Source organism: Myotis nattereri (assembly GCF_964212035.1).
Source record: "Myotis nattereri genome assembly, chromosome: 16".
NCBI classification, from domain to species: domain Eukaryota; kingdom Metazoa; phylum Chordata; class Mammalia; order Chiroptera; family Vespertilionidae; genus Myotis; species Myotis nattereri.
Window position 1 is genome coordinate 26,453,648 of NC_138091.1, and position 108,040 is coordinate 26,561,687.

General features: G+C 49.0%; 4 protein-coding genes across 4 annotated transcripts; 2 read left to right on the top strand and 2 right to left on the bottom strand.

The window, feature by feature from the left end:
* Positions 1-1,686: 1,686 nt before the first annotated feature.
* On the bottom strand, positions 1,687-6,579 carry TEFM (transcription elongation factor, mitochondrial). The gene is made up of 4 exons (XM_081109607.1): positions 6,504-6,579; positions 5,308-5,771; positions 3,320-3,469; positions 1,687-2,507 (listed from the first exon to the last, which is right to left on the bottom strand). Exons 1-4 carry the CDS (start codon positions 6,532-6,534, stop codon positions 2,070-2,072), a joined length of 1,083 nt encoding a protein of 360 aa, XP_080965733.1. The 5' UTR covers positions 6,535-6,579; the 3' UTR covers positions 1,687-2,069.
* Positions 6,580-19,004: 12,425 nt separating this feature from the next.
* Positions 19,005-43,250, top strand: ADAP2 (ArfGAP with dual PH domains 2). Its single transcript, XM_081109608.1, has 11 exons — positions 19,005-19,186; positions 19,901-20,031; positions 21,690-21,781; positions 26,167-26,246; positions 27,091-27,203; positions 31,530-31,676; positions 34,760-34,843; positions 38,038-38,100; positions 39,833-39,910; positions 40,907-41,135; positions 42,598-43,250. Exons 1-11 carry the CDS (start codon positions 19,093-19,095, stop codon positions 42,630-42,632), a joined length of 1,146 nt encoding a protein of 381 aa, XP_080965734.1. The 5' UTR covers positions 19,005-19,092; the 3' UTR covers positions 42,633-43,250.
* A 6,435-nt stretch (positions 43,251-49,685) lies between these two features.
* On the top strand, positions 49,686-62,337 carry RNF135 (ring finger protein 135; the record flags this gene model as incomplete). Its single annotated transcript, XM_081108821.1, has 5 exons — positions 49,686-50,021; positions 53,853-53,996; positions 57,020-57,182; positions 60,252-60,329; positions 61,279-62,337. 5 exons carry the CDS (start codon positions 49,686-49,688, stop codon positions 61,806-61,808), a joined length of 1,251 nt encoding a protein of 416 aa, XP_080964947.1. The 3' UTR covers positions 61,809-62,337.
* Positions 62,338-88,762: 26,425 nt separating this feature from the next.
* LOC308532516 (C-C motif chemokine 8-like) lies at positions 88,763-90,243 on the bottom strand (the record flags this gene model as incomplete). Its single annotated transcript, XM_081110044.1, has 3 exons — positions 88,763-88,868; positions 89,263-89,380; positions 90,168-90,243. The coding sequence occupies 3 exons, from the start codon at positions 90,241-90,243 to the stop codon at positions 88,763-88,765; spliced, it is 300 nt and encodes a 99-aa protein (XP_080966170.1).
* Positions 90,244-108,040: the final 17,797 nt, after the last annotated feature.

The following is a 108,040-nucleotide window of genomic DNA, read 5'->3' on the forward strand; positions in this document are numbered from 1 at the left end:
TTTTTTAAAAAGTATATGGATTTTTTTCTACTAAATACAAGAGTTCACTACCTATAGAGCTCTTACTTACCTGTTAATTTTTGGTGTTTTATTATTAGAAAATTCTTTTTTTTTTTAAAATATATTTTATTGATTTTTTACAGAGAGGAAGGGAGAGAGATAGAGAGCTAGAAACATCGATGAGAGAGAAACATCGATCAGCCGCCTCCTGCACATCCCCCACTGGGGATGTGCCCACAACCCAGGTACATGCCCTTGACCGGAATCGAACCCGGGACCCTTCAGTCCGCAGGCCGACGCTCTATCCACTGAGCCAAACCGGTTTTGGCAGAAAATTCTGATAATTATAATTGAGGAACCAAAGTAAAATAAATCCATAGAATTTTTTTAAATGTTTTTTTTTTTAATTGGTTTTTAGAAAGAGAGGGAGAGGAATAGAGATAGAAGCATCGAAGAGAGAAATCTCATCAATGGGCTGCCTCCTGCACACACCCTGCTGGGGAATGAGCTGGCAACCTGGGCATGTGCCCTGACAGCAATGAAACTGGTGACCTCTTGGTTGATGGGTTGATATTCAACCACGGAGTCACACTGGCCGGGCTAGAATTTTTAATATCTTTTTTCTTTTTAGGTTTAACATGATTTGGGGAAATATTTTTCAATTCTTAAAGGTGATAAATTCCTGTTAGATTTAAACTCATTTTTGTGATAAAAATAAGCAAATTTTGAGTACTTTTCAATACTTCATATCCTAGCTTATAAATGTCTAAAACAGTCACATTTTCACTTACAGCTATTTCTAGAAATATGTGGGAAGTAGAATACCACATGTCTGGCATAAACAACTGAATGGACGGTGAGGCCATTTAGTCAAACTATAAAATGGTAGCAAAGGAGATGATCTGGAGGAAAGAGAATAGTTTCAGACATGAATAGTTTGAGATATCTATAATATTTCCCAAGATGGATATGTTTATGTATACAACCATATACTATGTGTAGAGGTTTACACAGGCATAGCAACAAATCTAGAGTGTATACCAAACTCCTAAGGAGTTACGAGGTGCTGAGAGGACTTCCATTTATTTTACACTAGAGGCCCGTTGCACAAATTCATTCATTGGTGGGGTCCCTTGGCCTGGCCTGCACCAGTGCACGAATCTGTGCACCAGGCCTCTAGTATGTATATAAAATCTTTGGTTAATCTCTTCCCGCCCTCCCCCCTTCCCTCTGAGATTCATCTGTCTGTTCCATGTTTCCATATCTGTGCATTGAGTGTCTGCCCCCTGGTGGTCAATGTGCGTCATAGCTACCAGTTGAACAGTTGCTTAGGCTTTTATATATATACATATTTATGATTATTTGAATTTCCCCCCAAAAGTATATTTCACTTTTAGATTAAAGAAACGGCTTAATGCTTTGACATCAGAGAGTTGGGTTCAGTACAAGTGAGATATAATGACGGTCTGAAATAAGGCAGATACAATGGAAAATGGAGAGATGTGTAAAAGTGCTACTTTTAAGAAGAGATGGTCTGTCAACTAAAAGATTTCAAAGGAAGATAGTGGTCCTACTAGACAAAGTTGTTTATTCTGGGCTTGAGATTGAGCTGATGAAAATCACCTTTTGGAGGCTGTGCATCAAACCACATTCTATTAACAGAATAAGAAGAGGATTCCACAAGTTGTGTTATCAATTATATTTAGCTTTATTCCCACAACGAGCACCACCCGGAAAAATTCATTCCCCTTTTCAGCAAATTCTTTAATATAGATGATATTTGCTTTTAAAGGAAGATAACTTTGTTTCTTATTTAGACTGTTTAGGAAATATCTTACTGTTTAACACTTAAACCTAAAAGGTAGAAAATCTCACAAAGATATTTATGGACTTGGCCTTGGCTTATTGTATAAACCATCCAAGAGCCAAAAATCTGACTTTAAACATTAAATACACTCAAACCATGTTTTCTTTTCCATTAACATGGATGTCAAAACTTTTGTGTGTTTTTTTACAACTTTAAAGCTAATAAATATAACAGAGCAGATTGTATGTTAGTGATCAGAATTTTAAGGTTCATTGTCAAACACTGCCAATTCATAGAAGGCAACAGCTTGTAATAATGAATCATATAACTCTTCTATTCTGTACTGGTCAGTAGCTGAAAACATGTGTCTGTAGTGGACTATCTTATCTGACGGGAAGAATACCCGCGGCTCTTCCTTCAGCACAGCGTCTAAGAGGAACTGCTTCACTAGTTCTTTTCCACTAGTGCGGCTGTCACCCAGCATCAGCTGAAAGTGCTTCCCCACTGCATTTCGATTCATGCTCAGCACCTGATGCTGGCCACACTGGGCAAAAGTTGTGTTTAATAAGGCATACAGCATGGCTTCCATGATATGCAAGTGTAGCAGTATAGGAAACAGAGTTGAGCTCTGAAGGGAAAGTCCTGTTTTTTCCAGAACATAGAAGTCAGCTTTGGGCATCTTTGAAATGACCGGAGAAATCTTTAAAGAACAAAATAAAATAAGTGAGTAGAAGTAAATCAGTACATTTTATTGTCTGGGTCCCCTCTGTCCCACTTCTATTTTAAAAATAAAATTACATAACTTACATTATTTTGCTATTGACAATTTTGAAGTAATTGAAAAAACATGGGAGAATCAGAACAGCAAAATTCTGGTAATGGTTCTATCAGGCACCTGATAAGCTAAGACAAACCATTTAGTCCTAAGTACTACTTTCCTCTTCTGTAAAATGGGCTTGTAATTTCTAAAATCTATATTGACTTTAAGATTAGACAAGTTAAAACTGTTTTATTAACCTTTTAACAAGTTCTACAGTAAAGCATAGGGTTAGAAAAATTAGCCTAAAATCAATCCCCTTATAACTGACTGACTGCATCAAGTGTTTGATCGAAACAGTTTTCAATGGCGTATTACAGTTTTCAATTAGGATGATAATTACTGCCCATCTCACAAACTTTCAAAGACTCAAATGAGACAAAGTTAGTATTTAAAAATAAGCTTTCCGAATATAGTGATGAAATTCTATAACATTTAGAATCAACTTTAGCATTGTTTTTTTTTTTTCAGTATCTGCCTTTGATACATAGACATTTCTTGAAATAAATGAAGAAATTAAATTAAAAAAATATTAAATTTAAAAAAAAATCGATGATGGAAAACATAATTGGAATGGGTAAAAGTACCAAAAGAAAATCTCTCCTTACTATTTTATTAGATTCTTTTCAGGACCAGTAGATTAAACTATACAAGGATCTTTAGCAGGTAGGAATTTGGAGGTGTTACTGCCTTACCTCTTCTAAATAGACAGATGATGTGTATGTTCCTTTCACCAACTGGCAACATTCTTTATGCTGCCAGTCCAGCACTGCCAATTTGCGATCAAGGTGAGCCCAGGCAATTCTCCGAGTACCAAAAACAATGGATACGATACTGTTAACTGCCTAAAACAAAAAGGCTGGTTTCACTGCAAGTGTAAACATTTTAACAGATACAAAATGTAAGTGACAGACTCAGAAAGCCAAATTAGTTAATGTAATAGAAATACATTTATGGTTTATAAACTGAGAATTGTGAAAGACATGCAGGAGTAATTAAAAGGTAACTAGTAGCAGTCAGTTCTCAGCACATAGCTCAAAGTAGGCATTCAAATGTTGCTGGGGACTGCTAGAGGCGGGGGAACCAGGAACACAGCCGTACATGGTAAGAAATGCCATAACAATATTTACACTGTAGAGAAAAGAAATGGTCAGGAAAGACTGGAGGACTAAGAGAATGAGTAAAATGGTAAGCAGGAAGTTATCTCACCCAGATGTCCACTTAAAAAGTTTGACACCTCAGGCTCAGCAAGTGGATTAAAGAGTACAAGTGGGAAAAGGGCAGAGGGGAACACAGATTTCTGCAAAAAGTAACTTGCTTTATCCTGAGCCACAGAGAAGCCAGCAAAGCATATACCATTCAGGAGTAACAGCTTTACATTTCAGAAGGATCAGGGACAGCTGTGTGGAAGATGGACCAGAAGAGATAGACTAGAGGTAGGGATTTGTGTTAGGTACCTGTTATATGACAAAGTATTAAGAATCTAAGACAGTGACAATGAGAAGGACAAGAAAGAGATCAGAGATAATGGGAGTAAGATTGTTATGTGGGATGAGCAAGGGGCCTAGGATAACTGCGATTGTATTGCAGTAACTATATGGCATCATTAATCAAGATGATCTTAGGAGGTGGGTCAACTTGGGAAGGTTGGGGGAGATGAGTTTTTTAATGTATTGAGTTCAGGTTGCCTTTGAAGAGGACATGTGTAACAGATAACCGGATGTATGGATTTAGCTCTGTGCCAAGTCTGGGCTTCACCTCACTCCCACATGGCTCCTTTAGTTATACAGACAATATACATTAACATGATCTACAGATACAGAGATAAGCAGGAACATTTGTAATTCTATAGTCATCTCCCTTTTACTGCTAAAGAATGGGTAAATAAGCATGAAAGGCAAAATAATTTGGTGAGGATTACAAAATAAAGGCAAAATATGTTGGAAGCCCAAAAAGCTACAAAATACAGGCCTTCTGTCTGGCTGGTGTGGCTCAGTTGGTTGAGCATTGTCCCATACACCAAAAGGTCGCTGGTTCGATTCCGATCAGGGCACATGCCTGGGTTGTGGGCTGATCCCCAGTAGGGGGCGTGCATGAGGAAGCCAACTGATGTTTCTCTCTCTCTCTCTCACTCTCTAAAATCAACAAAAAACATTTTTATTTTTATTTCTTTTAAAGGGGGAAGAAAATAACTTTAAATGCTGCTGGAAAGACGTTCGAGAGTCACTCTTTGGCATAGCTCATCTTTGCATCCTAATTTCTGATTACTCCTAACATAACTGTCAGATACAGCCAGATATCTCAACATCCCTTTTAAATAAACTTTGCACAGACCTACTTCTACATCGCTGTTTTGCCTCCTAGAATGCCCTCCTCTTCCCACTAGCCTAATTCTCTCCCTCAAAGATACAAGTTGAGTTCTCCCAGTAAACTTTCCCCAACAGTTACAGCCCACAGTTCTCTCCTCTGAAGGAATGGCTGATGTACTATTTGTATATCTCATTCTTTGGTATCGATCACATACTATTTTGTATAGTGGGTTATCTATTAATATATGTATCGCTGAACCCAACTGAATTATAAGCTGCCTGAGAGCCCTTAGTGCCCAGAATAGTTCTTTGCACAGTAGGTTCTAAAATATTTAGACAGTATAATCGACATGAATAAAAAAGGGTATATATACCTTAAGTCTCTCTCTTTCTATTTCTGGTTTGAGGAGCTTTTTTAAGAGCCGGTTTTCCTGTGACTTTTTCTTTTTCACTTCAGTCTCTGGACAAAGGATGGAGTTACAAATCTGTACGGTAGTTTTATACTGGAACAAGGGCACATTCATTACACTCTCCAAATTCTGGAATGGCCCAAACTTTTTTCTGTGCTCTACAAGATTGAGGGACTTTCTTCCACGAAGTAATTTGAAAGCTTCGAGTTCATTATTAGATGCTGTATTCAACACATGCAATATGGAAGCCTGTTGTTCCGAAGAGAAGAGCTTGTCAAGTGCCTTCCCAGACTCCTTTGTCGTTTTGTCACAAAAAGCAACGTCGGGAATACTTTTCTTGGATGCGGTGGATTTTTTCCGACAGCAGGAATTATGCAGGGCTTGGAACGAGGCCCATCCTAATGGTACTGGAAAAAATCTCCACCTCCCTACAAGGAAAATTTAGCAAAATGTGAGTTGGGATGTTCTAGACCTAGACTTTCCCATAATTTAAGAACCAGTGGACCATCTTAAGTTCTCCTGGAGAATCATTATTAAAATAAGTTGTTTAAAAACCGTATCTACATATAATTAAACAACAGGGCTTTTTGTTGTTTTTACTCACGAGATAGCTTCTGATTTTTATGGCTATGTCCTAAGCTTTACAACCTAGAAATCTTATTTTATGTCCATCAAGAAGCATGGGTTTTTAAACAATAATTTCGACGGCTTCACATTTTTGACATTTGTAACTTTAGAGGAATCTCTTTGTAATTAACCTCTCTTGTTATGGACATTTATTTTCCCTCCATTTTGTAAAATTAAAATGTTTTAGCGGAGTGGTAGATAGAAGAGCGGTTTTTATTTTCTTCTGCACACTTCTCAAGATTCCTACCATGCTTAAGGGTCTGCAGGCGGAGGGAAACCCGCGTAGGGAAGACTTCTGTAAACCAATGGGAAGCCACTGACACCGCAGCCACAGGAGAGCCAAGCAGCCAGGGGCGAGCAAGCGGCGGGGACTCCGCCCCCCGCCCGCCACCCAGTCGGGGAAGGAGCCGCTCGTGGACCCGTGACCCAGAGGAGCTCGATCGCGCCGTCGGCTCAGCGGGGCTTCCAAGAGGAGACCTGGGTCTGGGACTCGGGGCGGACGGGAAGCGAACCCAGTGCTGCAGGGACCCTACCTCCCGCCATGAGGACACTAGGGACGTTCATTTTCCGAGTCAAACGAGTACGTCCCCACCGTTCAGTCCTCCTCCACTGACTTCCGGTTCCTGTGTGCATCCCCCAAAAGAGCCCGGCCTTTCCGCAGAACGATTCTGGCCGCAGCGGCGTTCCGGGCCCGCCCAGGTGTGAGCCCGGAGCGGTGGGGGGGCCGCGGCTGGGCTGCGCCGCGGGGTGAGCGCCCGGGGGAGCTCCACGCCGCGATCCCGAGCCCTGGGTGGTCCGCAGACTTACTCCACTGCCTCCGGGAACGTGGAGGGAAGGAAGGAAGCGGGTGAGGCGCCGAATGTGCTTGAATGCGGGGGACGGGGGCGGGGGGGGGGGGGCGCCACCAGGTACCCGGAGCCTCCGAGGTGTTCGTGCCGTCGGACTGGAGGTGTCTGTCGATGGCGAACCTTTTGAGCTCGGCGTGTCAGCATTTTGAAAAACCCTAACTTAACTCTGGTGCCGTGTCACATATAGACATTTTTTGATATTTGCAACCATAGTAAAACAAAGACTTATATTTTTGATATTTATTTTATATATTTAAATGCCATTTAACAGAAAAATCAACCAAAAAAATGAGTTTGCGTGTCACCCCTGACACGCGTGTCGTAGGTTCGCCATCACTGGAACAGCTCTAGCCTCCAGAGAACCGGCCGTGGGTGGACGGTGAGGCTGGATGAGGTGAGGGGGCGGAGCAGGGGAGGCGCTGGGGAGCCAGTGTGTCTTCCCTGGGGACTGGCAACCCTAGGAACTGAACTTGGGAGATAGGAGGAGAATGGCAAGGATTCTTTCTAGGAAATGGGGAGACTACAGTGGTTCTCAGCCTTCCTATTGCCGCGACCCTTTAATACAGCTCCTCATGTTGTGGTGACCCCCAATTTCACTGTTACAAATTGAACATAACTAAAGCATAGTGATTAGTCACAAAAACAATACGTAATTATATATGTGTTTTCCGATGGTCTTAGGTGACCCACAGGTTGAGAACCGCTAGTTTAGCTAGTTTTGTGAAAAACAGGGACCTCAGGAGGAAGGTGGCTTTTGGAGGCAAAGCTGGTGCATTTGTGTTTTTACCAGAGGGCAATGCAGGGTGGATAGTGTCCAGGGGGCCGTGGGGATGGGAGGGATTGTAAGTGTTCGTAAGGAGTACTCATGGGAATTCTACAAAGCCAGCTGGTTTCTGGGGAACCTAGGAATCTAACAAGAAATAAACTTTGTGTGCTAAAGCCTCCAAATCAATAGGAAATAGTTTTCTTTTAACTCCAGGGCTTATACCGCGGAATGAGGTATTAGGCGTTGAATTGTATCCCTCAAAAAAGAGATGAGGAAGTCTGACTCCTCAGAATATGACCTCATGTCCAAATAGGGTCATTGCAGATGTAATTAGTTAAACTTAAAAAAGAGGTCACACTGGGGTGTGGGTGGGGGCTGGCTAATTCAATATGACTGGTGTCCTTATAAGAAGATCAGCCCTAACCCGTTGGGCTCAGTGGATATAGTGTTGACCTGTGGACCGAAGGGTCCCGGGTTCGAATTCAGTCAAGGGTTCGGGCACGTATCTGGGTTGCAGGCTCCTCCTGGGCCCAGGCCCTGGTCTGGGCTGGTGCAGGAGGCAACCCATCGGTGTGTTTCTCTCACATCGATATTTCTCTCTGTCTTTCCCTCTCTCTTCCCCTCTCTCTAAAAATCAATGGAAAAATATCCTCGGGTGAGAATTAAAAAAAGAAAAAAGAAGAAGATGATGAGTGCCATGTGAAGATGGAGCCAAAAATTGAAGTGATGCACATACAAACCACGGAAGGCCAAGGATAGCCAGCACAAGCTGGGAGAGAGGCGTGGAACGGATTCACTCTCAGAAGGAACCGACCCTGCCAACACCTGTACTTCAGACTTCCAGCCTCCAGAGCTGTGAGAGAATAAATTTCTGTTGTTTTAAGCCACCAGGTTTGTGGTAATTTGTTACAGCAGCCACGGGAGACAAATGCCTGAGGCCAGAAGGAGCCTGGTGATGGATGCTTTCAGAGGTGATGTGGTCCCCTCTCAAGGTGCAACAAGTCACTTGCTACCTGCACAAGCTGAGATTCTCATCCTCTCCGAGCCTCAGCTTCCTCATTTGTGAAATGGACGTAATGGTATCTGCCTCTCATTTCTACTAAGAGGATGTCTAGTTAGAAACTGGATGTAGAGAACATGACTTATAATAAGGGTTCAATAAATGTTAGTTCCTCATTAAAGCATTATCTCTTCTGGGGAGCCAATTATTATTTTTAAATATATATTTTTATTGATTTCAGAGAGGAAGGGGAAGGGAGAGAGATAGAAACATCAAAGATGAGAGAAGCATTGATCAGCGGCCTCCTGCACGCCCCCGGCTGGGGTTTAAGCCTGCAACCCGAGCATGTGCCCTTGACTGGAATTGAACCCAGAGGAGCCCAGTGATTTGCTTCAGTCTGTAGGCCAGCGCTCTGTCCACTGCGCTAAACCAGCTAGGGCTGGGGAGCCAATTATTAATGAGCTTGTGGGGAAACCCTCGCTCCCTGGAGCATTCATTCAGAATTACTTTGACCAGAGGCTGGAAGTGGTAGGGAAAGAGGCAACCACTGTGCCTGACTTACTGTAAACCAGAATCTGTGTTCAAAATGAAAGTCGTCATCTTCCCCAGAAACCAGCTCTTTCTCACTTCCCTGGTTTTGTTGCCCACATGCATACGCCCCTGCTCCTCCCACTCCTTTTGTCATTATGTCTAGCTTGTCATCTACTTACTGTGTTTTTTAAAGGTTTTTGACCATAATGTACATGGGAAACAACTGCTTTATTAAACTTGGGTTTACACATATAATGCACTTTGATATTTTCTATTTCGTGATTTTTTTTAAAAAAAACTACACATCCATTTTTGCAAGACATCAGGTGGGAGATGTCTAGTGGATAGAGGTGTCAGTCTGAAACTAAAGGAGAAGACAGTGCTGGGTATAGATTTGGAGTTCATCAGCACATAGAGATGGCACCTCATTCCATAAAAATGTGCGCCCGACCCGTTGGCTCAGATGGTTGAGCGTCAACTTATGAACCCGGAGGTCATGGTTTGATTCTCGGTCAGGACTCATGCCCGGGTTCAGGCTCGATCCCCAGTAGGGGCGCCGCATAAGAGGCTGCCGATCGATGATTCTCATCATTGATGTTTCTATCTCTCCCTCTCCCTTCGTCTCTAAAATCAATGAAAATGTATTTGAAAAAGAAATGTGTGGGATGAGCCAGGGAGAGGGGTAGTGTGGGAAAAGCACAGTGCGTGAGGGAGAGAGCTCAGAGCAGCAGTATTGGGGGTGAGTGGAGGATTCGAATTCCACACCATCTCGCCTCTGTCACTTGGCACCTGCTGGTCCTTTACCCTCAAATGCTCTCTCCTCAAAATGGTCTGAATTCTGCTCACGTTTTAATTGCTAACAAGGGTACCTCCTGCCCGGAGAAGCCTCCCCGTCTTCAAAGCCAGAAGCATCCTTTCCCCTCATTATATTCCTCATAATACATATTGTCGTGAACTATAGGGCTTTTTGTCTTGTTTTGCTTTTGACTACATGCCTTTGTCCCTGTGTTTAACTATACATTTCCCCCAAAGTGATTTGGAAGCTACCAACTAGAATATATTTTTAAAAATCCATTCCTGGTGTCTCGACAGCCCCGCTGGAGACAGAGGAGCCCAGTGGTTTGGGTCGCTCTGTGTTCTAAGCCTGTGTTCCAGCTTCGGAGTGCTAACTGTGTGAACTGGGGCAAGGGATGTCACCTCTCCGAGCCTCTCCAGACCCCTCAGAGTGCACAGTGCATGAGGGAGACAGGGCGAATTACATCCCCTACAACACCCAGCACGTCGGGAGATTCACTAAGTGTTTGTTGGAAAAAATAAATTAATGATTACATCTATTACATCCGAAAGGTTAATTTTTGTTTGGGATAAACATTGAAAATTCGTGCTCCACAACTTCATGACCTTGACCTAGTCAAACATTCCTAAAACTTGACATAAAAGCATTAACTATAGCCTGGCTGTTTGCTCAGTGGTTAGAGCGTTGGCTGGGACTAAAGGGTTGTGGATTCCATTCCAGTCAAGGGCATGTGCCTTGAGTTTGAGAAGCAACCAGTCAATGTGTCTATCTCACACTGATGCCTCTCTCTCTCTCTCTCTCTCTCTCTCTCTCTCTCTCTCTCTCTCTCCCCTCCTCCTCTCTTCTCCCTGAAAATCAATGGAAGAAAATATCCTCAGGTGAGGATTAAAAAATACAAAAAACTCTAGTTCAATAGGGTAGCACCCCAATGTTCAAATCAAACTTCCAACAGATGTCACCCTAATCCCTTCCGTTGTGGTTGTGACTAAACCTCTGTGACTGACGTTACTGAGTGCTTCACCTAATGATTTAAAATGTAAATACTTCGTCATCTTGTGTTTCTATCCAAGACATTTCACAACTGGACTTTTCAACTATGTAGATCTCTGTTGGGTTGTGTTTTATTCAGAACGCAAGCTCCCATACGTTGGGCTGCCTGTGTAATGAGGCTCTCAAATCCTCATTTCAACCAAAATTGTTTTTTTAAAAAATATATTTTATTGATTTTTTACAGAGAGGAAGGGAGAGAGATAGAGAGTTAGAAACATCGATGAGAGAGAAACATCGATCAGCTGCCTCCTGCACATCTCCTACTGGGGATGTGCCCGCAACCCAGGTACATGCCCTTGACCGGAATCGAACCTGGGACCTTTCAGTCCGCAGACCGACGCTCTAGCCACTGAGCCAAACCGGTTTCGGCCTAAAATTGTTTTTAATGTGGCAAAACTCACATAACAGAATACACCATTTTAGCCCTTTTAAAGTATATTTATTCATTGGCATTTAGTACATTCACAGTGTTGTGCAGCGATCAGCACTATCTTGTTTTTAGAACATTTCAGCACCCTAAAAGGAAACCTGTACCATTTAGCAGTCACTCTCCAGCCTCCCTCCCCCAGCCCTGGGCAACCGCTAATCTGCTGCCTGTATCTATGGATTTGCCTGTCCTGGGCACGGCACATACATGGGATACGCGACAGTTTTCAGGCCCATTGCTTGCACCAACAGTACAAAGATGAATGTGACAATCTGCTCTTAACGAGATCACTGCCAACTGGAATGAAACAGATTAAAAAGATTTTTTTTTTTATTGATTTCAGAGAGGAAGGGAGAGGGGGAGAGAGAGAGAAACATCAATAATAAGAGAGAATCATTGATTGGCTGCCTCCTGCACGCCCCACACTGGTGATCAAGCCCGTAACCTGGGCATGTGCCCTGACTGGAAATTGAACCGTGACCTCCTGGTTCATAGGTTGATGCCCAACCATTGAGCCACACCAGCCAGGCCAAAACAGATTTTAAAAAATCATATTACAATGTGATGATTATCATAATAGAAATATGAACATTGTGAGAGCATAGGTGAGGGGCAATAAGGACAAGCTGTAAGAAATAAGATTTGAATCTGGGCATGCAGGCGGGAGTTTGACAGACCAATGGGGGCTGGCCAGAAGGGTGGTGTAGAGGAGGAGGGAGCTGAAGTAGGAGAGCAAGGTACAACGATAAGGAGTTGGACAGCTCTGTGCTCAAAGGAGGGGGACAAAGCATACCCAAAGCATGTTACCACCCCAGGGCCTTTGCACTTGCTGTTCCCTTTTCTTGGGAAACTTTTCTTTCAGACTGGTGCCTGTTTGGCTGGAACTCTTCCTTCAAATCTTTGCTTCAGTGGGTGGGGGAGGGGAAATTTTCTTTTTTCCTCTTCCTTGGTCTTCTGGCTGGTCAAATAATTAAAACAACATAAGACAGATTAATGGAAGAAAATCACCAAATTTAATTACATATGAACGTGCAGGGGTTCCATAAAACCATGGGGTCCAGGGACAAAGTGGGCAGTTAAGGTTTCTATGCCATCTTGAGCTAAGGAGAAAAGGGGGGTTGTGGTATGAGATTTCAAAGGGGAGGAAGGCAATTCACATGGAGATGGAAAGCAAATGCTTGGTAAGCAAATGTCTTTCATTTAAACTGCAGGACACAGAGAGGACTTTGATCTAATGGGACTTGCCAGGTCAGGCCTAGTTCTCCTTAAACCGGAGTTCTTCGTGCTGGGGGCTCCCTTCCTGGGCAGGCCCTCTCAATTCCTTTAGGCAGTGGAGTCTTCCGTGCCTTAAAAATAACTTAATTTTTACATTGAGATAATGATTAACATTATCTTAACATAATATCCCAAAGAGGCATATTTTGGGGTGGCAAACTCCACTCCCCTTCAGGTGCAGAGAGGGCTTCTTTGACCTCCCTATTAAAATAGCACCTTCCATCCCTCTCTAGCCCCTTATTCCGTTTTCCTCTGTAGCATTTACTACTCTGATACCATGTGTATGGAGGCATATTTGTTTCTCTGTTCGTTTTCTGTCTCCTCCACCTGAGGGTGAGCTGCACCAGGGCTGTCATGGAACGCAAATGTGACCAAATGGTCCAACAAGGAAAAGTACATTCTCATGCAATGTTACATAGCCATTAAAATTGTCATGAAGCATCCACTATTATCCTATCTAATAAAAGAGAAACATGGTAATTGGCATACGACCGCTACCCTTCCCATTGGCTAATCAGGGCAATATGCAAATTAACTGTCAGCCAAGATGGCGGCCGGCAGCCAGGCAGCTTGAAACTAACATGAGGCTTGCTTGCTTCAGTGACGGAGGACTCCAACATTCCCTGCCTGCCGCTGCAGGCCTCTGAGCTGCAAGCAACTATGTAACAAACATAGAAGCTAAACAAAACCCCAGAAACCTGCCGGGCTTCAGCCAGCAGGATCACAACATTGTAAGCAAAGGCCAGAAACCTACTTTCAGCAGCGGAGGCCTAAGAGCTGGAGCCAAGCCTCAAAGCTAAAGCTGGCCCAGAATAAAAAAAGAAAAAAGAAAAAAAGGAGCGGTTGGGAGCTTCAGTCACCCCCAGCCTGAAAACAGCCCTCAGCTCCTCACCCAGACTGGCCAGGCACCCAAGTGGGGGCCCCCACCCTGAAGGGTGTGTGACCAGCTGCAAACAGCCATCATCCCCTCACCCAGGCTGGCCAGGCACCCCAGTGGGGACCCCCACCCTGATCCAGGACACCCTTCAGGGCAAACCAGCCGGCACCCACCCATGCACCAGGCCTCTACCCTATATAGTAAAAGGGTAATATGCCTCCCGGCACCGGGATCAGCGTGACAGGGGGCAGCACCCAAACCCCCTGATCGCCCTGTGGCTCTGTGTGTGACAGGGTGCGGCGCCCCAAACTCCCCCCCCCCCCACGGGCCCTGCTCTGTGTGTGACGGGGTAGAGCCATAACCTCCCCATCAGCCCTGCCCTGAGTGTGAGATTGGCGGCACCCCAACCCCCTGATCGGCCCTGCTCTGTGGGTGATAGAGGGCGGTGCCCCAACCCCCTGATGGGCCCTGATCTGTGCGTGACAGGGGGCGGCGTCCCAACTCCCCAATCAGCCCTGCTCTGAGCCCGACCAGGGGCTGCACCTAGGGATTGGGCCTGCCCTCTGCCACCTGAGAGCAGGCCTAAGCTAGCAAGTCGTTATCTCCCGAGGGGGTCCCAGACTGCGAGAGGGCACAGGCTGGGCTGAGGGACCCCCCTCCCCCCCCCGAGTGCACAAATTTTTGTGCACCGAGCCTCTAGTAATAATATAATTAAAACAACATAAAACAGATTAATATGTAAAGAAAGTAAAAAAAAACAATAACAAGATATAAAAATTATATGAAAAATATGGTCCCAAACAGATAAAAAGATGTATAAAAGACCAGAAGGGCCCTGGCCGGTGTGGCTCTCTGCTGGTTGAGCATTGTCCCGTGCACCGAGAGGTCACCTGTTAGATTCCCAGTCAGGGCTCATGCCCGGGTTTTGGACTCAATCCCCAGTAGGGAGCGTGCAGGAGGCAGCGGATAAATGTTTCTCTTCCACCGATATTTCTCTCTCTCTCTCTCTCTCTCTCTCTCTCTCTCTCTCCTCTCTCTCTCTCCTCTCTCTCTCTCTCTCTCTCTAAAAACAAAAACAAAAACCTCCATATATATATATATATATATATATATATATACTAATATATACTAATATATACTAATATATACTAATATATAATTAAATTTAAAAAAAAGACCAGAAGGAAGTTCATGAGCATGTTCGTGAAAATTGATGGTGAGATTATTAAAAGCATAATATTAGGTTGAACTGCATGTCGTTGCCATTACTGTTTTTGTAAGTCAACTTCAGACTGTTCAATCTTATACACTGATGAAAAGAGCCCAAGGCAAATGTGGATTTGAATCCCTGCTGGAACATCATCTCAGTTGGGTAACCTTGGACAAATTTACTAAAATTCTCTCTCAGGGTCTCAGTCGCCTCATCTGTAAAATGGGCATAAAATAGTCTGTACTTCAGGGTTGTATTTAAGATTAAATGGAATAATGTATGTAAGGGGCCTGACATACAGCAATCCCTGAATAAAGGTGGCCATCACTGTGGGCAGTGTTTAATTATGTGTGTTTATTTTAAAATTCGGAAACTATCAGACAAAATTATTTAAATTTTCAAAGGGGTTGTGGTCTAGTCCCTGGGGATCTTGGGCTCGGTCCAGGGCTGGGAATGTGACTGAAGGCTTTCCTCCAGCCCTGCCTCAGCTGGGCTCCTTGCACAGACAGACGGCGATCCTGAGAGCAGGGCTGGATGTTTGTCCTCTGAGTGATCCTGGGAACTTCACTGAGAGAGGACACGCTGTCCCAGGGCCCTCTGCCCCCTCACCCCAGCAGCTGCCGAATGCACTGAGCCCAGGAGCGAGGCTGCCTCTGTCCACCTCTCCCCTCAAGCCCTGGCCCCCATCCCAGTCACAACAGCCTTTGGCCCAGTGCTCAGCGCTCGTCCCTCAGCAGCAGCTTCTGGTTCCGGAACACAGGACTGAGCTCAGCTTTTTTTTTAATTGAGTGATTTTTAGAGAGAGAGCAACATCAGCTTGTTGCTCCACTTATTGATACAGTGAAGGTTGTTTCTTGTATGTGCCCTGACTGGGGATTTAACCCACAACCTTGGCATGTTGGGATGATGCTCCATAGTCTATCCCACGGAACTACCCGGCAAGGGCTGAGCTCAGCTGTGATCATGTCCTCATAAGTAGGTTACAGAGTTTCTCTTTGTGGTGATACAAAAAAGTTTCGGGCCTGGCTGGCGTGGCTCAGTGGTTGAGTGTTGACCTATGAACTAGGAGGTCACAGTTCGATTGCTGGTCAGGGCACATGCCCGGGTTGTGGGCTCGATACTCAGTGTGGGGCATGCAGGAGGCTGCCAATCAATGATTCTCTCTCATCGATGATGTTTCTCTCTCTCCCTCTCCCTTCCTCTCTGAAATCAATTATATATATATAATTTGGAAATAGTGGTGATGGTTGCACAAAATTGTGAATGTAATTAATGCCACTGGATTGTACACTTAAAAGTGGCCAATTTTATGTTAGAGAAATTTTACCAAAATACTTTTTAAAATGAAAAAAAAAAAAAAAGCCAGTTCTGGCTGGGTGCCTGATATACCAAGGTTGGAGTTTCGATACCCGGTCAGAGCATATACAAGAGGCAGCCAATGAATGCATAAATAAGTGGAACAACAAATTGATGTTTCTCTTTCTCTCTCTCTCTCTCCCTCAAAATCAATTTAAAAAATAAAAGAAATAATACCAAAAAACAATCCAGGAATGGGAGGACTGAAGGGAGAGCAGGCTTGTCCTGTGGGGTTGGGGACATAACCTGGGGCCGACGGAGGCCACATTAGGAGTTCGGGATGTAGGTCCCTGGTCCAGCCCTTATTTGCTCTCTGATGCCGGTAATTTAACTCCTCTGAGGACACCATGCTGTTCTCACACAGCTGGCTCTCCTGGAACTTGTTATTAAATGGTGTGAAACTCTGCCCTGGCTGGTTTGGCTCAGTGGATAGAGCATCAGCCGGTGGCCCGAAGGGTCCCAGGTTCAAAATTTGGTCAAGGGCATGTGCCTGGGTTGCGGGCTTGATCCCCAGTGGTGGGGGCCGTGCAGGAGGCAGCTGACCAATGATTCCCTCTCATCATTGATGTTTCTATCTCTCTCTCCCTCTCCATTCCTCTCTGAAATCAATAAAAATGTAAAAAAATAAAAATAAATGGTGTGAAACTCTGTAAAACACAAAATAAGAAAGAAGGAAAGAAAGAAACCGAACAGTAGTACCTTTTCCTGCTTTATGCTGAGGATGCCTGAAACGCCACCGTAAGGCTTGGAATTAAGGACTGGAGAAGGGGAAACGAAAGGCACCTCTCCATCCCTGGCTCCTTGGCCTGAGGGAGAAGCTCCATTTTCCCAGGGGTTGACATCCGGGAGGGGGCTGTGAGACTCAAGGTCCAAGAAGAGAGCAGCTCAGTGGGACACGGTGCACGGACCCTGGCGGGCTGGGGTGCCCAGGAACCCCCTCCAGCCTCAGTTTGCCCCGGTGTTTAGCAGCTGAGAAGGGGTGTCCTCGGCCTGTCCCCTCATTGCCCCCTACGTCCCTCCTCCCCCACCCTTCATACCTTACAATGCCTTTCCCATCTTTCTCCTGGGAGATTTATTTCTGTCCCTTTTTTCATCTGAGCAGCGGAAATGAATCATCCTTGGGCCTGTCTGGTAAACAGTCCCGTGCCCTCTGACCCGCGGGGCTCTCACTGCTTCCTCTGGAGCTGCTCCTGGGCTAGACACTCACCCCCAGACCCCCTGTCAAGACTCTCCTTTCCCAGGGCCTGGAGCTTGACTTCCCCCACCCTCTGGAAGATGAGAAATGACACAGAGCATTCCAGATGCCGATCCCACGAGCGGACCCGAGGGGCAGGGCAGCAGGGAGCCACCATGTTCTGAGGGCTTTGTGTGCCCTGTCCTGGCACATCTGGATGACCCTGTGAAGCAGATCTTGCAATCCTCATTTGACAGGTTTGGAGTCGGAGGCTCAGAAAAGCGAAGGCACTTGCCCAGGGCCACACAGTGAGTGATGGAGCCAAGACTCAAAAGCCTGGATTCCTCTCATTGCACCAACTGGCATGTGCACGCAGGTGTGTCAGCTACCACATCAGTTGCTAAGCCACATGTGGACGGCAGGTGGGTGTCCACCTACAGGGGAGATGGCAAAGGTGTGCAGTGTGTGTCTTTCCAGACAGAAGCCCGTGGGTCCCTGAGGATGATGTCAAAGAGTGACAGGATGTGGGAGGGGACCAGGGATTAATAAAAAGCCCACATTCAAGGCCACCTAGGCCCTGCCCACACTTCACAAATACAGTTGTTCAGGGGGCCCTGGCCGAGTAGCTCAGTTAGTTGGAGCCTCGTCCAGATGCGCCAGGGTGGTGGGTTTGATCCTGAGTCAGGGTACGTGTGGGAGACAGCCCATTGGGGTTCCTCTTCTCTCTCTCCCTCTCCTTCTCCCTCTCCCTCTCCCTCTCCTCTCTCCCCTCTCCTTATCTCTCTCTCAATCATTAAAAACACACACCATACTTCAGGCACGTCCATGCTGGTGAAACCACACTTCCTGGTGATCATGCAACTATTTATTGGACTTCTAAAAATAGTATGTAGGTACTATTTCCAGGAGCCGTGTGAGATGCAGAAATAAAACTACTGACAGCAGACTATCAGGCGTGAGTGGTTGTCAGAGGGAGGAGGGTTTACATAAATATACGAGTCACTGATGCAAGGCAGACAGAAGGTGCTCGGGCCCAAAGGGATGGAAAAGCTCTAGAAAGGTGTTTGTGTTCTAGGAGGCCCCCTTCAGAGGGATTCCTCGAGGAGGTGGCCTTTGCAGGCCTCTAAAGCTCTAAGTCAGTGGTTCTCAACCTTCCTAATGCCGCGACCCTTTAATACAGTTCCTCATGTTGTGGTGACCCCCAATTTCATTGTTACAAATTGAACATAATTAAAGCATAGTGATTAATCACAAAAACAATATGTAATTATATATGTGTTTTCCGATAATCTTAGGCGATCCCTGTGAAAGGGTCGTTCGACCCCCAAAGGGGTCGCGACCCACAGGTTGAGAACCGCTGCAAGTAGATGTAAAGTCCGCATCTGCAGACGCTTTAACGGAAGTTAGATCCTGCTTGACTTTCCAAGGAGCCCCCAGACGGCTCATGCCTTTATTTCCCTTCTCCGGAGGTGGGCACGGAGGCGCAGAGGAGTGGACTAGGTGGGCCTAGCTAGCAGGTGGCGGCCAGGATATGATCTGGAGCCAGTGGGACTCCAAGCCCCGCGCGGGGCTCCCTCCTCGCCTGGTCCCGCCGCGGCGGCAGCGGAGCCCGCGGAGCCCGGAGACACCGCGCCGAGGGAGGAGCGGGACGTCGGGGCGGGACGGGGCGGGGCTGGCGGCGGCGCGCGGAGCTGGAGGCGCGGGGGCCGCGTCCCTCTCCACCTGCCGGCGAGCGCACGGGCCATGGGCGGCCGCGGGTCCGGGGGCCGCCCGGCCGAGCCCCGCTGAGCCCGCCCGCCCGCCGGGCCCGCCATGGGCGACCGCGAGCGCAACAAGAAGCGGCTGCTGGAGCTGCTGCGGGCGGCGGGCACCGGCAACGCGCACTGCGCCGACTGCGGGGCCGCGGGTAAGGGCGCGGCGGGCAGCACCGGACGGGACCCCAGCCGTCAGACCCCCACCCGTCCTGGGTCGGGTCCGCGGGCCCCGCTGGACCCCATGTCACCCTCGGAGCCAGGCTCCCGCAGACGCCGAGCGCGAATCTCCCAAGCGGACCCTGCGCCCTCACCCGCCCCGTCCGGACCCCAACCCCCGATCCCGGACCCGGGGGCCCTGACCCGCCTTCCCGGCCAGACCCCCACCTCTCCGGACCTCGGCCCCTGACGCCACCTTCCACGCACTGGTCCGTGACATCCACACCCCGAGGGGTCCCTGCCAGCGCCCCCTGATCCTGCAGGGCCCGCTCCCCCAGGCGCCCCCGGTCTCCCCACCTTCCTGCCCCGCAGCCTGTGAAACTGCGGAGGTGGACCCGGTGGGAAGTGTCGGGTTCCCGCAGGAGTGTCCTGACAGCCCGGGAGCCAGGCTTCCCCTTGCAGCTCCCCTGCCGGGCGGGCCGGCCCCTCGGACCGCGCTCCCCTCTCGGTTCCGGCCGTCCCCCGCCGCAGCCTCCTGCCCAATTCCCAGAACTCCTTCCAGATGGTTCTGTTCCAAGGTCTTTACCGCGCGGCGACCCGCGTGCATTCTGGCATTCTCGGTTCCCCCAAGGCGCATCGCCCCGGGAGGCCAGCCTTGGTGTCCTCGCCCAGCTCCCCACCTAGTCCGGCTGCCGCCCTCTCGCCCGCAGACCCCGACTGGGCCTCGTACAAGCTGGGCGTCTTCATCTGCCTGCACTGCTCCGGCGTCCACCGGAACTTCCCAGACATCAGCAAAGTGAAGTCCGTGAGGCTGGACTTCTGGGACGACAGTGTTGTGGAGGTAGCAAGGGGCGCAGGGGGCGGCGGCGGCGGGCAGGGCGCCCCCATTTTACAGGGAAGGACTCAGGCCCAGAGAGAGGCATCACTAGGGAAAGAAAACACAGCCTATCAGACCTGTGGCCGAGTCAGAGGCCCCGAGTTCAAATCCTGACTTCCTCACTTGTTTATTTAGGAGGGGGAGGCCCTGAGCTTGGTTTTTTAACCCTAGTTGTGGACCCTCAGTTTCCACATCTGTGTTATGGGGACACCCCCTCTCCACCCCCCTTCACAGGCTGCTGTAAGGATTAAACGGGGCTCAATGCAGGTACAAAGTACCAATCAGTTAGGAGCTACTGTTCTCATTAGCTGAAGCCCCGGACTGGAACGGAAGCACCCCAGGTCCAGCATCCTGAGTCTATTCTCTCCCTCCAGCCCCCCTAGCCAGGAAGGGGTCTACTTGGCTCCGCTGACCTATGGTGATGGAGGACACCTTCAGCCTGGAGGAAAATGCCAATTTGGCCAGGACACCGTCTGAGAGCAGGCGGTCCTAAACTGTGCTGGTTGGCGGAGGATTTCAGGACTGTTGGGGAAGCAGGCCCACGGTCTCTGAGCGCCCACTGTGTGCCAGGCACTGTGCTGGGCCGCTGGGCTAGATGCTTTACTTATTCATTCAACACTTGGTTACTGGATGCCCACCATGTGCTGGAGCAGCTAAAGCGAGCAAGGTAAAATCTGTCCACATGGAGCTGACATGCTAGCGGAGAAGGTCAGGAAACCCGCAACCCAGCACCGAAACCCAAAGGTTATGTGTTTGTGCCTCATACTGGTACCTCCCCTGGTATATTTTCTCCAGGGTTGCAGGTGAGCTCTCTGAAGCTCAGGGGTTAAGTATGGCCCGAGGGCCCCCCCGTGACTGAGTGGCACAGGTGGGATGTGAACCCAAGATCCAAAGCCCATGGAAATCCTGTGATACAGCTCAGTAGCCCCTGGGGGGTGGTGGGGGAGGGGGGAAAGGATAGGGCTCGCTCTATGAAAAGCCCGATGTTTCTTCCCACACTGCCCTCACCCCAGAGAAGCCACTGCTGTCGCTGCGTGCCGACTCTTGTTCCATGTGTCTCTGGGTCTCTCAGGTGTCATAGGCCCCAGTGATAATCCTGATCTAGAACTCTAGGGGATCAGCATTGACTTCCGCCTTCAGCTACCTGTACTGCCTGCAGACTGGCGGGCACTGTTGCTGGGGGTCCTGGCCAGCTGTGGGGGTGGTGGTGGGGTAGGAGGAAGAACATGAGCTTTGGAGTTAGACAAGCCTGGGTTCAAATCCCAGCTCTCCATGTACTAGCTGTATTACCTTGGGTAAATCGCCTAACCTCTCTGAGCCTCTAAAATGGAGATGGTAATATTAAAATGGCTAAGGGGATCAATGAACCAGTGTGTGGGAACTGTGGTGCATTCTGCCTCTATGAGGCATAGTTGTTCCAGCACCACATTGCCCTGGCCTTTCTAGCAAACGCTGGTGTTTTATTTTTTGGTTAATTCTGGTGGGCAGTGTGAAATTCCCCTACAACTGTCTCCTGACTCAGCGGAGGAGCCAGTGAGAACAGTGGCCTTCTGGGTAGACCATGGTTTCATTTCATATTTTGCAAGTTCTAATATTACCATCAAATTGCTGTTGTTTTGCAGTTTATGACCCACAATGGGAACCTCCGTGTGAAGGCCAAGTATGAAGCCAGAGTCCCCGCTTTCTATTACATCCCTCAGGCCAGCGACTGCCTGTGAGTGAATGCATGATTCCTGGCCCCAACCCCACCTCCGGGTCTTTGCCTGCGGTGGTCTTGTCCATGGGCCCGGTAAGCAGGTGAACCCAGGAAAGGGTTTGGTACTGTTATGGAGAACACATGAGACCTAGTTTAAGCCTTCTCTACCTTTATTGCTTGGGTGGTCAATTCCTCCCTCTGGGACTCAGCTTCCATCGCTCTGAAAGGGGGTATTTTCTCTATTATCTGCCCCATTTGCCTCTGATGTTCTCACAGGTGGTGGCTAACTTGATAGAGAAGAGAAACACTGGTATTTTATTTTATTGTTCTGTTAATCCTCACCCGAGGATATTTTTTCCCATTGATTTTTAGAGAGAGTGGCAGGGAGGGGGAGAGACAGAAACATTGATGAGAGAGAGACACATCGATTGGTTGCCTCCCCCTTGTGCCCTGACCAGGGCAGGGGATGAAGCCTGCAACTGAGCCACGTGCCCTTGACCGGAATCGAACCCAGAACCCCTGAGCCAAACCGATAGGTCGAAACACTGGTATTTTAATAGAACAAATGTATTTCAGCTACTTCCTATGGAGTGCTATGCTTAGGACTGTCCCAAAGCAGCTGCTGGGCCCCAGATCCCTAAATATGAACCATAAAAACAATAGTAGCTACTAGTATTTATTGAGCTTTATCTATATACCAGGCCCTGTGCTAAATAATTATGTGCATTAATTTGTTGAATTCTCTCAACAACCCCATGCGATAAACACTGCCATCGCCCCCATGATGTAGATGAAAAACTTGAGGCTTGTAGAGGCAAAGCTGGGACGAGCCCATCTGATACCAGGTCTGGGTGACTGAACCATGACATTGAGAAAATCCAATATCATGAGGGTAGGGGAGGTCGGGGGAGGATCTGTGAAGGAGGAGGGTTCAGTTGACCTGGAGGCGAGGGTCCGTGTGACACCGGCCACCTAGTGATCTCAGACCTCTGCAGATTGACTGTCTGAGCCTGACTCTCTCCCAGGGACCCAGCCCCGCCTTCAGGGCTGCTAGATAGCGCCTGCGTCAATGGGTGTGTCTGTCCCTCCGAGCAGACCCAACCTCATGGGGACATGGCTTGCAGGAAGCGGCTGCATTTCAGCTACATTGTCCTCTAGCCTCACAGCAGGATGCTTTAGGATAGGGCACAAACGACACAACCATCCCTGGGGGGCCTGCGGTTTCCCTGCGGCCGGGGAGGCACAGCTGTGGACTCGGGAGACCTCCATTCTGTTTCCAAGTCTACCACGACCTGGCTGTGAGAGGGTGGACAAGTTACCAAACCTCTCCAACTCGCGGCATCCTCGCCTCTGAAATCTGGGTAATGATGCCTACAGCAGAGCATCGTGGTGGATTAAATGAGATAATTTATGTAAAAACCTCATAGGCCACCTGAAATGCTAGTTTGTTTGTTTTTTAAATATAGTTTTATTGACTTAAAAGAGGAAGGACGAGAGAGAGATAGGACATTGATGATGAGAGAGAATCATTGATTGGCTGCCTCCTGCACACCCCACACCGGGGATTGAACCGGCAACCCTGGCATATGCCCTGACCGGGAATCCAACCATGACCTCCTGGTTCAGAGGTCGACACTCAACCATTGAGCCACCCCATGCCGGCTGGGCTGAAATGCTAGTTTTAATCCATTTCTCAGTGTCAGCTTCAGAATGCTGCCTAGTGCCTGGCCCCGCAGAGGGACGTGTCAGGCCTGAGGGCCTGATCCTCTTGCCTCATCTCTGCCACTCAGCCCTTGGCTGCCAGGGGAAGGGAACGAGCACTTGGTGAGCACCTACCATGTGCTAGGCCTTCTGCCCGCACTACACAGACACTGCTTGTCATGACTCCAGCAACAGGCCTGTGCTTTAACTCCCTTAGCTGAATACTAATGGCCTCTTCCGTCCTATCCTAAAAGTCCTCCGAACTCCCCACTTGCAGCACCAGGATTGGGGCCTCAGTCCCCATTGCCTCTCCCAGCTCTGATCCTGTGGCTCAGGGTTCCTCAATGTCCTGGTGAGGACTGTGCATTAGGTAGGACTCTTTGTTGTTGTCGTCGTCGTCATATGATCTTTAGTTGAAATATTTCCCTGTGTAGTTCTTAACTGGCTAGGCATTCCACTGCACCTCTGTTGATGTCATCTATGATGTCATGAGGGTGGTGGCCAATAGCATGGCAGCCCACAGACAGGGCAGTCCCCAGGATCTCTTTAGTGGTTCAAGAGAGCTCTCTAGCTAAAGGTCGGTGCCGCATCTTCGGGCAATGTTGACGGTCTCATCAAAAGTGGTATTTCCACTGTGCTTCCTGTCTTCTTGCTTCCTTCTGTCTCATGGTGGTTCTTTGAGGGCTTCGATGGTCAGGGCAGAGGCCCTGAGTCTGGGCCTGTCTGTTCTGAACAGTTTCACTGTGATCCGCAGACCTTTCCGATCACTGCCCGAGGCTGCTTTGGCAATGTCACCATCAGTCTTTTCTGGAGATGGACGCAGCGGGCTGATCTTGGGGGCCAGGGCGGAGGTGGCACTGACTTTCCCACTGCTGCACCTCAGATAGATGACTTTGACCTCCTTGGGGTCAAACTTGGGCAGCCTGACGGAGGCGGCTGGTGTCTGTCAGGTGACCCCAGTTCCGGAACAACTGAAGAAAGTTGCACCCAAGCCTCCTCCAAGGCAAACGCCGAAAAGCTAGATAGGACTCTTGATGGTAAGTGACAGAAACCCAGTTTAAACCAGCTTGGAAAGAAGATGCTGTGGGTTCTGGGGTCAGGCTGCAGGGAGGACAGAGGTGGAGCCCGCCCAGGAAGGACAAGCCAGGACGAACACCAGCAGCCTCTCAGAGCCTCTCTGGCTGTCAGTGCTGCTTCTCTCTCTCAGCCGGGCTTCTTCATGCAGCTGGAGCCAGACCACGGCTAGGTCCCAGCTCCAGCTCCCAGTGTGATCCCAGAGAGCGCTCCTAACTCACCTCCCTTCTCAGTCTTGCTCCTTTTGGTCCACACGGCCCTGGGCAGAGCTCTGATTGACCAGTTGGGCCAGATGCCCAGCTCTAGCCCATTCCCTGTGGTTGTGGGGATAAGGTCACATAAACCTCGGGCCCGGATGGTGTGGCTCAGTGGTTAAATGTCAACCTATGAACCAGGAGGTCATGGTTTGATTCTCAGTCAGAGCATATGCCTGGGTTGTGGGTTCAATCTCCAGTGTGGGGCGTGCAGGAGGCAGCTGATCAATGATTCTCTCTCATCATTGATGTTTCTATCTGAGAACCAACTGATGGAATGAAGTCTCCTTTTGGCTGCATGGTTTTTCTGCACGGGTCATGGAAGACAGTACCTGATGGGACTAACATTAAACCACCCACTCTGTGCCGAGCATGGCTCTACTCCCTTTATATACATTTAAAGCTACCCTAAGGGGTCGGTAGGTATAATATTATTGGCACATTCCCCAAGTTCAGAGGCAGTCCTCGGGCTACGTCGGACTCGATGTATGTCGTTTTGTGGTTACGTCGCCATCTCCCATTTATTTATAAAGAAAAAAAGTTCCATCATTTCGATGTATGTACATATGTGCTTTATGTTTTTTATTATTTATTTACCACAAGTAAAGGTCAGGAATTGTTATCTTCCTTTTAATTTTTTTTTTTTTTTTTTTACTGTTTCACTTCATTACTGCTGTGTATGTGCTCCCTGTGAGTGACGTAGGTGCTTATGTAGGTGGGTTCCCACTTACGGCGAAAATTGCGTTACGTTGCTGTAGGAACGGATGTCCGATGTAACCCGAGGACCTACTGTATCTTGTTCTTGATCACACAGTGGATAAATGGTCGAGTGGGACCAGATCCCAGATGGTTAGACTCCAAGACCACTGCTCCGTCCGGTGTGCCATGCCCCGAGTTCATGGGCAGGCCCAGGAAGAGGCTGCTGGCCTCCTGGCCTAAGCTGGGAGCATGCAGCGGAGGCGGCAGTGTAGACGATCCAGCGGAGCTGGTGTTGGTCTCGCTGACCTGGAGGGCCAGGCTGGCATCAGAATAGCCCAGAGGTTTCCGTACAGCCCACTGGGGGATATAGTTCCCCCAGGAGACACTGGCAATGTCTGAAGACATTTTTGGGTATCACCGGGGAGGAAGAGCTACTGGCATCCAGGAGGTAGACGCCAGAGATGCTGGCAAACATCCTGCAGTGCGCAGGACAGTCCCCACCACAGAGCTGTCCAGCTCCAAAGGGTAACAGCAGCACGGCTGAGCAGCCCTGGTAGCCCGAGCAGGCAGCGAGGCCGCTGGGTGACGCTCCCGCCTGCAGCTGCGGGGCCTCGGACAGTTGCTGTGGGCAGAGCACGTATCAGACACAGCTGACCGGAGGTTCTCTCTTTTTAGGGTCTTAAAGGAACAGTGGATTCGAGCTAAGTACGAGAGACAGGAGTTTATGGCCGATGGGAAAACCATCTCACTCTCAGGTACAGTTAATTTTCATCACCTTTCAACGTCTCTGTTGCAGCGAGTTCTAGAAAACAAAGTGCCTGATTCTTAGAAGCGAGGTCCAGCCGAGAGCTATCTGCTGCCCTCACTCTGGCCACAGAGGCCCAGGCATGGGTTCCTCTGCCTCTGAAATGGCAACACAGCAGTTGGTGGGGTTTGCGGTCTGAATGGACAGGAAGCGTGTCTGCACGTCCTTGCGGGGCCTCAGGGGTGTAGAGTCCTTCCTGTGAGTTGCAGGGAGGCTCACCCACCAGGAACACACCCCTGCGCCTGGCTCCTGGAGCCCCCGGTGTGGCACAGGCTCGGTAAGGTGCATGGGCCGGAATTCGCCCTCCTTCATAACCTTGTGCAAGTCACAACCTCATCGGTGGCCCTGGACCTGTGGCTGGCACCGACCCGGAGGGCAAAGTGCACAAAACCACTCTTTGAGGATCAGAGGCAGCCAGTGCTCAAGGCTCCCAGCTCCCAGGAGCACCTGGCATTCTTCAGCCGCAGGCGCCTAGAGGGCGCGCGTTACTCCTGCGCTCTGGAGAGCGCCCCCGGGCTGGTGTCCACGGGAAATCATCGGGACAGTGTCTCAGTACTTAGCCTACGTAAGGGTGTACTGTGCCTTCTTAAGAAATAGCCAAGGAAGAACATTGGAAATTTGGCCCCAGATAGGACCCCGGTGTCCTGCATCTGAAATAGCCACGTGCGTTAGATGTGAGACAGTTTAGCAGCCGGCGGGAGGTTCATTGTATCCCGAGACCCTGCGAGGATTGTGAGCTGCTTGTTTGTCTTATGGCGGTGGGTGCTCACTCTTTGTCGTCCTCGGTGGCTCAGGTAACCGGGAAGGGTTCCTGTGGAAGCGTGGCAGGGACAACGCGCAGTTCCTAAGGAGGAGATTTGTCCTGCTGGCAAGAGAAGGCCTTCTGAAGTACTACACTAAGGAAGAGGTAAGAGGCCAGACCCGGGGGGGGGTCCCCTCCCGACCACTGGGCTCTCACCCACCGAGGTCTGGTCTTTAATCAATAATGACTTGTCCCGTGGGTGATCTCAGGCCCCACATCCCATTTTCCCTTGGTGATACAATCAGTCCAGCCCACTAAAACACACCTTCTGCTCACTTAGAACAGTGGTTCTCAACCTTCTGGCCCTTTAAATACAGTTCCTCATTCTGTGACCCAGCCATAAAATTATTTTCGTTGCTACTTCATAACTGTAATGTTGCTCCTGTTATGAATCGTAATGTAAATATCTGATATGCAGGATGGTCTTAGGTGACCCCTGTGAAAGGGTCGTTGGACCGCCAAAGGGGTCGCGACCCACAGGTGGAGAACCGCTGACTTAGAATAAGCTTCGACTGGTCCATGATTAAGCCTTTGATGATCACTGGATTTGATTTCATTTCTTCATACACGCAAGGGATATTTATTGAGCACCTGCTATATGCTAGACATTATTGTAGGCACTGGGGACACAGCAGTGAACTAAACAAAGCTCCTCTTCTCGGAGCTTTCATGCTGGTGGAAGGAGACAGGTGGCGATCAAACAGCATCAACATATGATATAGCAGGTGGCAGGAAGTGCTAAGAAGGGGAATAGATGAGAATGTGAGGGAGTGACCAACAGAAGGCTCTGAGCGTTGGCCTTCACCTTGCTCGGTTTCCTACACGTAGGAATTATTGTGTATTTCCCCGGTTGCTTTCCTAGATGGACCTGTGTGATGCGTGGCCGCAGGCTAGGGCCAAGTGAAAAATGGTGAGGGATGAAGAGTATTTATCCTCCAAGTGCGAGTAGGGATTTCTTTTTCTCTTTTTAGATATCTTTTTATTGATTTCAGAGAAGAAGGGGAGAGATAGAAACATCAATAATGAGAGAGAATCATTGATTGGGTGCCTCCTGCACGCCCCCTACTGGGGACTGAGCTTGCAACTGGACATGTGCCCTTGATTGGAATTGAACCTGGGACCCTTCAGTCTGCAGGCCTATGCTCTGTCCACTGAGCCAAACCAGCTAGGGCAAGAGTATGGATTTCTTATTAGTCTTCAGTTTAAAGACCTGAAAAATGTTGCAGGCACAAGAGGCAGGAAGAGAAAGTGGAGCAGAGTTAGGAGGGGCCACTGAACCCCAGCAGCCGCTGGGGGCTGGTCTCCTAGAGCCTCATTTTTGGTTGGGAAAAGTGGGTCCTTCTCTCAGTCCTAAGCCTGTTTAGTCTAAAACAGTATAAAAATAACACAAGTTGCCTTTGGTCTTTTAAATTTCTTTCCCCCCAAAAGGAAAAATTTTAACTTATAAAGATAACTCATTTTTATGTAAAAATTTGGGGTAATACAAGAAAGTAAATAAAGTATAAAGAAAGTGAAACTCAAAAGATATCTCAGCATAACAAAATGTTGATACTCAGAACATATTTTTAAAAAAACACAACAACCTACAAATCAAGAAGAAAAAGACAGTCCATTAGAAAAATGGCAAAGCAAATGGACTGGCCTTTTATAGAAAAGGAAACCAAAAGGCCTGATAAGGGTAAGAAGAGACGCTTGCTGTCTCTGGCAGGGAAGTGTAGTCCAAAACCACAATGAGATGCTACACACCCACCATAATGGCGAAAATTAAACAGGCTGACAACACCAAGTATTGGCGAGGATGTGGAGAAACTGAAACTCTCATCCATAAATAATACAACCTCTTTGGAAATCAATTTGGAAATTTTATTTTTTTAAAAAAATATATTTTTTATTGATTTCAGAGAGGAAGGAAGAGGGAGAGAGATGGAAACATCAATGATGAGAGAGAATCATTGACCGGCTGCCTCCTGCATGCCCCCCACTGGAGATTGAGTCCACAACCTGGGCATGTGCCCTAGGCCAGAATTGAACCTGGGACCCTCCAGTTCGCAGGTCGACGCTCTAGCCACTGAGCCAAACTGGCTAGGGCACTGGCAATTTTACATAAAGTGAAATGTATACCTGACCACATAACCCAGCCATTCCACTTCTAGGTGGAACAAAAACATAAGTCCAAAAAAAAAATGTTCATAGAAGCTTTATTTATAATAGCCCAAACCTGGAAAGCACCCAAATGTCCATCCACAGCTGAATGAATAAACAAATCGTAATACATCCATAGAAGGGAATATTACTCAGCAATAAAGGGGGGCAAACTACTAAAAAATGCAATAAGATGGATTAATCTAAAAATATTATTCTGAGCAAAAGAAGCCTCATACAAGAGTATGTACTACATAATTCCATGTATAGGAAATTTTACAACAAGCAATAGAAAGTAGGTAAGTGATTGCCTGGTGTTGAGGTGGGGGGGATGGGGATGGACTGTAAAGGGGCAGAGGAAACTTTTGGGGTGACAGTGATGTTGAATCTCTTGATTGTGGTAGTGGTTACAAGGGAATATATGCTTGTCAAAATCAAACTATACTCTTAAAATGAGTACCATTTTTTGTTTATCAATTATACCTCAATATAGCTGATTAAATGAAAACAGTGAGGCCCAATTTCAAGTCCATCATATTGGCAAAAATGTTAAAAATTGGCAATGTCAAGTGTTAGTGAGAATAGCGGGGAAGGGGAACCCTTCTTTGTTTTAGTAGGTTCCTACTATGCATCCTGTTTTGGGACTTGGTATTTCTCATGGATTTCATATTAGTAATATTGATCTAAATTAGTTATTTCATTTTATTTTTAAATATATTTTTATTGATTTCAGAGAGGAAGGGAGAGGGAGAGAGAGATAGAAACATCTATGATGAGAGAGAATCATGGATTGGCTGCCTCCTGCAAGCCCCCTACTGGGGATTGAGCCAGCAACCCGGGTATGTGCCCTTGAATGGAAATGAACCTGGGACCCTTCAGCCTGTAGGCCGATGCTCTACTATCCACTGAGCCAAACTGGTGAGGGCTAAATTAGTCTTTTAAAATGTTTGCGGTATTTCATTGTGTGGATGTACCATGATTTAATTATTTAATGGACATGTAAAACACTCCTTCTTTTTCTGCTAGTATACCAGTAAGTGACATGGCAATAAACATCTTTGGCATGCATGTTTGCACAGAAATGCAGTTACTTCCTTGGGGTGGATTCTTAGATGCAAAATTGTGAGTCAAAGCAGAACACTCAACATGGTAATAGATATGACCAACTTTCCCTCTAGAGAAGACTATTAATAGGCTTTCTTCAGTTCTATGTCTGCCCTGTTCAATACCCTAGCCATCAGCCCTAGCTGGTTTGGCTCAGTGGATAGATCGTTGGCCTGTGGACTGAAGGGTCCTGGGTTCGATTCCTGGTCAAGGGCACATACCTTGGTTGCAGGCTCCATCCTGGGGCCATGTACAGGAGGCAACCAAACGATGTATCTCCCTCACATCGATGTTTCTCTCTCTCTCTATCGCTCCCCCTCCCTTCCACTCTCTCTAAATATCAATGGGGAAATGTTCTTGGGTGAGAATTAACAACAACAACAAAATACCCTAGCCACTGGCCTCGGGTGGCTACTTGAGCATTTGAAATGGGGCTGAGTAAAGAACTGAAGTTTTATTTTATTTTTTGTCCTTTTAAAAAATAATTTCATTGATTTCCGAGAGGAAGGGTAGAGGGTGAGAGATAGAAACATCAATGATGAGAATCATTGATCAGGTGCCTCCTGCACGCCCCCTACTGGGGATCAAGCCCACAACCGGGGCACGTGCCCTTGACTGGAATTGAACCCGGGACCCTTCAGTCCACAGACCAATGCTTTACCCACTGAGCAACCAGCCAAGGCTATTTTTATTTAAATGCAATAGGCACATGGGCCAATGGCTCCCACAGCTCCCCGGTGTTTGTTATAATTTTTCTCTCTTACCGGTTTTGAAGGAAAGCACTCTTTTCTCTTCCCTGCTCAGCATGAATCAGTGATTGCACTGTTTCAGAGACCAGCCAGGACCCCACATCTGCTTTTATCTGCTTTATTTTATTGGGTGGCTTCCACAGATGACTTGCTTCAGAGAAACTGCCATGGCTAAAATTTTGAAAAGTCCTGCATTAAGGCCTTTCCAAGCCCTATTCCAACTCGAGAGGCCAGGCCGAGTAAGCAGGAATGGTGGGATGGCTGAATACAGGACAGCAGGAGCATCCGTGTGTCCTAATGACAGAGCAAGAACAGGGAAAACCCATGGAAAGTTACAGGTTGGTTACCTGTCTGCTTGAGGCCTTGGTGAAGGAGATAAGACGACTCCCTGCGGACTGTCTGTCGGCATCTTGAGTATCCATTCCCTCTCTTTCAGGGTAAAAGCCCCAAAGCTGTCATCCACATCAAGGACCTGAATGCCACCTTCCAGACGGAGAAGATAGGCAACCCCCACGGGCTGCAGATCACCTACCGGAGAGAGGGCCACATCAGGAACCTGTTTGTGTATCACGAAAGCGGCAAGGTGAGCTGCCTGGCCTCGCCGTGCCGGCCTGCAGCTCGGCACCCCAGGGCTCTGCAGGCCCAGCGACTAACCCTCCTGAGATCTGCAGCTACTGTTTGCCTAAACCTAGCGTCACTTTCTGGTCAGAGATAGCGGTGTGAGGAAGGCAGAGTGAGAGCAGAGAGAGGAACCTGACAGGTAAAGTGGGTGTGTGTGGACGGTTCACGTCCACCAAGGGGAGTCCATCAGCAGAAGGACTGTGCCCGGGGATGGCAAGTCCAGGTGGCACCAGAGACCCTGACTATGGGAGGAGGAATGGAGAGAAGATCAGGCAGCAGTGCACTCTGGGGCCTTGCTTCTCGACATGTAGGCCCACCCTGGACCTACTGAATTAGAAACTGCATTTTATTTAAAAATTTTTAATATTTTTATTGATTTCAGAGAGGAAGGGAGAGGGAGAGAGAAACATCTATGATGAGAGAGAATCATTGATCAGCTGCCTCCTGCATGCCCCACATTGGGAATCAAGCCCACAACCCAAGCAATGTGCCCTGACCAGGAATCAAACCACGACCTCCTGGTTCATAGGTCGACGCTCAACCACTGAGACACGTTGGCCTGGCAGAAATTGCATTTTAATAGGATCCGCAGGTGATCCTTATGCACATTAAAGTTTGAGAAGCACAACTTAAAGGTCCAGGAAATCAGACCCTGGCTCTCATTCAGTCCATGGTGGGCTCTCTGCTGTTGCTCAGACTGGCTGGACACTGGTGGCCACCCCTCCCTCCCTCCTGTGCCAATCACTGCTACGAGGACTTTCGCTGAGGTGCCCAAGGTCTCTGACATTTATGGCACCTGACTCCTTCCCACTTGCCCTATTGTAGAGCACCTGACAACCTAGGTCTGGCCATTCTGCTCTTTCCCTTGATACCCCAGTTTCTCCACGAGATGGGCATAAGCGAGGGGCCGCAAAGTCACGCCAGCAGGAGCCAGACAGGTGATCTGAAAGTGAAGTGGACAGTTGTGAGGCTGTGGCAAACAGGAAACCTGTACAGAGGATTGAAACAAACAAAAATTCAGGAGCCAAACAAACCGAATGCAGGTTGGATTTGGCCCCAAGGTCACCAGCTTGTGATTGGAGAGACCTTCCAAAGTGAAGGTCTAGGCCAGGTCTTTCCTGGGACAGGCCCATTCCCTTACTGCCCGAGACACACAAAGGCTTGTAACTCCCAGGACAAGAGAGCTCAGGACTCGGAACAAACCTAGGAGAGACAAAGGGTAATTATGTTTCATTCTTTCAAAATCATATTCAAATGAATTACTCAATCACCCAGTTACATCAAAGTGCGGCACTGCAGCTACCTGAACAAGTCTTTCTGCCCCCCAATTCCAGATTCCTGGGAGAAAGCATTTCATAAGCCCCGTCCAGCATTGGTCCAGCCCTGGTCCAGCTGCTGTGGCCAAGAAGGGGCAGGATCATCGCAGCAACTGTGGCTGGGCGGTGGGTGGGTGAAAATGGGTGGGGCAGTTCTCATGGAGGCAGCGCTTGGGCTGAGCAAAAATCTATGTCAACATCTAAACTAACCTTCAGGATGAGTAGAATGTTCTAGGCCAGCGGTTCTCAACCTGTGGGTTGCGACCCCTTTGGGGGTCGAACGACCCTTTCACAGGGGTCGCCTAAGACCATCGGAAAACACATATATAATTACATATTGTTTTTGGGATTAATCACTATGCTTTAATTATGTTCAATTTGTAACAATGAAAATACATCCTGCATATCAGATATTTACATTACGATTCATAACAGTAGCAAAATTACAGTTATGAAGAAGCAACGAAAATAATTTTATGGTTGGGGGTCACCACACTATGAAGAACTGTATTAAAGGGTCGCGGCATTAGGAAGGGTGAGAACCACTGTTCTGGGCCATACGTATGCGTGGGTGAGGGGAGCGAGGTGGGTGAGGCATAGAGTTCCAGGAGGAGCGAACAGAATGTGTTGAGATTGCAAATGGCTTTGTATGGAAGGAACTCAGAGGGCAAAGTCCGTCAGACCAAAGAGCGTAGCTTTTCTTCTTGAGGGTTGTGGAGAGGACTCGATCTTGGACTCAAGAGACTTGCAAAGCGAGCATCACTCTGGCTGCGGGCGGGGAGGACCAATCGGGGAGCAGCAGAGCAGCCGCAGAGCCAGCTGGTGAGCTGTCCACCTGGGGAGAGGTGATGGTGCCCGCATGGCTGAGGAGTGCGTTCTCCTGGAGTGACAGCAGAAGGTCCAAGCCGGCTTCGGCCTACGCTGCCCTCCAAGCAATGAGCACCCCCAGTGGAGGAGCACCCCCCGGTGCCCATGCCCCCACCTGAAAACCGGTCTTTGACATCTGAGTGAGAACTTTTTTTTTTAATATATTTTTTATTAATTTCAGAGAGGAAGGAAGAGGGAGAGAGAGATAGAAACATCAAAGATAAGAATCATTGATTAGCCGTCTCCTGTACGCTCCCCACTGGGGATCGAGCCCATAACCTGGGCATGTGCCCTTGACTGGAATCGAACCTGGGACCCTTTTAGTCCACAGGTCAACGCTCTATCCACTGAGCAAAACCAGCTAGGGCAGTGAGGACTCTTGCTCCTCAAAGTGTGTCCTACTGACCAGCATCACATTGCTGATTGCTAGGAATGCAGACTCTCAGGCTCTACCCCAACCCACTGAGCCCACAGCTGCCCTGTAACAAGATCCTCAGGTGACTCGTACACCCGTGAGAAAATGTCAAGGACTGTCCTTGGCCATTGCGTAACTCCCATGCAGCTCACTGGGGCCTTTCCCACGGCTCCAGACCTCCCTGCCAGTGGCTCCCACTTGCTCAGGTGAGGCCTGGGCGCTCTCTCCCCCACCTGCCCCCCGCCCCTGGGCTCTGGTGGTGTTCCCCCAGCTGCCTGTGATCAGCCCACAGGCCCCGCAGTGGAACTGGGGCAATGAGTGTGTGCGGAATGCCCGTGCACAGACCTGAAAACCTTGCTAGCTTCCTGCCACCACTCTCAGCCCAGCCCCCCCACCCCACCCCCATCTCACCAGCTGTCCGTTTGTCCTTTGCCTTTTTCTCTGCAGGAGATAGTGGACTGGTTCAATGCCCTCCGCGCAGCCCGTCTGCAGTACCTAAAGGCGGCCTTTCCTGAGCTCCCAGAGTCTGAGGTGAGCTAACAGTGGACCCCAACTTCCGAGTCTCCTCTCTCCACCTCCTCTCCTTGTCTGCTGACCTCGAAGACACTCAGAGGCCAGACTAGGTTGGTTTGTAGGCAAGACCTTGAGACTTGGGGTTGGGTACCTCCGAGGACAACCCAAAGGCTTCCTCCTGGGGAAGCTGGGGGTAAGGTCCTCACCCGTAGCAAGGCGGCCTCCGAAAGGCAGGTCAGGCTCTCCCCTTCAGGTGTCAAAGGGCTCAGGATTCGGGCATTTCTTCCTGACCCATTCCCCTCTACAAGGTGCACACAATCCCTACCACACTGCTTGCAAGGTGCTTTAGAGCCCCTTTTATCTCGTAATTCCTTTTACCTCATAGTCCTGTAGCAGGCAGTGAGGTGGGGGTGGTTATTCCCATTTTGCTGATGAGAAACTGAGTTCCAGGAAGGTCAAGTGGATAATCAGGTGTGCTCTTCCCACGCTCACATCCCCCTTGCCCTTCATATTCTGGAAGGCAATTCCCCATGACAATTCTGGCAGGAAAATCTGCCTTCCATGGCCAAGGAGAGGGTGAGCCCTTGGACTTCATGCTGATTGTCTCCAGCCGTCTGGGGCATCCTGTGCCTCGCTCAGGCTTGGCCAGGGAAGCGGTCTGTGAGGGGCAGAGGCTGCTGCCTGGAGCCAGGAGGCCTGGGCTCTCATGGATGCTCTGTGGCTGACCTGCTGTGTGACCCACGCAGGTCACACCATCTCTGCACACCTGTTTCCAGATCTGTAAGATGGCACTTCATCTAGATCCATGGTCGGCAAACTGCAGCTCTCGAGCCACATGCGGCTCTTTGACCCCTTGAGTGTGGCTCTTCCTAAGCCTTAGGAGTACCCTAATAAAGTTAATAACAATGTACCTACCTATATAGTTTAAGTTTAAGCAATTTGGCTCTCAAAAGAAATTTCAGTCGTTGTACTCTTGATATTTGGCTCTGTTGACTAATGAGTTTGCCGACCATTGAATTCTAGGTCATCTTCAGGGCCCCTCCTAGCTTCGAGGTGCTATGATCAGGTGTTTGGTTTAGGCCAGCCGTGGGCAAACTATGGCCCGCGGGCTGGATCCGGCCCGTTTGAAATGAATAAAACTAAAAAAAAAAAAGACCGTACCCTTTTATGTAATGATGTTTACTTTGAATTTATATTAGTTTACACATACACTCCATCCATGCTTTTGTTCCGGCCCTCCCGTCCAGTTTAAGAACCCATTGTGGCCCTCGAGTCAAAAAGTTTGCCCACCCCTGGTTTAGGCCCTACTCTAAGAGGATTTTGTAAGTGATGGGGCTGTCTTATTCCAAACTGGTAGGTCCTCCTTGAAAGCCTAAACACTCCTTCATTCCAAAGTTTTCAGGGAGCCAAGTGCCTGGGATGGAGGTCCACTTCAGGCCCAGTGATGCACCGAGATGGTGACCCTATGAAAGCGGCCCCAGCCGCCTGGGTCAGGGTGCTCCGGGTCTGCAGACTCAGCACCCAGAACTGGAGAGTGCACGTTCCTGGGGGCAGGGTGCTGGGGTGCTGGCTGCTGACGGGAGAGCAGGGAAGGCAAAGTGCAGATGCTCGCCGGCCGCCTGGATCTGAGCTGGCGCTCCAACTTTGCTGACCTCTGCAGAGGAAATTGGTCGTTGGCCAACATCCTCAATGTCCTTGCGCCTCCCTCATCTGCCATCATTACCCTTATGTGCCCATCATTACCCCTATGTGCCCATTTCCCCCCTGCCTTTCCTCCTCTATGCCTGTGTGAGGTCCTGGGCAGTCGCTTAGGCATCCAGATGCCAGAAGCCCGGGTGTCCTCGTGGGGTTTTGGTCCTGTGCTGAGGATGCGTGGACTGAGGCCAGGGAAGCTGTGTTACTAGGGCAAGTCCCCTTACCTCTCTGAGCCTCAGCCTGCTCACCTGTCACCATGGGGACAACACCTACCTCCCAGGGCTATTGTGAGAATCAGGTGAGCCAAGGCATCGGAGGTACAGTGAACATACTCCGTCCACATGTCTTTCCTCCTGCGAGGTGTTTCCCTCGGCCTAGACTAGCCCTGCCTCTGCTCAGGTTCAGACTGTTGAGCCGAAGGGACTCTGTTTTTTTTTTTTTTTTTTTTTTTTTTTTTTTGCAAATGAAGGGATTAAAGTCTATAGAATATGTTTTAGGGGAAGGGAAGTTGTATAGTTTATATTTTTGGGTTTGGCTCACAATTTTCCCCATTTCAGACTTCCTATTCCTATTCCCCAGACCTCACTTCCTCTTTGCCTCTGCCCTGGAGCTCTGGAAGCCCCCCCCACCCCCCCGCCCTTGCCCCAGAGGGCTGGGCTGTGGTTGGAAGCCCTAGGCTTGCCAGGTTGACCCCCTGGAGCACAGGAGGTCAACATCAACCCCTGGAGGCGTCTCTGGGGCAGCAGGGCAAGCTGCAAGGGACCCTAAAGATCACGTCCTCATCCTCCTGTTTCCTGATTGCAGGGAGGGAAACAGGCTGAGAGGAGGCAGGGTTTGCCAGGGGACAGGGCTAGTTGAGGTCAGAACTGGAACTAGAACCCAGGTCTCCTGACTCCGGGTCCAGAGCTTTCTCTACGTTCCCACTCTGCTGTCCCCTCCTTGGGGCCCTGTGTCAGAATCCCCACCCATGACCAGGTCTTGGCCAGGGGCCCGGTGAGAGGCGTGTTTATACTCTAGCATCACAGGAGGACCACGTGTGTCTGTCTAGTGTCCATCAGCCCTAGGTGTGAATCCCAGATCTCCATCCTCCCGGCAGGGTGACTTTGGGAGTAAGTACCCTTGACCACTGTACCATTGTAGTGATAATTCCTACCACCTCACGGGGTGGCTGGGAATTGCTCCCAGAGCCTGATACACACTAGACCTATAGGGGACCCTAACAGGAGGGTCTCCTCAGAGCCTGTCTGTGTCCACCTCCTGGGGAGTTCGGAGCATTCCTTACGTTCTTCAACCAAGACTCAGCGGTGTTCGGAAGCCCCGCACACATCTGGCTCTGTTGAAATATTAATATTGCATCCACACCACGTTCCAAATATAACCCCGTGAACCACGCGCACACACATCCTTCCCCATTCCAGACTTCCCCTTTGTGGCACAGCCAAGTTCAGTGGGGAGCCTGACCCCCTACTGGCCGGGCTGTGAGTCAGGGGGGTCAGTGCGTGTCTCTTTTTCCCCAGCTCGTGCCCCTCATCACCAGGAACTACCTCAAACAAGGCTTCATGGAAAAGACTGGTCCAAAGGTACATTCTCCAGGTCCCTGGGGGCTTTCCTGGCCCTGGCCCAGCGGGCAGGCGGGCAGAACGTGGGAAGTGGGACAAGGAGGGAAGTAGACCAATGTGTGTGAGTTCCCGGGGCCAAGGACCAAGGGGCCAGCTGGCCAGTGTTGCTGCAGGTGCCTCTCCGTATCACTGGGCATCCTCCCTCCTTATCAGCACCACCCTCCACTGCTCTCCTCATAACTCCCCTAAACGACCCTGCTCCTGGGAAAGCATCGCTGCAAGGGACTCCTGGGGGATCAGCTTCTGCCTTTTCCACAACCGGGCGCTCTGTGCCGGGGCCCTGCTGGGGCGTCCACGTGAGTCAGGGGCTGAGATTAGCCTGAGAAATCACAGCTGTGCACCATGCGTGGCACGTGGGCACTCCCCTCCCAGCACAAGCACCGCCTCTGCTCCCATTTGCAAACCAGCCCTAACCGCTCAGCGGCTGCTTCTTCCCACTTGCCCGCGAAGGAAAGGGAGCCTCTGCCTCCCGAGGAGGGTCGGGCAGTGGAGGCTCCTGCTGCCCGAGGGCACCCCAGACCCGGACAGCGGACAGCGTATTGGTGGGGTGAGGCTCAAAGTCAGCAGTCTGACTGGAGCGGTGCAGTGGGTGGCGTGAGGAGAGAAAGGGGGGATGGAGGAGGAGAGGAGAAAAGGAAGGGAAAGCAGGCGCTCCCTAAAGACACTCCCAAAGCGGCAGCATCCCAGGCTTTCTTTCTTTTTAAAGGTGTGATATGTTGCCAGGATGGTTGTTAAAACTACCGGGAAAGCCCTGGCTGGTTTGGCTCAGTGGATAGAGTGTCCGCCTGTCGACTGACGGGTCCTGGTTCGATTCCGGTCAAGAGCACATGCCCGGGTTGTGGGCTCGATCCCCAGTGGGGGGGGGGGGTGTACAGGAGGCAGCCGATCAATGATTCTCTCTCATCATTGGTATTTCTATCTCTCTCTCCCTCTCCCTTCCTCTCTGAAATCAATAAAAATATATTAAAAACAAACAAACAAACAAAAAAACTACCAGGAAAGGTGTTAAGCAGTCAGTGTGAAAGGAAGCCTCAGTCAGCTTGAGAGCTAGTCAAAGGGTTGCACAGTTTGTTTCCTTCTTTTTTAAAGATAACTTTTTAAATTGGCTATATTGATTTCAGAGAGGAAGGGAGAGGGAGAGAGAGGTAGAAACATCAAGGATGAGAGAGAATCATTGATTGGCTGCCTCCTGCACGCCACACTGGGAGTCGAGCCCTGACCAAGCCCCCGACCGGGAATCGAACCGCGACCTCCTGGTTCCTAGGTGGACACTCAACCCTGAGCCAGACCGGTTGGGCACGTGCCCTTCTTTCAGCAGCCAGTGCACAGCCCGTGGTTCTCGCCCCCGTCCCCTGACCTTGGTCAGGCTCTGGCCAGGGCCAGGGCTCTCCGCATTGCTGAGCAGTAGTCATTTCTGATGTCCCCAGCTTCCTCTTTCTGAGGCTCCTTGTCCACAGCCCGAGAAAGAGGAAAACGCCTCTTCCAACCCCCAGCCGCACCTGCAGGCAGCGGGGTGACGCTGGCAGGGCTGAGGAGGTGGGCACAGCCTTCCGAGCTCCAGGGCCTCAGGGAGGGGCACCGGGTGACTATGGAGTGGGGACCGGCCTGCTCCCGTGGCCTAGTCCAGCCTGGCCCTCTGCCCTCTGCACATCCCCAGCTCGGCCCCCCTGGCACAAGGTTCCCTCTTTTGCAGCAGAGAGAGCCTTTCAAGAAAAGGTGGTTTGCCCTGGACCCCCAGGAACGGAGGCTGCTCTATTATAAGAACCCACTGGTAAGAGCCCCTGCCGGCCCCGCCCCAGGTCACCCGAGAGGGAAGCGGGGTCAGTGCTGGTGGGGAGGCTGCAGGCTGGGGCAGCCTGGCCAGGTCACAGCTCCACGTTGGCTTGTGTCTTAGTCATCTCTGCATGAAGCTGCTCCCCCCTCCCCCGCAGGAAGTCCCTTATGTGGATCCAAAATGCTGCCAATGTAGGCAAATGGGGTGTTTTCCGTCCTCTCGTCTCCAGGGCCCATGTGCGACCAGAAGGCTGGGGAGTGCAGTGATTAAGAGGGAGGGCTCTAGAACTCAGCTGTCTGGGCTCCGGTTTTGGCCCTGCTACGTTTAGTGGTGTCCCTGGACAGAGTACTTAGCTCTCTGTGCCTCAGTTTCCTCCTCCGGAAAATAGGCTTAATAGCAGTGCCTTCCTGAGAGGTTGCCATGAGGATTGCAAGAGGCACCATCTGTACAGGACTGGCATTCCTGGTGCTTAGTTGGCTCTCCATAAATACTGAGTGTCATCTTCTAAAAAAATTAATCTTCTTAAAGACTTAAAAATTGATTTTAGAGAAAGAGGAAGGGGTAGGGGGGGGGAGAGAGAGAGAGAGAGAGAGAGAGAGAGAGAGAGAGAGAGAGAGGAGAGAGAAAGATAAAGAAGAAGGAGAAGAAGAAGAAGGAGGAGGAGGAGGAGAAGAAGAAGAAAAGAGAAACATCCATTTGTCCCACTTATTTATGCACCTAGTATGTGCCCTGACCGGGGAACAAACCCGGAACCTTGGGTATCAGGACAATGCTCTCACCAGCTGAGCGATACTAAATATCATCTGAACAGATGATGCGTGTGATTTCTCTTACAGTTTCAGCCGTTCAGATTCTAGGTCCCACCTTGCCAGAGTTCCCAGTAGAGGCCTGCCCACCACCTCTGTCTAAAATAGAGTTTGGGGGCCGTCACGGCTGCAGGGGCCCCTGTGCCCCAGGTGTGACCTCTGATGACCCTGTGGCCTCTATTTCCAGGACGCCTTTGACCTGGGCCAGGTGTTTCTCGGGAGCCGGGAGCAGGGGTACGAGGCGTCCGAAGGCCTGCCCAAGGACGTCCAAGGGAATCGCTGGAAAGCGGGCCTCACCATTGTCACCCCGGAGCGCAGGTTCCTCTTCACCTGCCCCAGCGAGAAGGAGCAGGGCGAGTGGCTGGAGAGTTTCCGGGATGTGCTCTCCCGTCCCTTGACATCCTTCAACCTCCTCAGTAAGATGCGGGGCCTGGGGATTGTGCTTTTGGCCAAAGGCAGAGGGCAGAGAGCGGCTTCCTTCACGTGGGTTGGCTCTGAGCCCTGAGACCGGGGTCATGGCTCCTGACTGCGCCTTTTCTATTCTCTTTCTGCCAAAGAAAAGAACAGACAGGGGACATGATTCCCAGCAGCCCTCTCTGTCCACGCTAAGGTCCTCCTCCAGGCGCCCTTCTCCAGTAGCATCTGGAGTTTGTCCTGGCAGAACCCGGTTAGATCCCCTTCTCGCCTGTGCTGAGTCCAGGGGCCCAGCATCCTCTCTCTCTCTTCCTCCAGCTCCCTTCCCTAAGTCCCTTTCCTCGTGAGAAAAGCCCGGCCTGTTATTATCAGCAAAGGTCACACTCTGGGGCAGCTCCCAGGGTTCTCTTTTTATTTTTTTGTTTTTATTTATTGAGGAGAGAGAGAGAGAGAGAGAGAGAGAGAGAGAGAGAGAGAGAGAGACATCCATTTGTTGTTCCACGTATTCATGCATTCATAGGTTGATTCTTATTTGTGCCCTGACTGGGGATCGAACCCGCAACCTTGGCATATTGGGCCGACGCGCTAACCAACTGAGCCACCCGGCCAGGGCCCAGCTCCCAGGATTTGGGATTCCTCCCCACTCGCAGAGGGAAGGCTGTTTTTAGTGTCTTTTCCTCTGGGTCCTCCCTCCTGTCTGCCCTTCTCCTGCTCCCCCTGCACCCCAGAGGTGTCACATGCAGGCTTCTCTGTCGGCCAACAGCCCTGTGAATAAAGGGGAGATGTTCTGAGCTAGAGCAGGAACCTTCTGGCCCAGGGCCTGGCTTCTGGGGCCCAAGGAGAAGTTCTGTGTTTGGAAAAGTACGGACTGAGAAAGTGACCCCATATGGCCCCTTGGGAGAAACCCTGGCGCCCTTTGAGTCTGACCAGTGTAAACACAAACTCGCTTCACTTTCCAAACTCTCTGAGCCGAAGTGCCTCTGAAACAGACGCAGAAATGGCTGGGGAAGCACCTCGGCGGGCGCTTTCTTGTCGCTGTGGCCTGTGCGTCTGAGTCTCCCCGTTTCTGTGTTTCTCACTCTCTGCTTTTCTCCTTCTTCTCGGGGTGCCTGTCCCCTCTGCCTCTCACCTTTCTTTCTTTCTTTTTTTTTTTTTTAATACATTTTTTATTGATTCCAGAGAGGAAGAGAGGGAGAGAGAGAGAGAAACATCACTGATAAGAATCACTGATTGACTGCCTCCTGCACGCCCCACACTGGGGATTGAGCCTGAAACCCGGGAATGTGCCCTTGACTGGAATCGAACCCGGGACCCTTCAGTCCACAGGCCAGTGCTCTGTCCACTGAGCCAAACTGGCTAGGGTTCCAGCCCTATTTTTAAATTCTGGTCCCCCCTGCCCTGCGCGGTTCCTTCCAGCCTGCATGGGCACGGCCACCCCCTCATCCCTCTTCTTTCCCCTTGCAGCTGCATCAACAGAGAGTGGCCACAGCAGCAGGTGACCCGCTGGCCAAGGAACTGGCTGGCCACGGGCCATGGGAGCTCTTGGTGAGAAGGAGGCGTTCTCAGCTTGACCTGGGTTACCCAGCAGGAGTGCCCCGTAGTTGGCAGCCATCACTGGCAGTGAACCCTGCCAAGACTAAAGCTTTGGCCTTTACCCACTGGCTCCCTGGGCCTCACCATGGCCCAGTCTTAAGGCCCAGGACATCTCCAGTGAAGGCACTGCAATGGGAAGGCGCCCACAGCATCACTCAAGTGGCACGCTGGCCCCAAAACAGTTTAATCCGACTCGACCATGAGGCAATTGTCTATTCTGTAAAACAGCTGGCCTGGACTCCTCAGTGTCAACATCGTGACAGAGGGAGTGGTGTGCAAACTGTTGTAGTTACAGGCGACTAGAGAGCAACGCCAGGCAATGTGTGATTCTTGATTGGATCCTGGATTAAAAAAAAACAGCCAAAGGACATAAATTTGAATATGGATGTGTATTAGCCAACAGTATGATAAGACTGTGATAATTATGTTGTATTTGTGTAGGAGAATGCTCTTGTTCTTAGGGGCTATGCATTGAAGTGGCCAGGAGTAAAATATAACAATTTTCAGTCTACAACTGACTCAGCAAAAAATAACTATGTATACATGTATATGTAGAGTATTTACATATATACATATATGTGCTATATATATATATGGAAGAAGACAGGGAGCACACACACACACACACATATATATATATATATATATATATATATATATATATATGTAATATCTGGGGAGAGAGACAGAGAGAGCTGCTATGTAAAATGTTAGCAACTGATGAATCTAGATCAGCAGTTTTCAACCTTTTTCATCTTTTGGCACACATACACTAATTACTAAAATTCTGTGACACACCAAAACATAGATTATTCTTTTTGTCCCAGCTGGCATGGCTCAGTTGGTTAGACGTCATCATGGACACGAGAAGTTGCCAGTTCAATTCCCAGTCAGGGCACGTGCCTGGGCTGTGGGCTTGATCCCCAGTAGGGGGTGTGCTGAAGGTAGTGTATCGATGTTTCACTCTCACATCGATGTTTCTCTCCCTCTCCCTTCCTCTCTCTCTCTCTCTCTCAAAAAATATCAATTAAAAACCCTTACATATTATACTTTTTACTGATCTGACCAAAACAAGGTATAATTTTGATTCATTCACATTGGAAGACTATTACTGTGTTGGCTGTTGCCATTTTTTTTTATTTGACTATCTAAGGGAAAAGAGGTCAGTGCCCCTGACCAAATAGTCAGGTATTGCATGTTTTAATTTTTTTTTTGCAGCACCTGTGTTGAAAGTTGCTGATGTAGATGAAGTAGAGATAGGTTTGTATTGCCCCGTTCATGCAAACTTTCTATAGATTTGAGTGTTAGCCCAGCCAGTGTGCCTCAGTGGTTGAGCATTGAGCCATGAATCAAGAAGTCACCAGATTCCCAAATTTCTCTCTCATCAATGTTTTTAAAAAAATATATATTTTATTGATTTTTTTACAGAGAGGAAGGGAGAGGGATAGAGAGTTAGAAACATCAATGAGAGAGAAACATCAATCAGCCACCTTCTGCACACTCCCCACTGGGGATGTGCCCGCAACCAAGGCACATGCCCTTGACTGGAATTGAACCTGGGACCCTTGAATCCGCAGGCCGACGCTCTATCCACTGATCCAAACAGGCCAGGGCTCTCATCAATGTTTTTATCTGTCTATCCCCCTCCCTTCTTCTCTCTCTAAAATCAATAAAACCATGTTCAAATTAAAAGCTTAGGGGAACATTTTTTAAAAATATGTTTTTATTGACTTGAGAGAGAGAGAAAGGGAGCGAGAGAAACATCAATTGGCTGCTTCCTACACATCCCCTACTGGGGATTCAGCAGGAAACCTAGGCATGTACCCTGACTGGGAATCTAACCAACCCGGCAACCTTTTGGTATATGGAACGACACACAATGAAGTGGATGTTTTAAAACATAAAAAACAAAACAAAAACCCACATCCACTGTTCACTGCTAAAAATAGTGTTTTCTCTTCAGGAATCAACAATGTACCATCTTTGTGCACATTTTAGAAGACATAAAAGCTTAGATGATACAAAAAAATGATGTCCGCATTGCTCATTACAGTTCTGGAAGGAAAGAAGGCAGCCAGGGAGGCAACTCCACCAGGAGCCCAGGGCAGAGAGCTATCAACCCACGTGTCAGGTCTCACTTCCCCACCTCCGTGCCAGTTTTCCCCATTCAAATGAGGAAATGGTACTAACTCTTGAAATGCAATGGAAGCAACAAGTATTTCTGAGCCACCTCTGAGGTGCCGGGCTCTGTGCCAAGCCCTGGGCATAGACAGGAGCCAGAGGACGTGGGCCCTGCTGTCACCAATCACAGGCTGCTGGAGGCCACCTTTCCAGAGGGCGGCCGAGACAGAGGAAGGACAGGCCACTCTGGGAGCACTTGGCAATAGGGTTGGTTTCCCCTAACTGAGGGGGTGTGGGGAGCCTCCTCCTGCTCCCAAAAGTGATGGTGAGGTTGAAACCTTAAAGCTCTTGAGAGGTGAGTCAAAAGGACGAGGGTGAGGAAAACCCTCTAGGCCAGTGGTTCTCAACCTTCCTAACGCCGCGACCCTTTAATACAGCTCCTCGTGTTGTGGTGACCCCCAGCCATAACATTATTTTCGTTGCTACTTCATAACTGTAATGTTGCTACTGCGATGAATCGTAATGTAAATATCTGATATGCAGGATGTGTTTTCATTGTTACAAATGGAACATAATTAAAGCATAGTGATTAATCCCCAAAACAATATGTAATTATATATGTGTTTTCTGATGGTCTTAGGCGACCCCTGTGAAAGGGTCGTTCGACCCCCAAAGGGGTCGCGACCCACAGGTTGAGAACCGCTGCTCTAGGCTGAGGCAAGACAATGTTGCAAGACCCGAAGAGGGGAAAGAGAACTGGAAGAAAGCTGGAATGGCTGACGTGAGGCCGAAGTCGACCACCAAGGTCTCTGCTTTACGATTTGTCCCTTCAAGGGATGTGCAGAAAGACACTGGGTGTTCCCTCTTCATTTCGGTGGAGACCTAGAGGGTTGGGAGGCTCTTAAAGAGATTCTCTGCTTTTTGTGGTATTTTCCTTTGGGGACCCGCGGCCCCCCCCCCTCCCGGCCCCATCAGAGGACAAGCAGCAGCATCCAGGTGTCATTTCTGAGTCTTCCTGACCGCCCAATAGAGAGGGGCTGCTTCCTCCTCTGGCTCCTAAAACACCTTGAAAACGCCTGTTTCAATACCTGCTGGGTTGTATATTAAAGGTCAGGTTACTTGTCTGCCTTTCCCTCCTCCTGTAAGCTCTGTTGGTTGTATTCTGCTAAGTTCTGAGGATGGAAAAATAAAGGCACAGTTCTGCCCTCAAGGAACCTACGGTCTAGAGGGGGAAGAAAGAGGAATAGACAGTAACAAGCTACTTGAGAGACATGTGGGTTCTTAGAAGCCCCTCAGAAGGGCAGAGAACAGACACAAGGGATGGAGATAAAGTCCCAATGAAATGGAGTGCCTGGTTTTAGTTGGTTTCGAAGGCCTGGCTGGATCTCGGTCATTGGATTCCCCAACGACTCCTCTGTACTCTGACATTAAATCCTCTTCTCCCTTTTGACTTGTTAGAACAAGGAAGTTTCTTTTACTTGAGTCAGTCCTGCTGAATGAAGAGAGATATTTATGCTGAGTCCTAAAGAATGAATAGAAGATACTTGGGTTAGGGTGGGGGAGGAGGAAAAAGAAGTGTGTACAAAGGCCCACAGATAAGAGAGAACGTGGCCTGTTCTGGAAACTTCAACTATGGCTGGAGCACAGGTCGTTGGGAAGGGAAGGAGTGAGAACAGGTTAGACTGGAGCAGGCTCTGCTTCCCAGGGGTGGAGTAGCTAATTCAGAACAACCATTCCACAGGTGACAATGAGAAACTCTGCACAGACTAGGACAAAACAACGATCCGAAGGCCCTGGAAAATAACCCGAAGCAGGACGAAACTGAGAGAAGTGGCCACTAGAAAGCAAGGGTGCGTTTTTCATTGTTTCGATGTTCACTTAAGGGCAGGCCCCTGTGAGTGCCTCAGAGGGTCACTAAAACGCTGATGGAAACCTGCCGTCTCACGGATTGAAAAATAGAGGACAGAGCTTATGGTTGCTCAGAGGTCAACTGTTCATCTGTCAGGGCAGGCTAGGTTCTGCTGCAGCAACAAGCACCCACTAAATCTCAGTTAACATATCCCGAGTTTATCTCTCTCCTTTACTCCACGTCCTAGTGTGGGTTGGCAGGGTGTCTGCTCATCTTAGCCACGCAGGGACTCAGGCCACCACACGCCGGCTTCATTTCCATAGTCAGGGCAGCTGGCAGAAAGAGATTACAATGATACTCACTAGCTTTTTGAGCTGATGGGAAGTTAAGTAGTATTTCTGTGTGTTTCAAGCGGGCCAGGGAAGTGCCAATCCTACCAGGTGCCTAGAAAGGGAAAGAGTTGGAAACTTCGATGAGCAGCACTAAAAGATATGTTTTATTGACTACTACCTGCAATTTCCAGTATTGGAAATGTAAGGACAGAAAAATGGGCCTTTCTTTTTTTTCTTTTTTTTGCTGTAGCCTTCTACAACTTACGAGAAGCACCTAGTTCTTAAATCCCAAGATTGTTAGCTCCTCTGATTCAAACAGCCCCTCTGTTCAGACTGCAAAACAAGATAAGTTATGCTCAAGGCTACATTTTTGCATACTCCTCCTCCCTGCTATTTTTACAACTCAGGGAAAATTTGCATCAAGAAGTCTCTAGTTAGTAGAAAGTTCCCCCCCTATGCCACCTGCTTCAAACAAGCCTCTTTTGAACTCTTCATAACTTTTACATGTTTTACAGGCTCAGAAAAATACTGATAAGACACCTCTTTAGAACAGCTGCCTAGACTATCTCCTAAAAAAAAGCAAACAAACTTTTCAAAGTTTGTTTAATTTATCTGCTTAATTTCAGCCCCCAAATCCTCTTTCCTTTCTTATCACCTAGCAACTGTAGCCAAGGCTTTAAAAGGGGGAGCCACTTTCTGTTTCTTGCCTTGTATTGAATAGCAATGCACTGGCCCTTTCCCTTCAGGGAAAGTAAAATAAACTTCCTTTCTGCATCTCTCTCGATGCTCAGTATGAATTCTTTCACCCCCCCCCAGAAAAAACCCCCCCAAAACAAACAACTAACAGGAAATAGCCACAAATTTGTATTATCTGGTACCGACTTTGAGATCATGTAAGACGGAGGTAAAATATAAGACAGTGTTAGTTCATTTCAACAGATCAGAGGGAGGTGGGTTCTGGTCTCTGCCACTCAGTTATTGCTACGCAAGCCTGGAGGTTCCTTTGCCTCTGGGTCTTTGGAGAGGACTTGATGCTCTTCCAGCTCCGTTTTCTGGTTGCAATGCGCTTAGGACTGGAATAAGAGAGGAGGAAGAAAGCCAGCCCCACTGGAACCAGGTGTGCAAGCTGCAAGAAAACAGACTTTCTAGTACTTTCACCAGGATGCCTGTTGGGTAATGTGCTTCCAGCCAGCAGAGGGCAGTAAGGAGACAGCGGCACAATCCTGCCTTGTACTAGGGATTTTTAAAGTCTAAGCTCACTCAGCTTTGCACGTTTGACTCACCGGGTGCGTGTGTGTGTGTGTGTGTGTGTGTGTGTGTGTGTGTGAACAATACCAGTGCCGGGGCTCTATCCCAGACAATGAAATCAGACTCTCTGGGAGGGGAGCCCGAACACTGGTATTTTTCTTAAATTAATCTTTACTGTTGTAAGTGTTACATATGTCCCTTTTCCCCCCATGAGCCCCCTCCAGCTCGCCCCCCAGTGCCCGCCCCCACCCCAGGCCTTCACCACCCGATTATTCATATATGTCCATGGGTTATTCATATATGCATAAAAGTCCTTTGGTTGATCTCTTCCCACCCACCCACCCACCCAGCCCCACCTTCCCTCTGAGATTCTACAATCTGTTTCATGCTTCCACGTCTCTAGATCTATTTTGTCCATCAGTTTATTTTGTTCGTTAGATTCCACATATGAGTGAGATCATATGATACTTATCTTTCTCTGACTGGCTTGCTTATATCGCTTAGCATAATACTCTCCAGGTCTACACTGATATTTTTAAAAATATATTTTATTGATTTTTTACAGAGAGGAAGGGAGAGGGATAGTCAGAAACATCAATCAGCTGCCTCCTGCACACCTCCTACTGGGGATGTGCCCACAACCCAGGTACATGCGCTTGACCAGAATCGAACCTGGGACCTTTCAGTCCGCAGGCCCATGCTCTATCCACTGAGCCAAACCGGTTAGGGCTACACTGGTATTTTTAAAGTATGTAACTTACTACCCAGTGGTCCTCAACCTTCTAGCCCTTTAAATACAGTTCCTCATGTTGTGACCCAACCATAAAATTATTTTCGTTGCTACTTCATAACTGTAATGTTGCTACTGTTATGAATCGTAATGTAAATATCTGATATGCAGGATGGTCTTAGGCGACCCCTGTGAAAGGGTCCTTCGACCGCCAAAGGGGTCGCGACCCACAGGTTGAGAACCGATGTTACGGTAGGTACTGTTTTAGGTCCTAACCTTGTGCACTGCGCCTTCTTTAATTCCTCACTGCTTGTTAAGGGGCTGGGTGACACCTAGTGGACACCTTCGCTTAAGAGTCTGGAATCGAATCCTCTCTCTTTTCTTCTCCCCAGAGCTGTCGGGGTTGCATTGTAACGGGAGGACATCAAGCTGGAGGGAATCTTTGGGGCACCAGCTGGCTCCTAACGGTTTGGGGCGAGCCGGTTTCCCAGCGCAGGAGCCGGGGTGAGAGTCCGCTTTCTGCAGGAGCGGAGACTGGACAGCAGCGCGGCGGGGCCGCCACCCGGAGGGGAGGAGGCCGGAGGGGCGGGGAGAGGAGGGGCGAGGGAGGAGCCGGAGGAGACGTCGCAGCGGGCGGCGTCCCCGGGGTGGCCCTGCTTCCGGCCGGTGGCCCGGGACCATGGCGAGCCCGGACGACGGCCTGACGGTGCCCGTGTGGCTGGCGGAGGACGACCTGGGCTGCATCATCTGCCAGGGGCTGCTGGCCTGGCCCGTCACGCTGCCCTGCGGCCACAGCTTCTGCCGGGACTGCCTGCAGGGCCTGTGGGGCGCGGGGCGCCGCTGGTCCTGCCCCACCTGCCGCGAGGGCGCGGCGCAGCCGCTGCGGCTGCGGAAGAACACGCTGCTGCAGGACCTGGCGGACAAGTACAGCCGCGCGCTGGGCGAGCTGGGGGGCGCCCCGGACGGGACCCCGCGCCCCGGCCCCGGGCCCCCGCGCCGCGCCGCGCAGCCCCGGGTAGGGTGGCGGGACCCTGGCTTCCAACCAGCCCGCTCTCCATGGCGCTACCTCCCGCATCCTTTCTGCTTCCAGTTTACTTTTCTCCATTTAAAAGTAGAACCTGCTCTTTTGGAAAGTTTTAGAAAAATACGAAGCAGAAAAAATAATTCAAATCTGAAATCCTTTCAACCTCGCTGCTATACTTCTTGGCATAGAGTTCCGCTTCTTCCCAGTCTTTCCACATCTGTCTCTCTAATAATGTTTTTGTATATACGAAATTTGCCAGGTTAACCATTTTTAAGGGTATAACTAGGGGCTTTAGTTGTTTTTACAATGTTGTGCAACCATCACCGCTATTTCCAGAACCTTTTCATCACCACAATCAGAAGCTCTGTGCGCACCAAGCATTAACTTCTCATTCGCTCCCGGCGCCAGCCTCTGGTCCCCTCTAACCTGCTTACTGTCTCCGTGATTTTGCCTACTCTAGATATTTCATATAAATGGAACCCTAAGTATCTGTCCTTCGTGTCTAGCTTCCTTCACTTACCATAATGTTTTCAGGGTTCGTTCATGTTGTACCATGTGCCCAGACTTCATTCCTTTCATCATTCCCTTGTATATATATGCCACATTTTTAAAAATCCGTTCATACATCCATGCGCATCTGGATTGTTTCCACCGTTTGGCTACTGTAAGTGTTGTTGTAGTGAACGTTGGTGTGCCAGTATCTATTTTCAAAGTCGGAGGGGTCCGGTTCCCCCAGCTTTTGCTTCTGGCACTTAGGTGTTTCCAGCATAATCTTTTGCCCCAGACATTGGCATGTTGTAGTTCAGCTTGCAGCATCCGTGAGCCATGCCCATGCTTTTTCGGTCTGAGCTCCGAGTCAGGTGAGACAAAGATGAGTACCCTATGCCACTCCTTGGGGCAGCGGGCAGCCCGGTTAGAACAGACACGCATGACAGTTTGTGAATAAGGCGTGTGCTGCTCTTCCAGAACAGGACCAGAGCCCCGAGCGAGGAGTCTTGATTATATTCCTGAGCCAGCGGGGAGTGGGGCAAGGACAAGCAAAAACACCACAGTGCTTTCCTACTGCCAGGTTGCTCTTTTTCTTTCTTTTCTTTTTTATAAAAAAATATTTTTAAAATGGATTTTAGAGAGGAAGAGAGAGATAGAAACATCACTGATGGGAGAGAATCATTGATTGCCTCCTGCATATCCCCCACTGGGGATAGAGCCAGCAACCCAGGAATTGAACCAGGACTTCCTGGTCCATAGGTTAAATGCTCAACCACTGAGCTATGCCCAGTTGCTCTTCTTAGAAACAGTGTTTTCCAGAGTTCTGACAGTTTCTGCTTGTTTTTCGATGTTGCTGTGTGGGGGCTGGGGTGAGAGCTTGGAGCTGCCCACGCCACCCTTTTGTTCTCCTGAGTCCTTTTAAACAGAGCTGAGGTCTTGTTGTATAACCGGGGTATGTCTTTTTTTTTTTTTTAAATGAATTAATAGACATTATTTTTTAGAGCAGTTCTAGGTTTACAGAAAATTGAGCAGATAGTACAGGAAGTTCCTATGTACCCCTCACAGTTTCTGCAGTTATTAACAATTTGCATTAATGTGGTACGTTTGTCACAATTGATGAAGCAATATTAACACATCGTTATTTACTAAAGTCCACAGTTTACATTAGGGTTCACTCTTTGTGTTGTGCAGTTCAATGGCTTTTGTTAAATGTCTCAGGTCATGGATCTATAGTTATGGTTACCATGCAGTGTTACTGCCGGGAACATCCCCTATGCTCCTCCTATGTGTATCCCCGAGCCAATCTCTGGCAGCTACTGATCTTCTTACCATCTCTTTGCCTTTTCCAGAATGTCATATAGTTGGAATCATACAGTATCTAGCCTTGTCAGACTGGCTTCTTTCACAAAGCAAAATGAAGGTTTGTGGCTGGATAGCTCATTTTTTTGTTATTGCTTAATAATATTTCATTGCATAGATGTACCACAGTTTATCCATTCACCTTTTGATGGACATATAGGTTACTTCCATTTTTTCCCAATTATGAATAAAGCCTGTTCTCTATTTTTAGATTATAAATACAGCATTATCCCACAGCTTCTTAAAACTCTTTGTTAATATAGTGATTGAATATCCTTTCCATTGGCTTTTAAATTAAAAAGATTGTCTTTGGATGGTAGGCTATTAGATGATTTAAAACATTTCTTCTTTTTCATTCTCTGCATTTTTAAAATTTGCCACAATAAGTGTGTATTTCTCTTACAGATAGAAAAAGCAATGCATGTATTTTTTAAAGTCTTTAATTTGCTCAGGTGCCTGGATAAGGTCTCCTCTACAGAGTTCCTGCTGCTTGAATATTTAGGAGTGGGGCCTGGACCTTTAAGAGCAAACAGTGTTACCAGGGGTCAGTCACCTCCCTCTCTAAAGTAGCCTGCTGACAACTGCCAAAACGCATGCTATTTTGAGGGACATCAGGGCTATTTAAGAGATGAAAAAGGCCCTGGGTCAATCCCAGTGTTTGAGGCTCCAGCAAAATGTAAAATATGACAAATGTCAAAACAAAGTTATAAAAAACTCTGGTTGATTCACAGTTGAGTGATGAATGCCTTCCATTTCTGTGACTCTATGTAGAACCACCCCTTTTGGAGGGGATGCGGAGTTCTCCATTGTGGTCTGTGCCCAGGCTGCCTCTGTTGACTGTCATCAGATCATGAGGTTGTTGCCAAAATATGTTGGCTGCAAAGCTTACTCCCACTCCCAGCTGGGCAGCTGAGCAGATTAAGCTCTTTAAGTGGAGTTGTTTAGCACTCTCTTCTGAATGTTTTCAAAAAATACGTATTTTTATTGTTTTCAGAGAAGAAGAGAGAGGGAGAGAGAAATAGAAACATCAGTGATGAGAGAGAATCATTGATCGGCTACCTCCATCACGCCCCACACTGGGGACTGAGCTGGCAACCTGGGTATGTGTCCTGGGAATGACTGGGAATCAAACCGTGACCTCCTGGTTCATAGGTCAACACTCAACCACTGAGCCTTGCTGGCTGGGCTGGATGTTTTATGTAATGTTAAAGATGCCAGTAAACAAACAAAAAAGCTTTCATCTGTACATCACTAAAGTCTCCAAGATCCTTTCACAGTGAACAGCTAGGTAGATCTTTTTCCCTATGGGAGAGAAGGAGGGATGTCACTTTCATTTCTGAAAAGCCTGGTCAGGACATAGGATGAATCAGAGGCAAGAGTGGAGCTTGAGCCCTAACTGGTGTGGCTCAGTGGATAGAGTGTCGGCCTGTGGACTGAAGGGTCCCAGGTTTGATTCCGGTCAAGGGCATGTACCTTGGTTGCGGGCACATCCCCAGTAGGGAGTTTGCAGGAGGCAGCTGATCGATGTTTCTCTCTCATCAATGTTTCTAACTCTCTATCCCTCTCCCTTCCTCTCTGTAAAAAATCAATAAAAAAAAAAAAAAAAAAAAGAGTGGAGCTTGAGCCTGAGCCACATGCCTTCCACTGCACCACTCACTCTATCGCTGCCACCGTCCCTGCCAGGTTCACACCCATGTCTTCTCTGACTTCCCCTGTTCATAATGGCCCCTAGGCTTCCCTTCACACTTTACTCCCATTCCCCCTCCCCCTCCATCCGCAGATGGACTCTGCTTTCCTCTTATGGCCACAAGACGATCAATAAGGGAAAAGGGCTTGCAAAAGGTCTGGGGAGCCTCCCTTCTTGTCCTCTGAATGTTTCTGTCGCGTCCTTGCCTGTTCCTATATCCAGGCTGCGCACTCTATGTAGAGCTGATTCCTGGGTCCAGCTTTGGGTTCTGCTTTGCTCTTTTAAAGGCGGCGGCACCGAAGAGCATCCCAGAAGCTGGCCGGGAGCTGGCAGAGCTGGTGGAACGGCTTGTAGACATCGTCAGGAGCCTTCAGAAGCAGAGGCACCTCCCAGAATCTGGGCCGGAGAACAAACTGAACGTCCTGGGCATGGTAGGCTCAAGCGGGGAGAGGAAAGGGTGTGGCAAGAGACAGGGGCGGGGACAGCTCCCAACTGGGGCAGCATGAACGCGTTTGCAGTTGATGGATGCAGTAAGGCTCTGCCTTTTACCCTTCGCTGGACTACCAAACAGGGAGGCCTGGAGGTTTGATAGGGAAGCTTCAAGAGGCCTAGGTCCCATCCTGTTCACTCCACCTAACCAGCTCTAAGATCACCAGTGGCCTCTACGTAAATCCTGCAGACGTTCTAGTCCTCATCTTTTTTTTTTTTTTTTAATATATTTTATTGATTTTTTACAGAGAAGAAGGGAGAGGGATAGAGAGTTAGAAACATCGATGAGAGAGATCGATCAGCTGCCTCCTGCACGCCCCCTACTGGGGACGTGCCCGCAACCAAGGTACATGCCCTTGACCGGAATCGAACCCGGGACCCCTCAGTCCGCAGGCCGACGCTCTATCCACTGAGCCAAACCGGTTCGGCTTTTTTTTTTTTTTAATAACTATATTTTTATTGATTTCAGAGGGAAAGGGAGGAGAGAGAGATAGAAACAGCCATGATGAGAGAGAACGTTGATCAGCTGCCTCCTGCACGCCCCACACTGAGGATTGCGCCTGCAACACGGGCATGCGCCCTGACCGGGAATCGAACTGTCATCTCCAGGCACATAGGTCGATGCTCAAGCACTGAGCCACGCCTTCAGTGGCCTTTGGCATGGGTGACCACACCTTCGTCCTTGAAGCTTGCCTTTCCCTTAGCTTCTGCCCACGAGCCCTCCCGTTTCTCTCTGGCTGGCTGCTCCTTTCCAGTCTGTTTTGCAGGCTCACTCGCCTCTGCTTAGCAGTGAAATGTTGGGATTCCTCAAGGCTCACCCGTGGGTCCCTTTCTCTTCCCCACACCCACGGCTTTAATTGGCACAAACAGCTCCACCCCGGCCACTTCTCTGAGCTCTAGGCTGGTGTCTTCCTTCTCACAGTCGCCTCTTAGTGTCACAAAGGCACCTGACACCTAACATGCCCCAAACTGTTCCTCAGGGGAAATTCCCCAATCTGACTGCTGGTTATTCTTCCAAGGGCACAAGCCAGAAACCTGAGAATCACGCACCTCCTCCCTCACCTGCCAAAACATCTCTTGAATCTGTTTACTATTTTCTTTTTTAATTTTTTCAAATATATTTTATGTATTTCAGAGAGGAAAGGAGAGGGAGAGAGAGAGACAGAAACATCAATGATGAGAGGGAATCATTGATTGGCTGCCTCCTGCACACCCTACACTGTGGGGATGGAGCCCACAACCTGGGCATATGCCCTGACCGGGAATCGAACCATGACCTCCTGGTTCACAGGTCAACGCTCAACTACTGAATCACCCTGGCCAAGCTCTATTTACTGCTCCTGAGCTCCCTTGAGACTTCTCTAATCCAAGCTTATGATCACGTCTTGCCTGGATTTCTCCAGTAGCCTCCCAATTGCTCCATTCCACCCCCTCTAGTCTGCTGTCCTCGGGGTCATCAGAGTGACCCTCTCAAGTGCAGATCTGATCATGTAACTCAAACGCTTAAAACACTCCAACGGCATCTGCTGTGCAGGATTCATCCTCACAGAACCAACAAGAGCCCGCAGGATTCTGTCCCTGCCTGCCTCTCCCATCTCATTTCACTCAGCTCTTCCTGGCTCTTCAGGTCCTGGCCGCGCTGGCCCACGTCTGCCCTCCAGGGTGTTGCCACACTTTCCCCCACCACAGGGTGCACTCCATGGAATGTTCTTCTTTCGCCCTGTCACCCAGAGAATGCCTGCTCATCCTTCAGACCCCAAGGAGATCATCACTGTCCTGGAAAATCCTTCACTGCTTTCCTTGAACCGGGCACATCCCCTATTAGACATCGTCTCTCTCTCATGACTCCATGTAGCTTCCATGGGCAGCCGTTAGCACAGCCACAATTTACTCACGTGTGCCCCCCCGCCTCTTCTCTGGCCCTGGACTCTAAGCGTCATGAGGGTGAAGACCTTGAGGGCTTTTGTTCTTTTGTTCACCCTTGTATCCCCAGGCCTGGCACAGTGCTAGGCACTTCCCACTGAATGGGTGAATACGTGGGACTTTAGGGGTGTAACATTAGTATTATGAGCAAGTCATTTCATCTCTCTGAATCTCAGGTTTCTACCTCTAAAGTAGGAATAATGAGTCCTGCAGCAGTGAAATGTTGGGGTTGAAAGGGATGGTGTATAAAAGAAGTGCTTTAGCAATGAGAAAATGTAGGGCAATACAATGAACTATGGCAAATTTTAGCTCAACTTCACGAACGTTAGCTTCTTCTTTGGCAAAATGGGGATAATAAACCCACCTTGGAAGGTTGTTATGCAAATTCGAGGTGAGCAGTGGAAGGGACTCAGTAAGTGGTGCCTGCTACTGTTACGATTGGTGAAAAAAGTGGGCGGTGGCTTATGCAAAGTTGGGAAGGAAGGTTGGGTGCTGGCGCTGTAGGTGGAAAGTAGCAGACGGGAGGCTGTGTTGGGGACTCATAGGACCTGAAGTGCAAGAAAATCCGTGAGCACGTGTTGGAGGCCCCAGAGAGCGGGGCCTGGGTGAGAAGGTATATGCTATCATGACAAGAGTCTGGGGAAGATGAGTCTAGCCTTTGTGGCTTAGCTCAGTGGCTATCTGTATTATTTACTTTGTAAATTATATGGGCCTAACAACTTTTGACTTGTTTTATTTTTTGACTTGTTTTAGTATTACTTAAGAAATTGATATTTATTGCACAAAAGGACGAGAAAATACATAGCCGTTTAAAGAATATAAGTGAAAATCATCCATCACCCCCCCCCCACTCTTTAATATTTCTGCTGTACTATGTATTACTCCAGATTATTTTCAAAGTGTGTATTTTGAGGGCCTAATTATGTTTTAAAAACTCGTTAGGAGGTAAGTGGAAAATTATAGATGGGTTGCAACACTGGAGTATACTATTTGATGCATTCCTGGGAGACTTTCTTTTCTTTTTTAAATGCTTCATCAATAGGCTTTTTCTGGTGGGGTGGACCATTCCTTGATTTCTCCAAAGCTAGCGACTTCCAACACAGCTGAGGACAAAATGAGAGACATTCTGCATGACCTAGAAGACATCCGGCGGAAATTGCAAGAAAACCTCACGGGGAAAGAGCCGCCTGAAGAACAAAGGCAGGGTGAGTTGAGTTTATTGGGAGAGGAGGGTTAAGTAGGGAAGTTGGGGGGAAGGCAAAGTGTTCCATGGTTGTCTGGGGATGTGACCCAGGGCCCCACTGCATGTCACTGTGGTGTATGTGAGGAGAGAAGGGGCTGAGGTATTTCGTGGCTGGCCATGTTTTTGGAAGTGACTGGAGTTGTAATAGAACCCAGGCCCTTGATGAGATAGAAACTCATTTTCTAAGACCTGTACATCAGTCTGGACCAGACTTTGCTGGCTTACCGTTCATCGGTGTTATCTATCGGAGGGTGATTCAGAAATAGGCCGCTTTTCATTTTTAACTAGTAAATGCCTTTATTTGATAAAACCTTCAACTTTCTGTCCCGGCCAGTGTGGCTCCGTTGGTTGAGCATCATCCCATGCACCGAAAGGTCGCAGGTTCGATTCCCGATCAGGGCACATGCTGAGGTGGCAGGTTCATTTCCATAAACCCACCATCTTAGCCATTTTTAAGCATACAGTCTGGTCGTGTTAAGTACATTGACTTTCTTGTACAACCAAGCTCCAGATCTTTTTAATGAGGCAAAACTGAAACTCTATACTATTGTTTAAACTATTGTTTAAACTCTATACTACCGGCTCCCCACCCCACATTCACTTCCAGTTTCTATGAGTGTGATTGCTTTAGGGACCAGATGTAAGTGGAACACACAGCTATTGCCTTTTTGTGACTGGCTTGTTTCACTTAGTATAATGTTTTCAAGGGTCATCTCCGTTGTGGCATGTGTCAGAATTCTCTTCCTTCTTAAGGCTGAGCAGTATTCCATTGTATGCATATGGTGCATTTTGCTTATCCATTTAACCAGCAGTGGACACTGGGTTGCTCCCACCTCTTGGCTATTGTGAATAACACAGCTGTGAACATGGGTGTGCAAATATCGCTTCAAGATCCTGCTTTCAGTTCTTTTGACTATATCCCCAGAAGTGGAATGGCTGGATCATATGGTAATTTCTGTTCTAATTTTTTGAGGAATGAAGCATACCTCTTATAGTATTCTTTAAAAATTCAATTTATAACATTTAAGTATGCCTTAGCAAGTACAATATAGTTATTTCTTAGTGATTATGTTGTTTTTGGCTATTTGGACCAGTCCAGAACATTTTTAAAGCAAAGGATCTGATATACCCCCATATCCTGAAACATCATTCCCTGAAATTGTCACAGGATTTTTAAAAAATATTTTTTTAAAAATTTATTTCAAAGTGAGGAAGGAAAGGAGAGGGAGAGAGGGAGAGAGGGAGGGAGGGAGGGAGGGAGGGGGGAGGAAGGGAGGGAGGGAGGGAGGGAGGGAGGGAGAGAGAGAGAGAGAGAGAGAGAGAGAGAGAGAGAGAGAAAGAGAGAGAAAGGAACATCAATGATGAGAGAGAATTGGATCGGCTGCCTCCTGCATGCCCCTTACTGGGGACTGAGCTTACAACCCAGGCATGTGCCCTTGATCAGGAATTGAACCTGGGATCCTTCAGTCTGCAAGCTGATGCTCTAGCCATTGAGCCAAACCAGCTGCGATGTCACAGGATTGTTTTATTTATTTATTTTTTAAAAATATTTTTATTGATGTCAGAGAGGAAGGGAGAGGGAGAGAGAGACAGAAACATCAGTGATGAGAGAGAATCATGGATCGGCTGCCTCCTACACGCCCCGCCCTGGGGATCAAGCCTGCAACCCAGGCATGTGCCCTGACCGGGAATCGAACCGTGACCTCCTGGTTCATAGGTCGATGCTCAACCACTGAGCCACGCCAGTCGGGCTCACAGGATTGTTTTAAAGACAATAGATAGTGTTCTTCAAGTCAGTGCTCTAACAGTTGCCACGCAATTTGACTGGCTCATCACAGTGCCTTCCTTTGCCCCTATGTAAGTACTCCACGCGCTGCCATGGAAATCATGTTTTATGCCGAACAATTTTACTTACACAGAATAGTGCTATATTATTATTTTATATTCCCCAGGGATCCTGGCTACTTTTTTTTAAAAAAAAGCCTGGCCTTAGCCAGCTTGGCTCAGTGGATAGAGCGTCAGCCTGCAGACTGAAGGGTTCCAGGTTCGATTTTGATCAAGGGACCATATCTTGGTGGCAGGCTTGATCCCCGGCCCTGGTAAGGGTGTGTGCTGGAGACAACCAATCAATGTTTCTCTCTCTGTGTCTCTCCCCCTCCCTTCCTCTCTCTAAATATCAATGGAAAAATATCCTCTGTGGGATTAACAGCAACAAGAAGATACACATGGGGGAAGATTTTACCTTCATAGTCCGCACTGTGACATCTCCTTTACTTTCTCTTCTCCTACCTACTGTGTGGGCATTGGAAGCACACAGTAGCTTTAAGTTAACAGTTAAACTTTAGTACATTGAGAAGGAAGTAGGAGGCGTCAGTGAGTTGAGATGAATCTCACACCAACTCACGTTTCCCAGTTTTTATAACAGTTTAAAGCATTGAGCCCAGCCAGTGTGGCTCAGTGGTTGAGCATCAACCTATGAACCAGGAGGTCATGGTTTGATTCCCAGTCAGGGCACATGTCCAGGTTGCAAGCTTGATCCCCAGTGTGGGTCATGCAGGCGGCAGCCGATCCGTGATACTCTCTCATCATTGATATTTCTCTCTCCCTCTCCCTCTCCGTTCCTCTCTGAAATCAATAAAAATATTAAAAAATAAAATAAAAACAAACCACTGATACGGGGTTCATGGATATCCTGGATGTCAGGGCACTGTTGTCTCCTGGAACTGTCTTAGTTAATTTATTTGCTAAATACGCTTCCTAGATACCTGATACTAGGCTTGGTTCTTAGAATATAGAGACGAACAAGGAGCCAGCAACGAGTTTAGAGTTCAGGGAGGAAAGGGTGGGAAAAGGCTCAGTGAGAACATGGGGCTGGACAACCCTGAGCTGGCTGCACTGCCTGGTCACTCCCTGATGCTAAAGGTGCTTCTGCTGCTGCGAAGACAAGCCATGGCTCTGATCATGATGCTTAGATACCGTCTACTTGCTTTTATAAAACTTTTTCCCCCCTCCCAATATTTTTATTTCTTAGTTAAACTCCCGGAAGGTCTGTCTTCTTCCTCACGCCCACGGACTGACGAGAGCCTCCTTGCATCCAGGTTTATTCAATGTAAGTATGTGGTCTGCTTAAAGCTTGCGTTCGGCCGGCTGCAGACGGGAGCTGGGAGAGTGTGCTGTGTCCATCTCCCTGCCGCTAGGCCCACCACCTCACACGAGCCCTTCCCGTGGGGAGCTGATTACAAAGACAAAGGGAATGAAAAGCTCCCAAATTCCAGGCTAACCCAGACCCATGATCACTGGGAGCTCAGGCCACCTGTGGGCATCCATGCTGGGACCACCACAGGCAGCCAACTGCCCACTCCCCCATACGCTGTCCCAGTCTGGAGTGGTCACTGAGGGCACGGATCCTGGACCCAGACAGTGTGGGTTTGACTCCTAGCTCCTGCTCACTAGCTCTGTGATCTCGGACAAGTTAGGTAACCTCCCAGCATCCCGGACGCCTCATCTGTAAGATGGAGAACATAATAGTCCTACTTCCTTCCAGGGATTGCCATAAGGGTTAGATGAGTGAATGTGTTTAAATGTGTGCCTAGAGTAGAAATGCTATGTATGTGTTCACATCTATTTACTCAGCAGGGAACAGTATAAAATATACAAAATGAATAAGACATGATCCTTAATCAGGAAGCTTATGCATTATAACTAGCGAGAGATGGACAGCCGTGGTCATGTCACTGTGCTCCAAGTAGAAGATGGTACATTAGAGAACAGCTAAAACACGGGGGGTATCGAGCAAAGCAAGAGGTGCCTTTTTGCTGGGTGGGACGCAGGGAGGGCTCCCTGGAAGAAGGTTGATGGTAAATGGAGGCTAAGGAGGGAAAGGGGTATTGTCAGCAAACATCAGAGAGCAGCAAGTGTTTGCCATACCTGTATTAATGCCTGTCCGAGTACAACTTTATCACACCCAAAGATACAGAGCTGCTTTTGCTCTCTGAGGACCTCTGAGCACGGACAGTCAGAGCTGGCTGGTTATGTTCTTGTTTTTCTCTTTTCTTCAGGGGCTGTCAGTCCAACCTTTGACCTGGGGAGCCTGCCCTGTAGCCTGGAGCTGTCCGAGGACCGCAGGAAGGTGACTGTGTCTCACATCCCACAGCTTTATGCCTGGAGTCACGACAGGTTTACAATCTGCCAGGTCTTATGCTCCCAAGCCTTCTCTTCTGGGCAGCAGTACTGGGAAGTGGACACTCAGCAGTGCAGTCACTGGGCGATTGGCGTGGCTTCCTGGGGGATGAGCCGCGACCAGATGCTGGGAAGGACCAGGGACTCCTGGTGCGTGGAGTGGAAGGGAACCAGCCAGCTCTCGATGTGGCACATGGTCAAGGAAACTGTCCTCGGCTCAGAAAAACCTAGGGTGGTGGGCATCTGGCTGGACCTCGAGCGGGGGAAGCTTGCCTTCTATTCAGTGGCTAATCAGGAGAAACTTCTGGGCGAGTGCCCCATCTCCGCCTCCTCGCCCCTGCACCCTGCCTTCTGGCTCTATGGTTTACATCCCGGAAACTCTCTGACCATAAGGCCGGTAAAGGTATAAAGGTTAAAACACCTTGGTTCCCTGTCTTCTTTCTCTGCCTTCAAGAATCCCACTCCTGAAGTTAAGGGGTGTGCAGTGAAGCGTTAACTCTGCACTGTCCAAAGAAAGAAAGGCCCTGGAACGTAATCTCTAATCCTTTGGAATATCCTGCCTGATAAGAGTGTCTTCGTTCACCTGGGGGCCTTGGGCCGGGAGGTGTCATCAGCTTGACCTTGGGAGAGGCTGGAGACCAAGGTCAGCCACCTGGTTGGTGAGGCCTGTCTACCTGAGCGACCTCCACGGAAAGACCTGGATGCCAAGGCTTGCGTGACTTTCCCTGGTTGACAATACTCCTTGCACACTCACACATCGTTGCCGGGAGAATTAAGAATTATCCATATGACTCCACTGGGAGAGGATAATGGGTGTCTCCTGGCTGCTGCCCTATGTGCCTTCTTTTTACTGCTGATTTTAATATGTATCTTTTCACTCTATAAACTGTATAACAGTTCTGCTGAGTTCTGACAATCCTAGTGAATCACTGAACCTGAGAGTGGTGGGTGTTTTTTTTTTTTTGCCTTTGAAATTGTCTTTATTTCTCATCATCCCTTCACAACCAGCCACCCCAGGATTAACTCCCACACATGCGCCTCGAACCCAAATCTTGCCCCCTCCCCAAGCAAATCAGATTCATGTTTCTGATTGTAGGACACTTTGCCTTTGAGGTCCCATGAACTCCCCAACTTTTGCCCCTGCAATCCTGTACCCGGGCTGGGTCCCTCCCTTTCCCCATGCACACTGAGCATGAACCTGAAACGTGGGTGCCCCCTGCATACTGCACCCCGGTCCGAGGTTTCAGCTTCCAAAGGCCCAGAAAGAAGCCTTTGCTGGGTGCACCCAGTGAGCAGGGTCACATCACGGGCTCCATGTCATGAAAATGCCACAACATAAAGCTCACTATCGCCAAAGTGCTTGGTGGCAAGACAGATGGTCTTGGGCTGTGCTAACGCCCTCAGTATCCCCATGAGCTCAGCCCGGATCTGGGCAAGTCTCTCCTGGTTGACGGTCCCCTGGGTCCTGTAACACTCCAGAGGGACGGGGTACAGCTCGAACTCTAAACTGCGCAGCCCGGCTGTGTGGCGCAGCGGCTTCTCCACGGTGGCCACGGAAAAGTTGTTCTGAGAGATGGTGAACTCCCTGAGCTGGTGACAGCGGCTCAGGACAGGCAGGATGGCCTCGACTTGGGAGTCCACCATCCCACAGTTATCCAGGCACAGGTCCTGGAGGGTGGGTGCCACTGCCTCCAGCAGAGCTCGGAGGGGCTCAAGACTAAAATCTGCGAGGCTGAGGCGAAACAGATGCAGGGACTTCAGGTGCCTGAGGTTCGGGCACTGGAACAGGGGTGTCAGGTCTGAATGCAGTCAGCCTCTGGCAATTTTCCATGGGGAGTTTGTCCAAGGGGGTCTGCAGGCACCTGAGCATCTGGTCCAGACGGCCTTGGAGGAAGGAGGGAAAATCCATGTTGAGGTCCCGGAGGTGCTGCAGCCTGAGCATCTGAGAGAGGAATTGGGAAAAGGATCGCGGCTCCTCCTGCTGTTTCCTGTCCCAATCCTCTTCCTCCTCCCGGTCCTCCTCCTCAGCCAACACATCGATGTAGGAGAGAGAGAGTCTCTGCAGGTTACTCATCTGACCCAGGTAGAGACCAAACGTCCCCAGGGTGGGCAGGTCCCAGGTGCAGTTCACTTCCACCTCCTGGATGCAGTCCAGCTGCACCCTATCCAGGACCCTCCTGACCCTCTGGAAGGGCACCTCAGAAATCCTCACCGCCTTGCAGCGCAGGTGTAGCAACCCTTCCCTCTCCTTGGCCCATTGGATGATGTACACGAGAAACTCATCCCCGTCCCTTCCATTGAAGTTAAGGTCTAGGAACACCTGCAAGGGAGCCAAGGGGTGCTCCATGTTGGGGCTGGAGCTGTGCACAGTCACTGGTCCCCTAGGTGAGCACTTTGGGGTGCTGTCTCCACACCACATTCTCAGAAGTTGGCACCCATGTTCCTTAAATCCAGCACCCGCAGTTTCCACCTCCGGGGCCTAACCTCCTGGGCAAGCAAAACGTCAAGCCCATCCAACACGGCTTTTAAGACTATGACCTCAGGCAGCTTCATCAGGTCCCCCAGAGGGAGCACAGTGAAGGGCCAGGTGTGCACCATCGCCTTCAGGGGCTCCCGGATTCTCCTACGGCAGGCCTGAATGAACAGCGGCGGGAGGAGCCAGCCGGCAGGTAGTCCAGAGCTTTGACGGCTGAGCCCTGGTCCCTCAGCAGGCTCTCTCCTGCCAGCTGCAGGAGTGTGGGCGGGGTCTGGATGCTCATCTTCAAGGTGCTCTGAACGGAATCCTGCAGAAATGTCTGCTGTGACCGGTAGGCTGGGGCTCGGATCTCAGACCTGCTGGAGAACCACCGCACTGACTGCAGAGCTGGAAGACTCTGAATCTCTCCTCTGGTGCCGGACGTTTTTATACACCTTCTCAAATGCTAACATCCAATCAGAACCCTCAGTCTCTATCCCTTTATTCTAAAGGGATTATTGCTTTTCTGCTGTGACCAGGTTTGATGGGGCTCAGATCTGAGACCTGGTAGAGAACCATGGCATTGACTGCAGAGCTGGAGGACTCTCCTGAGAGTGGTTTTAAGGGACCCCCCTTCCCCCAAACACAAAGGGCATGTTATGAATCCCTGTGAAATATTACCACAAATGGAGTGGTTTCCAACCACACACATTTGTTGTCTCAGTCTGTGAGTGAGGAGTCAGGGCACAACATCGCTGAGGCCTCCGCTTCAGCATCTCACAAGCTGCAGTCGGGGTGTCAGCTGGGGCCTTGGTGTCATCTGAGGCTCGACTGGGGAAGGACCTGCTTCCGAGCTCACAGGGTTGTTGGCCACATTCAGATTCTCCTGGGTGGTCAGGCTTCGGGCTTCGGTTTCTGCTGAGTATTGGTTTGATATGATTTTAAATCCATTTGTTTATGACTTAAGTGAAGCTGTTTTAATCCTGTTTATGCAAAGACAAGAAAATGTTTTAGAAGGGAAGTTGTTTTGCCCAACAGGTGTGGTCAGTGTTTGAGGGTTGACCTATGATCCAGGATAGATCAAGGTTCATTTCTTGGTCAGGGCACATGCCTGGGTTGTGGGCTCCATCCCCAGTAGCGGGTGGGGGATGCAGGAAGCAACTAATCAATCATTCTCTCTCATCATTGATGTTTCTATCTCCCTCTCCTTCTCCCTTCCTCTCTGAAATCAATAAAAATAATTAATTTTTTTTTTAAAAAAGACAGGAAGTTGTTTTGATATAGAACAATGACGTAAGTTGTGTCAGGATGTTGTTATCTCATCTGTTGTTGATAAGCACTCAGTACCCCGGGGGGCTCACTGATAAGGGGAGAAGCAACTATGGCAAGAGGACGCACTTAGACTAAAAATACTGGTACTCGGCTCATCGGCGCTGTCATGGCCGGCTTGCTGAAGAAGACCACCGGCCTTCCGGGGCGGGCTGCATGTGAGAGTCCACATGAGAGGCTAAGCATATTGTACACAAAGATTCTTGATGTTCTTGAGCAAATCTAAAAGTGCCGCATATAGGAAGTACACAGAAGAGATTACAAACGAGAAGCTGGATATGGTTAAAGCAAAGCCAGGTGTTAGAAAATTAGAAGACCGACTTCAAGGTGGCCAAATAGAAGAGGCGATTCTTCAGGCTGAAATGCGCTGAGTCTGGTGAGAACAATGATACGGTGGAAACCATGGGAGCCTTTTGTGCAAGCATGTCAGACTGCTCGCGGCCTGTGGGCCACATGCGGCCTACAAGGAATATTTTTGCAGCCCAGCCAATGTAAGGGTATGTAAGAAACGTCTTAATAAAAATTTCGTTACTTAATTTTGACAATATCCTGTTATACATAATTATTAATAACAAACTACAATGTTCGATAGTAAGTGACTACTACAGTATAATCATGTTGCATTCATTTCCCTACGTGCCTTACGCGCAGGCGCACCATTTCTCTCCACGAATACTAGCAGCGAATATTTGAGCAGCCGATTGCCACGTCATTAGTCTTGGACTGACTTGTTTGGTGTGCGCAGCAGGAAATATTTCGCTTTCGGAGAACAAGAAAAATGGGTTTATTTGCGTTACGCTTATTAATTTGTGCAGTTATCCAGTGTCTGGTAAGTTAATGTTCAAGAAAAAATGTTAATTTTTATTAAAATGTTCTATTTTATGTTAACGATGACTCATTTATGTCAGCCCTTTGTATTCCGCATGTCACTGTTGAAATAATCCTACGTTCCTATGAAAATAGAAGCTTTTGTTTTCTTGCGGCCCACATAAACTTAAACCTTGTTTATGTGGCCTGTGTTAGCCTTTGAGTTTGACATGCTTGATTTAGAAGGCAGAAAATATACCTACTGAACTTATGGCGTTGGGAGAAGTAGTTTTGAAACAGAATATTGTTAGTGCGAGTTAGTTGTTACTAACCGTGGAGAGCGGCTACAGCGTTGGGACAGGTTCAAGCCTGGGACTAGTGAGAGGGCACGATCCTCTCGTGGCAAAGCCACGTGCAAGTCCCAGCACAGTTATAGCCAAAGGCTACAGTTGTCAGCTCGACCTTATGGTCCGAACCTGTGTTCCCACGTGGCTGAGTGACACGGGCTGCGGGAGGTGCAGCAAGTAAACAAAGCTTGGTCAGGGGCATGTAACTGAGTAGATTGGAAACCCACGAGAATGTTGTCAACATCTTGACCACGCCCTTACTTGCCTCGTGGAATCTGGCTATAAAATAAAGACTCAGCTTGCAGACCTGGGTGCTGTCTCGCCATCAGAGAGGGCAGCGTCCCGCCTAGCGCCCAGCTTTCTTCTCTTGTCTGTCTTTTCTAAATCCTTCACCGCCCCCTCTCAGGTTCACCCATGGCCATGCCGGCTCGGCCCAACTAACTATATTTCATTAGAAACAAAAAAGTGATGACAGATAAAAACCGGCTCCCTTGCAAGCCTAGAAACTGGAAGGGAACATAGAAAGTCTAGAAATCCTGGGGTTTACTGTGTTGAAAGGAACAATCATCTCTCATTTTCAACCTCTATGGGCTGTAAAATATTCTCAAAATAGGGCATAGCTGTAGGGGCAAAGTTCAAAACTAAAGGCATGGCTATGAACACTCAGCCTTAAGGTCAAGACCAAATCAAGGGCATGACCATTACTCCCCTTGTTAAGATCTCTGAGGAGATTAAGACAGTCCCAGGGAATCCTGTTCGTTGGACAAAATGACTCATAGAAAGGCAACTGGATGTCATAAAGCCTAGCAGTGCCAAAGTACTTGAAATTATATGGGGAGAGAGGGAGGGCAGGGGCCACGTCTCAAAGCGAACTGTGAGTTTAGCTACTGACACTTCCTGTTGTCCAAAGTCTAGATGAAATAAGGCTGACTTTTCAGAACATAAAATGATCTTGAGCCCCAGCATCTACAGGCAGGAAGCAGGCTGATGATGTCGGTAAGAAAAACAAAAATACACGGAAGAAAAATGGCAAAAAACAGGAACAGATATTTCAGAGAAGAGGAAGCCCTATGGCTGGTAGACCAGTGAAGGAATGTTTAGCCTCATTACTGGTCAGGGAAACCCAAATCCAGACGAGGAAGATAATCTTAATTCAAAATAATTTGGTTAGGAAAAAAAAAGGACTCTCGGACAATACCAAGTGTTGGAGGGAGTGTGGATCGACAGGGCCTTGTAGCGTTGCTGGTATTTTTATGTAGCTACTTTGGAAAATGAACGGAACTATCTTGTAACAGTGAATATCTCAAACCAGCAATTTCACAGATTTATATATACCTAATAGAAGTCTTGCTTATACAAAAATGGTCATAGCTGCACTGTTTACGATGGCAGAAATCTGGAGAAAAACTCAAATGCCCACCAAGAGGGAGTGGATGAATAAATTAGTAGTATACTGCCCTAGCCGGTTTGGCTCAGTGGATAGAGCGTCGGCCTGCGGACTCAAGGGTCCCAGGTTCGATTCCGGTCAAGGGCATGTACCTTGGTTGCGGGCACATACCTAGTAGGGAGTGTGCAAGAGGCAGCTGAATCGATGTTTCTCTCTCATCGATGTTTCTGGCTCTCTATCCCTCTCCCTTCCTCTCTGTAAAAAAATCAATAAAATATATTTTTTAAAAAAATTAGTAGTATACTTACCCGATGGAATATCACACAGCAGTTAAAACAATGAATTGCAGTAACGCTCAGTCATATGGATGTACGTTAACAAAATACTTATTGGGCAAAACAGTAAGTCCCTACAGTTATAAACAGTATGATGCCCTTTTAATAAAGCAAAAAGATATACATTTTAGTAATACATGAATTCAGCGTGCTGGTTACGTTGGGTTGGAGGAGTCGGGGAGAATGGTGTAGAGGGAAAATAGGTTAGAAGTAGGTGATTGTCCAGGCGCTAGCTTTTGTTTTGAGTGATGGTTCACATGCATTGATGGCATTATTAAAAAGAACTGGAACTTTTAAAAAGAGATAGTTTTGATTGCTTTTTAAAAAAAGTCATGGGCTATGAGCGTTATGAATCGTAGAAGTTGGCTAGTTCCACTCCTTCATGTCTCCTTTACTCCCCCCCACACCTAACCCATGTCAGTCCTGTCGCAACACAGCCGGGTCCGTCCCCTTTGCACACACCCGTGCCAGTGGAAGCCACCCTCTCATCCGCCAGCACTTCCTCTATGGCAGTGGTTCTCAACCCTCCTAATGCCGCGACCCTTTAATACAGTTCCTCATGTTGTGGTGACCCCCAATTTCATTATTACAAGTTGAACATAATTAAAACATAGTGATTAATCACAAAAACAATATGTAATTATATATGTGTTTTCCGATGGTCTTAGGCGATCCCTGTGAAAGGGTCGTTCGACCCCCAAAGGGGTCACGACCCACAGGTTGAGAACCGCTGCTCTATGGACTCCTCCACTCTCTGTTGCTCTCTGTTTTTCAGCTGTCTTACCAATGCCCTTAGATTAAAATTTAAGCTCATTGTGGCCTGCCAGGCTTCCCATGAGCTGGTCCCTGCCTTCCTCATAGACGTCATGTGCTACACTCATGCCCACACAGGTTTTATATGCCATTCTCACTGATTTTCCTTCTGAAACACTCCAGGCTGCTGTCTGCATGCAGCAGATGCTGCCAGTACCCAGCTCACGTACCCTGGCCAGGCCTTCCGTCAACTGGCTTCAGCCATGGAAGACGCCCTGCCCATGAGCAGTGGGCAGCGGTGCTAGGGAGCGCCCTGCCCTGTCCAAGGACTGGCGGGCATTGGAGTACAGATACGCCTGTTCCTTTGCTTCTCAGTGCGGTAAGTCAGGGGTGGGCTCTGCCCTGTTTCCCAGAATGTCACTGGGAGATGCCATTTCAGTCACCTGCAATGGAGCCGACGCAATGATCTTTTATTGACATATCCTTTCTTCAGTCCTTCCCCATCTTGGAAGATCACACAGTCTTGCTCCCCTTAACATTAACATTGCTCCCCTGCTCCCTTACTCATCTTTCCTGCACCTGCCAAGTAAGCCATTTTCGCTGAAATCTTGGCCTTGCGTCTTATTCAGAGGCGGGTGTAGACTGAGTTAGCGTTTGCACTCACCATTCTCTCTGCCGGGCGTCTTCTCTGGCATTCAGGTCTCAGCTTAGGTGCCATCTCTTGACTCCCCCCACTAGTCAGACCCCTTTGTTGTATCTCTTCATTGATGATTTGAAATGATAGTGTTCATAGAATTAGCTTGAAAACTGTGTCTCTCTCCCAGGTTGTTAGCTCTACAGGGCAAGTGCCTTGGGTATTGTGGTTCCGAACACATTGGAGAGAGCCTGGCCCATAGTTGGCACCCTTTAAACATCCATTTACTTAGTGAATGAGTGTTTGTTTTTGCTGGGAGGGATGTCTGACACTTCATCGGGACTAAGATTTACAGCAGCTGTTTGAGTCCACGCATTTCCAATTGGCACGGCCATTGCTGGCGTGTACATGGAGACTGCTATCGTGTTTTTGAGCGGTTGATTCTCTCCAGTGAGGTTGATGTGCTTCCAACGACTTTGAAATGATCACAATTGCTCTGCTAATTACAATCCCAATAAACTCCCCATGAAAGCCTATCTTGGAAGTACCTCCAGCCCAATAACACTGTTAGAAGGAGTTATCTATGGTTGAAAGTAAGAAAACCATGTTTATTTCCTAACAGTCTTCAATTCAACTTGCCTTTCCATTGATGTACCTGAATTAGTAAAGCCAGACTGCGTTTACCTGCGTACTTACAGGGGTGAGACGTTGACAAGGCTTGCCCCAGACATACAGATGTGGCGGCCAGAAAGAAAGGCTCCGTGTGCAGTCCTTTGGTGAAAGCTCATGTCTTAGGTGGCCTGGTCCATCCCCTGTTCACCTGGCATGGACCCGCTTCAGCAAGGGACTAGCGGTCTTTTAGACTCAGGGCTGTGCAGACCAGAAAGATGGCCCCAGGGGCTGGGACTGCCTAGGGGAGCTTCTGAGTCTGGAGAGCATGTGTGGACCTGTTTGAAGACTTAGTTCCTATGCTGTTTGTTGGCACAAGGCAGACGAGGTTGGAGTCTCAGGTTCTGTTTAGACACGGGCTGGTTCATTAGTTCATCAGCACATTCAGCAGCAGAATCACATGCACTGTGTTCAGCCAGGAGCTCAGAGACCAGACAGGAAAGGGGTCTGAGGGAGCACCGAGCAAGGAGCACAGCAGCTGGACCCAGAGGAGAGTGGGGGCTGGGAGGAAGGGGGAGGGAGGCCTTACGGGGAAGGTGACTTTGGAGGCGAGTAGAAGCTCACACTGTGATGAAGCAGAGAGAGGAGGTTATTCCGCCACAGAGAGGATCATCCACAGAGATCAGGGCGTGTCTGCAGAAAGGTGTGGAATCCCGCCTCGGTGCACAGAGGGTGTAGATGAAGTTACAGGTGGCATTTGTGTTGGCCAGGTCAGGGGGAACCGTGCAGCATAAGCCCAGCTGCGAAGAGACTAGGTGAGTGACAGCAGCTAGTCATGTCTAGTACCTCAAGTACTTTGTGGGCGGCAGGCCGCAGCGGGCGGGGTGCATGGGAACTGATGGAGGTGGCGGTCAGGTGTCCAGGTGGCCTGAGTGTCCATAGTCCCATCTCTGCAATGACGTTTCAGTGTGACCCGGGGAAGTCAGTGTCTGCTTTCTGAGACACCATTTCCCCCGTCTGTAATAGGACACTTCTGGGGCCTGAATTACAGGTATAGGCACATAAGCTGTTGTTCTTTTTGTTATTTTTAATATATTTTTATTGATTTTAGAGAGTAAGAGAGAGATGGAAACATGAACGATGAGAGAGAATCATTGATCGGCTGCCTCCTGTACGCCCCCTACTGGGGATCGAGCTCTCAGCCTGGGCATGTGCCCTGACCAGGAATCGAGCTGTGACTTTCTATTTCATAGGTCATGCTCAACCACTGAGCTACACTGGCCCAGGGTGGTACATAAGTTTTGATGCTGGTTCTGAAATGAGGCCAAGGCACCTTTCAAAAGCTCGCCCAGGACACTTTCAGAGCCACTGCGGGCGGATGGTCTTCCAGGCCCGTTCAACTCTGACACGCCAGGAGGCCCACACAGGTGTTCGTCTGAAGGATGCACGGAGCAGAGGGGTGGCAGAGATCTAAGACCTTCATGGGGGAGGTCCAGGCAGGGGGTGGGGGCTCTTCAAAGAGGCTGGATGGGAATAGCGGAAGGGTCGTGGAGGAGACAAAGACATTGGAGATGGGCAGCAAGTTCACAGAGGGAGACATCGAGGAGGGCCCTGCAGGGGGAGGTCACAGGGGAAGCAAAGTCCTGGATGCAGAAAAGCATGTGGCAAGTTCGGGAACTGCAAATATCGAGACATGCAGGAACCCAGGGAGACATTCCAGGAGGAGCCACGAATGACCTTGAGCAGCTTGAGTTTTGTGCACTTCACGATGGGAAGCCACTGCTGCTTTGTGAGCTAAGAGAGTGCACGGCCGCGCAGGTGAGCCCAGCCCACACTCGATGAGCATAGAGCGCGCGCTGGCCTCATGGTTTTAACCCACAGATTCGGCCCAGCTCCTCTTTCTTGAGCATCTACTACGTGCTACTTATTGTAAGCACTGCGCACAGAGGCTTCACCACCTGGCCACTCGGTAGCTGTACCGTCGCATCTCTTACAGCCGCTTCCTCACCCCTGTCATTCTCCTTATCCCCCCCCCCCCCCGGCCCCACTCCAGCTCCCCCTGGAATGAAGGTGCTCCGTGGAGGCTCACTGTTCACACACAGCCCCTTCCTGTGTTGGCATGCCCCTTCCCATTCTGCCCTCCATGGGAGACTCTGCTGATGAGCCTTCCCCTGGGAGGCCTCGCTGATGCCTTCGGAGAGCTCCTCCTCACCCTCCGTGCGGCTCAGCTACCAGCTGTCCTGGCTCCCGGTGCCTTTTCTGTTTATGTGTGAGTCACTGGGCAGCAGCCAGAGGTCAGGCGTGCGTTTCATTGGTTTTCCTGGTCCAACTGATGGACTGGAACGGGGCAAGAGGCCAAGTGTCTGGTGGTGAAGATCACTGAAATGGGAAATATCTGGGCAGGGCTCAAACGTTGTTTAATTATCGCACACCAGTGAGGCATGTGTAGCCATTCGCACGTAGCACTGGCTAGGTGACTAGGGTGAGTTTATGCAGCTGCTGATTGGCAGAATGGGCATCAAAGGCACATGTGTCTTAGTCCTGGTCCAGAGCCCTGTAGCTGGGGACAGTGGCTGCATCCCTGGATGAAAAGATGTGGGGTTGGAGAAGCCACAAGTGGGCCACTTCCTTTCCCTCTTCTCAGCTTCTCAGAGGGGCAGCTTACATTTTTTCAAGATCCTTATCTGCTCCCACACGAGGGGGCGTTTCCATGCACTTGCACATCCATCCCTTGAAGGGGTGGGGAGGGGCATGGTCAACATGGCCACTGGACCTGAGTACCCACCTCTTCTCCCCGTGACTTCCCCACCTGGGAGCACCCATCTCTCTCTCTAAAAGCCCTGGCCCCAGGGGAAGGCTCATCTATAAGAGCACTTGCTTCACCAGACTCATGAGACCTCTCCAGAGAGACCCGAGCCAGCCGCGATGAAGCTCATCACCCCAGCCCTGTTGTGCCTGCTGCGGGTGGGGACGTGGCTGCAGGATGGGGACGCTGGAGCCGAGAAGTGGGGCTGGCGTCCCTTAGCTTCACCTTGGGGAGGGCAGCAACGTGGGCAGGCACCCTCCACTCCCTGCCTGCGTCTCCCCTGCTCCAGGGACAATTCTTCTGGAAGAGGAGGAATGGGTGGGGGCACAGGGCCCATAGGAGAACCAGGAGTCTGGGTCGCCACAGGCAGCTGAGCCACTCGCTCCTGCAAAAGGAGGCCCTGCCTTGTCCAGACCCTGCAGACCGACGGATGGACGGGGCTGGGAGGGTATCAGTCCAAGCTGGAGGCCTGAGGTCCGGAGGGGCCCTGGGTCCTGCCTCCACAATGTAACAGATAAAGGGCAGAGGTCAGGACCCGGGGCTGTAAGAGTTGGTAACCATAGGCAAGTCACTACACTTCTCAAACTCTAGTTTCTCCATCATTAACGTGGGACTGAGAATGTCTAACACCCAAGGCTGCTTAGGGAATACCGACCCAATGCTAAATCCACGAAAGGGGCTTCGTACACAGTAAGACCAGGAGGAAGGGGCAGGATTGGAATGCAAGTCTTTGGAGGGCAGGGTGTGGGAGGGGGTGTACAAACGGACAGGGTCAGGTGGGGGGGGTGTCAGGACAGAGCCGAGGACCGGGAGCAGGGCATTCTGAGAGCCAGTGGGGGAGGTGACCAGTCCCTGGATGCTCTTCCCTTGTCGCTCTATCAGTCTGGGCTCCTTGAACCGTGTCTAATCCTGCCCCAGGTTCTTGGACCACAGTTGTCCTTCATGGGCCAGGCTCACCAGGCCCCCAGAGCATGAGATCCAGTGCCCTTGAACCCAAATATTGGGGCAGAACCTCACAGGAGTGGTGAGATGTCCGAAGTGGAAGAGCCTTTAGAAACCAGTCTAGAGACAGGTGTATTTTACAGATGGGAGGGCTGAGGCCCAGGTGGTCTTGCTCAAGGCCACCCACTGGTTTGTGGGGAGCTAGGATCTGAACCCCAGGGTCCAGACTCTGCCTAAACACAGAACGAGGTGGGTGGTGGGACAGTGCTACCCCAGGGTGGTTCCAAAGCCCGAGCCTGTCCTGCGAGGGTTTTTTGTTTGTTATTTTAATCCTCTAATTCCATTGAGAAAGGGAAAGACAGAGAAATATCGATGTGAGAGAAACACATCGATTGGTTGTCTCCTGCATGCGCCCTGACCTGGGAAGAGCCCACAACCGATAGGCACCCTTGACCAGAATTGAACCAGGGACCCTTGGGTCTGCAGGCCGAAGCTCTATCCACAGAGCCAAATCTGCTACGGTGTTTTGTTGTTGTTGTTGCTGTTGAAAGTGAAAAGAAATCCAGGTTGACCAGACGCGAGCCATTTTTTGCGTTTCTCTTCTAGTGCACGTGCCGTCTTCCTAGGGTTGCGTCACATTTGTGAAGAAAGCGATTCCCCTGAGGAGCGTCCGTGTTAGAGCAACTCCAGTTCCTCCTGCTCCCGCCGGGATGGTCTAATGTGAGTGCCATTCCCTGCTCCGTTCCTGACGTCCTCCTCCGGAGAACAGAAACCGCTACTGGAATTCGAATAGCGGACGCTAGGTGGCGATGTCCCACCAGATCAAGGTTTCTAAACCCTGGGAGCAAGGCCTTCAAAACCTGGGTGCAGAGCTGAGTGTGGGCGCCAGGGGGAGCTCCGCGCGCCCTCGCCTGCGCCAGGAGGCTGCACTGGTGTGTCCTGCAGTGACTAGTGTCTTGGCGCTCCGAGGAGCCAAGTGTTCTATCCTAACACTGTATGTCATGCCCAGGGAAGGAACTGCTGACACGCTCCCGGTATGACTGCACAGTAAGAAGAGTGAGGGGGTCACGACTAGTTCCTGACTCCAGATTTGCCAACTCTAGTCTTGGGTGCCCTTGGCCCGTGGCTCTCTGCCCTGCGTTCTCCAGGCGCGCCTTTGCACTCCTGCCTGTGAGCTGGAGCAAGTACCATAGCTGCACCCCAGGGTCCTCACAACCTTGACGGAGGTAGTTGACAGTTGAGGTGTATATTGTCTTGGTTAACCAACTCGGGGCACGTCTTTTCATGATCACCAAAACTGAGGTTCAGGGAGGTGGGAAGAGTTCTTGGAGATCACCCAGATAATTAAGGCAGAATCGGTCTGCTGTTAGGACCATCGCCAAGCTCAGGAGATGGGCAGATCAGAAAAGAACCACACACCCACACACATCCTTAGAATGACTGAACGGAGACACGGGAAGAGGTGAGCAGAGGGGCCCTCCAAGATATGCCAGGAGGGGAATGGAATTTTCCATGCTAGCTCATCCTCAGGATGTGTGCAGCCTTCAGCTCCACTCTGAAGCGCCGGTGAAAATCTCAGGGAAAGGGGTGCAGGGAAGGCCGTGGAACAAGCTCCCTTGTCAACTGCACCCTGCCCCGGCCACAGGCTACTCTTCCTGACAACACCCACACCCCCACCCCCCACCCCCCGGCTTCCCCCTGGCTCCAAAGCCTGGGGCATCACCCGCCTGTCTTTAGATCTAACTCCAAACTCCCCGCCTTCACATTGTGATTCCTCTCTCACCACACAGCAACCTTCCCTTTGGAAATCTCTAACGTCTCCATTCTGGAACCAAACTCTGACCTTATGGGCATAGTCCTTCCAGGCCCTCTCCCCTCTTTCCCATCCTGCACCTTCTCTACAGGAATCTCGTGATGACTGTGTTACATCCTCCAAGGCTGATCGTGTCCCATCTTCTCGGGCAAGTTCAGTGCTAACTGGGACTGGTCAGCTGGTTTTCCCCTGGGCGGTGTGTGTGTGTGTGTGTGTGTGTGTGTGTGTGTCAGGTGCACATCATGTGTATATGACTCCAGGATGGAGGACGGCTCCCATTGGGAAGGCATGGGTTCAGGGAGACCAGTTAGAAGCTGATGCTGGGACTGGGGCCATTGTTCTAGACTAGTCTGGGCTGGTAAGCCAGGGCCCCCCTGACCTAGGCTAGCCCCCTACATCCACCTGCACTTCAGAGAGCCCCCTACTGATTGGAAATTACCCTCAAAGAAAACACCACTGTTAGAGATTTAAAATAAAATTTATTTCCTGCAGAATGTCAGCAGTCCCACGATTGCATTTTCTCCACAGTAACATATTTAGCTAACAACACCTGGCATTCACCAGGCACTTTCCTCTGTAGCTGCCCTGGCCCTTCACCCCTGTGGTTCTCACAGGCATGGCCACCAGCCCTGGGCAGTTAGGCAGGAGAGGGACCCTGCCTTCCGCTTACCGCAGGAGGAAGGGCGCCCATGACAGGAACCAACGGGCTCAAGGCCTTCCTTTAAAGAAGAAAGCTCAAGCAAAAACAAACAAAACAAAACTCATAGAAACGGTCAACAGCATGGTGATCACAGCACGGGGCGGGGGGCGGGAGTAGGAGAGGGTACAGGGGTTATACCTGAGATGGAAGGAGACTTGACTTGGGGTGGTGAACACACAATACAATATACAGATGCTGGCTTATAGAGCTGTACACCTGAAACTTATATAATTTTACTAACCGTTGTCACCCCAATGAATCCAATTAAAAAATAAAACACACACACACAAAGATGGCCAATATACAAAATAGACCCCAACCCAGCAAGAATGCAAATAATATTAAACATTACTTAAGATAAAACAGCTCTGCCTCCCGATTGGGAAGTGACGGTGCCATGAGTGCAGGGGGGGCTGGAAGAGAATGCATGTTCAGGTTCCACACTCTGGCGTGGTGTCCGCGTGGCCGGGGGAGCCCTCATCCTCCAGCTGTGAGACTTTTGGTCCAGGCGCTTCATATGGTCCTGGACCCACTTCTCCTTTGGGTTGGCACAGATGTGCTTGGCCAGCTTGGTTTTGAAGCTGTGGGTAGAGAAGCGCCCACACAGTTAGAGGGAGCGCTTGGGGGTTCTACCCAAGAGGTGGGCCTCCTCCCAGGAGGAGGGAAGGGGGTGGCAGGAGGGGGCCTCTGGACCCAGTCGCTGTTTGTGCCCCCCTGGGGGAGGCTGGCCTGGCCACAGAGCCTTCGCCAGGGTGTGAGCCGCGCCCGCCAGGGAGCTGGGAGCCGGCTGTGGCACCTCACTGGCTCTCTCGGGGCCTTTTGTGATGAATAACAGGAGGATCTGGATGACACAGTCTGGTTAGATCTTATCCTCTGAGTACAAGGTCCTGAATTAGTCTGATGTCTGTGTTCTGGGGCAGAGCTTTGGATCAGGGGCTTTGGGGACGGGGGTGGGGGGGGAGGGAAGGGCAGGCTGAGGCGGGTGTGGAGGTGAGCAGGGTTTTCTACCCACATGACAGCTTTCTGGGCACAATGGCTGCTGGTGACTCGGTAGCTCCTGAGCTTCTGCAAAGGGATCTTCTTGTTAGTCACTGTGAAGCAGCAGGTGGTCGTGGTAAGGATCGCACCTGGAACACAGCCACAAGGAGAAGCCCTTCAGGAGGTGCGAGGTTTTCTCAGCCTGACTGTGTGGCAGGAAGCGTCTGGGGGAGGAGAGCAGGGAGGCGACATGGTCTCACCCCCGCCCCCACCCCCATCCCCCAGGAGGAGGGCAGGGAGGCAGACCTGATCTCTCCCATCCCAGGTCCTGCCCTCCCGCCCTGGGCCCTGTGGCGGGCTTAAGATTTGCAGTCAGTTTTCCCAGCTGCATGGTGGGGACAGGTCACGGCTGACCTTGAGGTCAGAGTGACCCATCCTGGCTATGACCCCCAGACTGCAGAGTTTGGGGAGATCCGCTGGGGCCCGAGAAAAGGCCCTGGATTTGGAGTGGGCAGCGTGGCTTTCATCCTGGCTTGGCCATGGCTGGGAGGGGGTGGGGGTGGGGCTCCTCTTGTCCCCACCTGGGCTCTGCTTTCTGTTTCTAGAACTGGATGTTAACACGAAGCTCCCGGGTCCCCTGCTGCTCTGATAGGCTGGGAGGTGGGGCATGTTGGCTTAGGACCTCCCAAAAGGAGAGAGAAGGAGAGCGGGGGCAGGGGCTTACCTGGCTGAGCGACCACCTCGGTGCTGAGGACGGCCACGGCCACCGTGAGCAGCAGGCACAGCAGCCCTGCGGAGACCTTCATGCTGGAGGCTGCGTGCGGATAAGAGCTTCCCCCTGAGAGTTGTTGTCGTGTGGATAAGAGCTTCCACCTGAAAGGTATTGGCGTCTGGGCTTATCTCGGCCTCTTCTCCCCTCTTCTCCTCCAGCCGCTCTGCCTGCCTTTTATAGGAAACAGAGAGGGTGGGCACTCCCAGAGCGATGTTGGCCCGGGCAGGGGCATGGTCATGTCAACATCTGCTGAGCCAGTGGCTGTGCTGCCAAGCGTTTCCCAGGAAATGCAAGAGGGAAGCTGTGGGCCGCAGCAGCGCGGGCACGGCTTCCTTCCCTCCTTTCTGCAGGACATGGTCCAGGTGCCCCATGGCCTCGCTTAGAACAAAAGGCAAAACACTCCCGTGGGGAAGAGCGCGGTGTGCGGGCTTCACGCATCCTCACGCGTTCAGTCTCCGTGCCACTGTCACCCTGCCCACTGGGGGGACCGCTGAGTGGCCGCAGGGATGACATCACCTCCCATGGGAAGTGAGTGGTGCCTGGCAGAGAAAACGAGCCTGTGCACACAGACCCACGTGGCAGCTGCCAGCGCTCACGGAGCTGCGAGGCCCTTTCCCGAGCCGGGCTTATTGTGGGAGTCCCGCACTTGAGACAAATCAAAGCCAACTTCTGGTGACAGGGCCTCCTCACACCACGACTGGTGCCCTTCTGCACCTCAGACCCGGACGGCTAGGGTTTGACAATCACCGCTGCGTCCAGGCCCCTGTGGTCAGGGATGTCCATTGAGTTTTTGGAGCTGCTGGTGGGAGGGGTGTGCAACTTGCTGGGAGGTAGGGGCAGGCTGCAGTGGGGGTGGGGCCGGGACAGCGCTGGCGCCCATAGGAGCCTGGCCAGGCCTTGGCCCGAGGTTCCCGTTGGCCATGCTCACTCCTGGCTCCCGGATCTTGCTCACTGTTTATGCCTGCCTGGGATCCTCTACCCTCTGCTGTCCATTCTTGCGAGTCTTTCCACTCCAGCAAAACAAGCCCAGTGAGAGGAAAAGACAGAAAGACAAAGAGCCAAGATTAGTGCGATAGGAAGCACTGATGTGACGCAAAGTTGGTTTTCTGACAAGCCTATAATGACCCTAAAGCCCTCCTGGGACTGACCACGAAGAAGGGAAAAAGGGCCCTAGCCGGTTTGGCTAGGTGGGTAGAGTGTCAGCCATGGGCTGAAAGGTCCTGGGTTGGATTCCAGTCAAGGGTTGTAGGCTGGTCAGGGTGAGCGCAGGAGGCAATCAATTGATGTGTCTTTTGCTCATCAATGTTTTTCTCTGTCTCTCCCCCTTCCACACTCTCTAAAAAAATCAATGGAAAAATATCCTTGGGAGAGGATTGACAAAACAAAACAAGAAAAAAAAAAAAAGAAAGGAAGGAAAAAAGGCATAAATAGCCAACAGCAGGACATCACCACGGAGCCTGCAGACACCAAGAAGATAAGAACCTATGCCAGTACATTTAATTCAGGAGAAATGAATGAACTCCCCCCAAAACATAACTTATCAGACGGCAAGAAAAAGCTGAAAAGAAGTAATTCTAAAACTATTAAAGAAATGTAATCAGTAAGTGAAAATCTCCCCACAACATACTCGCGGGCCCCAAGGGCTTTAACAACTTGTTCCTCCAAACTACTCCAAGAACAGTCATTTCAATCTTACACAATTTCTTCCAGAGAATATATAAAAAACAGTGTACACTCTTCAACTCCTTTTATGAGTCTTACATAACTGACGCAAAAACTTGTCAAGAACCAACAAGAGCTGGGCTGGTGTGGTTCAGTGGTTAAGCATTAACCCATGAACCAGGAGGTCATGGTTCAATTCCTGGTCTGGGTACATGCCCAGGTTGCAGGCTCGATCCCTGGTGGGGCGCATGTAGGACAGGAGGCAGCCAATTGATGATGTTTCTCTCTATCCTTCTCCCTTTCTCTCTCTCTAAAAGTCAATAAAAACTGTGGAGAGCGGCTACAGCGTTTGAACAGGTTCAAGCCTGGGACTAATGAGAGGGCACAATCCTCTCGTGGCAAAGCCACGTGCAAGTCCCAGCACTAGAGTTGTAAGGCTATAGTTGTAAGCTTGTCCTTATGGTCCAAAGCTGTGGTCCCACGTGGCTGAGTGACATGGGCTGCGGGAGGTGCAGCAAGTAAACAAAGCTTGATCAAGTGCATGTAATTGAGTAGATTGGAAACTCTCGAGAACGTTGTAAACATCTTGACCACGCCCTTACTTTGCCTCGAGGAATCTGGCTATAAAATAAGGACTCGGCTTGCAGGCCGTGGCACTGTCTCTCCATCTAGAGAGGAGCATCCTACCCAGCCCCAGCTTTATTCTCTTGTCTGTCTTTTCTAAATCCTTCACTGCCCCCTCTCAGGTTCACCCAAGGCCGTGCTGGCACGGCACAAAAGCAATATTAAAAACCCCCCACAAAATCAACAAGAAGATTGCAAGCTTGTCCCTCTAGAGCAGGGGTGGGCAAACTTTTTGACTCGAGGGCCACAATGGGTTCTTAAACTGGACCGGAGGGCCGGAACAAAAGCATGGATGGAGTGTTTGTGTGAACTAATATAAATTCAAAGTAAACATCATTACATAAAAGGGTATGGTCTTTTTTTTTTTAGTTTTATTCATTTCAAATGGTCCGTAGTTTGCCCACGGCTGCTCTAGAGTCTCTAGATACACATCCCATTCGTTTCCACCCTCTTCTGTGGCTGCGGAAGCTCACCTGGTGGATGACAGGAATGGGACTGCAGGTCCTTTGGCTTCAGGTTGGGTCCGGACACTGGGGAACCCCTTGGGCATTGGGGAGGGAGAAGAGTTAAGGTGGGGTACTTATTTCTCTGCTATCTCCCCGGTGCCTCAGCCTGGGTGCAGCCAGCTCTCAACTGAGGTTTTTCATTTCCCTCGCCATGACCCCCTCCATGGCTTGTTCCAGCTTTCGGGAGCCATGCCCTGCCCTTTTCTCTCCAGCTCTAGGGGTGGTCATTGCCCTGTTATTAGCACCCCTGTGGTTTCTCCACACCCAGCCCACCTCTTGGGAAACAGCATTTTTATTAAATCTTCCTCAAATCATTCCAATGTAAGCATCATCTGTTTCTTTCTGGAACCCTGACCGACATAGGTTTGAGTGCCAGAGGGGTCCTTCCAAATGGGGTTCTGGGAGTGGGTTGCTCGTATATTTTAGGAGCACAAAAATGACAGTTGTTGACATCCTTACTACTGAAAGCATCACCTGTATTAGTAAGGCAGACGGTTAACAAGCCCTCCAGGTGGTTCTCATGTGCATTGGAGTTTGAGAAGCATGGAATGACAGCTGTCGCGTGCCCATCTCTCAGACACAGTGAAAAGCCACCGGAGGGCTCTTAAGGGTGCTGGCCACCTCTCACGACCTCCTCCAAATATCTCACAGTGCCCCCATAATGGACGTGTCCCCTGGCCTTCCCCGGAGTGCAGTTAGGGGATGGCCGAGCCCTTTGCACAGAACAGATCAGTTTCAACAGATCCACCTCCCTGAGCTGTGTAGACAGACGCCTTCCTGACCTCCCAGGGAAGTTCTAGAATTTCAACCTCACTGACTACAGGCTTCTGTGTAAGTCTACACTCCAATTAGCCAACCTCGCTAAGCATTCACATCACTGCCAGATTGGTGCCAACACATGCAATCCTGAATTCTGGGCAAGTAGGCCCAGGTCCATGAATTTGGCCCATTGAACCTTGTATTGTCATTCACCGCTCAGAATCCACTCCCCCATGCCTGTCCCAAACTTTCCTCCAAACGGAGTGGGTGAGGACACTCAAACCCTCCCAGCTGTAAGCACTCTGTCTGCCTTTCCCTCGGTGTCAGGACCCAACATCTCAGAGGAGAGTGTGTTTAGGAGCCTGAAGTCTTGAGTCGGCCAGACAGACATGGGTTCAAGTCCTGGGTCTGCCACTTCCTAGTTATGCAATTTGAAGCACATTAACTCACTAGCTTCTAAGTCTAAGAGGAACTGATAGGTAATTATTGCCTCATTGTGTGTTGTGGGAGTCCCGGCGCAGTGGCAGTGATTCCCATTTCTAACCAGTCCCAGGTGCCCCTGCTGCTGCTGCTGGTCTGAGGACCGCGCTGGGAGAAGGGCTGCTGCAGTGGAGCGGGGTTTAGATCTCAGGGGGAGGAATGGACCTTGGCCGGGTGGGCACAGGCCAGGCGGTGATGCTGGTTAAACAGAGGTGCAAGGTGGCCACAGTCACCCCAGGAAGCCCTGGGCTGGACTGCTAGCCAGAAAGTTCTGACTCACGGAATCTGTGGCCGTGATTAGGGGATCCCTAGACTGGACACAGATGGGCCACTTACTAAGGTACTGCTTGACTTGAGGCAGAAAATCCTAGCTTTCATGTAGAAGAGATTCATGGCTTCTTGCCCAATGATCAGATCTAAGCCAGTTCCTAGCCCTGAAGTTCCTGGGTGGAGGGGGGCTGGGTCCCTTTCAGGAAGGGCCTTGCCATGCCAAGTTGCCAGGTGGAATACAGGACACCTGGTTAAATCTGAATTTCAGATAAGGAATGAGTCATTTTGTAACAAATATGTCTCTCGCAATATTTTTGCTAAGCCTGGACATCCGTGGGTTTATACTAGAAACATTCCCCCAAGCCTTGCCCAGAGCAGCCTGCTGCCATATAACCAGGGTGACTCCGGTTTGGGGAAGGAAATGCTGGGACTCTCTGGTAATGGCCTTATGTGGATGGTATTCTCTGGAGACCTAAAAATTCACCCTGGCCCACCCATCAGTGAGGGAGCAACAGACGTCTCCTAGACCGAAGAATTCCGTGATTTCAGAACCATTGTGTTGCTGTAGAGTCTTAGCATCTAAGCGTCCAGCCATCTGACTCTAGTGTCCTGGGCAATTGTGCTTTGCCATCTCATGTCGTCACGCCATAGGGCTGGCTCCACTATGCCAACGTGGCGGTTTCCAGAGGTTTGTTTACATGCTAAAGTCTATGCTCAAGGGATAACTTATTGGAAACTCTGTTATATGTCAGGTTAAAACTAAAATTGCTCCGGGAAGCAAGCAGAGCGGGGGCCCCCTGTGCTTATGCGTCTCCCGGCCCAACTCATTCTTATTGTTTGAGGCTCGGAGGTATATTGACATAGGGCAATCTTTCCACGGAACAGATACCCGACTACGGGGGTGGCTAAGGAAAAGGGGAGGGAGTCAGCACTAACTGGAGTTCTCTGTCCCCGAGACTGGGTCTCTCCGGAGAAAGGCAGGCCTGCAGCGGAGAGAACAGTGCATTGCGACACTGAAGGGGAAGTCCAGCCACCACCCTGTAAACACTGCAAGACTTTCCTTTCCCCTTCGCATCTGCCTGCAGCACTGTCCCTTCCAACGGGCCCAAACAGGAGTCATTTGAGCCCTGCTTTAAAATGTGTCTTGATCATGAAGGCTTCCCAGCCCTTCCGAATTTTCACAGGGGACCAAATCTTGCTCTGAAATGGGTGATGGATGGCCTGCCAGGCAAGCCCTACTACTTCCATGCTAGGCCATGGAGTCATCTTTCTGGGCATTCTCTGGACCGGCATGCAGTCAAACGTGAATACTTACTGATGATTGAGGGGTCTAAGAAGACTTGGGGGGAGAATGATTATATAATTTATCTTCCAAACCAGACAGGGCGAAGCAGGATTGTCCCAGGCAAACCGAAGTGTGCAATCTCCCTGCCCCCTGGGAGCGTGGCCTCTTACCATTTGTTCTGTTGCCCATGAAGGTGCCTACAGTTTTTAACTTTGGCTGCTTTCTTTTTTTCTGGAAAATCCCAGGATGCATGCCTGGGACTGCCCCTTCCCATGACTAAATAGGAACAATCTTGTATTCGGCTCATGCTGGAGCTACGAGAGGAAAAAAAAGGGTGAGGGGAGGGAAGTTTTTCTGTAGCAGCAGCAATCTTGTAGGAAAACTTTTACTTTTTTTTTTTTTAATATATATGCTGACTTAGAATACTTGGACAGCATTTCTTAAAAAGAATAAAAATATTATACAGCCATTTGCACACTCAGCATTAAGACATAACCACAGAGAAAATATTGTTGGTCTTTATTCTTTCCATGTGAAAATTTCAAGAATTTTACTAGCTCCGAGTTAGTCTCAGGTTTGTTTGTTAATGTTATGTCAAAACCTTGTCAAAATCCTTGTATATCGTTCAATAGCTTAAGTCCTTAATGGCTGAATAAGTTATCTAGACCAGCGGTCGCCAACCTTTCGGACCTCACGGACCACCAGTGGTCTGCAGACCACCAGTTGGTGTCTGCTGATTTAGACCATACCTTGCTATTGGGCGTTCAGTCTATTTCACTGGGATTCCAAGTCATGCTGTCACGTCTTTACCAGCATGACTGTTGATAAACATGGAACTTTTAGAGACATGGCAATTGGGTTGCTGGGTCAATAGTATGAACAGTTTCAGGCTATTAAAACATATTTACAAAAATGTATTTGAATATTTTTGTATATTTCACATGTAATACAATTCACAAATCTTGTAGGTATAGCTTGATTACTTTTTAATCTATGTCTATAACATGTAATCACCACTCATATCAAGACTGATATTTCCAACATCCCTGAAGGTTCTTTTGTATCTTTTTCAAGTCAATGCTTCATTTCCTAGAGGTAATCATTATTTTGACTTCAGTCAAAATCGATTGCCTGGCCCTGCATCGACCTGTGAACCAGGAGGTCACGGTTCAATTCCCGGTCGGCACATGCCTGGTTGCAGGCTCGATCCCCAGTGTGGGGCGTGCTGGAGGCAGCTGATCAATGATTCTCTCTCATCTTTGATGTTTTTATCTCTCTCTCCCTCTCCCTTCCTCTCTGAAATCAATAAAAAATATTTTTTTAAAAATGTTTAAAAAATAATATTAAAAACATTGGTTGCCTATTCTTGAAATTCATATAAATGGAATTATGTGGAATGCATTTTTTTGGGTCTGAAGTCTTCTGCTTAATGCTTTAAAAAATATATATAATATATATATCAATGCTTTATTCTTTTCATTGCTAAGTAACATCCTACTGTATAAACACACCACAGTTCGTATCTACTCTCCCGTTGATAGACATTGGGAATACTTCCAGATTTATAAACATTCTTGTTCATTCCCTTTTGTGTCTGTATGGGTTCAATTGTCTCAAATATTTACTTACAAGTGGAACTTCTGAGTCATAGAATATGCCTATGTTTAATTTCAGCAGAAACGGCTAAAGTGTTTTCTAAACTTCTCACCAGCAATGCTCCGTTTGTTCTACATTCCCATCAACACTGGGTTCTATCAATCTTCCCATTTTAATCATCTTGGTGGGTGGATGGCTGTTTTTCATGGCGTAACCAATTGCATTTCCCTTGCGATTCTTCTAGAAGCTTTACTGTGACCGAGTGCTCCTTCCCACACTCGGAGCCTCCGGTAGAGGTGCAGGCTGAGCCAACTCCTGACCTGAGATGGCACCCAGGGAGGAGCCCGGGGGCAGAAAGCAAGCAGCGAGGAGACACCGAGCACGCACTGAGGGAGTGAAGTGGTGACAGCCTGCAGCCTCCTGTCAGCCTCAGCAGAGGGTGACATCAGAAGGGAGCCCAAGAAGATGCCAGTCAGCTCAAGTGACCTCCCCAGCTCTTTGCCCCCTGTTGGCAAGGGAAGGAATTGCAGCGTACAGATACGAACCAGTTTATGTAAGGACTTGGATTTTCAAAACACAAATATTCAAGTTAGGCACATCAAACATTAATAACGTAAGAGGACGTATCCCTTGGGACATTCTGTTGAATGTCATTGAGTTCATTGTGATTTGAAATATAACGGCACAATCCCAGAGTGCAGCTGGCTGGGCAATGCTCAGGGCAAACAAGTGGGTTGTCTTCCACAGTGGCCTGGGGGTGCGTTCAGGGTGAGTCTTCATGCCTCTGGCCTTTGGGGTTTGGGGTCCAGGTACTTCATGCACTCCTGAACCCAGATCTCTGTAGCCAGCTTGGCTGGAGACCGTGGAAGAAAGACGTTAGGATGAGCTGGAACCTTTGTGTCGGGGAAGCACACCTCTTATCTGGCTGCCATGTAGCTGCCTTATTCCTCCTGGAGTTTGGAGGTGCTTACCTTGGACTTGACTGGAAAGCTTATCTCCAGACAGGTGATAGATCTGACGAACAGGTGTTTGCCAATAGGGAGGGCTCCCACCTGGCTTGCTGGTTTGCAATCTAGGCACTTTGCTTCCCCACTCTACCCTGGCCCACAGACAATGCCAAGCTTCCAAAAGGTGTGGCTCCTGGAGCTAGAGGGCGCTGGTGAGGTCATCTGCCCCATCCCCTCATTTCCTGCCTGGGACACAGTGCTAGTTCCACTTTTGAATGGGGTGTCTTAAGACCGGAGAGAGAAGTTGACTTGCCCTAAGTGACGCGGAGAGCCGGGGTCAGCCGTGGGATCAGAAGCTAGGTCTCTGCTTCCAGGGGGACCAGCACTGTGGCACCTCCACAGGATGACAATGATGGGCCCTGAGCTGGGGCAGCAGGACGACAACCCTCCCTCCCTTCCTGAGGGATCTGGTCTTTGTGCCTCATCATGAGGGCCTCCTGTCTGGAGAAGGAGCCAGCTATGCTCATGGAGTACAGGCAATTTTGCTCGTAAGTGTCTTTTAAGGAAAGGTGATCCCATGCCCTCAAATGGAGGCTTGCAAGTTCTTGGGATCGGGGAACAGGGATGGAGATCTCAGGGGTGCCAACCCTCTAAATACATAGTTGCTTTTCAAGATTATAAGAGAAGGGCCTATGTCCTGGGCCCACTATTCTCCTTCTACAACATTTAGCACATCACTCTGGCCCATCCTTCCTAACCTCACACCAGGACCGTCCTTCCTCAGACCCCCATCTCCTCGGCACCACTCCAGTGGCCTGCTCTCCGGCCTTCCCCTCGCACTCTCTCCCGCACTCAGATACCAGGCTATTCTTCCTGGCGCATGCTTCCGAATGTGATACTGTCCTCTCCCGTCTCAAAACCCTTTGTGTTTCCTGGTAACTCATTGACTTCCCACTTGAAATTCAAGAGCCCTTGAGATCTGGCTCCAACCTTTATTTGTAAAACTCCCAAGTCCTCTGTCTTTCCATAGCTCCCCTCTTCCTTCTCCTGTACCAGCTCTGAAGATCCCTTTTTGTTTCCCACCACATGCTGCCTCTCAAGACCAGGCCTGTGGAAGACCCCCCTTCAATGGAAAGCTTTGAGTGCTCCTCTGGGTAATAAACATCTACTTCCCTCATAGATTAGGGTTCACTTCTGGGGTATTACCCTGGGTTGGAGAGAATTCGTTAGATGGTAAAAACTTGGGATTATACAGAAACGTTTGAAGACTGCTGCAAGAGATCAAGAGAGAGAGACTGGCTGGTTTGGCTCAGTGGATAGAGGGTTGGCCTGCAGACCAAAGGGTCCCCGGTTCGATTCCAGTCAAGGACATGTACCTTGGTTGCAGGCTCTTCCCTGGCCCGGGCCCTGGTCAGGGCTTATGCGGGAGACAACTAATCGATGTGTTTCCCTCACATTGATGTTTCTGTCTTTCCCTGTCTCTTCCACTCTCCCTAAAAATCAATGGGAAAATATCCTCGGGTGAGGATTAACAACAACAAAGAGAGAAAGAGAGAGAGAGAGAGAGAGAGAGAGAGAGAGAGAGAGAGAGAGAGAGACTCGTGAAGTTAGGTGTGGCGAGAACAGATGGGAAGTAAGACCCTATGGGGTAAGGGCATGTCATGTTACAGGCTAGAGCCAGAAGGCTGAAACAGCTTGATCTGGCCCTGCTAGGTATTCCCTGACTCTCAGTCGAGTCCAAAAGACTTCTTAGAGCAGCGGTTCTCAACCTTCTGGCCCTTTAAATACAGTTCCTCATGCTGTGACCCAACCACAAAATTACTTTCGTTGTTACTTCATAACTGTCATGTTGCTACTGTTATGAATCGTACTGTAAATATCTGATATGCAGGATGGTCTTAGGTGACCCCTGTGAAAGGGTCGTTCGACCGCCAAAGGGGTCGCGACCCACAGGTTGAGAACCGCTGTCTTAGAGGCTGGTCCCTGTACCCCAAATTGCCACCCGTTGCTGCCATTTTCTCCCTCCCAGCTAACTGTTATCCCGTAAAAAATAAGACCAAGTAGTTTAACATTATATATATTTTTATTTGAAAATTTCATAGTTACCTAATAACATTAATTTCATCAACAACGTTACATAGCTTACATTTACAAAAGCCCAGAAGTGTTTCACTCTGACGACCCACAGGAGGATTCCCAACACTGAAGGCACGTGAGAGGGAGAATGATCACACCTGGCCGTGAACTTAGCTGGGCTCACAGGAAAGGAAAAGGTCACCGGGTTTGGCATTTTCCATTCATTAGGATTTACAGCAGATAAAGCCAAACCATCAATAGCTTATATTTAATTAAATATTATCTAAGAAATGTTTCGCTTTACATTATGTACATGGTAATAAAATAATGCCATCTGCGCCTGGGGAAGGTTGAGAGGAAATAAATAAGGGTTTCCTCAGGCCCTGATGGTCTCTCCATCCAGGTGTGACGTGTTAAGGCTTCAGCGCTTGGGCCCTGCTGTCCAAGAGGCCCATGGTATCCTGGACCCACTTCTCCTTGGGGTCTGCGCGTTAAGGCTTCAGCGCTTGGGCCCTGCTGTCCAAGAGGCCCATGGTATCCTGGACCCACTTCTCCTTGGGGTCTGCGCAGATCTCCTTGTCCTTTTTGGTCTTGAAGCTGTGGGGACAATTAGATGGAGCACCTTGAAGATTTTGCCCAGGAGTGTGACCCATTGGCTCCCAGCCTTGCTCCCTTGGTGAGGGGCCTGGATTGGGACAGAGGAGCTGGGCGGATGGAAGGATGGGAGGACGGGAAGAGGAGGCCTGAAAAGGGAGCTGGCTCTTGCTGTCCCTGGGGAAGCCCTGCAGGCTCCTGGCTGAAGAAACAGGGGTGATCTGACCAAGCTCCTAGAAGGGGAGCCTGGGGGGAGGGTAAGCCCCTTCTTGTGGGCTCAGTTACTCTCTAGGGTAAAAGGCCCTTTTGGTTAGATGGTGCATTTCTCTGACTCATGTGGACATGAGTCCTGACCTCAGAGCTTTTGACTCAGGGTGTCAGGATGTGGTTCACTCACATCACAGCTTCCCAGAGACACTGGCTGTTGGTGACTCTCGTGTAGCTCTTCAGCCTCTGGACGCGGATCTCCTTATCGACCACACTATAGCAGCAGGTGATGGGGATGGAAACGGAGTCTGGAAAACATTTTGCGAAGAATGAGACAGTGAGGATGTGTCGTGATCATGCATCTGGAAGGGAAGGCGGGGAAGGTAGGGGAAGACAAAGCAAATACAGGAGACCCAACGAGGACCCACCACCCCCAAGTTCAGTGCCTTAGCCCAGATCCCACAGATAAAATGCTACCTGTGAGTCAGTTTCCTCTAGTGAACTAGGGGACCCCTCGCTAATGACTGGGAAGGGGGAAACCTTGAGTAACAAGGCGAATCCTGTGGTGTCATTATAAGAGGCCACTGATCCAAAACTTGCGACACTGCAAAGATACGTTCTAAGACTTTGCATCCAAGCTTTTTGTCCCGTTAGCTCTAGAGCCGACCCATGTCACATGCTGAGATGCCTTCGATGCTTGATGCAGCCGCTGTTCTGGAAATTCCACCGCCCACAATAAAAACGTGAAACCTCCCACAGGCATTTCTCCCTCTCCACTACTTCCCGAAATGCCCTTCACAGCCACAACGAGAAATGGTCCTTTTATTCGGTGCCACATCCCCAAACAGTGAGAGAGTCACTGATCTAGTGACTGCATTTAGTGTCCCAAAGCCGGTCTCAGGAAAGGTCAGAGGGACTGGCCACCAAATTCTGGCTCTGCCTCTGACCAGCTGGGACATGACTGCTCTTCTCATTTCCCCTCCTGGCTTCACTTTCTCCCTCTCAGGCTTTGCAACAAGCCTGGGATGACTCATGCTGAGAGGTTCGTACCTGCAGTCATGAAAACGTTACGTCCTAGGCAGAGAAGGGCCTTACCTGGGTTGGCGAGCACCTGGGCGCTGAAGGCGGCTGCTGTGAGCAGCAGGCTCACCAGGGCGGCGGAGACCTTCATGGTGGAGGGTGTGAATGTGAGCTTCGGCCTGAGAGGTGCAGGTTTCAGGATTGGCCTCGACCTCTCTGCTCCTCTGGCTGCTCTGGCCATTCTGTCTGCCTTTTATAGGAGGCGGAGAGCATGGCCAGCGTCATGATCCAGGAAGGATGAAGTAAGACCCTGAATGTGCTGAGTAGGCACCAGGACCTGGGGGCAATTTCCAGACACTGAGAGAAGGAAGCTGTGGGGTTTCCATTGTTTGCTTAGACTGTGTGGAGCAGAGGTGGAGGGGTATGTGGCTGTGCCCAGCAGAGTGTAGGCAGTGATCTCATTAGATCAGGAAGAGTTGCAATTTCTTTGAAACGGAAAGAGATCTGTTCAAAAGGAAGAAGGGAAGCCGAGGTCACAGTGGAGTGAAGAGAATCAAGGGTTTGACCCTCCCCAGGGCCAATAAGGCCTGGGAGGGGGCCCTAGGCTTTGCCTGTATTCTCTATCAGACTCAGGTGCTTGCAGCCTAAATTAGTCAGGCTCCTTTGAAAGCCACACAGCTTGCTCGATAGAACTTGGCAGAATGGTGGAATCGGGAATTTTCAAGTCTTAAGGACCTAGAAACTTAGGTTGTGGAGCCCAAGAACTGGGCGGCACATGCTGTCCTTCTAGGCTGGTGGTTTCCAAATATTTTATTTGGACACTAGGGTTTCTTTTCAAGTAAAGTCATATGAAGAAGCCCAATATTTTATGCAGGTTCAGGTGGAACAAGTCTGCTTGAGGAAGGCTTCCCAGATCCCTTCATTCATTTTTGTTGGGTGAAGTGGTCTACAGATGTCAATTAGAAAGTTGATGAAATGTCTCCATTCAATTCCATAGTTTAAAAAGTAATAAACCAAAACGTGTGGACCGGCCGGCATGGCTCAGTGGTTGAGCATCGACCTGTGAACCAGGAGGTCACGGTTCGATCCCCAGTCAGGGCACATGCCCAGGTTGCAGGCTTGATCCCCAGTGTGGGGGCATGCTGGAGGCAGCCGATCAATGATTCTCTCTCATCATTGATGTTTCTATCTCTATCCCTCTCCCTTCCCCTCTGAAATCAATACAAATATATTTAAAAAATATGTGGGATAGTGGTTTCCTTTGTGATATTGACATCATAAGGGAGCTTTTGAGAGGCAGGAATGTTCTATATCTTAATCAAGGGAGTGGTGCTTAAATAGTTGTCTACATATGTGAAATTTGTGAAGTTGTACACTTGAAACTTCTATACTGCATATGTTATATTTCAATATAAAGTCAATAAAAAGAAAAAACACAGCTTTATCTTGCTCATATTTCATTTGTTTTTACATGTGTATGTTAACTGCTCTATTTTTTTTTTGTCCTGGTGATTAAAACATTCAGTTTCTTATATCAGATGGCCTTCTATATGGGCAGGTGACAGAAATAGGGAAATCATAGTCACTAGGGGTCAATAAGGGTTAGTCAAAGTAAAGGGAATTAAATGTCAAGTAACTTGAACCTAGTCTTGATTTAGCCAAAAACTAGCCAATGACTTGCCAATGTGACAGTGGGCAAATCTTGACTCAGAGATTGTCCTCATCTATAAAATTAGGGGTTTTCACAAGTTCAGGGATGACAAATAGTTTTCAGTCATGTATTAGCTTCACAAATTGATGGTGGATGACCAGAAAGGTCTGTTGAAAAAACAAACGAACAAAAACCAGTAAGGCCTTCTATTGAGTTATTCTATATAATAAAAGCCTAATAGGCAAGTCTAGTTGAATATAAAATACTGTGATTGATTAGTGATGTCTGCCATGGGTACAGTAATAGAAGGTGGTACTACCTATGTAACATAGTTGCTATTTCTGGATTAAGTCATATTTAAGCTCTTCTACAATTTAAGTCATCTATGATTGTTTTCAAAGGATCTAATCAGAGACCAGAGAAGCTAGGATGTCAAGAACGGGAGGTAATGGTTCTTAGCTCTCAGCCCTGGGAGAGGCAGAACAGATTGAAAGTCTGAATTTGGTTACTAGAAACACGAATTAATATCTGTGTCGGAGAAGGCACAAGATATTTCACTTTTTTATACTGCAAATTCCTTACCTATTCTTTTTTTTTTTAAATATATTTTATTGATTTTTTACAGAGAGGAAGGGAGAGGGATAGAGAGTTAGAAACATAGATGAGAGAGAAACATCGATCAGCTGCCTCCTGCACATCTCCTACTGGGGATGTGCCCGCAACCCAGGCACATGCCCTTGACCGGAATCGAACCTGGGACCCTTCAGTCCGCAGGCCGACGCTCTATCCACTGAGCCAAACCGGTTTCAGCTCCTTACCTATTCTTTACTTTTCAAATGTGAAAATGGAGTTTATTGCAAATATTAAATTATCTGACACTGATAACTTGCTTTGCAGAGTAAGTACATGTGGTAGGTGATCAATAAGCTAGCTGTTAATCAATAGTCAAATAATCTGACTGTACTGTCTAGAACATTGCTAGGAAGAGACCCAGCATGTGGTGTTTTGTAAAAGTTCTCCTTAAAATTGCTTCCAAGTGAAGATATGTGGCAAAAATAGACCTCTGGGAATGTCTGGGTGGTACATGAAGAAGGAAAAAGGGTGTCCCAGAAACAAAAGGGAATAGAGGTCCTGGGATCCTGGCATGAACCACAAGAGTGGAATGTTGTGGGGCCTCAGAGGGACCTGGGTCAGATCCCAGTGTTGACCCACCCAGGGGTCTTAGTTCCACCGGGAGCTCAGAGGTCTCCGTTGGCAAGTCTCTTTGATTATGCAATTTCCCTCCCTCCCTCCCTCTCTCTCTCTCTCTCTCTTTTTTTTTTTTAAACTGAGTTCGAGAAATCCCACAATAAAAAATTAAAATGAAACTTTACGCTATGCTGATTCAGCAGCTGGTCTGTCCAGAAGCCTGGCTGTGCTGTTTAAGGAAGTGGTCCCCGTGCCTCTCCTCTGCCTCTTCTCCTTGGCGTCTTCCCACTGAGCATCTTCTAAAGTCGGTTGGACAACTCACCTAAGGTTCGGTGGCTGGGAAGGGGAACTCAAGGTCAGACAGCTGTCTGTGAACAGAAGGCAGGAATGGTACCCCACTGGGGAAACACATCTGGATCCTTACAAGGTTCTCAAAGAATGTGTTGAAATAGTTCTGGAAATCAGGATATTAGATGTTTTGTTTCCAACTCTGTCCCAAGTGTCCTCAATAGCCAGGAACTAATAGAATATGTTGTAAGAGACATTTGCAATTAATTTATTTACATGTTTCCCTTTACAAACGAGGGAAAGAATCATAGAGGCAAAATGATTTGTCATAGGCTGCACACCAGCAGACAGCATAGGGTGAAGCTGTGCCTAGAATTCATACTCCAGCTACTCCGTGGCAAGACAGGACCGGTGAGTGGGGGTGGCAGAACCAGAGCCATATGCAATTCCAAGTTAGAAGATAAGAACCAGGCAGAAGACTACAGGGAGGTGCCCAGAAACCCCAGAGACTGTCCAATGCTTGGGTCCCCAGACTTGCCTGTAATATTAGGGTGCCCTGGGAAATTATTAATAAAATATGCCTTAAACCACAGAGTGACTCAGAACTTTTGAAGATGATGCCTCAAATTTCTGAAGTGGTCCAGGTGATTTTTAACCATGGCCAATTTGGGAGCCATTTGCCTAGTTCAAATGTCTCATTTACAGCCCTAACTGGTTTGGCTCAGTGGATAGAGCGTCGGCCTGTGGACTGAAAGGTCCCAGGTTTGATTCCGGTCAAGGGCATGTACCTTGGTTGCGGGCACATCCCCAGTAGGGGGTGTGCAGGAGGCAGCTGGTTGATGTTTCTAGCTCTCTATCCCTCTCCCTTCCTCTCTGTAAAAAATCAATAAAACATATTTAAAAAAAAAATAAAAAAAGTCTCATTTACAGATATGTAAACTGAGGCACAGGGTGGGACAATGATTTGCCCAGAGTCAGTTTATTTATTTATTTATTTTTATTGCTTAAAGTATTACAAAGGGTATTACATATGTGTCCTTTTTTTCCCCTGCCCTTGACAATCCCCTGTGCCCAGAGTCACTTTAAAAATTAAGAACAGATTTAAAACCAGAATGCCTGATTATGTATTGGGCCTCCCTGTTGGGTCTTTGGTATGGACAAGGTCTTCATTCTAATGGAGGCCCCAGAATCTGCAATGTTTTGTGTCTATAAGTTCATGTTTCAGGAATAACTGAGTGTGGTCCCAGCTGAAATGTAATATATATATATATATATATTTTTTTTTTTTTTTAAATATATTTTATTGATTTTTTACAGAGCGGAAGTGAGAGAGATAGAGAGTTAGAAACATCGATGAGAGAGAAACATCGATCAGCTGCCTCCTGCACATCCCCCACTGGGGAAGTGCCTGCAACCCAGGTACATGCCCTTGACCGGAATCGAACCTGGGACCTTTCAGTCCGCAGGCTGACGCTCTATCCGCTGAGCCAAACCGGCTTTGGCTGAAATGTAAAATATTTCAAGGAGGATTCCTTGATCTGTCTTCATAAGAGGAGCACAGACAGATTGTATGTGGGCTTGGGAACCTGTAGCTCACCCATCAAGCCCTTGCACCATCATTCCCCACTCACCCCTAACATTTTCTGGGCACAGAAGCCCTCCTGAGACTCAGTGAACAATCTAGTAATGTCTGTTCTTGTCCTTTATAACTCTGCGGACTTAGCTGGAATGTTAGGAAATACTCCTGAATGGTGTTTGGGGATAAGGGTCTTTGAGGAAGAGGGTAGACAGGGTTGTTCGACTTAATATGAGGGCAAGTCCATGGTATTCTGGGACCTAGGACTTTGTCCTGATGGAGTGAGCTGTTCTGTTGCTCCTGGGGCTTTTGGAGGGGGGTGGTTTCACTGCGACGTGGATAGACGTCTCCAGACCTTCTCTGCTGGAGCATTTGCTGTGATCCTGGGTTCCTGGCTGGCTGGGTAGCATGAATTAAAGCATTGCACTATAGCGGGCACGTATATTACTTATGTTTTCACTTTAAAAATAATTTAAATTAACATTATGATGAAAAAGCCAGTTTAAAAGTCCTGATGTATAGCTTTATTTCTGCAGCTGTGGAATTCATACATAGCAATGTATGAAATGTTGTACTTTAATACCTATCACCATATTGCTTTCTAGGAAGTTCACCTTGGACAACATTGATTATTTATGTTAAGCAGGATCATGGGCAACCCCCGAATGTTCACTCCCTAATCCCTGGAATCTCTGATTGTTACCTTACATGGCAAAAGGATCTTTGCAGACGTGACTCAAGGTAAGACCTTGAGAACAGAGTACAGTTATTCTGAGTTATCCAGGTGGGCCCACTCTAATCACAAGAGAGATGAGACAGAAAAAGGAATTAATTTATGTTGCTTAAGGCTTTAAGCCACTAATTTTGTGGTACTTTATTCCGACAGTAGTAGAAAACGAGCACATTACTTTTAAGAAATGTTCGATGCTTTGTTAAAAAAATATGATCTTGTAACAGGCAAAACTAACATATCGTGATAGAATTCAGGTGAGAGGTTCCCTTTAGGGGCGATTGACTGGCAGGAGGCAGGAGGCAGGAGGTAGGAGGCAGGAAGCAGGAGGCAGGAGGGAGATTGCTGGGGTTTCCACAGATGTTGATCAGGGTGGTGGCTGTGTGGAATGGAAACACACATAAAATTGACTTAACTTTATTGAAGGAAAGTATTACAAATTAAAAAGTAAGTAGAAACGGCCCTAGGCAGTTTAGCTCAGCAGATAGTGCATCAGCCTGGGGACTGAAGGGTCCCGGGTTTGACTCCAGTCAAGGGCACATGCCTGGGTTGCAGACTCGATCCCCAGTAGGGGGTGTGCAGGAGGCAGCCGATTAATGATTCTCTCTCATCATTGATGTTTCTATCTCTCCCTCTCCCTTCCTCTCTGAAATCAAGAAAAATATATATTTAAAAAAAAAAGAAAGGAAAAAAAAAAGTAAGTAGGAACAAAACATTTCAGCATCAGTTTGTGTAAATTCTTATTTACAGGTTGGTATTTTCATAATAAAACATTGCAGTTTTAATCTTTTTATCTTGTGAATTATCTGATAATCTCTCTAGCCTAGAAATTATTTTTCTTATTTATTTATGAGCATCATTAAAACTCCTACTTCTTTTATATTCCATTTGTTGAAAACACAGTCATCTCTTAACAATACAAAAGTTAAGGAACTCGAAACACATTCCACCCTCAGGATTTTCTCTGCAGGAGGAGGGAACTTCCAGGAAGAGAGCTTTTTTCAGCTTAAGGGGCTGCCCCATCGATTGCATCATAGAGAACCGATACACACAATCCAGTGTGATTTCAGAATTAGGTCTGTATGGACTCCCCAGCTCACACGCAAGGCCCACTGAATAACCCCAGGATGTTTTGATTCTCCAGTAACATGGCTTGATAGAAAAAGTGCATCTGGAAGCAGAAATAGAAAGAACAGTGAAAGTCTATTTTGAGGATGACAGGTGGGTTAGGCCATGAAGGGATTCATGTCAAGCAGGCATACTCCAGGCTTGCCTGCTGAGTATCTATGGGAGCTAACCAGAGAGGCCCCTCTGCTGCTCCTATAAATGTGAGGATGCATAAGGCCAGGGTGACACACAGGTTTCAATGTGAGTGTCCACCCAAGAGGCTTGCTGGAGAGATGGCGAGGCCTTATCTGGGGCTATGAGAAGCTGTGGTGTGGTTCTTTCCTGATGTGCTCCAGCAGCACCGGGTCAGGGATGACCCAGCTTTGTGACATGTTGGCCATTTCTGGGCCAGGAGATCCCTATGCTCCCTCTCTTTTATTCTCTGATGATTATCTTCTTTCTTTTATCTTCTTGAAACACTGAGGGCATTAGGAACTGGCTGGGGCGAATTCTCTCCTTCTTGTCTCTTGGAGGCAGGATGGTGTTAAGGCCATGAGCTCTGCAGCAGGACTACCAGATCTGGATGCTTATCAGCTCACTGTAACTCAGTTTCCCTATCAGTAAGATGAGGGTGAATTAAACAAGTCAGTGCAGGAAGAGGGCGTTACCAGTGAGCATAGGAAAAATATTTAATAATTTAGTTTTTATGGATATTGATAATGAGGGGCCTGTAATGAGGGGCCTAGAGGCTGCTAGGCAAGGACTCAGAGTGTGGAGAATTGGACAGAGTGTGGACTATTGGACCGATGTCCACTTAGCTGTCTTCATGCTTCCAGACGAAGACCTGTCGCGGAGATGGACCTCCAGGAAGGCCTCTGCTCTAGATGAGGAAATGAGAAGAGTCTCCTGGATACAGGGGAGAATGAGGCCCCCGAATTCTCACGTGAACCAAAGGCACAGAGTGCTCTGGGCCCCAGAAGGAAGGGACACCGATCCCAGGTATGAGAGATATCGAGAGGCACCATGGGCAAGTTCTGCAGGGAGTTCAAAGACTGTGAGTCCCTTTGGTTTTGCAATTTTCCTCCTTTGGTTTTGGTTTTCCTCCTTTGGTTTGGGGAAATCGCAGTGTGACAAGCTAAAACGAAACTTGAGACTGCCCAAGTTCTGCTACTGCTCTGTCCAACCCCCAGGGAGGTGGTCATCCTGCCTTCTTCTCTTTCCCCTGGGGGACGTCCTCATTAGCAGTTAGCTAAAGTACACGCAACTAAATGCTTGTAATTTTGGAGCCAGTGAGTGGTGAGCCCGTGGTCTACACTATAAGTTAGTAGGGAACAGGGGTAAGTTAGCATTGGGGAAGAAATGAGTGTCCTGCAATGGAAGCTGATCTCCATCTTCTTAAGCAATTCCTAAGGAATACCAGGGTCAGACGGAAGAATATCCTGGGAATATTTTTTTTAAATCCTCGCCTGAGGTTATTTTTCCATTGATTTTTCAGGGAGAGTGGAAGAGAGAGGGGAAGACAGAGAGAAATATCAATGTGAGAGAAACACATCGATTGGTTGCCTTCTGCAAACGTCCTGACCAAGGCCCAGGCTGGGGAGGAGCCTGCAACTGAGGCACATGCCCTTGACCAGAATTGAATCCGAGACCTTTTGGTCCGCAGGCCAGCGCTCTATCCACAGAGCCGAAACAGCTAGGGCTACCCTGGGAATCTTAAGTCCTGGCTACATTTTACAGCTTCGCCCCAGATTATTCAGGCATCACAAATCATGGAAACAATGGAAAGGGACATTAAAAGAAAGAGGTGAAGTGCTTTCTAGGAGGTCCCATAGCCATTCCATGGTGAGCCAGGACTAGAGATGAGCAGTGGCCCGTGGGAGAGTTACACGGGTCATGACAAAGACTACCATGCAAGGTCAAGACACGGGGGGTGGGGGGGGGGAGTGGGAGGGGGGAGGGGGCAGACACCAAATGTGAGAGCACATAGGAACCTCAGAGAGCATCCAGTGCCTCGTCCCAGGCTGTGCCTCAGGTCCCCAGGGAAACCTTCAGTGTCTGTCACCTTCAGAATTGAACTCACACTGTCCATCCTCACATTCAAGATCCTCTAAAGTAAGACTCCAAGCTTGCATTCTAAAATATCTATACTTTTCTCCTATTCCTGGACCAAATTCCAGACGGAGGAGATTTCTGCTTCTGGCCCACTCTCCTGTCCATCCTGAACTAACTCTGTAGAACCATCTCCTCTTATCTCACTCCATCTTTTAAGACAGATCCTGCTTCCGTCTCTGACTACTGTCTATTGTCACCTAGCCTTCTCCTGAGGCCTCAGTTCACATAACATGACTGAAGGCTATTGCAACAGACCGGGAGGGAGATTTCCACGGGGGTGGTGGGCAGGTGAGGAAGGGAATGGCTGTGAGCTGGTGCTAGACAGGTGACTCAAGTCCTTGAGTCCCAGAAAGCTGATGTTGGGCACTCATATCCCAGTGCTGGGGCGGACCTGTCTGTCTCGAACCTGCATGGAGACTACCCAAGTCAAAAGGACATTGTATGGGAGCACAGCCCCCACTACTTAAACCGTGGAGATTTAGAGTTTGTCTCAGCCTTTCTGCTCCTCTGACTGTTCTGCCTGTTTTTTATAGAGTTATGATTCATTGTTTTATAGGAGGTGGAGAGTTAGGAGGCTGAGAGAGAAGCCTTCCCTTCAGCAGGCCACGGTCGGGAATGATGAAACGGGATCTGAAACCTGCAGAGTTGGCACTGGGTCCTGGAGAGTTTTAAAGTGAGAAAGGAAACCAGTGAGCTGGGACTAAGCACATTTTCCATCCAGTTCTGAGACCAAAGTGGCTGAGATAGAAATGGGAGGGGCAATTGTAACCACGAGGAAACTCCGTTTCTTTAATCTCACCCTTTATCTCTCTTTCCTTTGATTCACAGTGGCCTTGCCCAGCCTTGGAGCTTCCTGGCTCACTCACCTCCCTCTCCCTTGCATGTCCACTCCTTTGGTCATTAAGCCCTCAGGACATTGAGGCTGTGGTCAGCATCAAGCAATCTTAGCAGAAAGCCCTGGGTCTGTTAGCCACAGGAATGGAGTTTTAGTCAAACTGGAGATAGCATCTAGGCCTCAGATGTGTTTCAGCTCCAGATCCAGAAAAGCAGGCCGACCCCACTGACCACACCCTTGCGAAACCAGACAGAGCAGCACCGTGGCTGCCATCGGGACCAGATGCGATGATCAACTACCCGCTACCCTAGCGCCCACCAATCAATAGAGACCATGATGCTCACTCCACCAGGACTAGAGATTTCTCCTCTGTATAACCCGTTCCTGAGAAGCCATCCGGGAGCCAGGGCTTTGCACAAGCTCACCTGTGATTCCTGGCTTGGCACTATCTTCTTAGCTAATAAACCTTTACTTTCTCTGCTGCAAACTTCTGTTCATGTTTGATTGGGCTGTGATGAGCGCAGGCAAATGAACCCCTGGTGTTCAGTAACACAGCCATGCCCAGTGTAAGAAGAGGAAACGCTCTGATTTGCATTATCCTAGTGCAGTGATGGCGAGCCTTTTGAGCTCGGCGTGTCAGCGTTTTGAAAAACCCTAACTTAACTCTGGTGCCGTGTCACATATAGAAATTTTTTTATATTTGCAACCATAGTAAAACAAAGGCTTATATTTTTGATATTTATTTTATATATTTAAATGCCATTTCACAAAGAAAAATCAACCAAAAAAATGAGTTCGCGTGTCACCTCTGACACGCGTGTCATAGGTTCGTCATCACTGACCTAGGGGCTCCACTTTCTCTTCAAGGAAATGCCTCCGTAGAAGAGGGAGGAAGGAAGGAAAGAGTGGTCATAAAAGAGAGGAGCAGACCCAATGTTCCCCTGGCGGTAACCCCAGGAGGGGCTCAGCACTGTGGCTGGGAGCCCAACCAGAGGCCTGCCACAGCTCTGCATTGCTGCATCCTGCTAACTCCGTTAGACCCAGGATGGTATTAAATTAGAACTTGGGTGGAACGAAGGGCTCCAGGAATTCTACAGTGATAAAGCTCTTAGATCTTAGCATCAGAGGGTGGCAGATAAAGAATCTGGAGTGGCATCAAAACTGGGTGGCAGATCAAGAATCTGGAGTGTGTGGTTTGCACGCCTTGGGTTAGCTGTCAAAGTCTTTCCCCGAGTGAGTTCATAGGGGGAATCCCACGTCAGCCAAGGCAAGTGGAGCCGTCTGTGGGAGGCAGAAGCTGGAGGGCCCTGTGCCTTACACCCAGAACTCCAGGGAGAAGCATGCTGTGAGCTGTATTAATCCAGTGAAACTCCTCTCACCCCTTAACACACACATCGAGACACACAGCAAGGTATTGGAGCGGATGCTAATGGACAAGATGATGCTGATGTATGGACACATGGTTTCTACTTGCTGAGGACTGGCTCCCTCTAGTGGACAACTGGTGCAGGGATGAAGAACTGGGCAGTGAGGGCACCAGAGGAAAAACATTGCATGAAACACCGGGTTGGAAGCCTCAGGGACATTTGTCCAGCTCTCCTTGCACTCTGAGCTCACCCCTGCTTCTGCCAAGGCTCCCTCTGCCCTAGCGGACAGTTCTGATGAGACCTGTGAATGACACGTGGCTGTGGAGGAAGGCTCAGGGGCCCTGCCCACAGGGGACTGGACACCTCTTCTGGGTGTCAGATCAGTAGATCAAAGACTATGACCTTCGAGGGATGCAGCCTCTCCCCTCTAGGAATTTCCTCCCTCGAGGTGAAAGCCCAGAATGTCCCTGTCTTGGGACTCGGGAAAATGCCTGCTTGTGTCCACTAGACAAAAGCCCCATGCTCATCAGCCACGGGGTGTAGGAAAGTGAGGAGTAAGAAGCTGGGCCTCAGTTTCAAGTCCTGAAAACGAGGGTGCGACACGTTGTGAGGGTCAGTTGGATTGAGGAATGGAAAGTGTTTTGAACAGTGCCTACTAGAACACAGCAAGTTCTCATTAAGTTTAACAGTCATTCCCTTTAGCAGGGGTTCTCAACCTTGGCTGCACGTTAGAATCACCTGGGAATGGAACTCCCATTTGACCCAGTGATCCCACTTCTAGGAATATATCCCAAGAAACCAGAAACGCCAGTCAGAAAGGATATATGCACCCCTGTGTTCATAGCAGCACAATTCACCATAGCTAAGATTTGGAAACAGCCTAAGTGCCCATCAGCAGATGAGTGGATTAGAAAACTGTGGTACATCTACACGATGGAATACTACGCTGCTGTAAAAAAAGGGAACTCTTGCCTTTTGCAACAGCATGGATGGAACTGGAGAGCATTATGCTACGTGAAATAAGCCAGTCAGAGAAAGATAAATACCACATGATCTCACTCATTTGTGGATTATAGAGAACAACATAGACTGATGAAAAGGGACAGACCCAAAGACTGAGAAACAGCGATCAGGCTATCAATCACCAGAAGGAAAGTAGGGGAGGGCGGGGGTAAGGGGAAGAGATCAACCGAAGGACTTGTATACATGTATATAAGCCAAACCAATGGACATGGACAACAGGGGGATGGGAGCATGAGTGTGCGGGGCGGGGGGGGGGGGGGCTGGAGAGAGGTTGGGGGTTAATGGGGGGGATGAGGACACATTTGTAATACCTTAACTAATAATAATAATAAAAAAAGAATCACCTGGGAATCTTTTTAAAATCCTGATTTCTGGGCCTCATCTTCCGGAAATTCTGTTTCTTTGTTACTAATGCCATGGCCTCACCCCATAACAAAGAAACAGAATTTCCATAGGATGAGGCCCAGAAATCAGGATTTTAAAAAGATTCCCAGGTGATTCTAATGTGCAGCCAAGGTTGAGAACCACTGCTTTAGGGACTTCAGAGGAAGTATGGCTTGGAGTCCCTGGGAAGAGGCTCAAAGCATAGATAGTAGAATTCTCACATCTCCCTCCCCTGCACCCCCCCACCCCCCGCCTCAAAACTGCCTCACGCTTCCAAATAGAGATATATTACATTGGGGCTGGTGTTCCAGGAATGGCTGGATTATGGAAAAGGAACCATGAGAAATGTCAGCTAGAGGGCAGAGGTCCCAGGTAAAGGGGCAGGGATCAGATGTTTTGAGTGCTCAGGGCCTCAGAGAAATGTGGCTGGTGTGTTCCAGGGACGACAGCCTGTGGGTGATGCTGGAGCCACAGCTGGACCAGGTTTCAGTGATGCCTGCCAATTTGCCTGTTGTTTTCATTTTTTCAGTCCTCCCGTTGGCTTCCGACTTCAGCTTTCTGCTGCCTATGAACTTCATGTGAACTATTAACCCAAACTTACCGACCATGCGGTGCAGTTGGGCAGCTGTTCTGTCCAGCTCAGCTGCCTTCTGCAGGGAGTGGGTGCTCTTCGGTGTCTTTCTCTGATCTCTCTCTTGGTGACTGCCCAGCCAGCTCTTATCTAAAGCTAATTCAATGCAGTCTCTGTTGCTGGCGCATAGGAAGTCTGTGGTCAGGAATAGCTCTGATGGGGCAGGAAATGAGTCTCCTGTGGTGGAAACAGATCCCCTGGCTTCTTACTTGGTCCCCAGGGATAGGAATGGCCCAGGGCGAGTGCAACCTGTGAATCCAGACGCCAGGCTTTGTTTTACAGTTAGATTCGGATTTCTTCTGAGACCATACTAAAGAGATGTATTCCATCCACTCCTTCCTCAGATTTAATAAATAAATAAATAAATAAATGAGCCAGGGCAGTGTAGCTCAGTTGATTGAGTGCCGGCCAGTGCATCAGGAGGTCACCGGTTCAATTCCTAGTCAAGGCACATGCCCAGGGTTTTGGGCTCCATCCTCAGTAGAGGGCATGCAGGAGGCAGCCAACTGATGTTTCTCATTGATGTTTCTATCTCTCTCCCTCTCCCTTCTTCTCTCTTAAAAAAAAAAAAAATCAATTAAAAAAAATATATCTTTTTTTTTTTTTTTTAAAGAAGAAACTTTCTAAAAAAAGAAAAGAAAAATGAGTCCCAAGGACAGAAATGAAATCCTTAAGGCCATGAAGGGTATTAAAGGCCTAGGAGTCCCAGTGCCCAAGTGCCCTGACCTGCCCCTGAACTTTCTACTGTACTGTGCTCTCTCATGCCCGGGGCCTCTCTTCTCCCTTCTACGAAAGAGAACCAGCTGGGACTTGCAAAGTTGCTTGGAACTCTGGGAAGAAACAGTCTAAAAACCCATTTGCATTGCAACTGGCAAGCAGTAAATATCCAATAAATAATGTTGGCCGCTTTTGTTGAATTTGTTCTCCATGCCAGGGACTACAAATTTCCAGGTGTTATCTAATTCAATCCTCCTGACCAACCTCTGAGATAAGTGCTTTTATGATGCTCATTATAAAGATGAAAGAATGGAGGCTGAGAGAAGCTAAATGCCTTTCTCACTCGGAACAAAGAGCAATGCTTGTAAAAGTGAGAGCTGCCTCTGAGCACACATGCTTTCCAACTAAGCGGAAGACACACCCGCGCGATTGTTACAGTGCCATTTGCCCCTCATTTCACATAATCCTCTGGTGGCAGGCATCTTTAGCCTCACTTCACCAGTGAGATTGCGATTTGCCTAAGAATACACAGCCAATCCAGGGCAAACCAGAGCTGGAGCCAGTCTAGGAGATAGCATAGGGTCCCCTCAGCCCGGTGCCCATTCTGATACATTGAACTTTGGGGTACATAGCTGAGAATATGTGCTTTTAGACATGTCGCTGGTGATTTTACTGCAGAACTAATTAGAAGCCGTCTGTCTAATCCAAGCTAGCTGCAGAATAAGCCAGGGCTCAGAGATCATGCCTCAGGCCCAGGCCTGCCTCCTGTTCGTGGATTCTGCCTGGAACCCCATCCACTCTGCAGCCCATTATGAGCTGGGTTCAAAGCCACCAAGTTATAATGCCAGGTGGACCCGCCAGCAGTCCATCGTGAGACTAAAGCGATGCATTGGGACTGGGCACTAGCGGGGCTGGAGGCCACAGGAAGCCATGTGAGCAGGCCACCAAGACCCCCATGATGTCCAACTGCTGCGCCTTCCCCTCAGTTCACACCCAGGGCTGCCTGAGAAGTTGCCTATGATCAGCTGATGGAGGAAGTAAAAGGCTGAGCTTGGTTCAGAGATGGTTCAGGTCAACATGACGGCCGCTGTCCTACAGCTCAGCTCAGGGTTAGCCTTGAAAGACAGGAGTGAAGGGGGAGCAGGGCTTTGGGCAGGGTTACTGGTCATCTACTTGCATAGAGAAGGGGCTCGGCTGGCTTGTGGTTAGAATATGTATACAGCGTGGTGAGTGGTCTGGATGGTTGGTCAGGAAGGGGAGGGGTTGATTGGGGGGAAATGGGGTCCAGGAGAAGAGCATGTGGATGGACCTATGGAACAAGACACAGCATGAAGACCTCTGTTTAATGTCCGACAGAGAATTTGGAGAACAAGAGAGGTAGTGAATGGCCAAGCAAACAGAATAATGCAGCCGGTTGACATTGGCCAGCTTCTGACATTGGCCCCTGTGGTGCTGGGCAGTGAACACAGGAGCAGAGTAGCTGTGGAGCAAGGGTTCAGTGTACACATGGGCCCCGTAGCATGGGTTCCACTCACCAAGACCAAGATAGTTGCACGTCCACCCTGCCAGCAACAAAGGCCAAACTTGAGTCCCTGTTATGGCATTAATCCATCAAGAAGAATGACCAGCTATTTGGTGGCAAATACACATTTGATTACATTGCATCTTTTCTAATCTGAAAAGGACAGTGATTGATGGTAACTAGAATGAATGCGTTTTCCAGGTTGGTCATTTTTGTGCCCAGTACCTTAGCCAGCACCATTACCTGAGGCTTACCCATTGGTATGAGACCCTACAGCACACAGTAGACCAAGAGACATCCTTTACAGAAAACGAGGGTCAGCACCAGACATATGGCTATGGCATCCACTGACCCTACCAGGTAACTACATTATCCAGAAGCTTTGGCCTGATACAATGGAATGGCCTGTTGAAGGCACAGCAGAGGCACCAGCTTGAAAAAAACATCTTGCAAGGGATAGAGTACCATCCTCTAGGATTCCATATATATCTCAAATCAATTATTACATGACGCTGGAGCCCCAGTAGGCAAAATCCATGGATCCAAGTATCAAGAGATGGAAGTAGGAGTCACCCCACTTACCATCACTCCCAGCAATCCAGTTGGGGGAATTGGTGTTTCCTGTCCCCACAACTCAGGGCTCAGGGGGTTTGGAAGTCCTGGTTCTTTGAAGAAGAATATTCCATTAAATTGGAGATTCTTGTTGGTATTGAATTGGCAATAATGATCACTGGTTGACAAGCACAATATCACAGTCTCATGACCATTGCAGCAGTTGGGGGAAAGGGGGAGTAGTTCACCCCACTAATGTTCCTTTTGCAAATTTCCTGAGAAGAGGGGGCTGATTAGATCCTGGAGCCGTTTCCTAGGGTGTATTAGATAAACAAGTGAATCTGAACCGCATGATGGGCGGGTCCTGATTCCCTGGCTTGCTGTTTATTTATCATCTCTCTTCCCAGGACTGAAGTGCTCTTTCCACAGCTGCTGTGCATGGGTGGCCAACAGCTCTCAGCTGAGTATCCTGTGTGAGACCTGCCCTTGGTGGAGGAGAGCTGCCTTGCCCAGAGTTCAGGGTCCCGGGAGCAGCCCGCATCCGTGACTGGTTGAGATGGGAATATAAATGCCTGGACCCTCGCCCCAATTTGGGTTGTTCCAGCTCTAAAGCTCCCTGTGGGATTGGCTGAAACCTGCATTGTGACAGTGTTCCATATACCTTCTCTCCAGGCCCCGTCCTGCTTTCCACACTGTCCAGCACACTTTGAATGACAATTTTCATCTAAGAGTTTGCTTCCCATTTGGTGCCATCTCTGGTTCCTCGTTGGGATCTGTGTGCCATCGGAAGGCTTAAATATCTCCACTGCTCTGTGCCCACGATTTTATACTCCAGGGGCAGACGATGCTGTGCCCAGTTACAGGCGAATTGCATTAGAGATTCCTTGAAAGAGAGGAGAGAGAGCTTGGCATAGGGGATGTGAGTGAATTCTCTTTAGTCTTGCACAAGTGAAAGGCATTTCTCCCCCTCTCCTCTCCCTTCCTGATCCTCTCTTCAAGATTTTCTGGCATCAGAGGGTCTGCTGATCCCAGGGAGGTGCCCTGTGGCCACCCCATGGGTGTTGCCTGCCTCCTGGACATGCTAACATTTGGTGGTGCATCCCTTCTTGGCATTTACGGCTGAAGTCTGCTAAGCTGCAGAAGAGACAGGGACCCCTATTATACCTGGAGTGGGGTGCAGTGATTGTTTTGAGTGGGAGCCATGTGTGGGAGCCACTAGAAGCTCTCTGATGGCTCCTGGGGTCCATGCTTCCACCTGAGGATCTCATGGAGAAGCTTCCCAGAAAGGCTCTGTTTGAGATATAGTTGGTGTGCAATCACCTCGGCCTCTGTCTGACATGGGAGTGTGAATGCAGAACCCTCACCCAACTTTCCCTGCCCCAATGGGTGAAGATAGTGATTTAAAAAATAATCCCAATCCTCACCTGGGGATATGTATTTTTATAGGAGAGAGAGAGAGAGAGAGAGAGAGAGAGAGAGAGAGAGAGAGAGAGAGAGAGAGGAACATTGATGTGAGAGGGAAACATCACTTGGTTGGCTCCCCTATGCGCCCCAACCAGGAATCAAACTCACAATCTGGATATGTGCCCTGACCAGGACTCGAACCCATAATCCTTCGGTGCTCAGGATGATGCTCCAACCAACTGAGCCACACCGGCCAGGGCAAGATAGTGACGTTTTCTAAGAGAAAGTGTGCTTAGTGCAGGAAATCGTTTGGGGTCATGGTCATGTGTTAGATTCCTTACTTTCTTTCCTAAAACATGATTATCCTCATATTATGGATGGGACAATCCAGGACCAAAATAACATAGTGAGAGAGACTTGATTTAGGGGTAAAACAGAAGCCCCTCGTCTGCCAGGTCAGTGCCTCCCTTATATTGCCTGTACCAAGGCCACCCCAAATTGTGGGCCAGTGGGACTTTGGTGTGAATGGTGTCCCTGGAGCTACATGACGCAGTGACCCTGCTGGACAGAGTGCGACACAGTGGGCAACTGACCCTCCAGATTGGCAGCCTTAGATCACGTGGAGTTCTACCAGCAGGGCACCTATGATTTTTCCTACCCTTGGGGACATAGTTGGTCTCTGATTTGAGTTTCTTACAGGAAGTGGAGGTCTTGTCCATGTGGTTAGAAGCTCTTGAGCTTGGCGAGGAGAAGAGTGAGGAAGGGAAGTGCATTCATTGTCTGGGTCTCTATGGCACCGTTGTGGAGTTATGGAGGTTTCTGTGTCACCGGTCCTGCCTCTCCAGCCACAACATCCGGCAT

Coding starts and splice junctions, on each gene's coding strand:
- TEFM (XM_081109607.1), bottom strand. CDS start 6,534: ATGAACGTCCCTAGTGTCCTCATGGCGGGAG. Junction 5,772..6,503: donor TAGTGTCCTCATGGCGGGAG/GTAGGGTCCCTG, acceptor TTTTCCTTGTAG/GGAGGTGGAGATTTTTTCCA. Junction 2,508..3,319: donor CATCTGTCTATTTAGAAGAG/GTAAGGCAGTAA, acceptor TGTTCTTTAAAG/ATTTCTCCGGTCATTTCAAA.
- ADAP2 (XM_081109608.1), top strand. CDS start 19,093: ATGGGCGACCGCGAGCGCAACAAGAAGCGGCTGCTGGAGCTGCTGCGG. Junction 34,844..38,037: donor CTGAGCTCCCAGAGTCTGAG/GTGAGCTAACAG, acceptor CTTTTTCCCCAG/CTCGTGCCCCTCATCACCAG. Junction 41,136..42,597: donor GACATCCTTCAACCTCCTCA/GTAAGATGCGGG, acceptor TTCCCCTTGCAG/CTGCATCAACAGAGAGTGGC.